The sequence below is a fragment of the Phocoena sinus genome, chromosome 19 (genome assembly GCF_008692025.1).
Source record: "Phocoena sinus isolate mPhoSin1 chromosome 19, mPhoSin1.pri, whole genome shotgun sequence".
Lineage (NCBI taxonomy): Eukaryota > Metazoa > Chordata > Mammalia > Artiodactyla > Phocoenidae > Phocoena > Phocoena sinus.
Window position 1 is genome coordinate 10,672,553 of NC_045781.1, and position 107,697 is coordinate 10,780,249.

The following is a 107,697-nucleotide window of genomic DNA, read 5'->3' on the forward strand; positions in this document are numbered from 1 at the left end:
AGTTGCACGAAACAGTGTGGGCAAACCTTGGGAGCCGGAATCAGCACCTCCAAGCTGGGGCTGAGGAGAGTCTCTGGGTAATCTATTAGTTCTCACCGTGGAACTCTTTTTCGCAACGTTTCCCCCCTCCAAGTCCAGAAGTGAACAGTTAAGAGTGTCATTTCCCTTCATCACTTCTCTTTATCAGCTGGGCTGAGGACAATGTCTGGTGAGTCTTCATCTTAATCCCCAAGAAGCCCCTGAGGCTCTTCCAAGAAACCTCAAGGCTCTAAGACACATAGTCTGAAAAGTTCTGACCTTGACTCATATCTTCCTCTTACAGATGAGGAAAGTGAAGCCGGGGAGGTGGGGGGGGGCGGTACTTAGAGTCTCACGCAGCAAGGTCCTGGCTAGGTTTTGACCACTTAATTCCCAGCCAAAGCGGGTAGAATTAGAACCAGGGGGGAGATAGGCAGACGAGGTAAAGGAATAATAATAAGTTATGAATAATAACTCACCTTCAGGCAGGGCCACTTGTGACCTGACACTGTTCTAAGCTCTTAAAAAGCTCCTCAAACAAAAGAATTGTTTTTTTAAGTTGAGGATTATGTTTTATTTCGGGCATTCCTGAGGACTTAAGCCTGGGATACACCCTCTCAGAGAGTTCTGAGGGACTGTTCCAAAAAGGTAGGGGAGGAGCCAGGGTATATAGGAGTTTCTGCAAAGATAAACAAAAAACCCCACAGGTAGTCGAACATCAAAAGACTACTGCTAATTAAAGAAAACCCAGGAACTTCCCTGGTGGCGCAGTGCTTAAGAATCTGCCTGCCAATGCAGGAGACAAGGGTTCGAGCCCTGGTCCGGGAAGATCCCACATGCTGCGGAGCAACTAAGCCCGTGCACCACAACTACTGAACCGCCCTCTAGAGCCTGCAAGCCACAAGTACTGAGCCCACGTGCCACCACTACTGAAGCCCACGCACCTAGAGACCGTGCTCCGCAACGAAGAGTAACCCCAGCTTGCCGCAACTAGAGAAAGCCCGCGCCTGGCAACGAAGACCCAATGCAGCCAAAAATAAATAAATTTATTAACCCCCCCAAAACCCAGTCATCTCAAGTTAATGCATTTAACGCTTTTCTATCTCTTCAAACATATTAATTCAGTGAATGCCCCCAAGAGCCCCCTGAGGCAGAGTTATTATCACCCTCATTTCACAGATGGGGAAACTGAGGCACAGAGCGGTTAAATGGCTTGTTCAAGGTCACACAGCTAAGAAATGGCAGAACCAGGATTTGAACCCAGGCAGCCTGGCTCCAGAACTATGCTCTCAAACACTCCCTCCAGCTGCTTCCGTTAGACAAAAAGCCAAGATACAAGAAGCTGGCACTCAGACTCCCACCACCCATGTGGCCTTGGGGCCCACCCTCTCCCTCTCTGAGGGACCACACACAATGCGCCTACCTTCTGAGGCTGCCAGCGCTCCCAGGAGCGCCAGAGGAGAGAGAAGCCAGAGCATGATCCAGGCCAGAGAGGAGGAAGCAAAACCCAGGTGCCCTGCCCTTTTATTCAAGGGCATTGGCTAGGGTGGCAGCCCTGGAAGAGGGAGAGCAAATAGGCTGGGGAGATAGCGGGCCCACCTGCCATCCTGGCCACTGGGAGTGGGGGAAAGGGCTTAGGGAATGTGGAGATGGGGAAACTGAGTCCTGAGGGCCATTAGGACAAGCCGGAGGCTATTCAGCGAAGCCAAAGAAGAGTGATGAGCCTGTTCTTGTTGTTGTTACTATTTATTATTATTACTAATAGGTTTGCTGGTCATTCCATAGAGATGTTAACTCACTAGATCCTTACAATAATCCTACAAGCTATCACCATTAACCCCAGGAGGCATATTCAAAATATTTGAGCATCAGTCAGTATAGGCCTGGCTATGCAGCAGTAACAATTCGGCCCCATTACTAGAGCAATGTCCTGGTGCCCTCCACTGACCTGGTGTTTCCCTTTTAGTTAGTAGAACCTGGGGATGTCTGGGAGGACCCAGACATGCCGTAGGTTAGGGGGCAACCAGGGTCTTGGGGGAGTGGATTTTTACCAACCAAATCTGGAGGTATCTCAATATTTTTACAACTGGTACAGTTGAAATCAGCCCTGAGTTTCCGCATCTAACAGAGAAGGAAACTAAGGCTCAGAGCAGTCCAGGGCCTTGTCCAAGGCCACAAAGTGAGGACATTGACACAACCAGGATTTGAACGCAGGCGCCACTGAATTGACCATTGGATTTCACCAAGAGGGCAGAGGGAAGACAGCTCCCTTCCTCTAGATGAGGCCTGCATTGCTCTCTTGCCCCGCCTCTGCTGGGCAGCCTTGATTTGCACATCTGTTCAATGGGAATAAGATCCATCTCAACCACCCACGAAGGGCCTTCCAGCCCCGATGCTTGGAATGTCTCTTCACAAGCTTTGAGTCCCCACCAGCCTCTCCTTTGTGGAGTAACCCTGGGGCTATCCCTTGCCTTGTTTGGGGCCTTGTGTTGAACACTGAGATCCTTTTCTTTCGATTCTGGATTTTTTTTTTTTTTAATTTTTGGCTGTGTTGGGTCTTCATTGTTGCATGCGGGCTTTCTCTAGTTGCGGCGAGTAGGGGCTACTCTTCGTTGTGGTGCGCGGGCTTCTCATTGCAGTGGCTTCTCTTGTTGCAGAGCAGGGGCTCTAGGTGCACAGGCTTCAGTAGTTGCAGCACGTGGGCTCAGTAGTTGTGGCGCATGGGCTTAGTTGCTCCACGGCATGTGGGATCTTCCCGGACCAGGGCTCGAACCCGTGTCTCCTGCATTGGCAGGCGGATTCTTAACCACTGCGCCACCAGGGAAGTCCCAAGCCCTATGATTTTAAATCAGAATTGTTAATCCTCAATGGAAAGTTCCATTCTTCGGCAAACTCAGGCTCTGACCTCAGAGGTTAGGTCAGGGATCCCTGCCCCACCCGCAGGATCTATATTAGATCTTAGGAGACCACAGCTTGGCTGGCACTTCCCAGGAAGGAAAGAAGTTAGGTCATCAGGCCTCCACCAGTCCCTAAGCAGATAAGATGAGTGATATGTCACTGCCCTGGTGACATTAAACTGGCGTCAAGCCAGGGTGTTCAGTAAGCGCTCCATAAATGTTGGCTACTTGACGGTTGAGGTGATTTATACTAGTGATGTTCGGGCTGCAAGAAAACCTCACACCCGTGCAGAGGCGGACGAGCACTGTGGAACCAGAAGGCCTGGATTCAAGTTCCAGTTCTGTTGCTTCAAGTTGGGTGGTCTTGGACATTTCACCCCCCTGAGTCTCAGTTTCCTCATTTGTCAAAGAGGGCAAATAGGAAGACCTACATCACAGGGCTGCTGTGAGGATAAAATGAACGGATGCATCAGAGAAGAGCACTGAGAACAATAGTTGCTTTGTATCATCATCATCTCATCGTCATCTCATCGTCATCCTCTCATCGTCATCACCTCATCATTATCACCATCATCATCATTTAGCTGCGGGCATGGCAAGGCTGGGGTTGGCCTACCCCCTTGGCTGAGACAAGAGAGCCCAACTGAGAGAAACGACCAATCCTAGGTCACTCCGCAAGACTGTCAGGCTTCCCAGACTCTGGGGAAGGGCCCTCAATCAGGGCGTACAGTCAAGGAGCTCTCTCTGGAAGGTGCCAGTCCTGAGGGAGAAAAACAGGAGGCTGGAGGTGGCTCTTCCTGACAGGGTGCTGTAGCAGGGACAAGTTTGCGGAGGAGGCCCACATCCTTCCCAGGTGGATCTTGAGCCTCTTGGTCCAGGAGCAATGGGAAGAAGGGAGAACAGTCCCCAGTGAGCCTAGAGTCCAGGAGGAGGGAGCGGCTCCTGGGGCTTCGTGACTAGCAGCTACTCTCCTCAAAGGTTAGCTGATAACTCAGGCTGGGTAAACAGGCCATGAGTTGCACAAACATGAGGCTTTCAGGGTAAAGAGTGTGAAGGGCAGGGAGGCAGGGGTGGACGTTTCCCTGCCCTTAATTTGAAACCTGGAGGTGAGGGGACATCAGAGCTGTTCGCTAATGCATGTCCAAGCAAATATGGGCATATGCATACCCCCCTTTTATGTACAAACAATAGGATATGATACACGCTGTTCTGCCCCTAGATTTTTCCACCTGACAATCATGTAACCTGAATTACATAGTTCCCTCTTTCTTTTTTCCATTGGATAATTGTACCTCTTGTACAATTCGGTGTGTTCCCATCACTCGGTATTGCAAACGACGCTGCCATGAAAGAAGAACATAGGTACTGAGTTCCCAGAAGTGGTTAAGTGGTTTTGCAACATCAAAAAAGTTTTCTACATTTGTAATTTTGAGAGCAATTGCAAAATGACCATCCATGGGGTTGTACCAATTTACACTCCCACCAGCAGTTTCCCCACAGACTGGCCAATTCTGTGTATCATCCAACTGTTTTATTTTTGCCAATCCGTAGGTGAAGGCATGTGGTAGGATGCTGGTGGCCATCAATTCTGTGCGGCTCCTTCCATCAAGAGGCGGTCCTTGCTTCCCTGGCGGTCCAGTGGTTACGACTCCATGCTTCCACTGCAGAGGGTGCGAGTTCGATCCCTGGTTGGGGAACTAAGATCCCGCATACCACGCAGGGCGGTGTGGCCAAAAAAAAAATAAAGAGAGAGAGAGAGAGAGAGAGAAAGAGAGAGAGATGGAGTCTATTTCCCTCTCCTCAACTCTGAGCCAGTCCTGGAACTTGCTTTGACCATAGAATGTGGCAGAATTAACATTGCATGAGTTCTGAGCCTCTGCCTAAGGGGAACTTGCTGCTTCTGTCATCACCTTGTTGCTGCTGAGAACCCTTTTGCTACTGTGCGAACCAGCTTGCCTCCTGTAGGATGGCAGAGGCTCTGGGCATCCCAGCCATTCCAGTTGACAACCTACAAGTGAAGCCATCCAAGATCAACCAGGCCCGGTTGAGCCAGCCTAGACCAAGATGGGTCCAGCCAAGCCACAGAATCTCAAGGCATAATGTTTGTTGTTTCAAGCCACTCAAATTTGGGGTGGTGTAATCTAGCAAAAGCCAGCTGATGCAAATGGTATTCCAGTGTCATTTTTACAAGAGTCATTGTGTTTCTTCTTCCATCCTTTCCTAATTTTTCTATAGATTCATAGTTGCCGTATCAGTGTCCTGTGGCTGCCACAGCAAAGTACCACAAACTGGGCGGTCTGAAACAACAGAAATGTATTGTCTCACAATCTGGAGGCTGGAAGTCCAAAATTCAGGTGTTGGCAGGACTGTGCTGTCTCTGAAACCCGTCAGGGGATCCTTTCTTGCCTCTTGGCACCTTCTTGTGATTTGCTGGCAGTCTTTGGCTGGCAACCCATAACTCCAATCTCTGCTTTTAGCATAATATGGCCTTCTCCCTGTGTCTCTGTCTTCACATGGCTATCTTCTTATAAAGACACCAATTACATTGGATGAGGGGAACACCCTACTCCACTGTGACCTCAGCTTAACTAATTATATCAGCAACAACCCTGTTTCCAAATAAGGTCACATTGTGAGTACGGTGAGTTAGGACTTCAACATATCTTTTTCTCTTTCTTTCCTTTTGTTTTGGAGGTGGGGCACACCCTTCAATCCCTGATAGGAGCTTTTTATTTATTAGCAACATCAGCCCTTGGATTGCAATGGTTATTTCTGCTATTGCAGCTCAGTGGGGAAACTTGAGCTGCTAAGTGCTAGAGGCAGGAAAACCTTTCTTTGCACAAACTCAGCACATTTTTTTCCTCTGGCTCCCCTATTCTCCCCAGGTCACCCCAGCATCATGAAACCAGAGGGAGGCATGGCAAAGAGGACTGGTGGAGGACGGGATGGAAAAAGGCTGCGGGCTTCCAGCTCCCGGTTCTTGTCCCCCCAAGGCAGAGACACTCAGTATGGTAGTTATGAGAGCAGGTGGTAGAGACAGACTGCCTGGGTCCAAACCTGACTCTGTACTTACAAGTCATCACAGGCAAGTGATTTAACCTCTTGTATTCATTTGCTATTGTTGCTGTAATAAATTACCACCGACTTAGTACCTTAAAGCAACAGAAATGTATTCTCTTACAGCACTGGAGGTTGGAAATCTGAAATGAGTCTTTTTTTAAATATAAATTTATATATTTTTATTTATTTTTATTTTTGGCTGCCTTGGGTCCTCGCTGTGCGCGGGTTTTCTCTAGTTGCGGCAATCGGGGGCTTCTCTTCATTGCGGTGCGCGGGCTTCTCATTGTGGTTGCTTGTCTTGTTGCGGAGCACGGGCTCTAGGCACGTGGGCTTCAGTAGTTGTGGCTCACAGGCTCCAGAGCGCAGGCTCAGTAGTTGTGGCTCGCAGGCTCTAGAGCGCAGGCTCAGTAGTTGTGGCACACGGGCTTAGTTGCTCCACGGCATGTGGGATCTTCCCGGACCAGGGCTCGAACCCGTGTCCCCTGCATTGGCAGGCAGATTCTTAACCACTGTGCCACCAGGGAAGTCCAGGTCTTTTTTTTTTTTTTTTTTTTTTTTTTTTTTTAAGTCTTCTACTGAATTTGTTACAATATTACTTCTGTTTTATGTTTTGTCTTTTTGGCCACGAGTCATGTAGAATGCAGAATTGTAGCTCCCTCACCAGGGATGGAACCTGCACCCTCCGCGCTGGAAAGTCAAGTCTTAACCACTGGACTGCCAGGGAAGTCCCTGAAATGAGTCTTAAGGGCTCCAAACCAAGGGGTTAGCAGGGCAGCGCTCCCTCCGGAGACCATAGGGGTGCAGTGATCTCCTTGCCTTTTTTCAGTAGCTTGAGCTGCACATCCTGCATTCCTTGGTTCGTGGCCCCTCCCTCCATCTCCAAAGCCAGCAGCAAAACATCTTCTTTCTCTGACCCTGCTTTCCTCCACTCTGTCTCTGGTCACAGGTCCACCTACCTCCCTCTATAAGGACACTTGTGGTTACAGGTAGAGCTCACGCACATCATCAGGATAATGAATGTCCCATCTTAATCTCCTTGACTTAATCACATCTGCAAAGACCCTTTTTTCACATGAGGTAACATTCACAGGTTGCAGGGCTTAGGACCTGGATATCTTGGGAGGCCACGGCTCAGCCTACCACACCCCTGTGAACCCCAGTTTCCTCCACTGTAAAACAGGCGACCGTGAGAAGTCACCGAGTTATAGAGAGAAAGCACTCAGACCAGTGTCTTGCATAGCCCTGGCATCCAGTCAAATTGAGACAGGGAGAGCCTCACTGACAGTCTCCCCCTTGGGCCTCAGTTTCTCTGTCTGGAAAATGATGGGTGGGGACGTCAGGGGTCTCCCAGCTCTGCTGCTCCTGAAGGGGAGTCCTCTTCTGTCCCTCGTTTGTGCAGAGGGAAAGCCAAGGCCCTGGGAGGAGATGTTCCCCCAGGTAGGAGGCGGCCAGGCCAGGCTGGGAAAGCCCATGAGTGTTACCTGGCAGGCCTCCTGGAGTTGGGGAGGTAACAGCTGAAGCCCCACCCCCACTCTCAGCCCAGGCCAGAGGGGGTCACTTCCTCAGGCAGGTGGCAAGAGGCTGAGGGGGTCTTGGATGTGCACGCACGCGCGCACACACACACACACGCACGCACGCGCGCACACACACACACACACAGTATCTGTCAATCTGTCTCTACTTTTCTCTCATTAAAGGCAATTGGAGGTCCTTCTCACTAACTCCATCTGTCAGTCTCTCCCTGTCCCTCTGTTTCTTGCTTGGCTCTCAGCTGCTGTTTTCTTTTTTCCTTTTTTTTTTAATGAAAAAAAATTAATTTGGGGGGTCTTCCCTGGTGGCGCAGTGGTTGAGAGTCCGCCTGCCGATGCAGGGGACACGGGTTCGTGCCCCGGTCTGGGAAGATCCCACATGCCGCGGAGCGGCTGGGCCCGTGAGCCATGGCCGCTGAGCCTGCGCATCCGGAGCCTGTGCTCCGCGGCGGGAGAGGCCACGACAGTGAGAGGCCCGCGTACTGAAAAAAAAAAAAAAAAGTATTTTATATTGGACTATAGTTGATTTACAATGTTGTATTAGTTTCAGGTGTACAGCAAAGTGATTCAGTTATACATATACATATGTCTATTCTTTTTCAAATTCTTTTCCCATTTAGGTTATTACAGAATATTGAGCAGAGTTCCCTGTGCTGTACAGTAGGTCCATGTTGGTTATCTACTTTTTTTTTTTTGGCCGCGCAGTCTGCGGGATCTTAGTTCCCCGACCAGGGATCGAACCTGTGTCCGCTGCAGTGGAAGCGCAGAGTCTTAGCCACGGGACCGCCAGGGAAGTCCCTGGTTATCTATTTTAAATAGAGTAGTGTGTATATGTCAAGTCTCTGTCTCTCTCCCTCTCTGATTTCCGCTGAGTCTGTCTGTCTTGGGCCTCTGGCTCTATCTCTCTCACTCTCTCTCCTTCCTGTCTGTCTCTTTCTCTGTCTCTGTCTCTCTCGATCTCTCTCCCTCTCTGTCTCTGCACGAGATTCTCCTTTACTCAGCCCCGGGAAGCCCCCAAAACTCATGGGCCTCGCCCAGGACCCAGCAGGCAGGTAGGAGCTGGGTGAGGCCCAGGTGAGTCACGGGGAGGAAGGAGCTGACATTCCTGCCGCTTTTCTGGGATTGTGCATGGCCCAGCCCCCTGCCTGCCCCCTCCTGTAACACGTCACTGGACCTCACAGTGTGTGTCACTTGAGAGGGAGAGAGAGAACAAGTCAGAGACAGAGACAGAGAGACAGAAAGAGACAAAGAAACAAAGACAGGCATTGAGAGAGACAGACAACAGAGACAGAGAGACAGAAAAAAAGATACAGAGACACAGAGATAGAGGACAGAGGGTCAGAGAGATAAGATGGAGAGAGACATAGAGAGGCAAAGAAAAGGAGCAAGACAGAGATAGAAAAACACAGAGAAACAGAAAGGGAGAGACAGATGGACAGATCGGGAGACCGGAGCAGTCTGAAGTTGGGATGGGAAGGCTCTGAGTTATTTCTCTCATTCTTCAAATAAAAGAGAAAATCGTGGGGCTTCCCTGGTGGCACAGTGGTTAAGAATCCACCTGGCAATGCAGGAGACACGGGTTTGAGCCCTGGTCCGGGAAGATCCCACGTGCCACGGAGCAACTAAGCCTGTGCGCCACAGCTACTGAGCCTGTGCTCTAGAGCCCACGAGCCACAACTACTGAGCCCTCATGCCACAACTACTGAAGCCCGCGCACCTAGAGCCTGTGCTCCGCAACAAGAGAAGCCACCGCAATGAGAAGCCCACACACCGCAACGAAGAGTAGCCCCCACTCGCCGCAACTAGAGGAAGCCCATGCGCAGCAACAAAGACCCAGTGCAGCCAAAAATAAATAAATAAATAAATTTTAAAAAGAGAAAATCGTGGTCCAGAGCAATGAGGTCATCCGGCCAGGAAGTGGTTGTGCCAGACCACACAGCTCCATGTGATCCCAAACTTGAACCTACCTTTCACTGAGAGATGCCTCCACCCACCCCAGATCCATGTCACAGCTGGGAAAAGCAAAGATCTGTGGTATGAAGCCATCTGCCCAGGGTCGCCCAGGAGCAAGTAGGTGAGCTGGGTCTCAAGCCTACTTGGACCAACACCCCGACTTTCTATCTCCCCACGTCATATGCATTAATATCTCATTCAGTCTTCACGCCAGCCCCAAAAGGGACCCCATTTTCCACATGATTTTTATTGAGCACTTGCTATGTGCCAGGCACTGTGCAAGTGCCTTGGGTGTACACTTTTCTGTCGCTAGCCCACAAGCCCTGGGAGGGAGGCGCTTAGCTTTACTTTCCAGATAGAGGACTTGAGGCACAGAGAGGTTAAGTAACCTGCCCAAGGCAGCACAGCTATTGAATAGCTAAAATTTGAACCCTCACAGTCTGGTGTCAGCCTTCACACTCTTAACCTCTTAGAAAACAGAATTTCTTTGGGATTTTTCTTACCTTATCTTAAAATGATTACCTTAAGATTTTGATGCATTAGTAAGAATAACAGTAGTATAATCATTATTGCAGTGGTAGAGGTAGCTCCTGCTTACTCGTAGCCTACTATTGTTCCAGCCACACTGGCCTCTCTGCTGTTCCTAGATCTCATCAGGTCTGCTCCCACCTCAGGGTCTTTGTACTGGCAGTTTCCTCTCCCTGGAATTCTTCCTGGACCATCTGCCTGGACTTCTTCCCTCACTACCTTCAGCTGCTCTTCAAATATCACCTCCTCAGGAAAGCCCTCCTGGATTACCTGGCCTAAAACCAATCTTGCCTCACTTGTACCCTTGTACCTCCTTCAATCTGGTTTGTTTTTCTGCACTTTACTTATCACAGCCTGACAGCAATAGATTAGATAACATATTTATGCCCTATTGTCACAAGGGCAGGGACTTTCCTGCTGTGTCCCCAGCTTCTGGACCAGTGCCTGGCACAAAGTAGGTCCTCAGTAAATGGTGACAGAGATTGTTGAGCCCTCCATGTGGACCAGTGACTGTTTCAGGCATTTAATTCAACTGCATTAAATTGTTCTGACTGGGAGGGAGAGACTATGTTACCTTTGGCACTTTATTTTCCTTTTAAAAAACTTACTATGAACATTTACAAACACAGAGGAGACAGAATGGCATATAAATTACCTCGATATAATTGATACAGCTATTTTGCCTTTCTTTTTTCCTAAAATATTTCAAGGTAAATGCAGACATTGATGACATTCAACCTCTAAATATTTCATTGAGCACCTCCGTAAAATATAAGAAAAAGTTTTCCACATAACCACAAAACCATGGTCATAACAGCAATATCTACTTTTTGGCTGAAGTGTTTTAAGGTAAATGGAGACATTGTATTATTTCATCCCCAAATATTTCAGCGTGCAGCTCTAAATGATAAAGACATTTTCCCATATAACCACAATACCATTATCCTTCCTAACAAAACTAAAGAAGGACCTATATTATCTAATAATCAGCCACAAATTTCCCGTCGTGACAAGTTTTAATCCGAGGGGTGAGGGCCCTTGCCCAAGGTCCCATGGCAGGAAGAGAGAGAAGTGGAATTTGCACCCAGGCAGTCTGGGGAGAGCTGTGACCACGGCCAGCTTGAGTCAGAGCAGAGCCAGCCCCTCTACCCCTCGCTGGCGCGTCCTGGTAAAGGAAGTTTGTGAGGAAGGTGGGTGGGGGTGGATGACCCAGGCATCTGGAGCTGACTCGCTCTTTCGCAAACCTCTGGGAGGAGCCCCCAGGGCCACAAAACTGTCTCCTCCCGGGGGCCAGACTGAGAGGTGCAGGGAGACCGCGGAGAGGAGCCGCCGCCGGACATGGGCCGCCCGCTGCCGGTGCTGCTACTGTTGGCTCAGACCTGCATTCCAGGTAGGGGCTGGGTGCCCGAATCTCTGCGCTGGGGACCAGGTCAGACCGGAGGGAAGGGAGGGGGGAGGGGAAGGGAAGAGAGCTCAGAGTCTGCTGACTTGGAGGAGGGCTCAGTCCCCAGCCCCTCCACCCACATTCAAATAATAATTCTCCTGCTGTCTGCAGCCTCACACGACACGGTACCAGGCACACAGTAGACGCTCAGGAAATATTCGTAGAGCGAAGGCGCTTAACAACAGCCGCCATGTAGTGAGTACGCTCTTTAGTCCAGGCACCCTTCTAAGCTCCTTCCTTGCAACTGCCAACTGGGCGGGCGGAACTATTTTAACCTCGTTTTACAGAGAAACTGAGGCACAGAGAGGTTAAGTAACTGGTCCGAGGTCACACAGCAAGTCCTTGTAAGTGGGATTCTGACCCGCAGGGGGCTCCTACAGCCCTCTCCCCTCTATCAGATCCCCCCCTCCCCCCGTACACACACACACACACACACACACACGCACGCACACACAGACACATTTGCAAAACAGGGAGGACAGCGTCTCATTTAACAAAAGGTCTAAAGAAAGTCAGGCTCAGCGTCGCGGAGCCGGGGGCCGGGGACCCAAGGCTCGTCCTTCGAGGTGACTTCCCTTTCACTATCCTCTAGCCGACGAGACTTCTCACCTCCTTTCTCTGGAAAATCTAAAAAGGGTTGGAAAACGAAAGGAAGTTGAGAAGGAACTGCTGTCAGGGCGCGGCAGGGCCGGGTTGGGGGTAGGGGTTGGGAGATGGTTCGGTAATGAATAACCGGGAAAGCTTTCCGGACCGCGGGAGGCCTAGAATGAGTAACGACTCGGAAGGGGACTCCGAATTTGGAGCGGGGAAGGGACCGCAAGAGAGACGTGATGGGCAGGGATAGGCCTTGGGGCGGAGCTAGTGGGCGGGGCCAGAACTTCGGGGAGGGGAAGTGGGAGGAGCTAACAGTTCCGGAGCAGCTAGTGGGAGCGGGGAGAACTTCTGGGGAGGCCACAGTAGTAGTGAAGTTAGAATCTCCGCACGGCTGATGCGCGGAGTTAGAAGTTCGGTGTGGACTGTTGGGTGGAGAGAGAGAACGCTGGGGAGAGGCTACGGAGGGGAGGAGAGCCAGTGGGCGTTAGTGGAGGGCATCGGGAACGGGGGTAGAACATAAAGACTAGCTGGAGTTGGTGAGGCTAGAACACCCCTAGGAGAGCTCGCGAGGCGGAGTGGGCCAAGGCGGGCGGGGTGGAGGAAAGGACCTAATTGGGAGCCGGGCTAGAACGTCCACGCCCGCGGAGAGGAGGGGGGTTGGAGTTTCAGGATGGGCCCGGCGCTCAGACAGAATTAAAGGGAAAGCGAGCGAGGGCTGGACTTGGGAAGGACCTGTGGACGGAGAAAGAACTTTAGGGTAGAGGGTGGAGATAGAACGTTGGCCTAGGATGGTATAGCGGGCTGGAAACCAGCCTTGGAACCCAGGGGCGGGCAAAAGTGGAGTCCGAACCCGAGTGCACCTGGCCTGGAGACTTGGTCCAGGTGTTGGGGCTTAAGGGGTCGAGAGCGGGATCCTGGCGCAGACCGATAACACCTCTCCTCTCCCCCCTCTGCCCCCAGTCTCCCGGGGCCTCCAGTGCATGCTGTGTAAGACTACCGGGAGTTGCAGGGTGGAAGAGTGTGCCCCCGGCCAGGACCTCTGCAGGACCACGGTCCTGCACATATGGGAAGGTGAGCTGGAGTAGGGAACGGGAATGACAAAGAAACCTTATTTCACGAGCCATCGGGGAAATACGCATGAAAATGACACGGAGACCGGTTACAAGCCCCCAGATGGACAAGCATTTAAAACTCTGACAGGGACTTCCCTGGAAGTCCAGTAGTTAATACTCTGTGCTCCCAGTGCAGCGGGCACGGGTTCGATCCCTGGTTGGGGAACTAAGATCCGGCATACCACTTGGTGCAGCAAAAAAGGAAAAGAAAAATCTGACAATACTGAGGTCGATGAGGCTGTGGAGATGCGGGCTTTGCTGTTAGGGGGTAAATTGGTGCATCCACCAAACAGAGCCACGTGGCAATAGGCAATATCTGGTTAAAGATGAACATACCGTACAACAAGTAGTTGGACTTCTAGGAATGTAGAGACCCCAGAGAACCTTGGCCACACTTGCCCAGAGACACATGTCGAAGAATGTTCTTAGCCCGAACGTTTGTGGTATGGAAAACTGGAAAGACTGAAGTCAGTTGTCAGCAGAGGAAAAACGTTACAGTATAATCACGCATTATACCCCACAGCAGCTTAAATGAAGGAGCTAGGGCTGCAGGTATTAACCTGGATACATGTCAAAAATGTAAGGTTGAAAGAAAAACAAAAAAGCATGTTGCAGAGTTTGACACCTTTTAATAGAAATAGTATCTAACAATCAAAATAAATAAACGATATACAAGTAAACAATAATAAATATTCTGCATACAGAGGTGTTAGAATTACCTACACCTGTGGTTGCCTCTGGACAGAGCATAAGGGAAGTGGGATTTGAGGGAGGGAGGTAACCAGGAGGCTTTAACTGTCTTTTAAACTTGGTTTCTTTTTTAAAAAATATCTGAAACGAATATAGCAAAATGCTAATATTTTATAAAGTTTGGTGATGAAAGCACAGTATTTATTATATCATTCTCTTATATTTTTGGTAAGCTCGAAGCATTTTCCTTTAAAGATTCCTATCAGAGGCATCTCCCTGCTAAGATCACCAAGCTAGGAGGGAGCGGGTAGATGGATCCAGAAGGTCCCAGGGATAGTGTTATCACTAAAAGAAAATAGGCTTCCAGTGTAGGGGGTTGGGGGGAGGGTACATAACTCTAGAAAAGAGAGAGTTGGACTCAAGCAAGAGGAGAGGCCTGGCAGGGATCAGCCCTGGGAGCAGGTGACCTTATAACCAGGAGTGTCACAGGCTGGTTGGGCCCAGGGGAGCCTCTGGGGTGACAATGAGACATTCCTTATAGAAGGTGATGAGCTGGAGGTGGTGGAGAGAGGCTGTACCCACCCAGAAAAGACCAACAGGACCATGAGCTATCGGACTGGCACGCAGATCATCACCCTGACAGAGGCCGTGTGTGGGTCAGACATGTGCAACCAGCCCAGTCCTGGTGAGTAGGGCAGCCCTCACCATCCCCAACCCCAAACCATCCCCAGCTCAACCTCCATCATCATCCTGGTCCTATCCCTCATCCTAGGCCACCCCAACCCCAGCTCCATGCCTTACCCCGGCCCAAACCTTTCCTTATCCTAAACACATCTCCAGCCTGGCTCCAACCCCAACTCAACCTCACCTCCAATCCTGTCCCCAACTTCCTTTTATCCTCAACACGCTCCAACTCAAACCCATCCTCCTTCCAAAGACATCTCTCATCCTATCCCCTAATCAACCCCATCTCATCTCAACTGTCCCCAATCCCACTCCCATCTACAAACGCATCCCATCCCTAATCCTATCCCATCTCATATGTGTTTGTGGGGGTGTGTGTATGTGTGTGTGTGTGGTTGTTATTTATAAGAAGCAACACCTGCCTTTAAGAAGCCTCACATACACACACACACACACACACACACACACACACTTGAGAGGTAGGTGAGGTATCTCACTGATGTTTTCGCCATGTAACTGTTTTCATGGGACAGGAGATGATTCAAGCAATAGACGCTCAGCAAGGGGTACAAAGACCAGAGATACCAAAAACTCAGAGTTCTTAAAGGAAGTCAGAATAGGAGGGAATCAGACAGGCTGCCGTGGGCTTGGAAAGTTCCCTAGAATCGATGATTCTTAAGTTGGGCAGCAAAGAAGAATGTGAAGAAACTTCCATAAGGCTTTTTGTTGAGTTTCATGCCTTTAGGCTCTGGTCAGCATAAGAAAAAGACTTAGAAAGGCTCAAATTCCACAAGTTCTCACAGCAGAGGAAGGTTGGGGAGCGAAGGGACCCATGATGCGCGGTCAGACAGATTCCTCTTTCTGGCCCTGGTGAGGAAGGAAATGGGTTCAGGCCAGTCTAGTCACAATGACGTCAGGAAGCAGAGCACCAGCCTCTGCACTGGGTTTTTTCCCTTGTTCTTCATCCATCCCGATTCCACGAGATTTTCATTTATCCTGACCTCGAACTTTCATCTGTTGGTGGGGACTGAATCAGAGGTTTATTTTCAAGGAAATGACAAGAGAGGATGCCGGCTTCCTCTCTCTGTTAGATGTGCTGAAGGGAAAGCACTTGTAATTGAGTCTAAATAATATTCGTAATCAGAGATAATAGTCAAAATATTTAACCATATTGGTCAGTGCCACAGAATAACATTGACCAGTCAGAACTGGAGACCACTTGCTGGGCCTGGTGTTACCCCTTTAGTGGATCTTGAGGACATGAGAGTTCTAAAGACAGGTTTGCAGGGAGTTCCCTGGTGGCCTAGTGGTTAGGATTCCGGGCTTTTACTGCCGTGACCCAGGTTCAATCCCTGGTTGGGGAACTGAGATCCCACAAGCTGTGCAGCGTGGCCAAAAAAATAAAGTACAGAGAGGGTTGGGAGCGGTCAGGGGTCCTCTTGGGCAGCAGCTGTCAATTCAGTAATTTAATAACTAATATATCTATATCAGCTTCCCCCCTTTTATCTTTTTGGCCGTGCCACGCAGCACGTAGGATCTTAGTTCCCTGACCAGGGATCGAACCCATGCCACCTGCATTGGAAGTACTCAATCTTAACCACTAGACAGCCAGGGAAGTCCCTATCAGCCCCATATCTAACACCATTTTACCCTGTTTGTGATGACTAGAATAGTTGGTTAAACCACATCCTGTTCTTCTGTGATACTGGGGACACAGGAGTGACCAAGATAGCCTTGGGCCCTGCCCCTATGGGGCTCATAGTCTAGTGTGTATGTGTATGTGGGCGGGGCTGGGGGGAGGCGGACGGACCCATCACCTGTCGGTGACTGCCCTGATTTGTCGCAGCTGGGATGCGGAAGCACATGCAAAGGAGTCAGGACCATGATAGGGGAAACAGAGACCTGAGAGGTCAGAGCTGTAACAGGGAAGCACAGTCCAGAATTGTCAGGGCTGAGACAGGGGAAACAGAGGCCAGAGTGATCGGGGCTGAGATAACTAAGAATCAAGAGATACTTGACTCAGGTCAGGGAAGGTTTCCTATACAGGAAGCAACAGCTAAGCTGGATCTTGAGGGATGAATAGGAGTCAGACTGTTAAAAAGACAGTAGAAAGGCTTTTCCAGACAGAGGGAGCAACAGATATAAAGGCCCAGAGGAGGGTGAAAGTAGCATGGCTGGAAGAAGGGCGAGATGGGGCAAGAGGAACTGCTGAAATTGGCAAGGTCACATTATACAGGGCCTTCTAGGCTATGGTGGGACATATAGACTTCATCTGGGAAACACTGGGAGGTCATGAAAGGGTTTCAAGTACAGAGCATCACTATCAGATTTTTTTTTTTTTTTTTTTTTTTTTTTGCGGTACGCGGTCCTCTCACTCTTGTGGCCTCTCCCGTTGCGGAGCACAGGCTCCAGACGCGCAGGCTCAGCGGCCATGGCTCACAGGCCCAGCCGCTCCGCGGCATGTGGGATCTTCCCGGACGGGGGCACGAACCCGTGTCCCCTGCACCGGCAGGCGGACTCTCAACCACTGCGCCACCAGGGAAGCCCTCAGATTTGTATTTTTTGACACGCTATTCTGACCTCAGAGTGGAAGAGAGATAGGAGGGAAGGAAAGATGGAGGGAAGGTAGATGAGGGGAGACTAACTTGGAGGTGCGTGAGGTTGTCCAGATAAAGAAGAGGGTGTAGGGATTTCCCTGGCGGTCCAGTGGTTAGACTCCGTGCTTCCACTGCAGGGGACGCGGGTTCATTCCCTGGTTGGGGAACTAAGATCCCACATGCCACGTGGTGCAGCCAAAAAAAAAAAGAAGAAGAAGAGAGTGTCTGTCTGCTGTGCAAATGGAGAGAAGTGGATGGATTTACGAGCTATTTAGCAGGTAGATGAGCAGAGTGTGATAATGGATTAGATGTAGGGGTGGTTATGCAGTTCTGGTCATGTGGAGTCACCTGTATCAGACCAACCCCCCTGCCAATGACAGTTATAAAAGCTGGACAAATTATAAACAATTATTAAAGTCACTCAAGAGCAAGCAAATGAAGAGAGGAAGTTGAGGTGCTCCAATCTTCGAAATAAGGGGAGCACAGAAGTCGAATTCCAGAGACAAGCTGGCTTTTTCCATGAATGCACTTGCCAATTCACTGCTCTGGAAGGGAACTAGAACGCAAATAGAAAGAGATCGTCGCTAGACTGACAAGGCAGAGGTTGGAGTCTGGGGTTGCCAGAGTGTCTGGAAAATGAGAAGTAAAATCCTGGAATGCATGGAACTACAGAAAAGGGAGTCCCCAAATCTGCAAATTTCCTTCAAGTCATTGGCAAGCCGTACATGTATAGGGTGAGACTCCAAGGAACTCTACAGAAAATAGTATCTGGGAAGCTACAGAACTGAGCAGGAATTCCAGCAGGCATATGACGCTGGGGGACGGAAGTTGCCACGCTGGAAAGAGAGGTCTCAGGCTTTCCCCTGGGACCACATCCTAGGAGTAAGGGCAAAACTGAAATAGACTAGCCCTAAAAATGCATACGTCGGATCTTAGACAGAAAGAAAACCTAATCCTCTCTGGCAGAACATCATTTAGAGCCTTTACAAATAGTCGTCTGTGTCTGGCATCTAGTCAAAACGTACAAGGTACCCTGAAGAAAACAGAAAGGACCAACTGACCGGAAACCAAGAGAAAAATCCCACAATAGAAACAGACTTGTCATGAATCAGATTTTTTTTTTTTTTTTTTTTTTTGCGGTACGCGGGCCTTTCACTGTTGTGGCCTCTCCCGTTGCGGAGCACAGGCTCCGGATGCGCAGGCTCAGCGGCCATGGCTCATGGGCCCAGCCGCTCCGCGGCATGTGGGATCTTCCCGGACCGGGGCACGAACCCGTGTCCCCTGCATCGGCAGGCGGACCCTCAACCACTGCGCCACCAGGGAAGCCCATGAATCAGATATTGGAGTTACTAGACAGAGGAACTTTACAAGAGCTATGATCAATATATTCAAGAAAATAGAGGAAAGTTTACTTTTTAGCAGAAATCTGGAAACCATTTTTAAAATGATTCCAACAGAAATAAAGAACAGGAGCTAAAAAAAAGAACAGGAACTAAAATTGAGAACTCAATAGATGTACTTACTGGATATCAGAAACAGTAGAGCAAAAGGATTGCTCCCGTGGCTTTGGCAAAAGTCTCAGTTCCTCACCATGTAGACCTCACGGTGGGGCTGCTTGAGTGTCCTTACAACATGGCAGCTGGCTTCCCCCAGAGCAAGTGATCCAAGAGAGAGCCAGGAAGAAATCTCAATGTCTTGTGTGATCTAACACAGAAGTCACACACCATCATTTCCACAGTATCCTACTGGTTCCACAGGTCAGCTCTATTCCTTATGGGAAGGGACTACACAAAGGACAAATACCAGGAAGCAGGGCTCACTGGGGGTCATCTTGGAAGCTGGCTACCACAGGGAACAATAGAAGGGTTTTAAGTAATTGTTCATTCATTCATTCATTTAACAAATATTTATTGAATATCTTCTCTGGCCCCAGCCTTGTGCTGGGTTGTGTTGGGACATAGTAATGACCAAGACAGCCCTGGCCCTACCCTCCTGGGACTGAATCCATAGAAGGAAACAAACAAGCAAACAAACAAAAAGAGTGAAAAAAACAAACAAACGGGGAATTCCCTGGCAGTCCAGTGGTTAGGACTCCGTGCTTCCCTGCAGGGGGCACGGTTCCATCCCTGGTGGGGGTACTAAGATCTCAGAAGCCATGTGGCATGACCAAAAACAAACAAACAGTGAGGGAAACAGACTTGTCACCAGACGGGGATGACCCAGAGTGGGCAGGGCTGGGATTGGGGAGCCCCGAGAGGCACCTAGTCCAGCCTGGGAGGTCAAGGAGGGCTTCTTGGAGGAGGCAAAATTGGAGAAGATGGCCTCTGAAGAATGAGTAGGAGATAGGGAAAATAGGGAGCAGGGAAAGGGTTCTAGGCAAAGACCACAGCAGATGCAAAGGCTGGGCAGGAGTCAGCATGTATACTCAGGGACTGAGGAAAACCGGTGTAGAGTCTGAGTGGCTGGTGGAGGGAGATGAGGCAGGAAAGGTGACCAGGACCCAGTCTTTGATGGAACTTGAAAGCCACGCTGAGTTTCTTGGATTTTATTCTGAAGGCACTGGGGACCCATGGAAGAGTATTGAGCAGAGGAGAGGCAGGGTCAGATTTGCGTATTAGGAACATACTTCTAGGGCTATGTGGGATGCACTGGGGTGGGAAGGGCAAGAATGGAAACCAGGAGGCCAGAGAGGAAGCTGGTATTGAAGGAGGTCTGAGCTGGTCATGGAGCTGGAAAGGAGGGGATGGATTCTAGAAAGATTCAGGCGGTGGGATGGACAGCACTTGATGATTGGCTGAAGGGTGGGATAAGGAAGAATTGATGCTGAAGTGAGTCCTCAAGGAAGCTGGGTCTCTAGGACTCTCCCCACGGAGTCTCACCCTCCTAATCCTCCCTAAACAGGCCAGGTTTCTACCTTTCCCCAAAGCCGTTACCTCGAATGTGCTTCCTGTGCGTCATCAGATCTGAGCTGTGAGAGGGGCTGGGACAAGACCCTGCAATGCCGCAACCCTGGAGAACAGTGCCTGGATGTGGTAACCCACCAGAGCCTGGAAGGTGAGCCCCAACCTGCCAGCAACTCCCCCTCCCTGCTTTGCTCCTCCCCAAGGCTGCACTTAACAACAACCCCCAAATAACCGGGATTTAAGCAAGGTAGAAAGTTAGTACTCACACAGAAAGTCCGGTGATGGGAAGTCCAAGGCCACTAGGACAGTTCCACAGTCACCAGGAACCCAAATGTCTTCTCATATCTTACATATTGCTTCCATTCTCAAGATTGCCTCATAGTCCAAGATGGCTGCCTGAGCTCCAGACCTCATGTCCAAGTTCCAGGGAGAAGGAGGGGGGGAAAAGAAGGGGCAAAAGGGGGGCACCCCTCCTTCTGTAGAGGTTCTCCTTTCTAGAAGTCCCATAAAATCTTTCTACTTAGATCACGCTGACCAGAACTTAGCCACTTGACTCTCCCTATGGAGGCTGGAAATTGTGTCTTTTGGCTAGATATATGGTTTCTCCCAATAAAATGATGGTCCTATAATGAAGGATGAAGCAGAGGATGGACAGAGGACTGCTACCATGGGCAAATCCAATCTCAGCCCCTCATCAACAATCTGACCTCCTCCTCTGCCCCCGCAGAGAGTCCAGGGGATGAGCGCCACTCCCGAGGCTGTGGCTACCTTCCTGGCTGCCCAGGCCCCACTGGCTTCCACAACAACCACACCTTCCACTTCCTGCGGTGCTGCAACACCACCAAATGCAATGGGGGCCCAGGTAAGGGGCAGGGGACCCGGCGTGAGGCCTGGGATTGGGGTGGGGAGGTGCACTCAGGCTGACTGCTGCTTGCTTGAAGGGAAACCCTCCTCTCTGTTGCCTTCTCTGAGAAGTGGACCTATCGAGCCCTTTCTCAAAGAAGGATTTTGTGGGAATTCAATGAAACTAGCAAAGCTTCACCAAGACCTGTGCTTCACGCTTCTATATCCTCTTGAATCCTTCCACTGCTCTCCATCCTGGTGCAAGCCACCACGGCTGCTCACCTAGATTGTTGCAATGACCTTGCTGGTCCTCCTGCTACCCTACAGCCAATGTTCAACACAGCAGCAAGAGTGATTTTTTTTTTAATAGATCTTCATTGGAATATAATTGCTTCACAATACCGTGTTAGTTTCTGTTGCACAACAAAGGGAATCAGCCATATGCATACATATGTCCCCATATCCCCTCCCTCTTGAGCCTCCCTCCCATCCTCCCTATCCCACCCCTCTAGATCATCGCAAAGCATGGAGCCAATCTCCCTCTGCTATGCTGCTGCTTCCCACCAGGCAACTATTTTACATTCGGTAGTGTATATACATCGATGCTACTCTCACTTCGCCCCAGCTTCACCCTCCCACCCCATGGCATCAAGTCCATTCTCTATGTCTACCTCTTTATTCCTGCCCCGCAACTAGGTTCATCAGTTGATTGACGAACCTAGTTGCGGGGCATTTTTTTCTTTTTTGGATTCCGTATATATGCGTTAGTATATGTTATTTGTTTTTCTTGTTTCTTCTTTTTGGATTCCGTATATATGCGTTAGCATACGGTATTTGTTTTTCTCTTTCTGACTTACTTCACTCTGTATGACAGACTCTAGGTCCATCCACCTCACTACAAATAACTCAATTTAGTTTCTTTTTATGGCTGAGTAATATTCCATTGTATATATGTGCCACATCTTTATCCATTCATCTGTCGATGGACATTTAGGTTGGTTCCATGTCCTGGCTATTGTAAATAGTGCTGCAGTGAACATTGTGGTGCATGTCTCTTTTTGAATTATGGTTTTCTCAGGGTATGTGCCCAGTAGTGGGATCGCTGGGTCATATGGTAGTTCTATTTTTAGTTTAAGGAACCTGCATACTGTTTTCCATAGTGGCTGTATCAGTTTACATTCCCACCAACAGCTTAATGTAAATCAAATCATGTCACTCTTCCTCAATCACTTCAACGCCTTCCCCTTGCTTTTAGAATGAAATGCAAAGACTATACTATGCCCTCTCTAATCCAGCATGTGTCTGTCTCATGGCCTTTGCACATGCAGTACCCTCCACCAGGAACACCTCTCCCCCAGGAGTTCACCTGGCTGGCTACTTCTGATTCGTTAGGTCTCAGCTTTAAAACATTGTCCTCAGGGAAAATTTCCCTAACTCTGCCCTTCAATATAATCTAGATCCTTTGTGTTATTCTGTCTCTATAAATCACTGCTGTCCAACAGGCCTTTCCATGGTGATGGAAATGTTCTGTATCTGTGCTGACGGATATGGTAGCCTCTACTATATATGGCTTTTGAGCACCTGATACTTGGAAAATATCTCCTTTTTCTTTTTCTTTTTAAAAAATATGTCCACATGTCGTGAGTTTTCAATTTTTCTTTTAAAATGAACTAATACTTTTTTTTTTTTTCTTTTTGCGGTACGCGGGCCTCTCACTGTTGTGGCCTCTCCCGTTGCGGAGCACAGGCTCCGGACGCGCAGGCTCAGCGGCCGTGGCTCACTGGGCCCAGCCGCTCCGCGGCATGTGGGATCCTCCCGGACCGGGGCACGAACCCGCGTGCCCTGTATCGACAGGCGGACTCGCAACCACTGCGCCACCAGGGAAGCCCACTAATACATTTTTTAAAGTCTCTTGGTTTTCATTTCCAATGCAGTAAATATCCATAGATATGACTGACGTAAGCAATAATTTTTTATTATTTAATATTAATTTCAATGTCAATGTAAACAACCACATGTGGCGAGTGGCTACCATATGGGACAGTGTAGCTCTAAATCGTACGTTCTCTGAAGGCAAGGACTGTTTCGTCTTACCCTGTGTCTAGGCAGGTGGGGGCTCGTGGGGAGCTGAGGGTTGGAATTTCTCTCGCAGGCCCTAGAGAACCCCCCTCAAAAGAGGGTGCTGTTCCAATGCCTGACCACAAGAGGGCTCCACGACATCTAGGGCTGAGAGTTGGGAGTCCTGGGGATGTAATGCTGTGAACCGCTCCTACTAATTTCTTTGGTGTCTGTGTCACTTGGTCTTCTTCCAAGTCCTGGAGCTTCAAAACCTGCCACTGAACGGCTTCCAGTGTTACAGCTGTGAGGGGAACAGCACCCATGGATGTTCCTCTAAAGAGACTTCCCTCACTGACTGCCGAGGCCCCATGAATCAATGTCTGGAAGCCACTGGCACTAATGGTGAGCCATTAGGAGGCTGGGAGAGGATACTTATGGGGGGAATGGAGGGTTCTGCAAGAAGTAACTTCCCATGAAGCTGGACTTAATTGAGGTGGATCATCCTGTTGGAGAAGGTGGGACTTCCTTCAGGAGGGTGCAGAGTGCAGTAAGAAATTAGGACTTGTTCATTAGGAAATGTATACTTGGGCCACAGAAAGGTGGATTTCTTTGGGGGTGGGACTTCCGTGGGTGGGTGGGACTTCCGGTGGGCCTCCCAGGATCCTATCCTGTGAAGTTCTGGGCAGGTTTCTTTATTCCAGAGGTTCTCAAACTTTGGGCTCTCAAAATTCCTTCTCGCTCTGAAAAATTATTGCTTACGTCAGTCATATCTATAGTATTTGTTCATTTTAAAAGAACAATTGAAAACTCACGACATGTGGACATATTTTTATGAAAGAAAAGAAGGAGACATTGTCCAAAATGAAAAAATTGAACGAGAAGACTGGCATTGTTCTACCATTTTGCAATCTTTTTAATATCTGGCTTAATAGAAGACAGCTGGACCCTCATATCTGCTTCTGCGTTCAGTCTGTTGCAAGATCACATGTCCTAGGGTTTCTAGGAAACCCCTTGTGAGAGCACAACACATTTGTGAGAGCATGAAAAGGCAAGTGAGGTTTTAGCATTATTACAAGAATAAGCTTGACTTCACAGATCCCCTGGAAGGGTCTGAGGGAAGGAACCCCAGGGGTCCCAGGACCACACTTAGACCTGCTGCTTTCTCTGGGGGTACCCACCACGAGGTAGTATTCTACCTGGGTAATTCTCACTGGGTACCAGTATTCTCACTGGTACCCAGTGAGAATTCCAGTCCCAGGCCCGAGAGCTGGGAGTCTCACATGGTCTTCTCTCTCCTCAGGACTGGGGAACCCAAGCTACACCATAAGAGGCTGTGCAACCCCCTCCTGGTGCCAAGGCCTCCCTGTGGCTGAAGCTTTCAGCCTCACCCATCTCAACGTCTCTTGCTGTACTGGAAATGGCTGTAACCATCCAGCCCTGGCTACCCAGCCCCACACGGGGGGTGCCCCCCTGCCTGGCCCTGCCCACCTCAGCCTCTTTGTCACCCTGCTTATGACTGCCAGACTGTGGGGAGATACTTTCCTCTGCACCTGAACCCCAAAATCCCACTGCCCTGGCTGGATCCAGGGGACCCCTTTGCCCTTCCCTTAGCTCCCAGCCCTACTGACTTGCTGTGTGACCTCAGACCAGTGTGCTCCCCTCTCTGGGCCTTAGTTTTCCCAGCTGCTGAAACACCTATCTCAGAGAACTGTGAGAATCAGAGGAGAAAAACTAGAGGAAGGCTACGGACCAGCAGGCGAGAGCTCTTGTGATATTAATATTGTTGCCGCAATTATTATTAATTAATATTTGTTTTATTTAATATTTTGTACTTAAATAAAGATTTTTGTATCAGTGAGCAAAGCCAGATCTGCCCTTCTCCAGAGAGGATGACTGGGGGACACCTTTCCTCAGGCTCCTGGAATTAGGGGTCATATTGTAGGGCCCAAGCACTCGAGGTCCCAGCCTTGGGAGCTGTCCCATGCAGCCTTCCACCCTAAGCCACTTCCACATCTATTTCTGGGCTCCAAATGCAACCTTCCAATTCACTCACCCAAGCACTAACCTCCAGTCTCTTCTCCCACATCCAAAGGTCCAGACTACTTTGTTGTTCTAAGGAGACATGTCTGCATTTCCTAGGGGGCTCTGAGATAGGAGATGACTAGGAGATGACCCCTCGATGCCCTGCAGTGAGGAGTAGAGACTGGACCTCATTCCCCTGCTGCCCTGGGGGCAGGAGATAAAGGCTGGGCTATATTTCCTAGGATACCCTCAGACAAATTGAGAAAAAGACAGAACTACCATTTCAGTGGGACTGAGTACCATGGCAGAATTCATGTTTTCCATGGTTCGCTGAGGCAAGCCCACAGACACAAAATTACGTTCCCCTGGGGCCCTATGGCTGATGAAGAAAAAGGGCATTTTCTGTGGTATTTGGGGGCAGGTGAAGGACGGGGTTTCTTTTTTTTTTTTTTTTTTTTTTTTTTTTTTTTGCGGTACGCAGGCCTCTCACTGTTGTGGCCTCTCCCGTTGCGGAGCACAGGCTCCGGACCCGCAGGCTCAGTGGCCATGGCTCACGGGCCCAGCTGCTCCACAGCATGTGGGATCTTCCCGGACCAGGTCACGAACCTGTGTCCCCTGCATCAGCAGGCGGACTCTCAACCACTGTGCCACCAGGGAAGCCCATCTTTTTAAAATATAGTAGTGTATGTATGTCAATCCCAAACTCCCAGTTTTCCTTCCCACCCTGAGGGACAGGATTTCTTTTTTGGATCTCCTCAAATCACATATCAGCAACTGTCTCTGTGGTCGCCTAAAGGGATGGGGTCAACATCACCACCCCTTGAGCATGACTGGCTCTGTGACCTCTTTGGCCAAGAGAATGTGGTGGAAGTGACGCCATGCCATGCTCTGGGCCGGGGGTTTCAGAAACCGTCCAACCCTGGAGAAGCTGGTTGCTGGGTCAGAGTCCTCCTGCACTGAGACTGCCATGCTCTGAGGACACCCAAGCTACTCGTGCATGGATGCCACATGAAGACAGAGCCCCAGATGTTCCAGCCATCTCAGCCCACGCACCAGCTAAGTGAGTGAAGGAGCTACACTGGACATGGCAACCCCAGCAGATGTAATGTGCAGGAGACCTGAGAAACCCAGCTGTTTTCATTTCCTAGGGCTGCCATGATAAATTACTACAAAGTTACAAATGCAGTGGCTTCAAACAACAGAAACTTATTATTCTCTCGACTTCTGGATACTAGAAATAAAAAAATCAAGGTGTTGGCAGAGCCATGCTTCTTCTAAAGTCTCTGGGGAAGAATCCTTCCAGGCCTCTTCCTAGCTTCTGAGGGTTGCCGACAATGCTCGGCAGTCCTTGGCTTGTGGCTGCATCACTCCAGTCCTTGCCTCTGTTGTCACGTGAACTTCTTTCCTGTGACTATGGCTGTGTGTCTCCAAATCTCTCTGTCCTTATAAGGATACCAGTCATTGGATTTAGGGGCCCACCTTAACGCAGTTTGACCTCATCTTAACATCGCATCTACAAAGACCCTATTTCCTTATAAGGTCACATTCATGGAAACTGGGGGTTAGGATTTCAGCATATTTTGGGGGACACAATTCAACCCACACCACCAGCCAACAATCAGCACCAAGGTTTCAAATGTGAATCAGCCCATCCATCTCCAGCTGTTCAAGCCAGCCCACTTTGGCCCCAGTCCACTGTGGAGCAGATACGCACTGATCTCACTATGCCTTTTGCTCAAATTCCCAACCCACAGAAACATAAAATAAAGAGGTTGTGGTTTTACATAGCTGAGTTTTGGAGGATTCTGTTATACTGCAATGGTTGGCTGAAACAATCACTTGTTTGTCTGTTTTTTTGCTAACTCTCCCCACTAGAATCTCCCTAAAAGGCAAGCCCTTCTATTTGCTCACTACTGTATTCTCGGTACCTAGATTAGCACCCAGGACATGGCAGGTGATGAAGAAAGGAGGGAGGGAAGGAAGGAAAGACTACATCTTCTGTGGTACCTTACGACAAAACCTGGGCTAGGGCTATATCTCCCATGATGCCCTAAGGCAGAGATGAGGCTAAGATGACATTTTCTCAGATGCTTCATAATTAAAATTGAGGCTAGTTTCACCTTTCCCGTGATGCCCTACAGCAGAAATTGTGTTACTGAATTAGGTCCCATCGTGGGACCCTAACGGAACCAAAGCCCTGCCTCCCACCCGACCTCAACCCCGTCCTTCAGGAAGTTCTTTCCCGCTCAGGTTCTGCCAATAAAGAAATTGAGTTGGGCGCAAGCAAGACAGGTTTTTATTCAATGGCCCAAGAATGGAGAAGGGAAACTCTGATTACAACCGGGGACAAGCTTTTTATAGAAAAACGTGAAAAAGGTTACTGGGGATGGGGGTCTTTTGTCATCCTGATTCATGGAAATGGGTGATGATTTCCCAGAATGCAGTTCATGCCTTTTTCTGCCCTTGTTCGGCCCTTGAGTGTCTGGGTGGGAATTGGGTTGAACCGATATGGCCCAGTGGGCAGAGATCTTATTGTTACAATGAGATGGTAATGAGCTGTAGAGCAACCTTTATCCCAGTTTTGAAGTTCAGTCAGCTTATACCGATGTCTTATGGTTAACGCTCTCTTGTTCCTGTCTTGTAAACACAGCTAGAAAATACAGATACAGTCAGGTTTTTTGCGAGTTTGCCCAGAGTGAGGTTTTTATTAGAAATGGGAGGGGTTGGGGGGTGGCTTCCTTACCTCCTTGCCTAAGATAGGTGTACATGTTTTATAGAGAGAGTTTAAGCGTGGGTTAGGGACCCTCGGATTGCTCCCCTGGGTGACAAGTGGAAGCTAGGATTGCATCCATCATGATACCCCACGGCAGAGATCGGAGGCTAAGGAATACATTTCCCGTGATGCCTTGCAGCAGAAATTGAAGCTAGGGCTGCATTTCCCAGGAGACCCTATGGCAGAGATTGGAGTCTAAGATTGCATCTCCCATGATGCCCTACTGTGGGGATCAAAGGATGGAAATACATGTCCCATGGTGCAGATACTGAGGCTTGAGATAAATTTCTCAGAATGTTCTACACCAGACCTTGTGATCAGGACCTCATAGTAAATGGCTCCCAAGTTTTTGTTCAGGGATCTCTGTTGCAAGAAATAAAATCTGTTTAAGCTGACTCAAGCAAAAATGACAGCTTTACTGGAAGTTTAGATCCGAGCAAGAGCTAGGTCTCTGGGCTGCACCAGGGACAAGAAACAGCATTGAAAAGCTGTGTGAAATCAATGTTGTCTCTGTTTTGCAAAATCTCTCTGTCCCTCTGTGTCACTCCCTCTCCTACCCTGAGTGTGTGGTTTCCCTCATGGGCTGGGCTTTCACTTTATTTTCGTCTCTTCACAGACTACCTTCTGCTTCAAGCATAGTAGCCACATATGCCCTTGAAATGTCAAGAACTACTTTTGTCTGGTTCTAAAATTTTAACAGACAGACTCCTCTGGTGGGGTCCAGTTTGGGTGAGGGCTCTGCCTACGACCTCCGCTGCTGTGGCCAGGGAAGTTTACGTCAAAGCCACCACATACAATTGTTCAGGTTGTAAACAGGCATCCACTGGTCGGGCAATTCTCATGGTAAACAACCCACTTGGCCAGAGCTGAGAAAACCACCTCTGTGAGAGAGATCCTATCACAAGGATGGGGGGAGCAATCGAAAAAGAAAACTACCACTTAGTGTTTTCATCTGCAAGCAGGGCTGCCTCCATGTATTCTATGTGAATCGCAGGCAATATGGTAGCCAGGGCTGTATTTAAGAGGACACCAAACTCAAAATGGTTGAAACAAAGAGGAAATTGATTATCTCACAGAACAAGAGCTCAGGAGTTAGGGCAGTTCTTGGGTTGACTTATTCAATGTTTCCATTATGTCCTGAAGGATCCATTCAAGCTTATCTGCCTCATGGCCTTAAGATGGCCACTGCAGTTCCAGACATCACACCCGCATTCAGAAGCAATAACAAAGGGCCATCTCTTCTTGGGTGTCTTTTTCCTTTTGCGGTACGCGGGCCTCTCACTGCTGTGGGCTCTCCCATTGCGGAGCACAGGCTCCGGACGCACAGGCTCAGCGGCCATGGCTCACGGGCCCAGCCACTCCGCGGCATGTGGGATCTTCCCGGACCGGGGCACGAACCCGTGTCCCCTGCATCGGCAGGCGGACTCTCAACCACTGCGCCACCAGGGAAGCCCTTGGGTGTCTTTTTTAAAGCAAAGAAAGCTTATCCCAAAACTTCCAGGCTGACTTGCTCTCCCCACATTTTATTCACCTGATTTGTTTCATACCCCCATGCCTATAGCATTCACAGAAAGGGGCATGGAACCACAATATTTGGTGAAGTATATTTAGACCCTACTCCTAGGGCTTCCTGCACATCATTTGGTTATTAAAAAAAGGTTGATGCCTGAACAAAATCAGGATTCTTTTAGGAAGCAACAAAGGAGGAGGGAATGTGTATTAGGAAAAATCACCCACCCAGTCTTCCTCCTGTATAGGGAACAACTCAGTTCTTCCCTACTGTGTCTTTCTCCTGTGTGTCTCCTTTATTCTCACACTACTACCACACTCACAACACTTCTGGTCACCAAATGTGGGGGTGGGGTTCCCCCCACACCAAGCAATTCTCTGTGACACCTTCTGGTCAATTCTGACACTACCTTCCTGGAAATAGCGTCAGATCCCACAGATTAAGGGCTCAGTCCCACAGTCCCCACTTCAGATGACAATTGAAAGTCTAGATTGTGCTCCTGACCAATCGGCTACAAATCAGAAGTTCTCATGACCCCCTCTTCAGGTTTGATTAACCTGCTAGAGGGGCTCACAGGACTCAGGAAAACAATTACTTACCTTTACCAGTTTATTATAAAAGGATACGATAAAGGATACAGAAGAACACCCAGATGGAAGAGATGAATAGGGCAAGGTATGTGTCAGGGGGCACAGAGCTTCCATGCCCTCTCTGGGCGTGTCATTCTCCCAGCACCTGCATGTGTTCACCAAACTAGAAGCTCCCTGAACCCCATACTATTGGGATTTTTATGGAGGCTTCATCATGTAGGCATCATGGATCATTAACTCCATTTTCAAGAGAATGGGGATCAGGCCTGAAAATTCCATGCTTGTAATCATAGTTTGGTCTTTTCGGTGACCAGCCCTCATCCAGGAGCCCACCAAATATCACCTATTAGAACAAGAGACACTCTTATCACCCAAGAAATGACAAGGATTTCGGGATCCTTGTGTGGGGAACTGGGGTCAAAGACTAAACATTAGAACAAAAGATTCTCCTGGTGTTCTTATCACTTAGGTAACTACGAGGGTTTCAGGAGCTCCGTGCCAGGAGCCAGGGGCAGAGACCAATATATATTTTTATTATCTCGCAGAATAATGCTGAGGAAACAACTAACAAAATCCCTGGACCTCAAAAACTCAAGAATAGTCAACGCACGGTGTGCAGCCCATCCCCCCAGAATAGCAGGCACAGCAGTTGTCTCCCCAATGTCTATTTCTGTTTGAAAAATCTAATTTCACCTCTGACCTGGTGGTAGGGGGAGCCTGTGGCTCATATCTAATTTAACCAGCTTAATCTCATCCCCTGGCCATTGATATTGGTTCGCTGATAGGCGGGTGGCATCATCTGGACCAATGAGACACAATGGAAGGTTTTTGGGGGGCTTCTAAGGAAAAATATTTCCTCACTCTGCTGAGGGAGCTTCTTCAAGTCTCTCTTCTGCTCAGTCTCCCACAGTCTGACTCTCTCAGTCTGTCTTTTCCTCTCTCTATCCCTCTCCAAATGTGAGGGGAAAGTGTGGCCCCAGAGGTATTTGCCAGCCATCCTGCAACACGAAGGGACTATTTACCCTTAGGACAGACCATTTTGAAGCCAGTTATACCCAAGACTTTTTTAAAAAATAAATTTATTTATTTTATTATTCTTATTTTATTCATTTAATTTTTTTTGGCTGCGTTGTCTTCGTTGCTGTGCGCGGGCTTTTCTCTGGTTGCGGTGAGCGGGGGCTACTGTTCGTTGCGGTGCGCGGGCTTTTCATTGTGGTGGCTTCTCTTGTTGCGGAGCACGGGCTCTAGGTGCGTGGGCTTCAGTAGTTGTGGCACGTGGACTCAGTAGTTATGGTTCATGGGCTCTAGAGCGCAGGCTCAGTAGTTGTGGTGCACGGGCTTAGTTGCTCCGTGGTATGTGGGATCTTCCCGGACCAGGGCTCGAACCCGTGTCCCCTGCATTGGCAGGCGGATTCCCAACCACTGAGCCACCAGGGAAGCCCCCCAAGACTTTTTTATATGTGAAACAATCCTCTTTTTCTTAACCCAGTTGGGTTGGATTTTCTGTCACTGGCATGAAAACCCTAATGGATAAAGTACCCTGAAGTAGGATAAGGACAGGACCACCTCAGGTGGAAGAAAAGGTGGAACCAAAAAAGACAGATGAGGGCTTCCCTGGTGGCGCAGTGGTTGAGAGTCCGCCTGCCGATGCAGGGGACACGGGTTCTGTGCCCTGGTCCGGGAAGATCCCACATGCCGCGGAGCGGCTGGGCCCGTGAGCCATGGCCACTGAGCCTGTGCGTCCGGAGCCTGTGCTCTGCAGCGGGAGAGGTCACAGCAGCGAGAGGCCCGCATACTGCAAAAAAAAAAAAAAAAAAGACAGATGAGAAGCAAACCAACATCCCACAGGGTGCCCTGCAGCTGCAGCAGAAGATATTGGTTAGAGCCATGAGCAGGGGACCTATAGGTTCTTGGGAGGAAAGATAACCCTTAGCTAACCCCTAACCCAGTATCCCAAATCCAGGTTGGACACCTCTTTCCCACTTATCTTAACACAGAGAACATGAGCCCTGGGAAGATTAGAGATTATCCGGCACGACACCCCTTTCCCCAGTTTACAGAAAGGTAAACTGAGAATTGAAAAGGAAAGGAATCACTTGGAGCTGTGGCCCTGGGGACATAGATGGGAGCTTGGCTCCCAAGGACAGAAGGGATGCTGGGAGCCATGGTCCTGGGGATACAGAGGTTGACAGGAGCTTGGGTCCTGAGAACTCGGCACTGAGGACAGAAGAGGTGCCGGGAGCTGAAGTCTGGTGGAGGACCTGGATATAGGAGTTTTTGGTAGTGATGGAGATAAAGAGCAAGGATTTTCATAGTTGGCATATCCCAGTTTCCCTGATTGTCAAATGGTGGTGGGAGAGGTTGAGGGCTCCTACCTCCCATGGTTTCTCGCTCTTCCTGGGTCCTAAGGGTGATAATGCTGCACCAGGTCTACAAGGTCCCACAGAAGTGGGCTCAGGGAGACTCACCTCCCAGGAGGGAGAAGGGACTCAAGTCTGGAGAGGTGAGTCAGCACCAACAATGGAAGAGAAGCAGGGAGAGCACATAGAGAGACAGGGACACAAAGAGAGACTGGGGCTGGAAGAGCAGAGAAGCAGGTTGGGGAAGTTAGACGCTAGGGCCTGGGAGGGGTCCACCGGAGCCTCTCCCTCTGGGGAATGATGCAGAAACACGGAGTTTCTGGTGAGGACAGGAGGGAGGGTGAGACCTGACCCCAGGGCAGCCTAGCCCTGCCCTGGGAGATCCTGGACCTGCCCAGACAACAAGCTGCTGCCTTCCTCTCAGAGTGGCTCAGCTCACAGCCTGTCACATGACACTTTCCCCCTCACACTCACCTGTCCACAGAATACCTCTCAGAGTCACCTTTCCCATAGCCCACTCCCGTTCCCTCCACGCTCACACCTTCACCTACACTCCCCCTCTGGAATATGTGCACGCCCCCGCCTTCACCTCCACCCACCTGCCCACTGAACACCTCTCACACTCACCTTTCCCACCAAACTCTCCCTCCCTGGACACTCAGCCTCACACACATCCTCACTCAACACTCTCCCCTCCACACACACCCGCACCGTGGCGCACCCTTCCAACAGCACCCTCACCTTTCACGTGACACACTCCCCCTCACACACCCCCTGCACGCGCTCCCCTCTTCTCCATCACCCACCCCCTCTGCCGTCACCCAGCCCCCGCACTTTCCGGCCGCGAGTCGAGCTCGCACACGCCTCCTGCACGCCTCCGCCCGCAGACCCCCCAGCTCTCCGGCGCCTCCCCTCAGTCCGGCTCCCCCATCCCTCTCGCGGCGCCCTCTCTCTCCCCCATTGTCTGGGGCCTCCCCGCGTCTCCCTGCCCCTCCCTGCGCCGGCCCCGCCCCGGCCTCGGCGCCCCGCCCCCGGGCGGGAAGGGGGCGGGGCGAGGGCGCGGGGGCGGGGCGGGGCGGGCTGCGCGGGAGGTGCAGGTGCCGGCCGGGAGCGAGCGGCGGCGGCGGCGGCGGCGGCACCACCATGGGCCGGGCCCGGCGCTTCCAGTGGCCGCTGCTGCTGCTGTGGGCGGCCGCGGCGGGGCCAGGTAGGGTCAGGGGCCGGGGCGGGGGGCGCGCCGCAGTGACAGCACGGCGGCCGCGGGGCCGCAGAGGCGGAACAATGCGCGCGGGGCCGGGCCGGGCCCCCTCCCCGGGACAAAGCGCAGCGCGGGCCGGGAGCCGCGAGCCGGGAGTCGCGAGCGGGGGAGGGGGCGCGGGCCCCGGCCGCCGTGCCGCAGCACCCCCCCACCCCGCACAGGCCCGGAGCCCGGCGGGACAAAGGGCCCGAGACCCCCAGTCCAGCCCCAAGCCAGCCTTCTCGGGGCCGGCCCCGCTGTCCTTCTGTCCGGTCTCTGGGTCCCTCTGTCCACCTGTCTCTGAGTCCCTCAGTCTCTCTCCTTGTCCCCCTACCCTTGTCCTCTGTCCCTCAGTCTCCAAGACTGTCCCTCTCTGTCTGTCCCCCTTTCTCCTTGCCTCCCTGTCCCCCAGCTCTCTGTCCTGTCTTTGTCCCCTACATCTGTCCCTTGGTCTCTGTCCCTTTTTACTGGGTCACTCTGCGTGCCCCCCATCATCCTCTCGACTCCCTTCTCTGTCCCCCTGTATTTTTGCCCTCCCTCTCTGCCCCCATTCTCCTTCTCTGTCCCTGTCTTACTGTCACCTCTGGTTCTCTGTCCCCCATCTGTCCCATTCCCTTGTCTCTCTGTCCTCTTTCTGTCATTTCTGTTTCTCTAGCCCCCTCTATCACCTATCTCCCTCATTCCCCACTCTCTCCCCTCTCACTGTCCCACTGTCTCCCTGTTCCCTGTCTCTCCGCCTCTCCTTTCTACCTTTGCCTCTCCTTTCTACCCTTACATCCTCCATCCTGGGCTCCCCCATTGCCATCTTTCGTTTCTCCATCTCTCTATCCCTCTGTGCCCCTGAAGAGGAATTGAGTCAGGGAGGGCATCCTGAAGGGCCCTGGAGGGAAAATGTGTATGGGGAACCTTGGCATGTGGACACACACGTGGATTCACCAAATGCCTTCCAAACGCTGCCCCTCCCCACCCGTTCACACACCCAGGCCACGACCTACAGAGAAGCCCCCTCCAGGACCTCCAGGGAGCCCTCCACATACCCTTATCACGCACAGTGAAAAGCTGGAGACCTCCAAGATAGGGTGACCCTGAGATCCAGGACAAGGTCAGGAAATGTCAGCCCCACACTCACACTCTCACACTGTGTATGCCTGGTACCTGCCACAGGTCACCCCGTCCCCGGTGGGGGAAGCCACTCCTGGGGGGAATGGATGACTGGGAGGTGGCTGAGCAGAAGTGGGAGGGCCGTATGTCCTGTAGAAATTTGGGAGCTGTGACCAGATGGCACAGGGCTGGGGGCCTGCCTGGGTTTAAATCCTGGCTCTTGCCATTTGCCAGGGTAGCCAATGGCAAGCACCCTTCTCTCTTGGGGCCTCAGTTTCCCTTTCTGTAAAGTGGGGATGTTGAACTCGGTGACCTGAAAGGAAAGGAACTGCAACTTGGACCCCTGAAGGGGTTTCTGGTAAGCTGGGTGCAGTTACACCTTCCCCACTCGAGTCTGAGGCAAAGCCTCCCTCTCCTCTCCTCGGGGCAAGGTGAGGGGCAGAGTGGACCTGTCACCTTCCACCTTGCTTTCTTTTATAGTCTTCTGCCATCGCTTCAAAACTTTCACCATTACCTCCTTTCTTTGTGGCGGACATGCCACAATTTCCCAGATGAGCACTTTGGTACCTTAGCTACATCTCCATCCAATTTTGTCTTTCTTTCTTTCTTTGTTAGGCACTAAAACCCAGGCTCATAGACTCCTAGAACCAACGAATCCAGTAAACAAAGAACCTGAGGGTATTTTAGAACCGTTGACATCTTTAGGCTTCCAGAATCCCAAAGTCTTTAGAACCTTGACACCTTTAAAGTTCTAGATCTTTGCTGGCATTAGCATTCTAGCCTCCTGATATCTTCACAATTCTGAAACCTTGACCTCTTGGAGATCCTGAATCTTGACACCTCTGACATCTAGAATCTTGACGGCTTAGAATCGTGGGAATTTGGATTCTTAGAATCAGAGTATAGCCTAAGATGACCACCTTCCCAATTCGAGAATCCTTTCTCCAGCACATCTTGTGGCTTGTCCGTTGTTTGGTTTTAAAGTCACTGCTTCCTGGTACACTCATCCCTTCTATAAACTTTCTCTAAATAAAATGGTGTGGGACTTAACAAGTTGGGAGAGAGCTAGGTGTCATGGGAAGCACTCTGGAACCAGGCCTCTCTGATGTAATTCTGGGTCAGCCCCTGCCCTTTCCCGCTCTGAACCTCACTTCCCCTTCTGTAAAGCATGGGGTAGGCAGCTGGAGTACCTGATCTCAGAGGACCCTTCATGTTTTCCTTTTCTCTGGTTATCTCTGAATGGCTTTGGCCCCCAGATTTTAGGAGTTGTCCATGGTCCCCACGTTTCCCTTTTAGTCACTCCCCTTCCCCTCTCACCTTGCCCAGCCAGCAGGAGTAGGGATGGAAGATGGGGTTCATTTACACCCTGTCAAAACTGTATTCTCTTTTTCCTGGCTCCCTCATCTACCAAGAATACCAGCAGAGGCTGACGAGATTTATGCCAAGAGAAAGAAGGGGTCCAGGGTGGGTGGGCGAGAGGAAGTGAGAGAGAGATGGGTTGCCTGCCCAAAGATGCCCACAGGCAGAAACAGAGACCCAGAGGCCAGGAATTGGATGGAATAGAAAGGAGCAGAGGAAACAGATCTCCAGATCCAAAGAAAAGATAAAGAAGCTATGAAGAGTTGGGGGGCTTTGTGGAGGGAGAGTTTGTTGATCCCGAATCATGTTTCCCTCCCAAGTGACTCAGTCTTCCCTCCCTCCTAAAGCTCTGCCCAGCCACTCTGAAAACAGGCCTCTGTCACTGATCCTTACCCACCCATGAGCCGAATGCCGGAGTCCCCAGAGTGGGGGTCAGGTTCCGCGATGGATTCCAAGACCTTAGACGCAGCAGGGCTGGGGCCTGGGGTGGGTTAATGTCGTGTGAGCCTGGCCTGTCCCCGTCTTGGGGAACACAAAGGCAGCTTTCTCTCTCTGGGTGGGGTGAGAGGCGGGGGGTGCCGGGAGACCGTTGGACTCGCCAGCACCCATTGGCCTGTGGTACCAGGACACAAGCACCCACTGGTTCCTGCCTGTGCAGACCCCAGGCCCGTAGGTCCTCTGGGAACCGGGCACCAAGGCTCCTCAGCCGGCACCCAGTGGGGCAAGAGGGCGGCTGCAGAGCCCGGGCTCCTCTGGAAGGGGGCAAATAGAGGGCGCTGGGGGTGGAGGAGAGGACAGTGGGTGCTCAGTGCAGGCTCACCCCCTTCCTGGAGCAGGAATTCTTCCCCTGACCCCAAACCCAGGGGGAACCTCTGGAGGACTCCCCTACCCCCTGGCTGGGCTTGAGGCCCGGAATCCAGGGAGCTCTAAGTATCCCAGGAACGTGAGGACCACAGGGGGAACTTTGTGTGTGAGCTGCTGACTCACCCCTATGCCCCCACCTGATGCTTGCTTCGCAGACAGGAGGAGGACAAGCGCGCTGCGGAGCCGGGCTGTGTTCTGGGGGTTGAGGACTGTGGAGCTGGAGTCAGAAGTTCCCAGGAGGGAGCTGGGGGCCTGGACTCTGGGTCTGAGCGGGGAGGGGCGGGGGGCCTGGATCCTGAGTCTGAGGGGGGAGGGGCCGGGGGTCTGGACTCTGGGTCTGAGAGGGGAGGTGCCGGGGGCCTGGACTCTGGGTCTGAGGGGGGAGGGGCCGGGGGGCCTGGATCATAGGTCTGAGGGGGGAGGGGCCGGGGGTCTGGACTCTGGGTCTGAGGGGGGAGGGGCCGGGGGTCTGGACTCTGGGTCTGAGGGAGGAGGGCCTGGGGTCTTAGACTCCTGGATCTGAGGGAGGAATGGAGCTTGAACTCCTGTGTCCAGAGGGAGAAGGGGGCTGGGGTCCCAGACTCCTAGATCTTGATGGAGGGTGGGGTGGGTACAGACTCTTGAGTCCTGAGAGAGGAAGGGGCTGGGGGTCCCGGTCCACGTTTCTGAGGGAGGAGGGGCTGGGACCCTGATGCCTAGGTCCTTCGAATACAGGCGCCTTCACAAGGCTGAGTTGGGGAAGAATTGATGCTTTGTGCGAGGATGTTCGGACTCCGCCATTGATGGGGGGCTGAGGGGGGGTTCGGTCAGGACGCAGGGATGTACCACCTCCCTAGGGGAGGATGTGGGGGAAGGAGGCATGATGCCACGAGCCCCCTGGGGAGAGGATATGGAGGTGGTGGCTGTGACCTTCCCGGAACTGTGACCTTGAGACTCCCTTGGGTATTCGCTGACTCAGGACCCAGGAAGTACTCCCCCCACTCGGCTTAGTCTCCGTGGAAACATCCACCAGCTGTGTAGCCTGGACCCCTGACTCCTGGGTCCTGAAGGAGGAGGGGGTTGGAGGCCCAGAATCCTGGATTTGAGGAGGGAGAAGGCTGAGGGCTTGGGGCTTCAGGATTTGAGGGAAGAAGATGCCGAGGACCCCGATTCCTGATCCTGATGGAGGAGGGCACTAGAAACCAGGGCTCCTGGATCCTGGGAGAGGAGGCAGCTGCGGGGGCTGGATTTCCAGGTCTAAAGGAGAAGAGTGCTGGATTCTGGGTCTCTACATGTCACCTGTTCAGCCACTCTTCCCCAAACCCTCCCCAATCCCTTTTTCCAGTCACCATCCCCATGACGACTCCAGGCTGTCAACACAGTTTAAAGGGCCAGTGCCCCAGTCCCCAAGCTCAGCCCCTCTCTGACCAGAAAGTCCTGCCTCACCACCCCCCAACCCCGAAACAAAAGCTCCTAGGACATTAATATTCCAGGCACAGACACTGTTGGTTACTGACTCCTCAGGAGGGGGAGGGAATAAGACAAAAGCCCCCCACCCTCACCCTATGTGCACCCTCAAGCAGAGAGCAGGGGACACATTTGGGGGGGCAGACCCAGAGGTCCTGAGGGCTCCCAAGAGATGTTGAGTTTCTGCCACTGACTTGCCTGGGACCCCTGAGCCTCGTTTTCCACATCTATAAAATGGGGGGCTAGCATTGGGCTAGTCCTGAGGTCCAGGATCCACGGATAGGCTTCAAGATGTTTTTTTTTTAAAGTACCAGAATGTGCAGGCAGGCCAATTCTCAGGTGGATGGGCATGTTTCCGGAGGTTATGATAACAGCAGCTTTGCACAGAGGGCTCCCTGAGCCTCAGGTCCTGGGCTAATCCTTGTGAATCAGGCATTGGCATCATCCCCACTTTACAGACAGGGCATCTGAGGCTCAGAAAGGTTAAGCCAGTTGTCCCAGGTCACACAGATGGCAAGTGGTCCAGCTGGGATCCACCCAGGTGTTTAAGATGAGAATAATGTGATGTCACAAAGTTGTTGTGAGGATGAAATGAGATCCTGCCTAACACGTGCGATTCATGCATCAGTCTCCCCAGAGACATCCCCATGCATGTGCCTCCCCAGGCACACTTCCAGGCGCTAGGGTGCAGCAGTAAACCCAAGGGGATTACATCCCTGCCTTCATGGGGTGTATATTCGAGTGATGAGGGACAAACAGACAACAAACAAGTATGCAAATTAATAAAATAAGTTCAGTGAACTTTCCATAGAGGAAATAAAACAGTGGTGATGAAACAGGAAGTGTTCTGGAGGGGAAGGCCCAGGGAGTGAGCAAAGGCGTCTCTGATCTGAGGCACAGAGGCCTGAATGAGAACAGGAAGCAGTCCTAGGATGATCAAGGGGGAAGAACATTCCTGGCAGATGGAAGAGCCAGTGCAAAGGCCCTGAGGTGGGAACAAGCTCAGCATGTTTGAGGGACATCAAGGCCAATGGGCCCAGAGTGAAGTGAGTAGCTGGAAGGTGGTCGGAACTGTGGTCAGAGAAGGGCCACCACCAAGTACCTTGAAGACCCAGGGAAGGGGTCTAGATTTTATTCTAAGGACAGCCTTCAGAGTGTTGTAAACACTCTGGCTGTGTTGAGACTGGCCTGGGGGGAGGCAGGTGGGGAAGAAGGGAGACTCATGAATAGCTCTTGAAGGACCAGGTAACAGATGGTGTCCTTGGACTAGGTGATGGTAGGTGAGGTAGCCAAAGGTGAACAGGTTTGGGATATATTTTGGAAATAGAATGGATAGATCTTGCTGATGTTAGAGGTGAGGGAAAGGGTGAAAACTTGCATGACTTCTAGGTATTTTGGTCTAAGCCACCAGGTTGTGACATTTACCGAGACTGAGAAAACGTGGGAAGGAAAATATTTGGGGCAAGGATTGGACATGTTAAAATTGATATTCTGGGAAGGACTAGATAAACCCCTAATAGTGGCTTAAATTCACAAAGCGTTATATTCAAAGATAAAAGAAGCCAGAAGTAGGCATCCAGGCCTTTTATGGCAGCTCCACATCATCACCAGAGACCCAGGCACCTTCCAGCTCTGGGTTCCAGAATTCCATCGCATCCTAATTCCATAAAGGTGACCTGGTGGAAAAAGGACTTATCCCCTTTCTTTAGAAAGTCCTCTCAAAATTATCACATGACACTTTTCCTGATATCCAGTCGGACAAAATTTTATCACATGGCCTCACTTAGCTGCACAGGAGTCTGGGAAATTTCTCTTTCTGCTGGATATAGGGCAACCGTAAAATACAACCAGGGTTCTTTTTCTAAAGAGAAAGGGAAGAATGGATGCTGGGTAGGAAGCTAGCTATCTCTGCCTCCTCTCCCCAGAATTAATCTTTTCCGCCCCTCAGCCCCCAAAATCAGGTTACCTGTCCCTCTTACAGGGACCATAACACTTCTGATGGGATTTTACAGTGATCTGTGTCTACCTCTCCATAAATATTGAAGGCCTTCCAGGACAGGGACCTCTTGTGACTCATCTCTGGGCACCCAGCCCCTGAAAACCTCCCCGCTGCTCAAATGAATGAATGAGACAGTATGTAAGAGACATGAAGCGATAGTTGTCCAGCATTTAAAGGTAAATAACCAGATCTGATCATGACTCTTTCCTGCTTCAGTTTCTCCACTGGCCTTCAGGATAAAAGCTAATCTCCTAGCCTGGCATTTGAGGCCCTTCATAAGCACATCCCACAACCCCTCACCAATGCTGGACACTTTTCACCCAGAGAACCAGGAATGGATGTGGATGCAGGTTATGGAATCAGAAAGATCTGGAGGCAGACCCTGCCTCTGCCACTCTCAGGCTGTGACCTTGGCCAAGTCATTTTCTCTCTCTGGACCAATCTTCTCATCTATAAAATGGGAACTGGGAAAAAAAGACAACAACTGGGGATTGATAATAATAATGCCTCCCTTGTTCAGGTATTATGATGATTAAATGGAAATTATATACGTAATGCCCCTAGCACAAAGCCTGGAACAGGAAGTGCCTAATAAACAGAAGCTATTTGGCTATTGTTGTTTTGAAGATGACGGTGACAGTGATGATGCTGTTGACGATTCATCTCAGCTTTGAGCTTTACGCTCTTTCCTTGGCTGGGAACACCCCCTTACTAACCCCTTACCTTGTCCCTCTGTTGGATTAATCAGGGTGAGTTAACTGCTATAACAACAGCCCTGAAATCTCAATGGCTTAACAAAAAAGTGTACTTCTCACTCATGCTACAGTCCTGTGCAGTCAGGTCACAGGGGGCAGGAAGTCAGGGCCCTGGGCTCCTTCCAGCTTGTGATCCTGTCCTCCTCTGGGTTTTGGGGAGTCCTCTCCATTCAGCCAGTATGAAGGATTGCAAGTGAGATGAGCCAGGCTGGAAGAGGGGTTTCTCTCTTCTGCCTACAGCCCATCGGCCAGAAATCAGTCACATGGCCCCACCTAAGCACAAGGGATGCTAGGAAATGTAACCTCATAGAGTGTGGTACCAGTTAACTTTAGCGTTGTTCGGAGACCCTCCAAATCATAGGTCTTTAAACAGCAATTATGTTTTTTGCTCATGACTCTGGGGGTCAGCAATTTGGACTGTATCAGTCGGGTATCTCTTCTCTTGGTCTCACCAGGAGTCACTCGTGTAGCTACAGTCACCTGGTGGTGCCACTGGGGCTGGGTGGTCTGGGATGGCCTCACTCACATGGTTGGCAGTTGGTGCTGGCTTCCGGCTGGGCTTCTCTCTCCATGTGGTCTCTCATCCTCAAGGAAGCTGGTTCAGGCATGTTCACCTGACAGTGTCAGGGCAGCAAGAGGGCATGCACGGAAGCTGCAAGGTCTCTTGAGACCTAGCCTCCAGAACTCATACAATATCACTTCTAGCAAAGTGATATTCGCTTCAAAGCAAGCCACAAGGCCTCCCCAGATTCGCAGGGTCAGAGTGCTTCATTAGTGGGAAGAGCAGCGAAGTCAGCTCACAAAGGGCACATACAGGGATGGGAAGAATATCGTGGCTGTCTCTACAGACAAGTTACAACATGTGCTCAGATGTGAAAGACGGGGTTTGGTGAACACATGGCAGTTTCCCGTACCTGGTGAACTCCTGTGCATTCTTTAAAATGTGGATCCAATGGAGCTTTCTTGTAGAGCCTTCCCTGATCACCCCTCTCCCTGGGTGGTCTTAGTCTCCGCTTCCTCTGGGCTCCCAGTGTGCCCTGTGCTACCCCCATTAGAGCATATTCCGCTGGATCTTGACTGCACCTCCTCTAGAGCAGGGGGCAGGTTTTCTCCATCTCCCGGACTCCAGCCTGCAGGAAGTGTTGGGTGTAATGAACTGAATGAGAGGGAAAGGAGAGGGATTGGAGGTTTGGATGGGCGAGGAACAGAGGGAGAGGGCAAAGACTGAATTGTACCCCTCAATGAGTCTCCTATCCTGTCTCTCTGTCTGCTGGTCCAGGGGCAGGACAGGAAGTACAGACAGAGAATGTGACAGTGGCTGAGGGTGGGGTGGCTGAGATAACCTGCCGTCTGCACCAGTATGATGGATCTATAGTTGTCATTCAGAACCCTGCCCGGCAGACCCTCTTCTTCAATGGTACCCGTGGTGAGTGCTGGGGTCTGGAATCCTGAGTCTTGAAGGAGGAGAGGGCTGGGGCCTGACAGAGGACAGAGCTGAGACTCTGGACTCCAGGGTCTGAGGGAGGAGGGGGCTGGGGGCCTGGACTCCTGGTCCTGTGGGTGGGAGGGCATGAAACGTTCTGGGTACCCAAGGGAGTAACTAGGTGGGCACCTTAGACGCGTGCGTATGGTTGGAGAAAAGAGGCAGAGGGCTGAACTCGAAGCTCCTGGAGAAAGGGTGGGACTTCTGAGGTCAGGATTCCCCAAGTTCACTCTTGTCGTTCACTCTCTAGCCCTGAAGGATGAGCGTTTCCAGCTTGAGGAGTTCTCCCCACGCCGGGTACGGATCCGGCTCTCAGATGCGCGCCTGGAGGACGAGGGGGGCTACTTCTGCCAGCTCTACACGGAGGATACCCACCACCAGATTGCCACGCTCACTGTACTGGGTAACGGCCTCCCCCTCCTCAGACCCATCCCTTCTCCTTTCTCCTCTGCTTATCCCTTATCCTGAGACCTGACCCTGGCTGTTTTTAACCTCCTGGACATCTGGTCCCAGTAAATAAGGCCGGCCTTCCTGACCTCTGGCCTCTGTGTTTGAACCCTGCCACCTGGGACCCTTGTTCCCTTTGGTCCCTGGAATCCCGCAGCCTGGTTACTTTGAGCCCACCTTGGTGCCTCCCTTGATCTCCTCCTTGCCCCTTTCTCCCTGCGGCAGTGGCCCCGGAGAATCCTGTAGTGGAGGTCCGGGAACAGGCGGTGGAGGGCGGCGAGGTGGAGCTCAGCTGCCTTGTTCCACGGTCCCGCCCGGCCGCCGTCCTGCGCTGGCACCGGGACCGAAAGGAGCTGAAAGGTACTACCTGGGATCAGGGATGGGGGTGGGCGGGGGAGGTGCCAGCGAAGGGCGGGACTTAAGAGGAGGCGGGGTTCCAGGAGGCATGGCTTGGGAAGGGCTGTTTATACGTGGGCGGGGCCTGAAGAAGAGTGCACAGCTTTGGCAGACACTAGTCACTCAATATATAGCTATTGAATGAACTGATAGATGAGAGGGCGTGGGGTGAAAGAGGGGTGAGCTTTGGGAAGAGCCACGTGGGGTGGTGGGCCTCTTTCGAGGACGGCGTGGTTTGGAGAAGTAGAGGCGAGGGCTGTGGATAAGGGGCGGAGCTTGGCAAATAGCCTGCTTCGGGACTGGCTTGGGGGTGGGGTGCTCCTTCGGTGGGCGGAGCCATAACGCCGACCTGACAGTGTCTGGGCGGGTCTTGGCAGGAGTGAGCAGCAGCCAGGAAAATGGCAAGGTCTGGAGCGTGGCGAGCACAGTGCGGTTTCGTGTCGACCGCAAGGACGACGGCGGTATCGTCATCTGCGAGGCGCAGAACCAGGCGCTGCCCTCCGGACACAGCAAACAGACGCAGTACGTGCTGGACGTGCAGTGTAAGTGCCTGGCGGGCCGGCACCCGGGGGAGGGAGTGTACCACCACCCCCCGCCCCCGCCTGTCCCCGGGGGAGTTCCTAGTCTGCATGATGACCCGGACAACCACTCTCTCATCTCACTTCTGCCCACAGACTCCCCCACGGCCCGGATCCATGCCTCCCAAGCTGTGGTGAGGGAGGGAGACACGCTGGTGCTGACATGTGCTGTGACGGGGAACCCCAGGTGAGCTCTGGGGCCCGAGACTTCAAGGTCCTGAGGAGAATAGGGCTGGGAACCTGGACACCTGTGTCTCAGGAAAGGGGACTGGGCTAACAGAGGGGGCTGCGGCCCAGACTTCGGAGTCCTGAGAAAGGAGGGGTCTGGAGCTAGATCGTGAGGAAGGAGGCCGTGGGGTCCCGGACTCCTGGATTCTCAGGGTGGAAGGGGCTGGGGGAAAGGCTGGGATTCCTGAGACCCTGGTGATGGGTGGAAGCTGGGTCCAGGACTGTTGGTTTTCTAGGAAGGAAAGGGCTTATAAGGACCCTCTTATTTGGAGATGCGGCATGTCTAGATTCCTGAAACGTCAGAATCGGGTGCTGACACCTGCGTCCCTAACTCTCATTATATACCCCCGCCCAGGCCAAACCAGATCCGCTGGAACCGCGGTAATGAGTCTTTGCCAGAGCGGGCCGAGGCAGTCGGGGAGACGCTTACGCTGCCCGGCCTGGTATCCGCGGATAATGGCACCTACACCTGCGAGGCGTCGAACAAGCACGGCCACGCGAGGGCGCTCTATGTGCTCGTGGTCTACGGTGAGGACGCGCGGCGGCAGGCCTGGGGGCAGGGCTCAGGGTAGGGGCGGGGCCTCCCGGGGTCTCCGCACTGTCCTGTGTGGGCAAAGAATGATTCCAGGGGGTCAAAAGCCCACAGAGTTCTTATAGTTCTGGGGCCAGACTGATCGTCTGGGTTCAGATTCAGTTCTGCAGCGTCCTGTTGCGGGTAACTTCGTGCCTTAGTTTCCTCATCGGTAAAGTGGAAATAAACAACAGCACCTACCTCATAGGGTTGTTGTGAAGACTATATGAGCTAAATGTATAAGGCGGTTGGAGGCCCCTAGCACAAAGTAAGTGTTATGTGTTCAGCTCCTATGACGGTGGGGCAGGAATTTTGGAGTGGTTGGGCCCTAGCTCAGCATTTTAAATACCTGGAGCGTTTCAGAAAAGATGGGGAGGGACTTGGACCTGAAGACAAAAGAAAAGGGATGTGTTCTTTCTGTTCTCTGGGGGGTGGGGTGGGGCGGTGGGGAGGAGGCAGGTAGATATTAGCGAAATGACTCGGGGGCCGGGTCGGGCATTGTACAAACCTACACGCATTCCTTGAGGAAGCGGAGCATTAAGAATGGCACCAGGGGAAGGGGCCACCAGGTGGCAGTGATTTGAGGGGCGTGGCACATAAGGGGGCGCGGTTGGACGTGGCGTGCAGAATGGTTTAAGAGATTGGCAGCGATTGGCCCGGGCTGGGACCGTCCTCTGATGACCTGGGCCTGCCCCCCTGTCCTTTTGGCAGACCCTGGTGCGGTGGTAGAGGCTCAGACGTCGGTGCCGTACGCCATTGTGGGCGGCATCCTGGCGCTACTGGTGTTTCTGATCATCTGTGTGCTGGTGGGCATGGTCTGGTGCTCAGTACGGCAGAAGGGTGAGTGGGGGCGGGGTCTCAAATTCAGCGAGGGGTGTGGTTAGTTGTGGCGTTCGGAAAGGGGTGGGGCCTAAAACCCGATTCGAAAGAGGGCGGGCGTAGAGCCGGGAGGGGAAGGAACCTAGATCCAGGATTTGAAACCTGAGGCCCAGATCCCGAAAAGGGGCGGGTCTTTTGCTGCAGGACCCTAAAAGAGGTGAAGGGTTGAAGCTGAATTAAGGCCATGCGTTTGAATTCCTAATTGCTGAGTTCGTTGGGAGCAGAGCAAGGGGATACTATCAAGAGAACGGATAAGGGTTGATCTTTCCGTGAACTTTTGGAGTCTTCCTAATTCTGCTTTTACCTCTTCCTCTGCCCCTGTTTTGCTCTTCCCTGGACTTGATTCCCTCTCCCTGTATGTTCCGTCTCTCTCTCTTCCTTCGTCTGGTATGTCTTGTCGGCCTCCCTGTCTGACTCTTGGGTCCACACATATCTGTTGCCTCTGCCCCGGGGTCTGTCACCCCTCAGGCTCCTATCTGACCCACGAGGCCAGTGGCCTGGATGAGCAGGGGGAAGCAAGAGAAGCCTTTCTCAATGGCAGCGATGGACACAAGAGGAAAGAAGAATTCTTTATCTGACCCCACCTCCACCCCAGGCATGGGCCTGGGCTGGGGTCCACCCCACTGCCAGCTGCAAAGACATTTACCGGAGTCTGGGATGGTGGGCTTCTCCCCCCACCACTAACACCTCAGACGCTTGGGCAGGGATGGGGGTGTCAGATGCCTGGGTCTCTGCAAGGGCCAGAAGCAAGGGCCCAGAGGTCTGGGTCCCCCAGGGGGGCAAGGGCCAAAGGTCCAGATCCCCAAGTCCAGGGAGGGCAGTAGGGATTGGGTTGGGGGAAGATAACTGGGGGAAGGCCAAGGCCCCTAGGCTGCAGAACCAGGTCTTGTGGGGAGGGGTCAGATTCTGGGAAGGGTGGGGTGGGCAGGGAAGGGGAACAGAGATATCTTTGGGGGTCCCAGACCCCATGCCAGCCATTGGAGGAGTTCCACAGAGCTCTGGGCACCTCTTTGCAAAGCCATGTTTGCACGGTGGGGGTAAGGGTGGGGGGAGGGTGTGGAAACAGGGATTCTGTGTCTTTGTGTCATAACTTTGATGGGGGCGATGAGGGAGACAGCCCCAACTTTTCTCCAATCTCCCCTTCCCCAGGCTCCTGGGCTCTCCTTCCCTCTACCTCCTTCCCCCACATCTGTCCCTTCCATATTTGTCTCTCTGTCCACCCACTCCTTGGGGGGCCTTCCCCATCTCTCCTCCAGGCCCCCCGGGGAGGGAGAAAGGAGTTTGGGGGGAGGGTGCATTGCTCTCTATGGTTTTATATATAATATATTAAAAAAAATCAAAAATCTGTATGAAAATATCAGATTGTGCCCCCCTCCCCCCATTCCTGGCTTTTGCCCCCTTTTTCTTGTTTAAAAAAAAAAAAAGAAACACACATTTTGTACGGGGCAGGGAGGGGAACGGGGAGGGGGTTTGGCAATCCCACTAACCACCATTAAACTGAGGAGAGAACAAGTGTTTGGGGTGGCTGTGTGTCTGTCCCTCTGCCCAGAGCTGTACCATGTTGGGAGGGGTGCTGAACTGAGGGAGGAGGGAGGGAGGGTGATGGTTGCTGGTGGACGGTGTAGGCCAGTAGAGGGTCCTTACTTCTCCAAGGGCACCTCCACCCTTCCAAGAAACCTGTTTTTTTCCGGGTTAGTCTTTCAGCCAAAAGTCACCAAGTCTTGTCTCTTCAGGAGCCACTGAGCTACCCCATCCCCACCCAATAGCCTGGACCCTTCCCCTGGCTTACCCCCACCCCTAACATCAATCTCCAGAGCTTTCAATTACTCACACCTTGCCCTGTCAAAACCTGTCCCTGCCCTGCTCAAAAATCTTTCCCTAGCTCCCCTTCATCTCTAGATCAAGTCAAAGCCCCTTAGCCTGGCATTCCAGGCCCCTCATTCATTCATCTAAATTTTAGACAAGTGATTCTAATTTTTAAGTCAAAAATATATTGACCTTACTTGAGTGCCAGTTACTGCTCAAAGGGCTGGAGATGCCATGGTAAATAAAACAGGCAAATGTTAGGGGTTCCAGACAGCTTAGCACTAAGCGCAAACTTGATCCTGTTCTAGGCACTGAGGACCCAAAGTGAAAAAGGTTGACTCCAGTCTTAGCTTCACAAAGCTTTCATGAGGAAACCAGACTACAGCAAGGACGGAAAAAAACAAAACAAAACAAAAACTTAACTTCAGATTGCCATAAGTACTATTAATATAAAATACCGAGTAAGGGGATGTGGGTATTGTTCTCTTTTAACTTGTTATTATGGAAAACATCAAACATACAGAAGTAGACAGAACAGGACAATGAAGCCCCTGTCACCCCAGCTTCAACAACCATCACCTCATAGCCAATCCTGCTTTATCCCATAACCCTTTCACTTCTCTAAAGCCAATCTGGAGGTGCTATCTTAAAAAGATCAGAGGAAGCCTGTCACATTGACATCTGTGCCAAGACATGAATGATGAGCACAAGAGCAGCTACTCAAAGATCAGAGGGAAAAGCATTTTCAGGCAAAGGGAACAGCAAGGGCAAAGAACTGAGATGGTAAAGAGATTGGAGTGTTAGAGGGGAAGTGGAAGTAGATAGGATTGGATGGGGATGGGGGTTGAAGTCAGAGATGAGCAGGGTTAGACCATGTGTATAGCTCCTGGGCCATGATAAAGGGTTTGGATTTTTTTCTAAATGTAACGGGAGCTCATTGGAGGATCTTAAACTGGAATGTGAGTCACGTCCAGGAAGCCTGGAATTCTGCAATAGCTTCCTATACCTTCATCGTAAAGTCTGAGCTCCTAACGACGCCTGTAGGAGACTTTCCCCTCTCTGACTCTGTTCCAGGTACACTAAACTGCTTTCACTTCCTCCAACCAGGCAATTTTTTTTTGCCCCTAGGCCTTTGCCCTTGCCAGAAAGACTCCCTGGGGCAGGCGCCTCCTGTGGCTCCCACAGCTTCCTCTGCTTTACTCATCCCCAAGTCTGACCACTCCGGGTTGTGGTTCTGATTATGTGTGAATCTCCTTCCTTTGACCGGGGGGCCAGCAGGATAGAGGCCGGGCATGTTCACTGCGGAAACCATAGTGCCCTGTAGCACAGGGCCTGACACACAAGAGAGCAATAAATATTTATCCTGGTTATGGGGAGAGGGTTGTGAGGGTTGGTAAGGTTCTTGTCCGTTGTGCCCCCTCTCCGGATGCAAACTGATTCCGACTGAACTGAGGATGCCCGCTTCGCGCTAGTCCGCAGTCCCTGTGCGCATGCGCTATTGCCCGGCGGTTTCCATCCACCCCCACCCCAAAGCCCCTCATATGCTAATCAATGCGCTCCGGAGTATGGGCCCTCCGGGGAATATGCAAATCAGCTCTGCCATCGCCCGAGGCCTCCCATTGTCCCGCGCTAAGGTTATGCAAATGACCAGGCCTCAGGTCCAGGATCCAGGCAGAGCTGGTACCCCCACCCCACTCCCAGCGCATCCCATTCTCTGTAAGGCGCGTTCACGATCGATCACGCACGCGCAAGCCTTGCAGTTTCTCGTACCGTCCGGCTGCGGACTGTACCAAGTAAATCCGGACAGCGAGGGGCAAGGCCCGGAACCCCCTGCGCGAGCCTTGTCGATGGCCCGACTCAGCCCCTCTTCCCACTATGCTACAGGAATGGTCTATCTCGCCGCGCAAGCGCCCTAGGCTCTTCACGCCCCTCGCACTCCCTCCTACCCCACTTGCAGCGCAGGCGCAAAGCCGGGGCGTGCAGCCGCAGCAGCCGAGCCGGAGCTGGGGCCGCCAGCGCCGGTGAGTGTCCGGGATGGAGGTGCGCGGGGCATGCTGGGAAGCGGGCACTACGGCACCGCTGCATGATGGGAGTGACGGCTCCCGTCACGGAGGAGCCGGCAGCAGTCTTGGGCCGTGACGGCTTGAGCGCGAAATCCAGGCTCCCTTTTCTCCCCCAACTCATCTCCGTGCCGTCCTGGGGCATCCTGGGAAAATGGGACGCCGTGCCCTAAAGCATTGTGGGAGTCTGTCAGCTAGTCGTTATGAGCCTGCTGAATTCTGGGATTATCCTAGCTTCTTGTGGGGAACCCTGCCTTTTGTCATACACCTTCCGCTGAGCATCCTGGAAGCTTGGAGTGCTTCGACGAAGAGCGCCTTGGAAGGTGGTCATTATAGGCTCGAGGCATCCTGGGGAAAACTGCAGCAGCAGGGGGGACTGGGCCTTATGGTCCCAAGGTTTTGTTCTTGCCTCCTCTCCCTAGCGTTGTGGGAATGGGTGCCTATTATGTTCGCGCATGGCATCTTGGGAGTTGGTTGCTGTAGGCTCATGACACTGTGGGGTCTCCGGCACCGTTTGCGTTATGGTAGTGAGAGAACCTCATTTATGCCCCTCTAAGATCGTAGAAGCCTGTCTGGCCGCCATGTTCACTGTAGGTATGGGACTTGGGCACCAAGGACTACCTCCATTCCTGACATCTGGAATACTCTGGAAGGGGCTTTGTGTGATGTGGGCTTGGGGAAGGGTAGGCTGCACTGGTGAGCAATGTCTCCTGCTAATCCCATAGGAAGTTCTGATTGTCCCTGGTGTATGGTTGCCAGTTATAATATAGAACGCCCAGTTAAATTTGAATTTCAGGTTAACAACAAAGAACTATTTAATATACCCATGTTCCATGCAGTATTTGAGGTGTACATTTCTAAAAGACTCTATCTGGAATTCAAACTTAACTGGGTATTGTATACTTTTATTTACTAAATCTGGCAACCTATCCTGGCATAAAGTAGAGTTCCCAAATTAAATGGAGCCCTATAGGCAATAGGGTATTATGAGAACTCTGCCAGTTATGAATCCTCTCTGTCCTTAAAGCCCAATCCAAGTGTCTTTAGAAAGCTCACCTGCCATTGATGCCAGCTTTCTCGTGCCCCAGCCTCCTCCAGGCTTCAATCCTAATCTTTTTCTCTTTAGTCCCCGGCATTAAACTCGACCCCTAGAGTTTGAAGGGAATCATGCGTTTTCCACCATATTAGCCAGTGCCCAGCACAGGCCTTGGTATATAAGAGGTGCAGCTGAGGCTGCCAGCCCCTTCGTAACTTGCTCTGCCTGGCTCTCTACTCTCAGGGAGCACAGTGGGAGAAAAAGAAGTGCTCTGTGTGTGTGTGTGTGTGTGTGTGTGTGTGTGTGTGTAGGGAGTATTGATGAAGAGGGAGAGAAAGGAGAGGAGTCAGAGAAGGCTTCTTGGAAGAGGCAGAGGGGGTGTTTGGCTGAGGAGAAGTATAGAGGTTCTTGTGTTTGAGGTGGGCTTTGGAGAGAGAGTAAGAGTTCTCCAGGCAGACATGGGGGAAGGAGCACATTCTAGACAGCAGTTGTAGGATTTACTAAGACCCACAGATGTGAAAAGTCCTGTCGTGCACAGGGAGAGGTGAGAAGTCTGGAATGGTGGGGGTTTATAGAGGGCTGGGGTTGCGGGTAGTAATAGCCACTGCTAATGGAGTACCTGCCACATACCACCAATTTATATCAACGAGCCTACTGAATCTTCAAAAAATCTTTTCCGCTGAAGGATCATTTTATGAGAGGTAGGATGACATGGCTTCAAATCCTAGTTCACCCATCTACCAGTTGGTATGATAATTCTCTTTGTGCCTCAATTTCCTCATCTGTGCAAAGGAGATAATGTCTCAACGTGGTTACAAGTACGTAAGTTAAGCCCTAGAAGCCCTTTTTGTACCTAGAAGGAAACAGGCTAGAGAAGAAAGGTCCTTTGTTTGAAGCTGCGCAGCTAGAACGTGGCAGATTTAGGATTCAAACCTAGGCATCATCTTGCCAAGGTGTAAATTGATAAAGGATTAGGGCAGGGGCTTCCCTGGTGGCGCAGTGTTTAAGAATCCGCCTGCCAATGCAGGGGACACGGGTTCGAGCCCTGGTCCAGGAAGATCCCACATGCGGTGGAACGACTAAGCCCGTGCGCCACAACTACTGCGCTCTAGAGCCTGCGAGCCACAACTCCTGAGCCCACGCACCTAGAGCCTGTGCTCCGCAACAGGAGAAGCCACCGCAATGAGAAGCCCGCGCACCACAATGAAGAGTAGCCCCCGCTCGCCGCAGTTAGAGAAAGCCCGTGTGCAGCAACGAAGACCCAATGCAGCCAAAAATAAATAAAAACTAAATTAAAAGAAAAAAAGGAGGGCTCACATTCACAAATCAGTTCAACCATACTAGTTTTTAAAATATAGAACTACTTCTAGACTGGTTGGTATATCAGCACTATTCCAAGTAATCCCCACCCCCAGCTGCCACTTTGGACTCTTCCCCCCGCCCCAGACTTTCCCACAGCCTAGCAAGCAAAGAGTTAATGCCTGGCGTAGGCCGACGTTCCCCTCTCAGTTCTGATTGGTGCCCATGTTGGTGCTCGCTGTTAAATATTTGGAGTATTACCCTTCCCCACCCCATTGAATGAGAACCAGATGGGGAAATTAAGGCCTGCAGCGGGACAGAGCCTGCAGTGAAGGCTCTGTAGGCAGTCAAGGCCCTTCAGGCAGTCAAGGACAGGGTTGGGATCTGAGCACACTGAGTCCTGGGGAGGCAGATGCTATGTAAAAGTTTATTGAGTCATCACAGGCCTTTCCTTCCCCTGTCCAGCATCCCCCTCTACCTGCTGACATCCTGCATCAGAGGACTCGTGGCCGACGTGTGGCTGTGGAAAGCTGGCCAGGGAGGGACACTGCCCAGCTGCTGCTCTGCTCCTGTCTCCTGTCCCCTCCCCTGGCCATGACAGAAACCCGTGAGCCAGCTGAGACTGGGGGCTACGCCAGCCTGGAGGAAGACGATGAGGACCTCTCTCCAGGTGAGATGGCCTTCGAGGTGGTGGTGTTGGCTTGACTATCTTCCTGGTTTGGGATTGGGGCTCCGCTGAGAAATCTTGACGGGGAGTGGCTCCTTATCTCACTAGGTTTTCTGTTCTGATTAGGACTCTGTGTCCTGCTAGGGGATCCCTTCCTGCTGAGACTTCTGGGGGTTATAGATTGGCTGGGATTGCTCTCCTTGTGATCACTTTCTTTGCTGGAAGTTCTGGATCGGCTGTGGTCTCTCTTCTTTCTGGGAGTTCTAGATGGGCTGTAATCGTTCTCCTTGCTAGAAGTTCTAGTTTGGCTGAGATCTCTCCCCTTGCTGGAGGTTGAAGATCGTCTGAGAGCACTCTCTTTTCTGGGGGTTCTGGATCGACTGTAATATCTTTCCTTGCTGGAGGTTCTAGTTTGGCTGTGATCTCTCTCCTCACTGAAGGTTCTAGATTGGCTGTGATCTTTCTCTTTTCTGAGGGTTCTAGATTGGCTGTGATTTCTTTCCTTGCTGGAGGTTCTGAATTGGCTGTGATCTCTTTCCTTGCTGGAGATTCTAGTTTGGCTGTAATCCCTCTCCGTGCTGGGGGTTCTGGAGTGGCTGCGACCGCTCTCCTTACTGGGGGTTCTGGACAGGGTGCAACCTCTCTCCTTACTGGGGGTTCTAGATCGGCTGTGGACTCTCTCCTTGCTGGGACTTCTAGACCGTCTGTGACCTCTCTCCTTGCTGTGGGTTCTAGATCGTCTGTGACCTCTCTCTCCGTGCTGGGGCTTCTAGACTGGCTGTAACATCTTTCCCTTTTGGGGGTTCTAAATTGGTTTTAAGTTTTCCCCTTGCTGCAGATTCTAGAGTGGCTGTGTCTTCCCATCTGACTGGGAGTTCCCTTCCGGGTACGACTTCTTGCCCTGCTATGATTTCTCTTCCAGCTGTGACCTCTCACCCTGCCGTGGGCCCTCTCCCTACTGCGACTTCTTGCCCTTCTAGGCATTCTAGACCAGCTGCGACTTCGGGGCTGGCTGGGGGTGCTAGACTGGCTGTGACTTTGGGGCCTGCTGGGTGCACTACCTTGGTTGTAACTCTCGACCCTGCTGAACACTTCAGTAGGGCTGTAACTCCATCCCTTGCTGGGGGTGATCTTCTGACTATAACTCTTCACCCTCCTCGATGATGATGGAGACGGGCAGTGACCTCTCTCCTCGAAGGGAGTTCTAGACAGAAGTACCTGTCTTTGCCCTACTGGGGGTTCCAGCCAGGCTGGAGCTCTTCCCCATATCCAAGGCTCCTGGGAGGCTGTAGCTCCTCTTTCTGCTCACATTTCTAGGCTGGCTGTCACTCCTTTCCCGGTTGTTGGTTCTCAGCTGGCTGTAACTCTTTCCCCAACTCTGTTTTCGCTGGGAAGTAGGAGTTCTCACCCTGCTGGGCATACCTGGTCTGGCACCATTAGTTCTTATCCTGCTGGGAGTGCTGGCCCTGTTGGCTGACCTCTTGGAGCTGCGGCTTCCCCTTCTGCCGGGAGTTCTGCCTCGGCTGTGGGTGCCTCTGCGCCGGGGGCGTCTTACCCTGCTGGCCTTGCTGGCTTTGCTGGTCCTGGTGTCAGTGCTAGCTTTGCTAGGCGTTCGGGCCATGCCGTGGGCTCGGGACTTGTTGCTGGGCTGGTTAGAAGGGGCTGCCTTTGTACTTGCCCATTTGGGAGATTCGGAAATGCTTGGGCTCGTGACCGAGTTAGGGGCGGTCACAGGTTTGGTGGACACAGAGGGGCTGTTGGGCATTGCCGATTTGGTGGTCTTCAAGGAGGCAGGAGGATTGGGAGACGCTGTGGGCATCGAGGGTCCCACGGACGCTGGAGACATGCTGGGCTTCCGGGCTCTCGCAGGTGGAGAAGGCAGGGTGGCTGCAAAATGGCCTATGGTCCAGGAAGTCACGGTGGACACAAAAGGCCTGGTAGCCGTGGGTGACCACCTGATTGCCTTTCCCAGGCCAACTTCATGAAGTCGCAGTGGGCAGTGAAGACTCTGGAGGGGAGGTGGTGTGAAGTCAGAGATGGGAGGAGAAAGAGGGGTGGAGCCCCAGCTCAAAGCTGGAGGTGTTTCGTCTGTGGTTTGCAGCCGTTCAGCAAATGCCTCCCCAGGCTGCCTTATGCTCAGCATTGCTAGGGACACAGAGATGGGTCAGACCCACGTCCTGCCTTCCAGGAGTCTCCAGTCTCCAGACCCAGACCGTCACTGTCCAGGCTGTCAGGGTGTGTTAGGGGGCAGGGCGACCCCAGACGAGAGAGGCACTGACTGCCTGGGCAGTCAGGGAGGACATCACAGAAGAGGTGACGTGGAGCTGGCGCCTTAAAGAGGAGCAGGAGTTTGCTAGTCGAGAAGGAGAGGGTCGCTCCAGGTGGGAGAAGAGCAGACGCGAAGGCCTGGAGGAGGGAGAGCAGGGCCACCCTTGTTCATTCAATCCACACATCCCGTTGGAGACCCCAGATAAGTCAGAGCTGCCCCTGAGGGGTTTCTAGCCTGAAGGAGGAGACATTCTGGGGCTCAGATGGCTACAGCCTTTAGGACAGTGACAGGGGAGATGGAGCCAGGGTGGAGGGAACAGGGGAGAGACCCTCTGCCTGAAGTCATCGGGGGTGGTGACTTCATGGAGGACGGAGCCTGTGCTGGGCCCTGAAGGATGAGTAGGAGATCGCCAGGCAGATAGAGTGGGGAACAGCGTTCCAGGCAGAGGGACCAGCCCACGACAAGGCCTCGGGAAACATTTGTTAAATGGCAGACAGACAGCAGGACAGAGGCAGGAACAAGTAAGAGACAGAGAGAGCTGCAGGGAAGGACGGACGCTCAGCAAACATAACCTGTTCTTCTGAGCTGGGTGATGCTGGGGACCCAGCGCTGAGTCAGACCAGGCTTGCCCGCTGGTCTGGTGGGGAAAGGACTGGAACACAGGTGACCACAGCCCTGCAGGCTCAGGACTAGGACAGCCAGGGGGCAAGAGCAAGTGACCGGCTGCCTGGGATTAGGAGATCTGGGATGCTCTCATCAGGGAGGAAAGCCTCCTTCTGGGTCCTTAAAGGATAACGGGAGACATTCCCAGCAGAGGGAATGGCATGTGTGAAAGCCGCAGAAAAGCCTGTCAAATTGAATGCCAGGCACAAAGAAAGTGTTCTAGATGCTAGGGACGCAGTCATGAGCCAGACGAAGTCCCTGCTTTCAGGGACAGGCAGTAAACGTATAAGCAGGTGTTACATACAGTACCTTGAGGAGAAAAATAAAGCAGAGTTAGGGGCGTAGAGAGTGCTAGGGAGGGATTGCTGGTTAGACGGACTGACCAGGGTTTCACCGAAGTGACACTTGAGCAGAGATGTGACAGAGGGGAGGGATCAAGCCTTAGTCCCTCTGCAGAAAGGGTGGCAAAGGCCCTGAGGTGGGTGCCGGCCCGGGGAGTTGAGGGACGTGAGGAGGCAGTGGGGCTGGCTCAGTGGTAACGGGGTCCCTGTACGCTGCCAGGGGAAACTGAGGAAGGGGGGCCAGTGGGTACAGGGCTAGGCTGCCACAGTCCTAGGAGATGCTTTGGGCAGGCTTCTGCCACCACATCTGTAGAAGCCGGTATTTTGCTGCCGCCGTAGTAGGGGCTCCCCTCTCCACACCCCCCATAACAGTTGTTGGTGTCACCCTTCCTGTACAGTGACTTTCCATTCTTTTTTTAAACCTAAACTTGTCCTAGGCATGTCCTTCATACCCATGAAATCACAGTAATATATCTATATTTACAAATAAATATTTTAACTCACTTAACTAGATATTTATATATATATATAAAACCACATATATCAGAGTATGTGTATGTGTTTTAATTTGCTGAAGTACCTGTTCACGTGTTTGTCTCCCTAAAATGATCCAGTGTAGGCCATCACCCACATTTAGCTTTTTCCCTGTTTAACTGTGACTGGAGGCCAGTGAGTCACCTAACCTCTCTGTGCCTCAGTTTCCCCAGTTGTCACTTAGGGATAATAGTACCTCCCTCAGGGTTGTTGTAAGGATTAGTTGAGTTAATATATAAAAAACAAGGTTCTTAAAATAGTAGTGGACACTGTCATTGTTGTTTTTATTACTCCTACGTCTCCTACTTTGTTCTTTTTAAACCCCTAAGATACAGTTCGTGCAAGACGTTCATTTGCTTGACACACAGATGCTGCCTGTTCTGCACGATGGGGATCCATCTGTGGGGAGAGCAGGGTCGGGCCCGGGCTGCCCTCTCCATACTGTGGCGAGTCTGAACGGGGCTCAGGGAGGGGACAGCCGGGCACAGCGCTCCGTCCCCTGATGCCGCCGTCTTTCCTCTTCCGCCCCCTTTAGGCCCCGAGCATTCCTCTGACTCCGAATATACTCTCTCAGAGCCGGACTCCGAAGAGGAAGAAGATGAGGAGGAGGAGGAAGAGGAGACCACTGATGACCCCGAATATGACCCCGGCTACAAGGTGAAGCAGCGCCTGGGGGGGGGGCCGGGGGGGCCCATCCCGCCGGGCCCCCCGTGCAGCCCAGCTCCCGGGCCCCCCAGCCCAGCCCTGCCAGCTCTGTGGCCGCTCTGCCCTTGGGGAGGCCCCACCGGGCACCCCACCTTGCCGGCTCTGCTGCCCCGCTACAGCCCCCCAGGAAGCGCCAGCTCCTGAAAGCAGGGCCCTCGGGGAGGAAGAGGAGGAGCCGCCTCGGGCTGGGGAGGGCCGACCAGCTGGGAGGGGGGAGGAGGGGGAGGGGGAGGAGGGGGAGGAGGAGGAGGAGGAGGGCGGCGCCTACCACTGTACCGAGTGCGAGGATTCCTTTGACAACCTCGGGGAGCTGCACGGGCACTTCATGCTGCATGCCCGGGGTGAGGTGTAGGGAGCGCCCAGACCTAGGGAGCTCGGCAGAGGGGTGGGGCGGGTGGGGTGGGAGGAGGGGGCTGAGGACATCGGGGTGGTCGCGGTGGTCACGGGGATGGGGTCCCACTGATCTGTGCCGTCTTAGCAGTAGTTGTGTGAAAGCCAGAATAAAAGCCAAATTCTGTGTCGGCCGAGTGTGCATTTGAGGTGTGTGTGTGTGTGTGTGTGTGTGTGTGAGCTCGAGGGTATAAGGCATGCGCCTGGGCATTTACCTCACCATCCCTGGGCTCCTTGGGGAAAGCTAAGGATCGTTGTTGCTGAGATAATTAACGTTTACTAAGTGCATACGTTCAGTGTGGTTCCCATTATTTCATCATGGACCCCATGATGCACAGGCTCACACACAACAGAATTTTTTGCTCACGTCATAGTCCAGGATGGGTGTTTCAGGTTGGCAGGTAACCTCCATATGGTGATTTGGGGACCCAGGCCATCCTGTAACCCTTTTGGCATTCACATGGTCATGGCTGGGTGTCCATGGCCTGGGTTCTGCCAGAGGAAGAGGAAAGAGAGCCTGGACAGGTACACATGTTCTCCTAGAAGCCCCAGCCTGGAGGGGGCACGTAGTGCTTCCACTTACGTCCCTTTGCTGAGAGATTAGTCACATGGCCACAGGCTGCTGCAAGGGAGTCTGGGAAATGCGGTCTAGCCAAGTGCCCAGAAAATGGTTTGTGGAAGACAGCTCGTGCTCTCTGCCACTTCATCCAAGAACCTTCACAAAGAGGACTTTAATTATAATCACAGCTCTGCTTCCTGAGTGCTTCCTGGGTGCCAAGTGCCAGTCCAAGAGCTTTATGTATATTCACTAAGAGAAGTTGTGCATCTAGGAACTTACAGAAATAGAACTTTAATTATAATTACAGCTGCCATTTTCCCGGCACTTACAGAGTGCTGCGTTTTATTTACATGAGATCATCGGGTCCTTAGAATAACTCTGCGAGGTAGGGACTGTGATCCATTAATTCATTTAACAAATACCTTTTGAATACTTGCTGTGTGCTAAGCATTGGGAACACACCAGTGAATAAAATAAAATCCTTGTCCTCGTGGAGCTTACATGGAGGTGGGAGGGGACCACCGGTGGGGACAGATAGTAAACAAAAAGTAAACAAGAAGGATGTAATATATGCTGGATGTAAGTGCTGGATGTAAGTGCTGTGGAGAAAAATAGAGAAGAGAAGGGGGAACAGTTCTGGAAGAGGGTGCAGTTTTAAATAGTGTAGTCCTCCCTGAGGAGGTGACAGAGACCTAAGCAGAGACCTGAGAAAGGGAGGGAGGGAGCCTGGCACACGGGTGGGAAGAGCGATCTAGGCGAGGGGGGGTGGGGCAGGAGCCTGCCCCATGTGTCAATTAGGCAAGAGTGGCTGGAGGGGATAAGGGATGGCAGAGCTGGAGGGATGAGGTCAGAGGGGAACAGAGGGTCAGCTTATTACAGCCTTGTGGAAACACAGGCTCTTGCTCTGAGATGGGAAGTACTAATTCACAGAAGCTTGGCACTGAAGCTCCTTTGAAAATAGAAGCCTAATTATAATAATAGCTACCATTTACTGAGCATTTACTGTGTGCCAAGCTCTGTTCTAAGGCGCTTTACATGTGTTAACTCATAGAAGCTTGGCAACTAAGAACCTTCAAGAATAGAACCTGAATTATCATAATGGCTCACAGCGGACCAGGCCCTGGGCTAAGCGCTTTATATGGACGATCACATCGGATCCTTATGAGGTAGGGACTGTTACTTATTACTCATTCATTCAGCAGTGATTTATTGAATACCTAGGAGATGCAGGCACTATTTGGGGAGCTGGGAGTAGAGTGGTGAACACAATGAACAAAAATCCCTGCCTTTGTGGAGGTTATATTATAAAGGGGAAAACAGATACTTGAATATTTAAGTAAAACGTTTAGAATGTTAGAAGGTTATAAGTGCTGTGGAGGAAAAGAGAAGGGGGATGGGGAGGCTTGTGTGTGTGTGTGTGAAGCAGTTTCAAATGGGTGTGTGTGTGAAGCAGTTTCAAATGGGGTAGTCAGGAAAGGCTTCACTAAAAAGGTGACATCAAAGCAGAGATCTAGAGGAGGAGGAACGGGCCATATGGCTGTGGGAACAGCAAGTGCAAAGGCCCTGAGGTGGAACCTGCTTGGGATGTTTGTTGAAGAGCACTTGGGGCCACAAGGCTGTTGCTGAGGAAGGCAGGGGGAAGACTGGTGGGAACACAAGAGCAGAGACGGGCAGAGAAAAGCAGAGGGGAAGAGGACCGGGTCACACAGGCCATTAATACCGACTCTGACTTTCTCTCCGAGTATGTCGTCGTCATCATAATTCTTAGAGGCGTAGGGGCTGCTATCACGACCATTTTACAACTGCTACAGCCAGGGCACAGAGAGGTTGAGTAATCTTCTAGAGGTCACACAGCTGGGAAGAAGCAGAGGCCAGGTTTGAATCCAGACAACTAGAACTAAGGCACTCATTCTTAGCCACTAAGCCACACACCAGAAATGGCTGTCCACAGCCACCGTCTGACTTGCAGGAGTGTATTTGGTCTCGAGTTATTGAGGTTTTTTAAATCACGTTGGTTACCAACATTTAAAAATGGGCAGGTTTGACACAACAATGGAAGTTTCTGGCTTCCTTGTGAGATTGATTGCTGAACCCACAATCCCATGGGGCAGTAGTTTGCTGGAGCTGAGTAGGGGTCACCTATTAATGGGGCATTCCCTCCCGCATGCCCAGTCCCCACTGCCTGGCATCTGGACTCCTTACACCCTGCTTGCCTCACTGATTTATGGTACCTGCTTGGCCCCACAGAGCATTTACATTCTGACGCCTGTTACAGGACCTTGACCAAAGCATCTTTCAAAACCCATACTTTCCATCCTAGAAGCTCAGAATCTTATACTTATGCACTCTTTGAGACTTTCATAACCACTATAGCTTAGCATCATTGAATCTCAGAATCATCACAGCAGAAATTCACAGCTCATTAAAACCACATGGATGCATCTTATTTCCTGGAGCAGCATGCCTAAGCCCTCTTCTGCCCTCAGACGGGGCTTTCTAAGCACAGAAGTAGCAGATTATCCATCATCATCAGAAGTTCCTAAGGAGACTGGGAATCAAGAGACCTAGTCTCCTGGGGTCATTCAGTTCTTCAGGGCCCAGGCAGGGTATGGAGACCAAGCTAGGAATTCCAGAGGACTCAGTACCGGGAATTGGTTACACAGGTACTAAAACACTGAGAGCACAAACATGGAAAAGTGAGGTAACTGAGAAATTAGTGTCTGCAAGAAGCTCCCACCTCTAGGACTGGGATGCAGAAGGAAAAGCGCAATGATCAGAACCCAGTGGGAGCTTGGTGGGCAGGCCACGCCACGTGTATGGCTGATGCAGGGACTGGCTACCACACAGCTGCTGCTTAAACCCCAAGAGGGGCACGGTGCCTCATGCTGAGAGTGTAGAAAGGTATTGGAGCCCGAACTGCTGCTGGAGGGGTTCCAGCAGGAGCCTAAGGCAAGGTGAGTCCCTTCTCCCCTCTTCCGACCTTCCTTCTTCCCATACCTCTTGTGGGATGAACTTAAGGAAGCCAGCTTTCCAGGGAGTCTGGGAAGCATAGCTGCAGAAAGCCCAGCCTCATGGAGCAGTGTGGAAGGGTGGGCTGAGGCTGAGAAATAGGTAAACGACTGGGCGCAGTCAAGGAGTTCTTTCTTGAGCGTCCATGGTAAGCGCTGTCCTAGGTGCTGGGGATGAAGCAATGAGGAAGACAACCCACTTGCCCTCAGAAGCTTGGGTTCTAGAGGAAGGACACAGATGATGACAGAAACACAGGTGTGATAATTCCAAGTGTTGAAGAGTGCTGGGAATAAACTAAATCAGGCTAAGGGTTGGAGGTGCTGTTTTAGCCAAGGAGGACCTCTCTGAAGTGGCAGGTATTGAGACCTGAATAATGAGGAGGAAGCCTTGCAAAGTTCTGGGTAAGAGGGAACAGCAAGTGCAAAGGCTCTGAGGCAGATGCCAGCCTGGCATGTGTGGCTGGAGTGTAGTGAAAAAGACAGAACCGGGAGGGAGTTGAGATTGCTTAATGGGCTGGGACCTAGTCATTGTTGGGTTTTGTGGGCCTGGGTAAGGCCTTTGGATGTTACTTATGGGATGCTGTTGGAGGGTTTTGAATGAGGAGTGATGTAAGCTGACTTACATATATACAGGGGGTGGTCTGTAGTAGAGAGACTGGAAGGGTGGGGGGAGCAGTAGTGGTAGCAGACCCAGCCCCCTGCTGTCTTCTTGCTCTGCCATCCTGTTGTCGCTCTCATGGTCCAAGATGGCTGGGTACCATGTCCACGTTCCAGGCGGGAAGGTCGAGGAAAGGCAGGTTCCTTTCTGAAGCTTGAGGACTCTCCCCAGGAATTTAGTCAGAGCTCAGTCACGTGGCCACATCTAGCTGCAAGGAAATCTGGGAAAGGCTGTCTTTGTAGCCACCGTGTGCCTAGCTAAAAAGTGGGAGGTAGCTCAGTCTCTACCATATCCATCTCACCTGTGGGCTTTCAAAATATCCCTCAATTCAAACAGAGTCGGTGATTATTGTATGCAGGGCATCGACCATCGTCTCTAGGGGCAGAGCAGGTAATGCAAGGGAGTAAAACTGGTCCAGTGGAACTCAGCCCAGGGTCGGGTCTTTCAAGAGCTGAAAATAGGATCTTAATGGAATATCTCCCTGTGTTGGCCAAATACAACAGGAAACAGAAGGTATCTCTGTTTGACTCCAAACCAGTTTCCCCACAGGGCCAGGCCAGGTCTGCCCTGAGCTCCCCACTCCCCATGCCCTTATGTTCTCCGGGAATTCCTGCTCAAAAGCCAGAGTTCCTTGTTTAGACATTTTATTATGGACCTTTTGTTTTCAGATACTACTTCTGTTAGTTTATTCATGCCATCTCACCTACACATACAAAAAATATTCCGTGACCAGAATGGTACATAAAATTATTAAAATGAACAATAAATTATCTGGGGAGGAGGAAGGCAGAGCCATCCAATGCCACGGCCCCACCTTGAGTGGGAAAGGCTGGCAGGGGGTGGGAAGAGACAAGGGTCCAGATTGCAACCCTCACGTGACTCAGTGCAGCCTCCGACTTTGCCGTCCCACCCCCAAAGGCTCAAGTTGCTCCACGTGTGGGACCCATTCGGTGGCGTTACAGGCAGGCAACACCTCACCTTCCCTCCCCGATTCAGGCCCAGATCCAGGCACTTGGCTCTTGCAGCCCCATTGCCTCCATCTGGGAAGAATTAATGGTGATGACACAACCTGCAGCTAGTTGTGATTTCAGACTCTTTCATTGGGAACGAGGAAGATACAAATAACGAATTTCCCTCTTTCTTTCTTTCTCACTGTTGTTTGATTTTACTGTTTCCCTGAAGGCTTTTGTGTCCTCCCAAGACGGAAGCTCTAAATGAGCATCTTCTGGGTCCTACTGATCAGGAGTCCTTTGCCTTTCCAGGGAGGAAAGTAAATCCCTCCCGTCCCATATCAGATGGGTGTCCCACCAGCCAGAGCTTCCATTGCCCTAGGGAGGGCTGGAGCCACACTCAGAGCTCCCCCCGGGCATGCCGGATGTAGTGCTCATGCAGCCCTGCTTCCTGGGCAAAGTCCTGCCCGCACTCGGTGCAGGCGAAGGGGCCAGGACGGGGGTGGGCCTCGTGCGCCTGGCGATGCCGCCTCAGAGAAGCGGCCTGCCCAAAGGTCTTGCCACAGTCAGGACAGGGGAAGGTGGGTGGCGTGGTGGTGGGCGCAGCCGGCTGGGAGGGCCTGGCCGCTGGACCGTGGCTGCGCTGGTGGGTGATCAGGGCCCTGGAGGAGGGGAAGGAGCGGGCGCACGTGAAGCAGATGAAGAGAACCCCCTGCAGCTTCTGGGCCACGAAGTCCGCTGGGTGCTCCCGCTTCATGTGACGCTCCTGGAACTTGGAGTCTGCGAAGGTGATGAGGCAGCGGGTGCACTGCAGGGCCCCCAAGTGGCCTGAGGGACATGAGGAGAGGTTGGGGGAGGCCAGCAGGAGTCTCGAGGGCCTCTCCCAGCCTCAGAATCGCACCAACAGTGAGCATGCAGGGTTTACTATGTGCCAGGTGCTATGCCAGGCCTGGACAGCAGACTTACTGGACCTGTTTTACTGATGGGCAGACTGAGGCTCAAAAAGGTTAGGTAACTTGCCGGCAGTCATGAAGCTAGGAAATGAAATGGCGGAGTCGGGACTGGAGCCCAGGGAGTCTGCCCTTCCTACAGAGCCGTGTGATTAGAGCACAGCCTCTGGAGCCAGACTGCCTGGAACCGACTCCTGGCTCTACCACTTCCGAGGCAAGTAGAAACGGCGTTTTCATCTGGAAAATGGGGTAATGACCATATCAGTATCTACTTTATAGGGCTGTTGTAAGGAATAAATGAATTAACGTATAAAAAGTGCTTGAACCGTGCTACACAATGGTTTGCAATAATTATTGTTGAGACAGAAAAGAAGCCCCACAGCTAGGAGCTGGCCTGGCACTCACAGCTAGGCCTTGGTGTTCTGTTCAGCATAAACAATTTCACAGAACATCGTCGGACAAGGCCATGCTGTGACTGAGACGAATCAAGACAAGACCATGCCACGATGCCTTCCAAACACAGACAAAACGTGAACACTGTCCAAGCCACGAAAATGGCCAGACACCCCCCCGCAACCGTCGTGGCTAATATGAGTGCCTGCTGCTGCTTTGCCAATTACACCTGGAGCCTTCCTCCCTCCTTCTAGGTATTAAGATAGCCAGCCATGTAATTGCCCCTGCTTCCTGGCAGCATCCATCCACAGCAAAACCCCTTTCTTGAACCCTTCCCCAAATCACCTACCACAGCCTAAATCCTGTAATAAGTCCTTTCTTATTACTGAGATGCCCCACGGTATGTGTGCTTCCTCAGCGCAGTGAGCAATAAGCCCAACTTGGTCAACTCCAGGTGTGTTCCTGGTGGTCTCTGGCTGGAGAGCATTGACACTGTGGCTTTCATCGTTATAAATACTTAACCTCTCTTTGCCTCGGTTCCCTCATGTGAAAGTGATAATTACCAATTTCACAGAGTCTGTTAGGAGGACGGAATGAGATAACAAACGTTAAACTCTTAGAATGCACCTAGCACATAATAAGCATTCAGTAGAAGCTGTTGCTATTATCCTAGGTCAAGTTGGCTACCTTCATTAACATTAAGCTTTCCCCTTTTCTGCCGCTAAACCCCATACCAGCCAGCCCCATGAGGTGAATAGTGGCAAGCCCTTTTGACAGATAGGGAAACGGAGGCCCAAGTCACACTGAAAGTCTGGGGCAGAGTTGGGACTGGGGCTCTCTGCCCTTTCCCAGCCACCTCTCCCACCCCGAGCCTCTCTGGATGCCACTCTGTGCCTCTGAACTGCATCCCATTCATGCTTATGTGGATAGAGCAGGATGGGTACGTCTGAGGGTAATAAGGGTAGGGGTGGGGAGTAGCAGGGCCTGGGAGAGCAGCTCAGGGACCATTAACAGCTCCTTCCCAACAGGCAAATGCCCGCAACGCTCTGGACACTGAAATGCTATAGAAATCCTTTTAGCATCACAGCTTCTGCACCCCACCCATCTCTGGTCAGCAGTACTCACAGATGTCACCTCCCGGACTTTGGGGGCTTCTCTCCTTGGACGAATCCTGCTGCTCCATAGTCTCTTTGGGGTGCCGGTCCTCCATGGTGACTGAGACCCCTCTGGTCAAGAGAGGAGCACGCATGACAGAACAGTAAATCAAGTGAAGTCGCTTATCTACAGCGAGTCTTAGAGGGCCCGCCAATCCTATGACCTTTGACAGGCTTGGCTTTGCCAGCCTTTGGCCGACCCCCCACGAGATAACATCTCCTTGAATTCTAACCTGATAGAGCAGCTCGCTAGAGAAGATTCAGTCCTCCCAGAAGATTCAACTCCCCCGGTTTGTGACTCCCCTTAGAGCCTTCTCACTTGCGTGAGACCTCTGACCTATGCCTCCTACATCAAACTAACTCCCTGAACTCAGAGCGCGGGACCCTTGATCTTTGACACCAGCCTCATCCCCTTCTCTCCCACCTGTCTTGAGGCAGGTAGTGGTACCCACGCTTTAGCCTGCCTCCTTCCGGGAGACATCTTTCTCTGACATCCCGAAACTCTTATTGCACCTAGAACCCCCGCTTCCCACGCGCGCTTTCAGCCGCTGTGACCCGCTGCCCCAAACACTGCCCTCGGCTCCCTCCCGAGGCTGGTAGCCCAGGCCTCTGCTTTTCTCCAGACAGCAGAGGGCTGCCTTTCGTTGCGCCTGTCAGTTGCTCGTCACAGCGCCGTCACCCGAAGGGAAGCGGGGTAGGGCCCACCGAGTCTCAAAGTCCCGGCGGTTTCCACGGCCTTTCGCCTGACGAGCCTCTCGAAGCCCAGATCTCGGGTTGCCATCCGACTGCAGTGATTCAGTCGCGCCAACCCGGTCCTCAAAATAATGGGAGGGGTCCTTCTCTGCACTGGGGTGCGTAATGATGACGTTGCAAGCCTCCTTTGCAGTGCAGACCTAAGTTTATTGCGCAAGTGTGTTAGGCGCTCCTGGCGCGCACGCGCTTTGGCTCCCTCATTGTTCAAGGTTCGGCGACCGCCGAGGAGAGAGTGCCCTTCGGCCGTTCTGCGCAGGCGCTGCAAAGGGCCCTGTCCCCGAGGTTACGCTTTCGAGACACACCCCCTCCTAAAAGGAATGACGTCAGGTTAGAGCCCCCGGAAAGGGTCTGGACATCCCCAAATACCGGCGCTTTAGCCTCATGGGCCTCCGTCCTCAGACCCCAGAGGCAGAGCTTCTCAGCGGCTGACCGACTGCTACCGACTGCGCAGTCCCGTGTGCCGGCTGTTTGCTCGGTCGGTGATTTGGAAGGGAGGAGTGAGGGGTAAAAACATCTGTGTCCCTGAGGGAGGAGGGGGCTAGAGGGCGATTTCTGAGTTTTTGAAGCGTAAAGGGAAACGCATCCAGAAAGAGGGCGGACAGGACTCCCAGGTCCCTGGGGAATAGGGCCTGGGAGCCAGATTTCTAGGTGCCTGGCAGTGATACCCGAGAAGGAAAGAAGTGGTCAGGGTAAAAGGCTGAAGTCTGAGACCAGAGTGGGGAAGCTAGGAAAGAAAAAGGTTGGGTGCTCCGTGACCCGGGTCTTCCTCTCTCCCCACTTTCCAGCCATGCCTCCGCCGCGGGGTGACGTGACCGTCTTATTCCTGGGGCCTCCGGGCTCGGGAAAGTCTGCTGTGATCGCAGCGCTGTGCGACAAGGATGTGGAGACGGTAGAGATCCCCGACGGCCGGCCGGATTCCGGGCTCCCCAGCCTGAGAGCTGCAGGCCCAGGCCTCTTCCTGGGCGAGCTGAGCTGCCCACCCGCAGCGCCGGGGCCCTGGGCGGCGGAAGCCAACGTGCTGGTATTGGTGCTGCCCGGCCCCGAGGGGAATGAGGAACCCTTGGCCCCAGCGCTGGGGGAGGCAGCGCGGGCCGCCCTGGCCCGAGGGACACCCCTCCTGGCTGTGCGGAACCTTCGTCCCGAGGAGTCACAGCATGTAGCCCAGGCTCGGGATCAGACCGCAGCCTGGCTGGACAGCGCCGGATTGGGCGCCGCGACTCTCTTTGTGCTACAGACAGACTGCCGCGGCAGCGACGGCTGCGAGGAGCTGGAGCGCCTGCGGGCGGCGCTGCGGAGCCAGGCGGAGGCGCTGCAGAGGTGAGCGCGGCGTTTCAGGGTGGGTTGGAGAGGACTGGTGCTTTATTTAGTCTGTACCTCCCACCCCTAAGGTGCTCTTTGAGGTCTGCGAGACCCCGCCCTCAGCGAGTTTGGGGCCAACCTTAACGGGATATCTGCTGAAAGCCCTGCTCCCTCGTCCAAATCCCGACCCTCAGCGCAGGTTTTGAGGTCCACGAGGTTCCACCTCAAACTAGCGCTCTGTGCTTGACCCTTTTCTATCATCTAGGCCAAGGGTCAGCTAGAAGTCTGGACCTGTCATTCCAGGTTCCGCCTCCTGCGAGCGCTCTGAGGTCATGAGCCCCCGCTCCCTCGCGAGAATTCTAGGAGGGACCGGGACCTAGCGCCCAAACACTGTCCCCAGGCCAAAGTGTGAACGAGGGCTCACTCTCTCCAGGCAAGCTGGTGATCCCCGCGAAGCTTTTACCCGAAGACTCCACTCTCCAGTCTTAACCCTCTTGCTCACCATCTGCTTGGTTCTCAAGCGACCCCAGTCTCCGGAGAGCCACACCCTAAGCGAGCTTTGTCGTTTCGGGGGCCCTCCCCCACTTCCTTTTTCTAATCCCCTTTCGCTTCTGTGTCCACTTGCCGGCTACCTCGTGAATTTTCTCCCCCAACCCTAAGCGGCCTCCTTTTATAGACGTCAAAACGAGGCTCAGGGAGGGGTAGCCTTTCCCCCAGGCCCACCACTCGTCTTTCTTCCTTAGCCACACACCCTCGGTAAGAACTAGTAGATGAGGGTTCTCCCCTCACCTGTCTTTACAGCCCTCCTAACTCCTAGTCTCAGGAAAGAGCGCCCTTGGTGACCTTGCCCTTGTCGAATAGGGCTCGATTTTCGTTTAGTCCTCAATACAGTCGCCATTCTTTCTTTGCTCTCAACTCCACTCTCTATGAGTTTTGCCCCGCCCAGCAGGGCTTTTTCTTAATCCTGCAGGTCCCTCGAAAAGACCCGCTCCCGCAGAGTGTAACCCCGGGGAAGGCTTAGCCGGGTCCCCATTTTCGACTCTGTTGGCAACCTGATTTCTGATTTCAATCCAGCCGTCCCACCCCTTCTTTAAGCCCCTCCCTTTTCTTCCTAGCCTCAGATTCTGTTTCTGTGCCATTAGTCTGGCCCCTCCCTTTCCTGATTATTCAGAAAGCTCCTCCTTGTCATCGTAGCCCAGTCCTGTCCCCCTAGCCCAGCTCGCCAGCATTTAGCCCCTCTTCTGCCCTTGACCCCATCCCTCCCGTTCCCCGCAGGCTCCTGCCACCGGCTCAGGATGGCTTCGAGGTGCTGGGCGCTGCAGAGTTGGAGGCTGTGCGCGAGGCCTTCGAGACGGGTGGCCTGGAGGCGGCGCTGTCATGGGTTCGGGCCGGCCTGGAGCGACTGGGCAGCGCGCGCCTGGACCTGGCCGTGGCCGGTAGGGCTGACGTGAGCCTTGTGCTGAACATGCTACTCGGGTTAGATCCTGACGACCCAGGTGCGGTGCCTGCTTCGGCGCCCGCGGAGCCCATGCCCTACCCGGCCCCAGAGCGCCCCAATGTGGTGCTCTGGACCGTGCCTCTGGGCTCCGCGGGCACTGCTGCCGCCCCCCACCCAACCCACTACGACGTTCTCATCCTCGTCACCCCTGGGGCCCCCACTGAGAAGGACTGGGCCCAAGTCCGGCCCTTGGTGCTACCAGATACGCCGCTGGTCTGCGTGCGAACAGACGGCGAGGGCGAGGATCCGGAGTCCCTGGACGAAGAGGAAAAGAGCAGCGAGAGCTTAGAGAACGCAGGCGGAGGGGGGTTTAAGAATGCACGCAGTGAGGGGAGGGAGGAACGTGGCCCTGGATCGCAGAAAGCAGGCAGTGGGGAAGGTTCAGAGGACGCAGGCAGCGAGAGTTTGCAGCCGGTTGGCGTCGGCGTGAAGAAACCGGGCAGCGGGGACTCAGAGCGCGCGGCCGCACTGAGCCCAGAAGATGAGACGTGGGAGGTGCTGGAGGAGGCGCCGCCGCCGGTGTTCCCGCTGCGGCCGGGCGGCCTCCCGGGGCTGTGCGAGTGGCTGCGGCGTGCGCTACCCCCGGCCCAGGCCGGGGCGCTGCTTCTGGCTCTGCCACCCGCGTCTCCCCGCGCGGCCCGGACCAAGGCTGCGGCGCTGCGGGCCGGGGCGTGGCGGCCGGCCCTGTTGGCTAGCCTGGCGGCGGCGGCGGCCCCGGTACCGGGGCTGGGCTGGGCCTGCGACGTGGCTCTCCTGCGAGGTCAGCTGGCCGAGTGGCGGCGGGCGCTGGGCCTCGAACCCGCGGCGCTGGCACGACGCGAGCGCGCGCTGGGCCTGGCGCCGGGGGAGCTGGCCGAGCGGACACGCTTCCCGGGTCCGGTGACGCGCGCCGAAGTGGAGGCGAGGCTGGGCTCGTGGGCGGGCGAGGGCACCGCCGGGGGCGCGGCGCTGGGCGCGCTCTCCTTCCTGTGGCCGGCGGGCGGCGCGGCGGCCACCGGGGGCCTGGGCTACCGCGCGGCGCACGGCGTCCTGCTGCAGGCGCTCGATGAGATGCGGGCCGACGCTGAAGCAGTGCTGGCACCGCAGGTGCCCGCGCAGTGAGGGGTGGGTTGAGGGCCGGGGCTTCCGGGGTGCCCCGTGTCCCGGCTGCTCGGCTTGGTCAGGGGTTGAGGACTGCAAGTTGCCGTAAGAGGGAGAGGGCGTGGTGATCCAGACTCTGGCATGCTAGTATGGGATGTCTGGGCTTGTGAGGTCACAGAGCGGGGGGCGGGGGGCGGGTGAGGTGGGGCGCGGGGGCCGCCACTCAGAATCCTGGGTGCTTGAAGGCGATGAGGGTTCTGACTACCGGTTGGAATGTGTGACTTCTCGTCACCAGGATTCCTGGGTCCTGAAGGGGAATAGAGTTCGGGGGACATGACTCCTGATTTCTCTGGGGGACCAGAGGGTTTGACCCTCAGACTCCTAGACTCCTGAACTCCTGAAGGGAGTTGAGGGTTTGGGACTCCTCCAAGGGGATATATCTTGGTCTCCAAAGAGTAGAAACTGGATCTATTAGGTGTCTAGTCCTCCAGGGGGAGAGGAGGTGGAAGCCCTGATTCCTGACGAAGGGGGTCTCCACCACACCGGGGACTCTAGCATGGAGGAGGGGGTCTGGGTTCCCCAGGGAGCTGGAATCCTTGGGCTTCTGAGCCACAAAGGGGTATAAGGTCTGGGTTTCTGCGGGGTGGGGGGATAGGCCTGCATATAAAGGGGGCTTTGAATTTTCATTGGGGGGAGGAAGGATCTCTGGAGTCTCAGAACTCCTATCTCCCAAGAGGGCTGTGGACCTTGATTCCTAATTCATGGGTGGTGGAAGGTCTCCATCTAGAGGAGGGAATAGGGGGCTGTGTAAGAGAGCTGGAGACCTTTGGTTCCTCTTGGGGAATAGAGGGGTCTCTAAAAGTTGCTCCACCAGGGGCCTGGTGACCCAGATTTCTTTCCCAGTTGTTGTGGGGAGAATGGTACCACAAAAATGAGAGGAAATAAGCGTTCTGGGCATGGTGGGCTCTGGGGGGTAGCCATGGACCAGGAATGAGGCCTTCTGGGTGTGGAAGGACAGAAACGCCTCCCTCAGAGGTATCTCCCCAAAGTCCCTAATGGGTTTGGATCCTGGTAACTAGCTGCCTTTCTCTGAGTTGGACTGGAAAGGGATATGACAGCCCCCATTTTATAGGTGCTGAGCGACTATGGGGCTCTCTGGGGACTCTGTTCGTCTGTCCCTCTTTCCTTTAGGGGTTTCTATCTTTTTTTGGTCTTGGTCATTAAACGTTAGCCCTTTCTGACCTTGGTATTATATACACCTGCCTTTTGGGAAAAGCAACTGTATTGCTGCACTGATCCCAACGCTTCTGTGTTGGCTACCTCAGGTATCCCCGAGAGAGACACAGAGAATGCCACAGTGAGCAAGGGACCCACGGAGCAGCTGGGCAGGTGTTCCAGACTGTGGGAATGTGCCACAGTGAGGCAAAGGCAGAAACCACAGTGCCTGGAATGTTCTAGGCTGCCAGCTACAAGTAGAGGAGAAGCCACAGGTCACAGAACTCTTCAATGCCGAAAACAGAAAGGGAGGACCTGAGAGGCCATCCAGCAGAATCTCTGTTATGTTAGATGGGGAGAGCAAAGCCCAGAGAGTGCAGGCTCTAGGCCCAACAGCACGCGGCAAGGCCCCTGCCTGTTCTTATTTCCTGCTCCCTCCCGTCCCCCCAATCAACCTGATCTTCCTTCTGATGCTTGAGTGGGCCACCTGGGATCCTGCCTCAGGACCTTTGCACTTTCTGTTATTTCTGCCTAGAATGCTCTGCTCCCAGATCTTCCCACGACTGGCTCCTTCTTGTCAATCAAGTCTCAGCTCAAGTGTCCCCTCAGAGAAGCCTTCCCTGACCTCTGTAACTGAAATAGCTCACACCCCCACCCCTATTATTTGTCTTGGCCGGTTATTTTTCCTTGTAGCAATTATTACTGTAGAAAATCACCTTATTTATTTATTTACCTATTTATTGGCTATTATCCCCATACCTGTCCTGTTCTCTGCTGTACCCCCAGCACGTAGAATAGTGCTTGACATAGAGAAGGTCCTTAGTAAATATTTAATTCATTAATCAGTGGCAGAATTAGGGCTGGAATTTAGGTCATCAGCCTCTTGGCACAAGACGGGGAAAAGGTGTGAGATGGGGGAGAAACAAGTATCTCATGGGAGAGGAAGCTCCTGTCTGAGGTCGGGGGACCTGGGAAGCAAACACAGCTTTGCCACTGTCACTCCAGGTGACTTGGGCCAGTGCCTTTTTTTGCCTTTTCCCACCTGTGAAATGAAAGGGCTGGACAAGAACAATAAACACTTCTGAGATCCTGTTTCCTTGGACAGCTGAAGGCAAGGGAGACCAATCCGAGGGGCCGGTTCCACCATGTCTGCCTTGAACTCCTACCACCGGCACAATCTGTCCCATCAAAGTTGAGATGGCCAAGATGGGGATAAAGCATTTGGTTCTATACTGAATGGCTCCAAGCATCGTCCTCAAAGCTCTTCTGGCCTTAGGAGAACGTCCCTCATCCATATCTGTAATACCCAGTACAACACTGTCCCCTCCTCAAGTCCAGCATTCAAGCATCTGCATTAAGCCTGCCTGCCGCGTGCAGAAGCAGGAGACGCGCAGAGCAGCGCTGTCCAATAGAAACAGGATGTGAGCCACACGGGTAGTTTCACATTTTCTAGTAGCCACGTTAAAAAAGGAAAAGGAAACAGGTGAAACTAATTCTAGTATGTTTTACCTCAGTATATCCAAAATATCATTTCCGCATGTAATCAGTACAGGAAACTACTAATGAGATATTTCACATTCTTTTGATGCTAAGTCTTTGAAATCTGCTGTGTATTTCTCACAGCACATCTCAATTCAGATGATAGATTTTCATCAGAAATATCTGACCTCAATTTAGATTTCAGAAAACTCATGTTTGGAGAAGTCAATTCATATACCCAAGTTGTCCTAATTATATTGGATAGTTTTCCAATAAGTGAGATGAGTAGCAATTTTTTAATTAATCAGAAGTAACTAAAATGTAAACTTCAGTTTCCCCGTTGCACCAGGCACACGTGGTGAGTAGCCACTGTATTAGACGGCACTGCCCTAGAACACTTCCCATTATCAAAGAGAACTCTGTACACACTGCTCTAGGGTCAGAGAGCCCTTTGACTGACCATGGGGGTGACCTTGGGCAAGTCACTCAGCAAATGGCATCTACCTCACAGGGTTATGGTGAGAATTCAGTGTATGCACGTATGTGCATGCATTCTCTCTCGTGCCCAGCAACGAACTTGCAGCCCCTCCTGGAAGCTGGCACACTGGGAGCCCGAACGTTAGCCTCACCCCCATGCCTTTGCTCCGAGTGCCCTCCTCTCTTCGTGCTGCTTTGCCACCATCTCTAACTTGGTCCCGTCTGACATCTCTGCTCTCTACGTGCCTCTGTTCCAAATTCCCTCTTCCCTCATGCCAATGGGAATCATGCCTGAGATCAAATCTGAGAAAGCAAGACCCAGTTTTGTTTCCGCGTGTCGCTGTCCGTCGTGGAGTGTGCTGATTGTGTTTGTGTAGTTGTATATTGGCACTCTTGGGTGTCACGACTATCTTTTAGAGTGGTTGCCTTTTAAATCATGACTTTTAAAGGGATTGAATTTTAGGCTCTGTAGAGGCAGCAAGTTGCTGGTGAGGCATCTGTCTCTGGGAGCATCCAAGCAGAAAAGACTAAGGCTCCCTTCTGGATGACTGCCATCAGGGTGTGTCTACAAGGCTGGAAGGCCCTTGAAGGCAGAAATTCAAGGAAAAGTATGGTGAATCTTGGCGTTGCCATCGCCAGAAGCAGAAGAGGCACAAAAGCCTCATTACCTTAGCTGAGTTTCGTACTTGTCTGCATAATGATGGAGAGACGTGTATCCACTGAGGTAGGAAACCATGAAGGCGGGTGAATCAAGGGTGGGTTGGCCTGTGGTGCTTTTTGGAGGAGTGAATAAAAAAGTAGAAATTCCACTGTGTGTCTGTTCTTTCGGGGTTTAAAGGGAAAAAAAGATGCTTGGGATTTTGACTGGAGCTGGAAGCCTAGACTCCTGGGTCCCTGGAGAGGAGGGACAGTGGGGGTGTGTGCAGGGTAGAATCCCTTGGGCTGGAATTGAGAGGCTTTGAGTTTTGCCACCCTGGAGCGGCTGGAGCGGACTATTAATTGTTTGCGCCTTGGGGGCTGTGATGGTAAACGTCTTAGCTCCGGAACCAGCTTGGCCCATTAATGCCCCCAGTCTGTTCAGCTTCTCTGCAGCCCTGCCCTTGGTTTGTCCCTTCTCATCCTGACTCTAGACCTGGTCATGGAATCTGCTTGGCTACTGAGACAACAGCAAAAATGATGGGCAGAGGCTTGAAAAGTGCTCATGCATTGGGACTTCCTCTCTTGCTACCCGGGGGACCCCTGTCACTGCCACCACATCAAGAAGTCCAGGCTAGGGAATTCTCTGGTTGTGCAGTGGTTAGGACTCGGCGCTTTCATTTCCGGGGCACGGGTTCCATTCCCGGCTGGGGAACTAAGATCCCGCAAACCCCACAGTGTGGCCAAAAAAAAAGAAAAAAAAAAAAGTCCAGGCTAACCTGCTGGTGATAAGAGACATGTGGCCCAGTCAGCCCTGACACCCCAATCAGTGTCAACCCTCTGAAAGACAGCTGCCTAGCTGACCAGTAGCTGAACCCAGCAGACAGCAGAAGAACCATCACCCAGCTGATCCCAGACCACACTGCCAACCAATTATTCTAAGCATCTGAGGTTTGGAGGGGCTTGTTACGTAGCAAAGGATAACTGATACAGGCTTGTCTGCTCTCTCTGTGATGTGGTCTCTTTTTCCCCTCAATGTGACCCGATGACTAAAATCTTAAACTCTGCCACTTTTTAGCTGCTACGACCACCAATGTGACATTCCTTCTCTGAGCCTCAGATTCTTCTGAAAACAGGGATGAGAATAATAGCGCCTATCACGTGGAGTAGTTGTGAAGACACAATGAGAACCAGCCCCAAAGGTCATGGTGGCCATTCGTGCTGGTTATGAAATGTGTCTGGCCAGGCGGGGGCTCAGGTGGGGCATTTGGGGCCCGGACTGTGCTTCCTCCTCCCCTCCCGGTGGGGTTTGGTAGGGTCATGTGACCAGCTCCACCCAGTGAATTGTGTCAAGTCATTTCTGGGTGGGCAGCGTTTAATCATCCATGTGAAACCTTCCTGGGCTCTCTCCTGTGCACAGAAATCGGCATTAAGTTGGTGACTGCTCCACGATTATAATGAGCAGAATGCCCTGTGGATGGTGCTACACATGGAAGGTCAAGGATAAATCAACCTTTTTTTTTTTAAAAGAGTTTTTGGATGTGGACCATTTTTAAAGTCTTTATTGAATTTGTTACAATATTGCTTCTGTTTTATGTTTTGGTTTTTTGGCTGCGAGGCATGTGGGATCTTAGTTCCCCGACCAGGGATCGAACCTGCACCCCCTGCACTGGAAGGCAAAGTCTTAACCACTGGGCCACCAGGGAAGTCCCTTAAATCAACCTTTTGTGAATACTTTGTGAATACTTGGGGGTACTTCTTCAGCAAATACCACTCCTCTCCCTCCCACTGGAGGGGGAGTATACTTCCCTGCTCCACTGCTGTTGGCTTTGACCATATGATTTACTTTACTCCATGGAACATTAGCACCCCCGACCTCAGCCGAGGCCTTCGGTGCACTTGGTTTTTGTGCCCCCGTGATCTGCCATGAGAAAGACATTAGCCAGGGAGCCGCTGATCCCAGAAGACTGTGAAGTGCCATGGAGGAGAACTTGAATCCCCCTCCCAAATGGGACCCAAACCCATCAAAGCACAGCCAGAAGGAGAGCTGCTCCAGCCACCTACAAACCCTTAGAAAGAAGAATGATTGTTGTTACAGTCTCAGCTTGGGGATGGTTTGTTACACAAGCATTACTACAGCATGAATCGACTGATATAACTTTGTTGCTTTAAACCACTGAGATTAGGGACTTGTTTGTTACTGTAGCATAATCGATTCTGTCCTGACTGATGCCAGGGTCTAGCACCTGCCAACTAATGGCCACTCAGTAAGTGGCAGCTATTAGGATGATAACTATTTGGCCAGACACATTGTCTCCAGAACCAACATTGTCTTAAAGGTGCTGGGCACTGCACTAAGTGCTTTTTTAGTTTTCTTTCATTTGACTCTTAAGACAGCCCTTTGAAGTTATGGCTATTGATAGCCACAGTTTACAAACGTGAAAACTGAGGCAAAAGAGGGAGAGGTTAACCAGGAGAGGTGAGCATGGACTCTGGAGTCTGATCTTCCCTAGCTGTTTGACCCAAGCCAAGTGACACCGCAACCTGTGCCTCGGTTTGTTCCTCTGTAAAATGGGGACAATACTTTCAACTTCACAGAGTTGTGACTATGCAATGAGGTACCACAGGAAAACACTTAGCATGGGGACCCAGCAGGGAGTAATCCCTTAACAAAAGGTAGGGTCTTCCCCCCTCTTCCTTCCAAAGAGGGGGTTCCCAAAGGTTGAGACCCCTGCTTTTTGCATCCCACCTCCCTGAAATGCATCACATCACAAGGACTCAGGCTTGTTCTGTTGTTTAATAATATATTGGCACATGGGAAGCTGTACCTGAGAACAAATCAAGACCAAACGTGGCATACGCCTCGGTTCTTCACTTAGCCTTGCCAGAAGGCTGGGGGCCTGGAAGACAGTTGGCCTGGGTGATGGTGTAGATACGAGAGGCCGCGGGCACCAGGGTCCCAGGCTTGGTGTGGCAGGCATTCTCTGTAGCGCAGCCCCGAGTAGCAAATATGACACCTGTTGGGGGAGGGATTTCAGCCTGGAGTCAGGACTTCCAACCCCTCCCTCCTCATGACCCGGGGTCATGCCCCTGCCACCTCCTCACCCAGTTCTCTGGACCCACTCTCTCCCCTAGAATCTGGAAGTATGAGCCTCCAGTTCTGGGAACCTCCCTGTCCCCTCCCCCAGAAATCTAGGTGCCCCTCACCAGTCTGCACTTTGCCAGCGCAGGTGATACAGTGGCTTTCCTGGCCAACACAGAGTACTTTCTTAGTTGAAGAGCATGTTTCCTTGAAGTAGGTGATGCAGGTAGGGCACTGGAGGCCATTCTCCGTACGATTGTTCTCAGGAGCTGGGGAGGAGGGTGGAGTGTAAGGTGTAAGGGACGTTAAACCCTTTCCCAACCTCACAGCAACCCTGGGGACACCGGTTGCTAATGGACACTGCATTTTACAGGCGAGGACCTGAGGCTCAGAGCAAGGAGGACGCTTGCCAAAGGTTACAGCGCGGGTCAGTGGTGGGTGCTCACAGCAGGCTCTCAGGCGGGGCAGGAAGGGACTCTCCGGTTGTGGGGCTGCGCTGGCCCTTACCCGGCAGGGGGTCGTGGTTGCAGGCGTCGCTCTGACAGCAGCGTGTGTTGGACACCATGTAGTTCTCAGGGTCCATGGTGATGGAGACAAATCCTGAGCTGCAGATGCTGGATTTCATGCACCCCTTATAGGTGTTCAGCGACTGGTGGCCCTCTGCAGGATGGCGAGGGAGGGGAGGGCTCAGGGGCCCTGGCCTGGACCCTGGCTTCCAGGTCTCTCCCAACCTTACAGCTGCCCCAGCCCGCTGCTGTCTAGGGAGGTCTCTTCCAGCCCCCCAGAGTCATACCCCCTTATCTGCCTGGGGCATGGTCTGGACTGTTTATTAGGTCCGCTCCACCCCACCCCCTCCAGGCTTTGGTGGTCTCTTGCAGTTCCCATCGGCAAGCCCTGGTGCCTGCCTCAGTGGTCCCTTCCGCCCCCACGCCACCCCACTGCCATCCTCTAAGGGTCACACCTGTAGTGGTCTTTTTCAGGCCGCCTATGGCTGTCTCCATGGCGGTGTGAAATGGTCTCTTCCAGCCTTTCGCCCTCCCCTGACCCTTGGAATCCCTTCCACCAAATACTGGAATGCCACCCTCGCCCCCCCCCCCCCCGCACCCTGTAACACCCATATCCTTCTCTGTCTAACGTGGTCTCTTCCAGATTTCCCCAGGGTCACTCCCCAGACCTCCCACCGATGGTCTCTTGCTGCCTCCTTGGCTACTCTCAAGTCTTGCCTGAAGTGGTCTCGTCCAGCCTCCACAGCCTTCCCCCTCCCCCTCCCCACAGTACGGTGGTCTCTTCCAACCCTAGGGTTTCCCCTCTTTACCCCACAAAGATGGTGTTTTTTTCCCCAACTTCCTCCTGCGGTCCCAGGGTCCCATCTCCCTCCCATATCCTCCTGGGTGGCCTCTGCAAGACTTTCAGGTCCTTCCCCCACCTGCCCACTCTTGCTAGGTGAGTAGGGCAGCGTGCAATCTTCTATCCCACTTACCTTACACACACCCTCCGGTCGGAATGCTTCCTTCCTACACTCAACGTTGGCCTTACCTCCCGTCACATCCTTCCTTCTCCAGTCTCACGCCGCGCCCCACCATCTTCCTTTAACTAAGGGTTTCTGGGTCTCTTTCAGCTTTGAATGAACACCCCACCCCCCGTGGTTTCTTCCTTTGCTCCCCTTCTCCCCCATCCTCCCTCAGGCCTGGGAGAGTCCCTTCCATTTAAGTCTTGCCTCTCTCCTCCCATTTTACGCATATGTCTCCCCACTGCAGCAGCTCCCAGGAATGGTCTCTTCCAACCCGCGTCCCTAGGGGATCCCTCCCACCCCAAATGGTCAACCTGGTCACATTCCTTCCAACCCACCCCAGCCCCTTCCTTCTCCTCTACACGCCCCCCTCCACCTCTTGCATATTAGATTTTCCCCCTCTCGCGATTTCTCTCTTCCCCCTTGTCCTTTCCTTCCCTAATCCCCTCCTGCCTAAGGAAGTCTCTATATCTGCCCCCCCACCCCCACCCCATCAACTCTTTGGAGTCTAATTTTCAGAAATCCCTGACAACAGTGGTTTCTGTCATTCCATCGGATTCTCCTCCCTCCATCCACCTCGAGATTGCCTTTCCCTCTTTCCTGCCTGCTCACCACTGGAAGGTTCCTCCCCGCGTGTGCTGGTATCTGCTACCCCGAAAGCACAGCCCCCTCCCCAGGATCTGACGCCACGCCCTGAGCTCTTACTCCTGTTGGTGTGAGCCACGATGACCACGCAGGAGTCCTGGTCGGGGTCACAAGTTTGCACATTTCCACTGCACGTGGGTCCGGAGCCTGTACACACCTCACAGCTTAGTGGGTACCCTGCAGTGTAGAGAGCAGGGCTCTAGTCAAGGGTGGTGTGGTCTGCGGACCAAGACTTCGGACGGAGTCCAGAGGGGGATGGGGGGGGCAGTCTGAGGGAGGAGGGAAAGGTGTCTCCCTGATTGTTCTTGGACGGGGCATTGGCGGCTGTCCGCGGTGGTGCTCCAGCAAAGCCGCTTTCCGGGGTGCAAAGCGACTCCACCAGGGAGCAAGTTTACCTAATTACAAGGCTGGGGACTTTAGGGTCCTCTGAGAAAGTCTGGGGACAGGGAGGGGTCCTGGTGAAGGTTTCCATGGACTTTTGTGAAGCTTCAGGTCGAGCTGGTTCTCGGAAGTGAGATCCTCTTCCTTGTAGGTACCACGCGTAGGTCTTGTAGACAGTAGGAGCCCAGGCAGGGGTACCTGAGGCTGGGATCTGCATCCCAGGTCAAGAAGGGAGAGCACGGACCAGGAGGGCAAGCGCATGGACCCCTTGGTACTGAGAGAGGAGGCAACTGGGGGCCCAGACACTGGGCAACTGCATCCTGGGGAAGGTGGGGCTTGCCTGAATTCCTGCATCTAGGGGAGGACACCAGGGGTCTGAACTCCCTAGAGTTCTGGGAGAAAGAAAATCTCTCCCCCACCCCATCATTTTTTTAAAAAAAATTTCCCTTTCTAATCATACTCTGATTTTCTAGAATTCAGACGTCTTTTTTTTTTTTTTTTTTGGCCGAGCTGCATGGCATGCGGAATCTTAGTTCCCCAACCAGGAGTCGAACCCCCGCCCCCCCTGCAGTGGAAGCGCAGAGTCTTAACAACTGGACCGCCAGGGAAGTCCCCAGATGGCTTATTTTGAGACCTTGCCTGGGGGACAGGGGATTCAAAGCCCATCAAATCCCCTTCTTTCTCAGGGATTCACACACATAAGCTTCTGAGCTATTCTTCCCTTGGGGCCCCAGTCTTTCTGTCCTTTACCCTCTGCCTTTGCCATGAATCTGAATTCCCAGGACACCTCCTCTTTCCCCCTCCCCCCTGAAGGACCTTGCTGAATGCCCCTCTCATATAGTCCTCTTTCCGAAGGTCCCAGGATTCCAGGCCCCTAGTCACTTACCCAGACCCAGGAGGGTGCAGAGCAGCACGGAAGCCAGCAGGAAGGTCTGGGATTTCGTGGAAAGCCTCATGTTGGATGAGTGAGTGAACCTGCAGTCCCAGGTCCCCAGCTCTTCTTATAGGAAGCTGAGGAGGGGTGGGTCTGGACCCACCCTACCCCTAGGGTGAGAAAGAAGTGACGTAAGATCTGGGGGCAGGTCTCTGTAGCTCTGGGGTGGGGAGGCAGAACCAGAATCTGAATGCGACATGGGCATCTTGTGCCCAGCCCCCTCCTCCACGGGGACCCCAGGAGTCTGGACTTCCAGCCCTCTCTTCCGTCAGGACCCAGAAGATCACTTCCCTATTTTCTCACATTCCCACCCCACCCCCCACCCCTATCCCCCGCTTTTCTTTTTTTTCTGACCTGAGGCCCAAGATCAGAATCTCAGAATCAGGTCATTTGATTCCCTGCAGGGTAGGGCGGCTGCTAGGACTGAGATACCCTTCTTTCTCTTCCCAAGGAGGTGCCCAGCGTGGGTGGGGCCCTACCGGGGAGCGTCCAGCATGTTCTGTAGGGGCACGCTTGGTTCATACTCACTTTTCCGTGTTTGGGTTGTCTCCAGCTCCGACCCCACCCCAAGATGCCCTTCTGGGTCTCTCGGGGACGGAACAGAGGGGTGCTTGTCACCGGGCAGGGGTGGGCATGGTACGAGACAGATGCCCATAGGTCACATTGGAAAACTGAGGCATGGTTGGAAGCACTCAAGGCTGGATGTGTGTTTGGGCACATGCATTGTGTTTTATTTAGGTTCTTTACCCACTCTCTCTGCCGCAGGCATAAGCTTGAGAGATCAGAGATTGTGTGTGTGTGTGTGTGTGTGTGTGTGAGTGTGTGTGTGTGTGTGTTGGTGGCGGGCATGGGGAGGGTAGCCAGCAACCGGTGGAGGGGAGCCTGTTGCGGTAGGCTCCAGGCTCCCTGCAAAAATCCACTCAGATTTGCTGGCCTCTTGCTTTCCAGGCTTCAGTTGGGGTGGTGAGGATGGCGAATTTCTTCTGGGGACCAGTCCTGGAGGCCACGCCGGTTGCTAGATGCCCGGAAGACCTAGTGTGAAAGTCACCGGGAGGGGGGGCTAGAGAGCGGTTTGGCCAGAGGGAGGCGGGAGAAGCCCGTTACTAGGCAACTCAGCCCCTGTCGCCTCTCTCGGGAGAGACGCACTGGGCTTGCGCAGTGTTGACGCGACCTCCGGCGCGCCGCTGTTTGAAAGGCCCGAGCCTCGTGCGCTTGCGCAGTTAAGCCCGCGCAGGGCGCCCCAGCTGTCTGCACCCTAAACTCAGACCCTCCAGCATCTTCTTGGTCAGGCGAAGCCCACGACGTTGACATGCCGGAGATCCGCCTCCGCCATGTGGTATCCTGCAGTAGCCAGGACTCGGTGAGGGACTGGCGTGGAGGAGGTTGGAAGAAGTAAAGGAATTCTTGAGGGGGCCCTAGGAGAACTTTTGGAGCCCAAAAGGGGTTGAACAATAATCAGTTTCCGGGCTGCGAAGAAAAAAGAACTTTATTTGGGGTTTTAGGAACTGATATTAGAGAGACACAGATTTCCGTAAAACCGAAAGTGTGTTGGGAGAGAGAGTCAGGGGCTTATGAGGACAAAGGTCACCAGGTGGTTAAAGTTGTCTAGAGAGAATTGTAATTGCTCTGATACAAGAAATATTTGGCTTTAAAGAATAGGGTGTCATGAGTTACTTTAGGGTAAAGGCCCCATAAATAGGCCGTCATGAGTTACTTTACGGTAAGTGTCCGATAAGTATCTCGAGTTTCTGGTAGATGTCCTGGATGTTTGTGTTGAATGCAATAAGTGGTCAAAAGGTCACATTCCATCCAGGCTGAGACCTGCGTGGTCCCAATTCCTCGGTGGCCACCCAGCTCCATTTTAGAGAGCCCTTTTAGCAATACCGACTTCATTTTGATTTTCCTTTCACAAAAGGGACTTTGTGGAATTCTAAGGAGGGTCCTGGGAGAATTTCTCAGAGGCCATAAGGGAATTCTAGAGAGATGTGGAATAGAGGAACTTTCAGAGAGAAAAGGAGGGATAGGGGAGCTTCCTTGGAAGGCCCAGGGGTAAACTTCTAGGGGAAAATGCTGTAGGGGACTCAAGGCAGATGGTGTGTGGGGATTAATAGGGAAACTTAAATCTGGGGGATCTCAATGGAATAATCTGAGAGCTGGGGACCTAGCTGTCATCTCTGCACCCTAACTTGCCCTTTCCCACTCTTCTCTCCAGACCTACTGTGCAGAAAACCTTCTCAAGGCAGACACTTACCGAAAGTGGCGCGCAGCCAAGGCAGGCGAGAAGACCATCTCTGTGGTGCTCCAGGTGATTCTGACCTCCCCCCATCTCCTTAATAGGAGTCTGGAGTTAACTGGCAGTGAGTTGAGGCACTTTCCCTTTGGGCCTCAGCTTCCTCACCTGGAAAATGAGCAGTGTGATCCCTGTGCCCCTTAGCAGGGGAGAAAGGTGATCCAGACACTAGGCCAGGGGTGAATCAGTGTGTGGTCCAGGTAGGTTGCTGCTACTTTCAGGGCCTCAGTTTTCTCAGCTGGAACAGAGTAAATCATTGCCGTGTATCCCGCCTTCTAAAGTCTCTGGGCTCAGGGCTGGAAGTTGTCTCATTATCATCTAAGCCAATCAACCTCATTTTATTTTTTTATTTTAAAAAATGTTTATTTATTTGGCTGCGCTGGTCTTAGTTGTGGCATGCGGGATCTAGTTCCCTGACCAGGGATCCAACCCCAGGCTCTCTGCGTTGGGAGTGTGGAGTCTTAACCACTGGACCACCAGGGAAGTCCACAGTCAACCTCACTTTAAAGATGAGGAAACTGGGGCATAGGGCAGGGCGAAGTGAAGTGGCCAGTCTAAGCTACCATGTCTGGAATGCTGAGCGCTCTGGTACATTCTCTGTGAAGTTGGAGGGAGGCAAAGAGGAAAGGGTAGTTTGACCCAAGATGGTTACAGAATTCCAAACAGGCTGTTCCTCTCCGGCATAAGAAGCTGGTGGGAGAAGCGAGCTAGGTGTGTTGCCAAGCATCTGCTCTTTGCCTGGTGCCGCTGGCCTGGGTGTTTTACCTGTGTGACCCGACTCTTCATGGAGTTGGATAATGTAGGGGCTGTCATCACCACTAATAAACGGCGGTGCTAAGACCTGAACCTACTGTGGGTGTTCTTAGCCGCTTTGTCCTGCTGCTCTGTGTTCATACCTTGGCTTTCTTGATTTTGGCCACATTCCTCCCTTCTGAATGTAGGGGGTGTTTGGGGAGGGATGTTGGGCGGCAACGCTTACCTGATTGTGTTAAAACCTATTACTGTCTCTCTCTTGCCCAGTGGTTCTGAAAAAGTTTTGGTTCACAGAACCTTTTGAGAATTAGGGAGAATCTGAGAATTCTCTTCCCAGGAAAAATACACAGACCCACAAGATTTTCTGAATGATTTTAGGAATTTAAATATCTCTTAGGTCCCTAACACAGTAAGAATAATGAGAGCTAACATTTATTCAACGTTACAGCTGCCTGGGAATTCCCTGGTGGTCCAGTGGTTAGGACTCCATGCTCCGAGGGCCCGGGTTCAATCCCTGGTCAGGGAACTAAAAGGAAAAAAAATTACAACTGCCGGTCACCATTCTAAACACCTCACATGGGTTAATTCATTGAATCCTCATAAAAACCCCATGACCTCGAGTCCTTTATTATCCCCTTTTACAAGGAAGAAACTAGTCCCAGAGAGGTTATACAAACTTGCCTAGAGCCAATGTTTTTTTTAGTTAGTCTTGGGACATGGATTTAAGACCCCACGTGTCCCTCTTACTCACCCTGTGACCTCAGGCAAATGGTTTCTTTTCTCTGAACCTGTTTTCTCATCTGCCCATTGGGAATAATGTGATCTGAGCCCAGGGTTGCTGTGAAAATCCGGTGATGTAATGTTTGCAAAAGTGCCCTGTCAGCAGGCAGGTGTTTGTGTAAAGGGAGGGATTCATGTGTTAATTACTGGGCGCTGATTCTGCTGGGCTCTCTGGTCAGGAGATGATCAGGAACATCCCATTTGGGTCTGCACCCCGGTTGCACTGGGAACAAGAAGAGACAGGATATGGGGACCGAGGGAGCCAGACAAGCCACCGGATTCTCCGCCCTGGGAGACCAAAGGGGATATTGCACCTGTCACCAAAGTGGGAAACCTCGACAAGGGGCAGCTTGAGAAGGTGACACATTGGTTGGGATGTCCGGGTTTGCTACGACTTTGGGACATCCAGGGGACAGCTAGCGATTGGACATGGAGCTGGAGATAGGGCTGTAGGAGTTGTCAGCACAGGGACAGGCCCTGGAGACTTGGGAGTGGATGGATTCATTTGTTCATTCATTCATAGAAGCGCCTTCTGTAGGCCCAGCACTGTTGTAGGTACTGGGGCATAGTGCAGGGGACATCACAAGACAAACGTACGTCAGTCCTGTGGAGATTTTACGTTGGCAAGGAAGGACTGACTGATTAATAAGTAAAACGTACGTATGTCAGGTGATGAGTGCCTAGGGAGGAAATTACATGGTTAAGAGAAGTGAGGAGGGACTTCCCTGGTGGCACAGTGGTTAAGACTCTGTGCTCCCACTGCAGGGGGCTGGGGTTCGATCCCTGGTCAGGGAACTGGATCCCACATGCGTGCCGCGACTAAGAGTTCGCATGCCACAGCTAAGGAGCCCGCGGGCCACAACTAAGGAGCTGGCGAGCCGCAAGTAAGGAGCCCGCCTACCGCAACTAAGACCCAGTGCAACCAAATAAATAAATAAATATTAAAAAAAGAAAAATGAGAAATGCCTCCAGTGGAAGATGAGGCAGTGGCAAGAGGTTTTTTTCTAAATAGGGGGTTAGGGAAGGCCTTCCTGAGTTATGCAGGTACCTGGGAAAGAAACAGAGTCCAAGGCAGGCTGGCGCCCGGTAGGCCGGTGCCAGGCTGGTGGTACCTGGCTGGTGTCTGGCGGGCTGGAGGGACAGCAGCAAGCCGTGTGTGTGGGTGGAGCGGAGTTGACAGGGGAGAGGGGTAGGTGCCGATAGGGTGGGGGTAGAGGACCCCTAACCTACGTAAGGCCTAAAAGCCATTGTAAGGATTTAAGCATTTACTCTGCATGAGATGGGAGCCGTGGAAGGCCTCTGAGCAGAGGAGGAACAGAACGTGACTTAGGTTCTCACAGAATCTTTTACTGATTGATTGATTGATTGATTGGCTGTGTTGGGTCTTCGTTGCTGCGTGCAGGCTTTTTCTAGTTGCGGGGAGCGGGGGCTACTCTTCATTGCAGCGCGAGGGCTTCTTATTGCGGTGGCTTCTTTTGTTGCAGAGCACGGGCTCTAGGCGCACGGGCTTCAGTAGTTGTGGCTTGCGGGCTCAGTGGTTGTGGCTCGCGGGCTCAGTAGTTGTGGCTCGCGGGCTTAGTTGCTCCGCGGCACGTGGGACCTTCCCGGCCCAGGGCTCGAACTCGTGTCCCCTGCATTGGCAGGTGGATTCTTAACCACTGCGCCACCAGGGAAGCCCCCTCTCCCAGAATCTTCTGTGAGGTCTCCAGGTTGAGAATAAACTGCAGGGGAAAGTGCTGGAGCAGGCAGCACTGTCACAGCGGTTGTCGATTTATTTCGCGTTGGAGACCCTTCGGAAAATCTGATGGCGTTTGCCAGTTGGCAGCGTGCAGGGTGACTCCAGGCTCACCGAGTGCTAATTTCGGTTCTTTTCAAGCAAGTGATGAGAGGAAACTTCAGGACCCCAAGACATGTAGATTGATCTGTGGATTTTCCTACTACTGTGTATTTTTTTCCCCTCAAATAGCATCTCACAATATCTCTGTATTACCATCTGGGGTTCAGCCCTCTGCTCGTGGTGACAGCCCCACACGCCTTTTTCGTTTGCGGTGGCCGAAAGAGGCTCTATCGCCAACCCATCACCTGCTCCCAGGAGGGCAGTTCCAGCCTCTTTACTAACCGCTCCTGGGCCGGTGGGAGTAGCTGAGACGTAGCCCAGGTGTAACTCCTCCCATCCCCCCCGGATGCTGAGGTGTGTTCTTTAGAAAAAACGTTCAGTAGCAAGGTGGACACGTTCTCTTTCTGTTTTTCAGTGGTTTTCTCATCACCCAGTTTGCCATTATGATGTTTTAAAATTTTTTACCTTCTTTTGACATGACACGTGCGTACAGCAAAGCATACAGTCCAGTGAATCGTCAGGAACTGCAGCCCGTGTACTGCCAACCAGATCAAGGAACAGAACACAGCCCCTCCCATGCCCCCTTGTGCTCCTTCCTGTCACTGCTCCCCGACAAGGGTAACCATGGTGTAGATTTTTAACAGCATTGATTAGCTTTGGCTGGCTTTGAATTGTTCATAAATGGAATCACAGGGTATATAGTACTTTCACCTCTGGCTGCTCTTTTCTTTCCCAGCATTGTTTGTTAGTTTCATTTTGTTAGTTTCATCCTCCTTGCTGGGTGTGGCTGGGTAGTATGCCATTGTTGGAGATAACCACTGAGATTTTTTATTAACTTTACTTATCAAATGGGTGTTATTTGCATATGGTGCCGTAACTCAAAAGGCACAAAAGGGAGGGTATACAGTGAAAAGGAAAACTCCTCCCCACCACCTGCTTCCATTCCCTACCCCCGCCCTCCCGATTTCTGCTGCCCAGGTCTTCCCTCCTGTGGCAACCACTGTGAGCCGTTTCTCATGTTACCCCCGGGTCACTCTGTCCATGTACAAGCGTATATATCCACCCCTCCCGACCTTTTAAAAAGTACACTGTATGTAAACAGTCCTCTCCCTTGTTTTCTTCCAAGAAACTGTATCTTGGAGATCCATTGTCATGGCATCAAGTTCTACCTTATTCTCTTTAATGGTGCATCAAGTTCTATCTTATTCTTTTTAACGGTGCATCAAGTTCTACCTTATTCTTTCATGGATGTGGAACAGTTTTTTTGTTGTTATATTGGAGTAGAGTTTATTAACAATGTTGTGTTAGTTTCAAGTGTACAGCAAAGTGATTCAGTTATAGGAATACATGTATCTATTCTTTTTCAAATTCTTTTCCCATTCAGGTTATTACAGAGTATTGAGCAGAGTTTCCTGTGCTATACAGTAGGTCCTTGTTGGTTATCTATTTTAAATATAGCAGTGTGTACATGTCAATCCCAAACTCCCAGTCTGTGCCTCCTCCCAACCCCTCCCCCTGGTAACCATAAGTTCGTTCTCTAAGTCTGTGAGTCTCTTTCTGTTTTGTAGGTAAGTTCGTTTGTATCTTTTTTTTTCTTTTTTTCTTTTTTTTATAGACTCGGCATAGAAGCAATAAAATATGATGTTTGTCTTGGAACAGTTTTTTTAATAAGATGTCTCTGGGACTTTGCAAACCTTCCATGTCTCATTTCTTCCACTGTCGTGAATTCTGTCTTCCTGGGAAAGGCGCACACAAACCCGGGCCACAGATGACTCACCCTGTGCTTAAGCCTTTCTCCTCACAGCTGATACTTACTGAACACTCACGTCTTTTTTCTTGAGGTAAAATTCACGTAATGTAAAGGTCTTAACCATTTGAAGTGTACAGTTCAGGGTTTTTTAGAATATTGACCATGTTCTGCCTTCATTCCTGCTGTCTAATCCAGAACATTTTCATCACCCCAAAAACAAACCGAAAACCATTAAGCGATCACTCCCTATTCCCCTTTCCCCAGGTTGCTGCTGGCAACCACCGATGTACTTTTGTTAAAATAGGGAATTCAATTGTTTATTTTATTTTATTTTTTTCACTCAAGTGAATTTACTGAATTAATCTGCATTTAACACTGCTGGTGTACATTTATATCAGCACTTGATATTAACCTTTTTAATTTTTAAATCTTCAAGAAAAAATATATTACTATTTTAGTTTAAACTTAAAAAAAAATTCATTTATTTATTTTTATTTGGTTGTGCTGGGTCTTAGTTGTGGCAGGCGGGCTCCTCAGTTGCAGCTCGCCGGCTCCCCATTTGCAGCACGTGGACTCCTTAGTTGAGGCCAGTGAGCTCCTAGTTGTGGCTCGAGGGCTCCTTAGTTGCGGAGGCGGGCTCCTTAGTTGTGGCATGTGAACTCTTAGTTGTGGCATGCACACGTGATCTAGTTCCCTGACCAGGGATTAAACCCGGGCCCCCCGCGTTGGGATCATGGAGTATGAACCACTGCGCCATCGGGAAAGTCCCTCCAGTTTTTTAAAATTGAAGTATAGTTGATTTATAATGTTGTGTTAGTTTTAGATTTTTTTTCAGATTCTCTTCCATTATAGGTTATTACGAAATATGAAGTATAGTTCCCTGTGCAGTACAGTAGGTCCTTGTTGGTTCTCTACTTTATATATACTAGTGTGTATATGTATCACTGATATACTTTTTGTCTCTATGGATTTGTCTATACTGGACATTCATATAAATAAGACCATAGAATATGTGGCCTTTTGTCTGGCTCCTTTCACTTAGCATTAGGTTTTCGGGGTTCCTACATGTTGTAGCTTAGATCAGTGCTTCATTCCTTTTTACAGCTGAATACTGTTCCGTTGTAGGGAATATCATACAGTGTGTATCCATTCATAAACTGATGGGCATTTAGGTTGTTTCCATGTTTTTATAAGAGATTTTTTATTTATCAAAAGAAAGACAGGGGGGTATATGTGTGTGTTTAAAGTAGAAGTAGTCATATATGAAATAAGAACCATTCATTAAAAAAATATATATATACATCCTACTAGATGGAGGACCCCATACTTTAAATGTGGGAGAGGCAGAGTTTTTTTTCAGCCACGCCCCATGGCATGCAGGATCTAGTTCCCTGACCAGGGATCGAACCCTTGCTCCCTGCAGTGGAAGCTCGGAGTCTGAACCACTGGGCCACCAGGGAATTCCCAAGGTGTTGAGTTTTTATGTCAAGGATTGAAACTGGGGAATTGAGAAGCAGTGTTGGCTTGTCGTCAGGCAGTTGGGTCTGAATTTCTCTTCCAGTCACTAGCTATGTGTGACATGTGAGCCATTTATTTACCTGCCTGAGCCTCAGTTTCCCCATCTGTGAAGCTGGGAGAGTTACAGACCCTTCCTTCCAAGGTGATTGTGAGGATTCAGTGATGCCTGGCCCAGGAAGAGCTTAGCTAAGTGTGGTAGACAGAATAATGCCCCCAGTAGATATCCACATCCTAATCCCAGAACCTGTGAATATGTCCTTTATGTGGCAAAAGGGACTTTGTGGATGTGACGAACTGAGTATCTTGAGATGGTGAGATTGGCCTGGATGATTGGGGGGTGTGTGTGCAGCGCAATCACAAGGATCCTTAAAAGGGAAGGAGGGAGGCAGGAGAACCAGAGTCAGAGGAGATGTGAAGACGGAAGCAGAGGTTGGAGCAATGCCATTGCTGGCTCCAAAGATGGAGGAAGGCACCACAGCCGAGGAGTGCAGGGGCCTCTAGAAGCTGGAAACAAGACAAGGAAATGGGCTTCCCTGGTGGCACAGTGGTTAAGAATCCCCCTGCCAATGCAGGGGACACGGGTTCGAGCCCTCGTCCTGGAAGATCCCACATGCCATGGAGCAACTAAGCCCATGCGCCACAACTACTGAGTCCGCGAGCTTAGAGCCTGTGCTCCGCAGCAAGAGAAGCCACCGCAGTGAGAAGCCCGCGCACCGCAATGAAGATCCAATGCAGCCAAAAATAAATAAAATAAATTAATTTTTTAAAAAAGCTTTAATAATAAAAAAAAAAAAAGACAAGGAAACGATTCTCCCCCAGAACTTCTAGAAGGAATGCAGCCCTGCTGACACCTTTATTTTAGCCCAGCCAGGCTGCCTGGGCGCCAGCTGTGTGACCTCAGGGAAGTGACACAACCGCTTCCTGCCACCATTTGCTAACGTGTGAAATAGAGATAATAACAGCTCCTGTCTTTCTCGAAGAGCTGTGGGGCGGAGAGAAGATACAGCTATTATGGGTCTGCCACATCTGAGCACTTAGATGTCCGCTGCAATGGCTGTGGGTTGCGGTGGTTAGTATGTGTCATCTAGACTCCCCTCGGAAGGAGGACTGTTATGATGACGCTCCCCTTTCACTTGTGAGGAAACTGCAGCTCAGAGAGGTTATATGCCACCCAGGGCTGCACCGCTTGGAAGTGGCAGGGCTGGATTTGAAGTCAGGCTGACCTCCCCACAAGCCCAGGCTCCTTCCTTCCCCGGAGGGATGTTCCTGCCTACCGCAGGGTGCAGGCAGTGTCCGGGCCGCCTCCCGACGGGGAGGTGACAGGGCAGATCGGACCGTCAGATGATCCTGGTGTAGGGTGGCAGACTAGGTACCTTTGGGGGTCGTAGTAACTTGTCATTCTAGGAGCCAAATAAAAGATCCCCAGAGTGGAAAGCAGGAGACTTGCTTCAGCCATTCTTAACTGCCTTCCACCCCCACATGGCCTTTACTGTCAGACAGGAATGGCAGAAACTTTGGGGGCAAGCCATCCTACAGTCACCTCTTGCCTTCTTTTGACAAATAGTCATCAAGCAGCGACTAATACTGCCTCCTGACTGGCAGTGGCAGGGTGCCTGCTACATGCCGGTCCCTGAGGCCGTAGTATTTATGTGCATAATCCTAGATAGGGTGACCATCCCCACTTTACAGATGAGGAAACTGAGGCTCCAAGAGGTGAGCTGACAAGGCCACATAGCTAGCGTGTGGCAGAGCTGGGACTCAAACCCAGGAATCAGTGGTGAGCCAAACCAGACTAGGCCCCTACCCTCAGGGAGCTTCCCCGGAGCCCTGTGTGATTGGGGTTGGGGGTGACAGACGTGCCATTTGTCTGCATAGCGCCACCAAGGAGAACTCCGTGGTGGCGGGTTAGCGGCCCATCCGGCAGAGTCCGGCAGAGTCAGGGAAGTGGGTGTGGGAGCTTACGCGGTCGGTCGGTGAATATTTTCGAGCTCTGACTCTACACCCTGTGCTGCGTGCAGGGGACGCAGTGGCCCCACTCAGCCCTGTCTTCACTGTCACCGAGTTGACTTTGCAAGGAGACGAGGGGGCCCGGATGGGAGTCATCCCTCTTCCGAGGTCCCACAGAGAGCTGGGGGAGGGGGGCAGAGCGGCACTGACAGTGCGCTTTCCCTCCCCTGCAGTTAGAGAAGGAAGAGCAGATACACAGCGTGCACATCGGGAACGACGGCTCGGCCTTCGTGGAGGTGCTGGTGGGCAGCTCAGCCGGAGGGGCCGGGGAGCAGGACTACGAGGTAAGCCCCCTGCTGATCCCTGCCCCAGGCGCCCCTATCGAGGCCCCAGACCTCCCAGGCTCCAGACCAGGGTGGAGGCGAGTCACACTGACGGTGGCCCTCCAGAGGAGCCCAGGGTTCCCGGAGACAAAGAGCAGACCCAGGTGATAAGCTGTGTGCAGCAGGGATTTGGCTGAAATTGCAACATGGCTGCAGAAACAACCAGAGGCACCTGTTTGTTCTACGATTCAGTCGCTGCTTGAGAGCAAAACTCCTTTGCTTCTGGTCCCAGAACTTCTCAGAGATGTCGCAGCCAGTTGAGATTCCGAATTGCTTGGGGTGCCTCTCTTAGTTACTTTATTTGTGACAAATGTTTACAAGCCTTTTGCTCTATTACAAATACAGTAAGTCCCTTACATATGAACGAGTTCCGTTCCAAGAGCCTGTTTGTAAGTCCAGTTTGTTCATAAGTCCAACAAAGTTAGCCTAGGTACCCAACTAACACAGTAGTATAGTACTGTACTGTAATAGGTTTATAATACTTTTCACACAAATAATACCTAAAAAACAAACGCAGAAAGTAAAGAAAACATTTTTAATCTTCCAGTAGAGTACCTTGAAAAGTACAGTAGCACAGTACAACAGCTGGCATACAGGGGCACGTTCGCATCTTTGAAAGTTCGCAACTTGAAAGTTTGTATGTAGGGGACTTACTGAAATTTGAAAATTGGCCCAATCCTTTTTTTAACCAGTTGAATGGATTCAAGCCGGAGCGGTGAGACCATAATGAGCCAGCTGGTCAGTCAGCAAAATGATCTGGGGTAAAAATCAACCTACTGTGAAAAAGAGAGGTTACAATTTTAAGTGAACAAATCAGTTGTTTTCTTGCAGTGAAAAATTTTGTTCAATTGAGGTATATTTCGCATATAATAAAATGCACAGGTCAGCGTTTTGACAGATGTACACACCCGCGTAACTGTCCCCCAGATCAAGACGCAGAGCATCGCTGGCCTTCCTGAAAGTTCCCTCGTGTCCCTTTGCAGTCACTCCTCCCACCCTCAGCTCAGGCCACCGCTGATCTCTTTTCTTGCCTGTCCTAGAATTTCACATAAGTGGAATTTTATATAGCATGTGTTCTTTCTTTGTGGCTGGCTTTACTCAACGTACTGTTTTTTTGGTGTTCTGACATATCATGTATATGTCAGCGGTCTGTTCCACCTTATTGTTGAGCCATATCACTGTAAGCGTAGATCCCAATTTGTTCATCCATTCTCTCGTTGACGGGCATCTGGGCTGTTGCCACTTTTTTTTTTGGCCATGCCGTGCAGCCTACAGGATCTTAGTTCCCCAACCAGGGATTGAACCCAGGCCCCAGCAGTGAAAGTGCTGAGTCCTAACCACTGGACCGCCAGGGAACTCCCCACCACTTTTTTTTTTTTTTAATAAATTTATGTATTTTATTTATTTATTTTTGGCTGCGTTGGGTCGTTGTTGCTGCACGCGGGCTTTCTCTAGTTGCAGCGAGTGAGGGCTACTCTTCGTTGCGGTGTGCGGGCTTCTCACTGCGGTGGCTTCTCTTGTTGCAGATCACGGGCTCTAGGCGCGTGGGCTTTAGTAGTTGTGGCTCGTGGGCTCTAGAGCGCAGGCTCAGGAGTTGTGGCGCATGGGCTTAGTTGCTCCACGGCATGTGGGATCTTCCCAGACCAGGGCTCGAACCCGTGTCCCCTGCATTGGCAGGCGGATTCTTAACCACTGCACCACCAGGGAAGTCCACCACTTTTTGACTATTATGAAAAAAGCTGCTGTGAACATTCTTGTACAAGCCTCTGTGTAGAGATCTCTTTTAGGTAAATAACGTAAGAGTCGAATTGCAGGGTCTTCAGGTAGGTGTATGTTTTAACCTTATTAGAAATGGACAGTTTCCCAAAATGGTTGTATCAGTTTATATTCCCTTCAGCAGTATATGAGTTCTTTTTGCTTCCCATCCTTACTTATACTTGATATTGCCAGTCTTTTAAATGCATGTGTGTTGAATTTTATCAAGTGCTTTTTCCACCTTACAAGGTACGTTTTAACCAGGGAGGTTTTCCTTGAACACACATTCTTATTCTAAAGGTTCTAGGGAATTCCCTGGAGATCCAGTGGTTAGGATGCCACGCTCTCATTGCCGAGGGTCCAGATTCCATCCCTGGTCGGGGAACTAAAATCCCACAAGCTGCGTGGTGTGGCCCAAAAAATAATAATAATAAAATAAAAGTTCTATAAGTTGTAAAAAGGCAAACTAAGGCACATTATGTTTTGAAGAGTTTATTTGAGCAAACAATTCAAATCAGGCAGCCAAAACTGAAAAATGATTAGGGGTGCTGTGTGGATGGGCTAGGACAGAGATGTTTAGAGAGAAAACAGGGAAGCAAAGCAAAGCAATTATTTAATTGGCTAGAGCTTAAATGGTTCCCTTACTTGGGAAAATCTAGTGACTTGGCTATTCACGATTAGTTGATTTCATTTTCTTAGATTCGAGTACACCAACTCTGGCTTAGATTTTGGTTGGTTTACTTAGGCTACCTAAGGCACTAGAGTCACTGAGTCTAATGGCTTCCTTGTTTCAAATTTTAAATAAAATCAACAATCTTTGGGACTATAAAAAAAGAGTTTTCTGTGCTTCTTAGCAAAGAGATTTAGATCAAAATTCTACTTTATAATTATGGAGACAGAGTAAGTGCATTGTTAGCTAAAACTTTATCTAATCGGGCATGTGAATCTTTATTATTCTTATCTTATCTACCTAGAAAGGTGGAATGGTTAGCTTAGGGCTTGATCTTTTCAGAGTATGAAAACCCCTATGTCAATAGTCTCCCATTCTCTCAAGGTTTTTAATTAAACTTCTGCTGGAAGTTTTGTTATAACTGCTAGCCAAGACTGAATTAAAGACTCTGGGACTTATAAGGTCTGGTTTCTGCCCAGAGACTAGATAGGTTGGAAGAGTCAAGAAAGAAAAGGAAAAAGGGCCGAGCAGGACTGGTCCGTTTCGATGTCACCCATACAAACGAAGCCAAAGGCACATATTTTAATAACTAGTGACATTTTCTACAAAATCATCAACATTAAAAAAATATATTTATTGTTTGTTTATTTGGCTGCACTGGGTCTTGGTTACGGCATGCGGGCTTCTTAGTTGCGACATGTGGGACCTAGTTCCCTGACCAGGGATCAAACCTGGGCCGCCTGCCTTGGGAGCGCGGAGTCTTAACCACTGGATCACCAGGGAAGTCCCAACATTTTTTTCTTTTAACCCCTCCAAGTTCTGCAAAGGGGATATCTAAGCTTGCAAGGTTAACGCAGTCTAGAGAATAAAGGTTTAATCCTAGAACCTTAAAGACAGTATTGGATAATAAAACAACTGGAGTTGTTTTCTCTTCACAGTGAGTGGGAGGAGAGTATATTGTGAGGGAGGCTCCCCCTTAGTGTGGGTGGCAGCTGCCAACCACAGCTTGTGTTGCCCCTTCATTTAGTCACTAGATGGTAATTCAGCTCTCCCATCGGCTCAGAATCAGCCCTTTTATAAACAAGTGTAGTCAAGGCCAGGGAGCTGGCTTCCCTTCTGTATAATTTTTGTCATCTTTGCTGTTTCCTTTTCATAATCAAGAGCTGAGCACAAGGAGATATCTAGTTACAGTCTATGTTTTTCTCAGCAAAAAGCTTTTGTTTTCTAATTTCTCAGCGTGTCAGTTAGAAAAGAGACTAAGTAACAGATTACACCCAACTAAAGGTGGCTTACTGCCTAAGAATATATATTGTTTCCTTAGGAGGGAAGTCCAGCATTAGGCAGATCCAGAGTTGATTGGGCAACTGAACAAAGTCAGGGTGCTTGGTTGGGCACCTCTTGATTCTTTTGGACTTTGCCCACATGGTTACAAGATGGTTGCTATGGCTCCATCTATCACCTAGTAGCATCCGAAGCAGAAAGCGGAGGAGTGGAATGGCAGAAAAGCAGTGGTTTTCTTCCATCCTCTGTTTCTCTTTAATGAAGAAGGAAAATCTTTCCCAAAAGCTTCCAGCAGCCTTCCTCTTAACATCGAATTGTCCATCCTTGGACCAGCCACTGGCAGAGGGAATCGGACCACTTGGACCAATCACGGTTCATCCCTTAGTGTTGGGCACACAGCTCTTCCACTGCTTTTCAAAACTGCCTGGTCAGTTTTTGTTCCTTCGTCATACTGTTAATAGCTCCATTTATTTCTTTAGACTGTTAAACACAATTACGTTTATATTGTGTGTTTGATAATGTCAATATGTGCAGTCTTTGTGGGTCTGAGTCTGCAGTTTATAGTTTCTGCTGACCCTAAATCATGGCAGCCTGTTTCCTTATGCCTCATGGGTGTGTGTGTGTGTGTGTGTGTGTGTGTGTGTGTGTGTGTGTGTGTGATTGTTGATTCTGCGTTTGGGGAGTGTATCTGTGGGAATTCTTTGAGGGCCTGGTTTGAAGTACGTTCCTCCAAAGAGGATTTGCCCCAGCACCAGGTGATACTACATACATGGGACCACTTAAAATTTTCACCTTGGGTTCTTCCACGCAGATAACTAGTGTGGATTTTTACTGCAAATCCTTGAGAGTACAGACCTGCGGTTAGGAGTCTCCAGAGAGAATTTTTCAGCTTTTCTCTGCTGTCTCCCCAGAGCTAAAGCCTCCCACTGACTCTTCCCACAAGGCACATTCCTTCCTAATTTACCCACGGAGCGTGTTGTCCTTTGGAGAGGCCCAGCTCTCTGCTTTGTGGCACGGTCCCTAGGATGCCTTTCTTCCTGACTTGGAGCACAGGCTTTCTTTCTTGGTCTCTCCTGCTACCACCACCTAGAGCCCTTTAAAATCAAGCTCTGTGCCACCGGGAATCACCAACATCAGTGCCACCCACTGTATCAGTCAGGGTCCCACCAGGAGACTGAAACCACACCAGTTAGTTTAACAGAGAGAATTAACGTAAAGAATTAGTAACAAGGTATTGAACCGAAGAGGCCAGAAGACTAAGGCAGGACGCGGAAGCAACTGCAGGGGGCAGTCACCGCCCTTAGGGTTGGAGGAACAAAAGGAAGAGGTTGGCATGACTGAAGGGTAGATGTTTCCAAGCTTGGAGGTGGGGCCCTTGGAGCTGAAACTCAGACCCTGAGGAAGGGGAGCTCCCTGGCTGGTTCTGGTATGTCCCTGAGAGGGTGCAGTGAGGCCAGTTCTGCAGGTGTTGGGAAGCTGCAAACTGGATTCATCTGCCGCCCCGGGGGAAGAACAACAGCTGCAGACGCAGGAGCGAAGCACACCTGGGTGCTGCTCGGGGGATCTGCAAGAAGGCTCAGGTCCCGCCTCCCTCCTCCAGCCTTGTCTCTCTAGCTCCCCCTGCTGGCAGAGCCTGACAAGGAGCAGCTGGAGATTAGAAACGTCCCCAGCATCCCAGAGCTGAGCTACCAAGGGTGGGGTGTTTTGTTTTCTTTTCTTCTCTTTTTAAAATATTTTTTGTTTTTTCTTCTTTTGTATTTTTTCTATTTTATTTTATTCTTTATTTATTTTGTTTGTTTGTTTTTTGAGGGCGGGTTTGAACTGAGAGGCAGTCACTTAGTAATGGGTGCAGCTCCCCTACCTCTTTGGATTCTGCACTGTGATTTCTGGCCTCTCTTCTGCTGACTCAGCTGTGCGTTTCAAAACGGTGTTTGAGGGAATTCCCTGGTGGTTCAGTGGTTAGGACTCCACGCTTTCACTGCCAAGGGCACAGGTTCAGTCCCCGGTCAGGAAACTAAGATCCCACAAGCTGTGTGGTATGGCCAAAAAAAAAAAAAAAAAAAAAAATACAATAAGGTGTATGAATATTGTGCCAGTCATTGTGAATATCCTCTGCTGGTGAGGGTTCCTGAAGCTCCCTGTCCTGAGGGTTCCTGCCATGTGGCCAGATATGGAAGACTCTGGAAGAATTTAGAGAAGGGTGGTTCAGATCTGGCACTAGAAGGACCCCTCTGGGGCCTGTGTCAGGGAAGGACTGACTGGAGGCCCAGAAATGAGAAGGGTCTAGAGGCCCTGAGGCAGGTTGAGGTACAGCTGGATCTGGCGACTCCCTGGTCCCTGCTCAGGCCCCTGCCCTCTTCCAGCCCCTAGGAGGTGTCACTGAAACCAGCCAGGCCTGGTTCTCATCCTGTGTGCCTTTCCCCAGGTCCTTCTGGTCACTTCGTCTTTCATGTCCCCTTCCGAGAGTCGCAGTGGCTCAAATTCCAACCGCGTTCGCATTTTTGGGCCCGACAAGTTGGTCCGGGCAGCAGCAGAGAAGCGCTGGGACCGCGTCAAAATTGTCTGCAGCCAGCCCTACAGCAAGGTACCCAGGGTGGGAGTGGGGTCCTTGGTCCCGAGCCACGAGAGAGACGAGAGGCCGATGTTGAGTCCCAGAGGGCTGGGAGGACCGGACAGTTGGTCTCCCCGTGGGATTACAAGGAGGCTGGGTTCCTGCGTTCTCTGAAATTGGTTTGAGGTCCTTCCCGTATAGGAATCTTCGCTTCCTGGAGGGAGATGAGGAAGGATGACCTGCAAGACCTCAGGGGAATTGGGAGGGGGAGCTGCTGACTTGTTGGAGATGGGGCCTCGTAGAATTGGGCTTCAGAGTTAATATCACGAGATCTGGAGTCAGAACGCTGGTTTAAAACCTGGCTTCTCCACTCCTTAGCTGTGTGACCTCTGGCTTCAGTTTCCTGATCCTTACGGGGTTGCTGTAAGTTAGGGATGCTAAGCTGTGGTGACGAGACCCTGTAATGACAGCACACAGTAAAGGTATACTTCTTATAGCTCTGGATCTGTCCCGGGAGGTGTTTGGCCAGTCATCCCGGACCCAGTCTCCTTCCATCTCATGGCTCTGCATCCACCCAGCAGAGGGGGAAAGAGTCTGGAGCATTTCTGAGTTCCAGAAGTGATACCCAGCCCTCCCTCCCATGCCACAGGCAGGAGTTTGGTACGCAGAGTGGATTTGCTTAGACACCCAGCAGAGGCTTAAGGAGCTGGTGCATGTGAAGGGCTTTACACCGAGCCTGACCCCAAGTTAGGGCTCAATGACAGCTTGCTGTTATCATCCTTGTCGTTATCATGCGGTCACATCCCCGCATGTGTGTGTCCATAGGAGGGAAAGAGCCAGAAAGGGGTTTCTGTAAATAAAAGGGATTGGGGCCAAGCCTTAGTCCTTGGCCACACTCCCTGATTCCCACCCCTCCTCTCCCAGGATGCCCCCTATGGCCTGAGTTTTGTAAGGTTTCACAGCCCCCCAGACAAAGAGGAGGCCGAGGCCTCATCCCAGGTAAGCTCTACCTGCCACCGCCCAGAACCTTCTCCCCACCTCTTCACCCCACCCTGCTGACAGCCCTCCCACTGCGCTGACCTTGTGGGACCTTAGAAAGTGACCAAGCTCGGCCAGTTCCGCGTGAAGGAGGAGGATGAGAGCGCCAGCTCGCTGAGACCCGGGGCTCTCTTCTTCAGCCGGATCAACAAGACCCCCCCAGGTGAGTGCGGGAAACCTGGGTCCTGAATGAGTAAAGGCCGGGGGCCTGGACTCCTGGGTCACTCTCAGGTCTTGGGAACAACACTCTGTGTCCCATGGATAGGAGCCGAAGGGTCTGAGGGTCCAGCCCTCTCAGCCTGGCTCCACTTTCTCCCTCTGCAGTCGCAGCCAGTGACCCAGCAGGACCCAGCTATGCAGCTGCTACACTGCAGGCCTCCAGTGCCGCCTCCTCTGCCTCTCCGGCCTCCAAGACAGTAGGCAGCACCTCCAAGGTGAGATCATCGGACCCTGGTGGGGTGGAAAGGGAGGAGGTGAGCTGGAGGCCTCGGCCCATCCCACCCCCTCATCCTCAGGAGTCCCCCAGAGGCAAGAGGAAGCTGGATTTGAGCCACGAAGAAAAGAAGACCCCCAGCAAACCGTCCACCCAGCCCTCACCACCCACCCTCAAGAGACCCAAATGTGAGCAAACTGGATTCCTTGTTCCCACAGGGGCCTGGATCCTGGGTCTGAGGGGGGAGGGGCCGGGGGCCTGGATCCTGGGTCTGAGGTGGGAGGGGCCGGGGGCCTGGATCCTGGGTCTGAGGTGGGAGGGGCCGGGGGCCTGGATTCTGGGTCTGGGTAGGGAAGGGCTGGGGGTGTAGCCCTACAGCTACTGACTGAATCCACTCCTTGGCCTCCCCAGTGTCAGCTCCCACCCCTACCCCAGCCACTGCCCCTGTCCCTGCCGCAGCACGGGGGGCGGCGCCAGGGAAGCCCCGAGGAGAAGGTGCTGAGCCCAGGGCCCCCCGCGCCGGCCCGCAGGAGCTGGGGAAGATCCTTCATGGTGTGGTGGTGGTACTGAGCGGCTTCCAGAACCCCTTCCGCTCGGAGCTCCGGGACAAGGCCCTGGAGCTGGGGGCCAAGTATCGTCCAGACTGGACTCCAGACAGCACCCATCTCATGTAGGCCTGCGACCCCTCCCCACGCTCCCCGCTGCCTCTCCTCTGCCTCTCTTCGTCTCCTCTGTGTTGCCTTCTCTCTGTTACTTCACCTCTCTGTATCCTCTGCCTCTTGTTCTCTTTCTCTTCTTCCCTCTGATTCTTAAAGTCTTCCCCTCGGCCTCCCTGTGTCTTTTCTGCTTCTCCCACATCTGTCCCGTGTCTCTCCCTGTCTCTCTCTTTCCGTGCCCCTTGTCCCTCTTTGCCCTTCACCTCTCAGATCACACCGGGCTGACACCCTCCATTCCGCTCTCTGCCAGCTGCGCCTTTGCCAACACCCCCAAGTACAGCCAGGTCCTAGGCCTCGGAGGCCGAATCGTGCGGAAAGAGTGGGTGCTGGACTGTCACCGCATGCGGCGGCGGCTGCCCTCTCGGAGGTGAGGCCTCCCTGCGCGCATGTGGTTTACACACGCACACCCCGACCCTGCCCCTTGTCCCCATGCTGGGCAGTGTCAGGGATCTGGAGAGAAATCAGGCCAGGCCCTTCTGGCCCAGAGTCAGCAGACTTCCCAGAGGAGGAGGGGCAGGGCGGGAGACACAGTGCGGGGCAGCGAGGGGCGGTCCGTGCAGGGCTCTGGGAAGTCTGCTTAGTGAAGGAAAAGGACACTGCAGGCTGGAGACACAGCATTCCCAAAGCCTCAGGGCAGAGAGCGCCCGTTCACATTCCTTCACCCGAAGCCCCTGCTTGGCGCCAGGCTGGGCTGTGCAATGCTGGCCCCCGACGTCGGGTCCTGCCCTGGAAGGCCTCTGACTTTGATGAGGGGCCGGACTTAGCTCTAAAACAGTTTGGAAGCAGGCCCAAGGGGAGGACTGCAGTGAGCTAGGGGTCTTCAAGGAAGAGAACAGGTTTGCCAGGCTGAACAGACGCGGAGAGCATGCCTGGGCGGAGGAGCCGGGGTTGGAGTCAGCCTGGTGTCTGCCCAGAGGAGCTGCAGGGGCACTCAGCGCCTAATGAGAAACTGACTTTGATTCTCAAAAGGGAGAATTATTTCTGATTTTTTTTGTTGTTCCTTTTCTGAAATGAGGCATTTCTTCCCAAAGAGGGAAGGGAAGCCAGGAAGTGCTCTGGTCTCCGATGTGGGTGGCTGGGGGTCTCTGGGGCCCTTCCGGAGCTGGGAGGAGGGTGGGCTAGGAGAGGAGCCATGATTGCCGCCCTGAGTATTTAGTAAATACTGAATAAACAGCCAGTGCCTGTTGCTTCCTAAGCCCCCTCCCCACCTCTCCCGGAGAACACATCTGCTGTTTGTCTGAGGCCTGATTCCTCCCCCAGGTACCTCATGGCTGGGCCCGACTCGAGCAGCGAGGACGAGGGGGGCTCTCATGGCGGCAGCAGTGGGGATGAAGCCCCCAAGCCTCCCCGAAAGGTCTGATGCCCCTGGCCCGGGCGGGGGAGGGTGGAGTGGAGGGGGGGGACATGGGTGTGTCATGGTACCCAAACTCTCCACTCCTGCCTCCTGCAGGCGCCCCCCACGCTCACACCCGCGCTGCCCCTTCCGTCCTTGCTGACCCACCCTCCCTCCTCAGCGCCTCCAGACCAAAGCCAAGCCCTCTCAGGCAGCAGGACCTAGCTCACCCCAGAGACCCCCAACCCCAGAAGAGACCAAACCACCCTCACCAGGGCCCCAGGAAGATACTGACACCAAGGGGGAGCAGTCAGGTCAGAGCCTGAGGGAGGAGGGGCCGGGGGCCTGGATCCTGGGTCTGAGGGGGGAGGGGCCGGGGGCCTGGATCCTGGGTCTGAGGGGGGAGGGGCTGGGGGCCTGGACTCTGGGTCTGAGGGAGGAGGGGCTGGATTCCAGGCAATGGATCTGGGGTAGAGGGTGGCTGTCCCACCCCCCACAACCCCTAACTGGATTTGGAGGCCCACTGAGCCTGCGGGTTGGAATGCCTGCATCTGTGCTCAGGCATGAGACTGGGAGGGAGGGTTACCGGTCTTCCCAGACGAGAAGGCATGGGCCTCGCATTGACTAAGCTTCCATTCGCAGAAGGACAGGACAATGGGGCAGAAGATTCTGGGGACACCGAGGATGAGCTGAGAAGGTAGGGTTTGGGCTGGGGGTCAGGGTGGCCCTGGCCTTGCGGGGAGGGGCATCTGGTCTGCATGCTCCTACCCCACCCCTCTTGGCCTCTCCAGGGTGGCCGAGCAGAAGGAACAAAGGCCGCCCTCTGGCGAGGAGAATGGCAAGGACCCGTACGCAGGATCCACGGATGAGAACACGGACAATGAAGGTCCCCCGGAGTCTCCCAATCTGCCGATTCCCGAGCTCCCAGGTGGGAAATCCTCCCTCCTGATGTGGGATTTGGCCCTGTTACTTCTCTGCCATGACTTGCCCCAGCCGGCCCTGGGCTGGCTGCTGCCCCCTGTGACTTGTCTTCCAGGCTCCTCACCCCCAGTCCCTGGCCTTTGCCACCTCCTTGTCCTCTTAGGCCTGTTCCCTTCCTTTCAGCATCCTCTCCCGACTTCCCTCTCTGTCCCTGTCCTGACTTCTGCTGTGACCGCTTCCATCACAGCCCAGCCCCAGGCGAGACCCCCTTTGGCTTTCCACTCCCTCATGCCAGGGGCCTCCCACTCCCTAGGCTTCAGGATCACCCGGGGGCTTTTAAAATCTGCAGGTGCCCAGGCTCCACCCCCTGGGTTCGGCTTTGTCGGTGTGTGGTGGGGCCTGGGGAACACAGGTGCTGTGGGCATGGGCGCTGATCTCTGTTGGGACCTACATGGTGCCAGCATTGTTATTCGTCACCCCAGACATGATTGCTGGGGGCGTGGGTCAGGGCCAGGTCAAGAATGAAAGGAGAGGGGAACTGCTCTGGCGGCCCAGTGGTTAAGACTCTGGAGTCTGTGCTCCCATTGCAGAGGGCACGGGTTCGATCCCTGGTTAGGGAACTAAGATCCCACATACTGCGCGGTGAGGCCAAAAAAAACAGAGTGAGAATGAAGGGAGAGCCGGACAGTCAGAGGGTCTGAGCAGAGGTGAGGGTCAGTGGCCACTGGAAGAAGCTGTTTCTGCTCGGTTCCTCATGGGTGATGGGCAGGAAAGTACTTTGATCCTCCAAAGCCCCAAACATGGCATCGGCAACTTGATGGCAAATCATATCAAACTGGAACGAAGAACCACCCTGAAGGTCAGAGCCAGAGAAGGCGCTGATTAAAAAGGAGTGGGACAGCCATGGCGTGGAAGTAGCAGGATGTGAAATTTCCAAGCCAGGCCAAGCTAATTAAGTGATTGACCTGGTGGAAGAGACATGTTGCAATAATAGTAATTGCGTCTTTTATCATTCTTGCAACAAAATGAAGCAAAACTCCCCAGAGGCTCAGATGGGCCTGGCAGGAACCACTGCTTGTCATGGATTATTCCTGTGCCAGGCTGTACACGGACACCCCTTTCCCCCTCTGGCGGCTGCGCCGGCCTTGCTGTCCTGCCTCTGCGTGTTCTGTGGCTCCTGGCTGGTGCCCTGGGACTCCAGGGGCCTCATGCTCGGCTCTCCCGCCATCTCCCCTGCAGACTTTTTCCAGGGCAAACACTTCTTCCTGTACGGGGAGTTCCCGGGGGACGAGCGGCGGACGCTCAGACGTTATGTCACAGCCTTCAACGGGTCAGTCTCCGGGGACAGGGGAGGCAGGGGAGGAGGTGTGGTAGGTCGTGGGGAGTAGGGCCATCTGGAGGATGGAGAAGGCCGTACCCCCAGGCTGGGCACAGGCTGTGGAGTTCCATGCCAGACCTGCTCACGCTGCTGGGCAGCCCTGGATGCATAGCTTCCCCTCGGGTTCCTCTTCTCTAAAGCGAGGCTCCACAGTGCCCTTCTGAAAGGATTGGCGCCTGCGGGAGCTGTCGGCTTCGGGGCTGTGGCGAGCCTGGCTCGTGGGAGAGTGGGGGACCCACAGGCGGCCTATAGGGGACATAGATGGGGATGGGGAATGGCCTCCGAGGATGGTTGGGGAGTAGGGTGTCAAGAGAGGGGACACCGATTCTCTGCCTCTTTTCTTCTCCTGCCAGGGAGCTTGAGGACTATATGAGCGACCGGGTACAGTTTGTGATCACGGCACAGGAGTGGGACCCCAGCTTTGAGGAGGTGAGTCCTGAAGGGGCAGGGAGAGGGAGACCAAACCTGCCCTAGCATCCCCCCGACCCCCTCCTGGCTCACATGTTCCTGCATGCACGCCACCCCACCTTGCAGGCCTTGATGGACAACCCCTCCTTGGTGTTCGTCCGTCCCCGGTGGATCTACAGTTGCAACGAGAAGCAGAAGTTACTTCCCCACCAGCTCTATGGGGTGGTGCCCCAGGCATGAAGTATGTGCTCTCACACACATGAGTTTATTAATAAAGGTGACTTGGTTTGGAGCAGCTGCCCCTCTCACCCGTGTCTCCCAGAACCCACAACAGGTTCCCAGCTTTCTGTCTTATGTTTGGTTTTGCTTCCCCTCTGAAGGCCGGGTCTTTGGGCTGCCTAATGACTCCTGTGCTGGGGTCCCAGAAAGAACGAAGGGCTCTCTATCTGGGGTCTGGTAGGGAAGGAGCTCTTTGTCACTTCTTCGGGGCCCCTCCCCCCTTTGGTGGCAGGTGGTAGGGAATTAGGAATCTGACAGCACCACCCTCAGCTGCTTCTGACCTCCCTGGAGCCCATTCCTGTGTCTCAGTTGTCCCTCTGGGGGTCCTGGACTGGGGGCTGGCATATTCATGGGATAGGCCTCTCTCTCTGTCTAAGTCTCAGCTCTCTGGGCCAGGGACATCTCCCTTTCTCCAGGGCTCTCAGAAGTAGCTGTGAAACTGTCACCAGCCTGGTTTGATATCACCTCATTTGGGAGGTAGAATTGGGGGAAGGGGCATTTTAATCACCCCCCCCAAATCCTGAACCCCCTTCAAGGATCCACCACATTTAAGGTGGGAACTGAACTGGGCGTTAGAGAGTCAGGGTAGAAGGTGGGATAGGGCCATGGTGTGGGCGAAGGCCGGGAAGTGGGAGCCAGCCTGGTGTCCAGGGGGCAGTTGAAGGAGCACGGCCCCTCTGGTGACGAGGCTTTAGGGGCAGACCTAGCTGGAAAGGTGGGCACAGTCCTGGCAGCTGTGCCGTCCAGTGCAGTAGCCACTGGACACAGGTGGCTATTTAACCTTAATGACAGGGACTTCCCTGGTGGTCCAGTGGTCAGGACTCTGTGCTTCCACTGCAGGGGGCCCGGGTTTGATCCCTGGTTGTGGAACTAAGATCCCACGTGCCTCGCGGTACGGCCATACATAAATAAATGAATGAATAAATGAATAAAATAAACTTAAGGACAGTGAAACAAAAGGAAAAATTCACTTCCTCAGTCACACTGGGCACAGTTCAAGTGCTCACTGGCTCCTGAGCTGGACAGCACCGACGGAGAGCCTTTCCCTCGCTGTAGAAAGCAGGACAGGGCGGTCCAGAAGCACTGTGAACGGCAGGCTGAGAAGCTTGGACTTCATCCTGGGGAGGTCAGGAAGGGGTTGAAGGGCAAAGGGCAGGGTCAGAGCTAGGTAGCAAATGACCACAAACTTAGTGTCTTAAAACAAAAGAAAGGTGTAACCTTCTAGGTCTGGAGGTCTGAAGTCCAAAATGGGTCTCACTGGGCTAAACATAAAGGTGTAGGCAGGGGGACTTCCCTGGTGGCACAGTGGTTAAGAATCTGCCTGCCAGTGCAGGGTACACGGGTTCAATCCCTGGTCCAGGAAGATCCCACATGCCTCAGAGCAACTAAGCCCGTGCGCCACAACTACTGAACCTGCGCTCTAGAGCCCGCGAGCCACAACTACTGAGCCTGCGCTCTAGAGCCTGCGAGTCACAACTGCTGAAGCCCGGGTGCCTAGAGCCCGTGCTCCGCAACAAGAGAAGCCACTGCAGTGAGAAGCCCGCACACCACGACAAAGAGTAGCCTTCACTCTCCACAACTAGAGAAAGCCCGCACGCGGCAACGAAGACCCAACGCAGCTAAAAATAAATAAATTAAATAAATAAATTTTTAAAAAAAGGTGTAGGCAGGGATGCGCTCCTTTTGGAGGCTCCGGGAAAGAATCCGCGTTCTTGTCTTTTCCAGCTTCTAGCAGCTGCCCACGACCCACGCCCCTTCCATCTTCAACGCCAGCAACGGCCAGTCGAGTCTTTCTCACACTGTGTCACTCTGACACTGACTCTTCCTGTGGTTACACTGAGCCCAGCTGGATAACCTGGGATAATCTTCCTGTTTTAAAGCCGGCCACTTAGCAACCTTCATTCCTTATGCTGCCTTAATTCAACCTTTGCCACATAACATATCTGTAGGTTCCAGGGATTAAGATGTGGGCATCTTTGGGAGGCCATTTTTCTGCCAACCACACCCACCATGTGTGAGACAGTGGGGCTGCAGACTGAAAAAACAGACACGAGTCCCCCGCTCTTACGGGGCTGACATTCTGCTGGGGGAGAGAGACGGCAAGTGTCCCGCAGTGTGGGGTGGCGATAAATGCTGTGTGAGCAGATAAAGCCAGGCAGTGTTACACAGTGATGGGAGTGATCGGGTCATCAGGGAGGGTGTCTCAGCGGACTCACCTGTCTGCAGGGACTTAGGAGAAGTAAGGGAGGTTCTGGGGGAACCATTCCAGGCAGAGGAAAAGCAAGTGCAGAGGTCTTCAGGCAGGACAAGTGCAAGGAGTAGCAGGGTGTTGGGCGGGGTACCAGGAAAACCCGGGATCCACCCTGACTCAGCACTCTCCCTTGCTTGGTTGCAGGCAAATCCCATCCTTCCTGCACCCAGCTTTCCCATCTGGACAAAGTAAGGTTGGGCCAGATGGACACCCCCAAGATGAGTTTGTGTCCTTGAAACGTTGATGGTGGTGGGGTCACTTTGGAGGAAATCTTCCGGGGCAGCTCCACGGTAAATATGGACACAAGCCATACTGCTGGCTTTGGGGGAGGGAGCCTGCCCCTCCGCTGGGCCTGCAATCCCACCACCCTACCGCAAGGGCCTTGCTGAGCAGCCTGCAATCCTGAGGCCCCCTGATTTCCATTTGTCTGCTTGGTTCCAGCCTCATGCTGGAGATGCCACAAACCATCTCTCATTCCATCCTCCACAGCTTTCAGATCTGAGCTCTGAACAATAGCTCCTCAAGAAGGCCTTTCCTCACCCTCTATATCTAACCGTATTTGCCAGGTCTACCCTCATAATACTGTCTCTCTATCATCGTTGTATCTTGGTTTGCTTATGATCAAATTTACCAGTCTTTTCCTCTATGATCTGTACTTTTTGTGTCTTAAAGATACTTTCTCTGCCTCTGAGGTTACTAAGGGATTCTCCTTTATTTCCATCTAAATGCTCTGGAGTTTTGTGTTTCAGACTTAGATCTTAAATCACTAGAAACTAATTTTTGTGTATGCTGTGAGGTAGAGAGCCTCATTTTAATGTTATTTTTTATTCTATTTATCTACTTATTTAAATTTTTATTTTGCTGTGCTCCTTCTGGAAGCTCTAGGGGAGAACCCATTTCCTTGCCTTTTTTAGCCTCTAGAAGCTGACTGCATTCCTTGACCCGCGGTCCCACATCACTCTAGTCTCTGCTTCCATTGGCACATCTCCTCTGACTCCTCTGCTTCCCTCTTTCCCATGTAAGGACCCTTGTGATTACACTGGGCTCACTGGAATAATCAGGATAATCTCCCATCTTAAGAGCTGATCCTTCATCACATAAGCAAAGTCCCTTCTGCTGTGTGGAAGCCAACACACTCACAGGTTCTGGGGATTAGGATGTGGATATCTTTGGGGGACCATTATTCTGCCTACCACAGGGTCTCATTTAATTTTCTTCCCTATCAGCTCATTCACAGATTAGCTATCCTTTCCCCACTCATCTATAGCTGGGGCTGGCGAACTACACTCCATAGGCAGAATCCAGCCCACCTACTGTTTTTTTGTTTGTTTGTTTTTGCATTACGAGGGCCTCTCACTGTTGTGGCCTCTCCCGTTGCGGAGCACAGGCTCCGGACGTGCAGGCTCAGCGGTCATGGCTCACAGGCCTAGCCACTCCGCGGCATGTGGTATCTTCCCGGACCGGGGCACGAACCCGTGCCCCCTGC

General features: G+C 52.2%; 7 protein-coding genes across 32 annotated transcripts; 5 read left to right on the plus strand and 2 right to left on the minus strand.

Moving 5' to 3' along the window:
* The first annotated feature begins 11,178 nt into the window (after window positions 1-11,178).
* PLAUR (plasminogen activator, urokinase receptor) lies at window positions 11,179-24,768 on the plus strand. Of its 8 annotated transcripts, none has more exons than XM_032614202.1 (7): window positions 11,179-11,375; window positions 12,984-13,094; window positions 14,367-14,510; window positions 20,068-20,160; window positions 20,737-20,871; window positions 23,166-23,312; window positions 24,211-24,768. In XM_032614202.1, the coding sequence occupies exons 1-7, from the start codon at window positions 11,324-11,326 to the stop codon at window positions 24,462-24,464; spliced, it is 936 nt and encodes a 311-aa protein (XP_032470093.1). In that variant the 5' UTR covers window positions 11,179-11,323; the 3' UTR covers window positions 24,465-24,768. The 8 variants fall into 8 exon arrangements, with proteins under 8 accessions (XP_032470093.1, XP_032470095.1, XP_032470098.1 ...); XM_032614201.1 differs by having other exon boundaries at window positions 11,187-11,375; window positions 14,370-14,510; window positions 20,008-20,160; XM_032614200.1 differs by having other exon boundaries at window positions 11,188-11,375; window positions 20,008-20,160.
* Window positions 24,769-33,253: 8,485 nt separating this feature from the next.
* CADM4 (cell adhesion molecule 4) lies at window positions 33,254-47,020 on the plus strand. Its single transcript, XM_032614196.1, has 9 exons — window positions 33,254-33,372; window positions 42,206-42,352; window positions 42,660-42,812; window positions 43,082-43,216; window positions 43,630-43,794; window positions 43,927-44,017; window positions 44,414-44,586; window positions 45,341-45,469; window positions 45,977-47,020. Exons 1-9 carry the CDS (start codon window positions 33,309-33,311, stop codon window positions 46,084-46,086), a joined length of 1,167 nt encoding a protein of 388 aa, XP_032470087.1. The 5' UTR covers window positions 33,254-33,308; the 3' UTR covers window positions 46,087-47,020.
* Window positions 47,021-49,756: 2,736 nt separating this feature from the next.
* Window positions 49,757-57,268, plus strand: ZNF428 (zinc finger protein 428). Its single transcript, XM_032614231.1, is given in 4 exon segments — window positions 49,757-51,111; window positions 52,175-52,379; window positions 56,719-56,855; window positions 56,857-57,268. Coding segments are annotated over 3 exon segments (597 nt in total). The 5' UTR covers window positions 49,757-51,111; window positions 52,175-52,303; the 3' UTR covers window positions 57,241-57,268.
* A 4,862-nt stretch (window positions 57,269-62,130) lies between these two features.
* Window positions 62,131-65,840, minus strand: ZNF576 (zinc finger protein 576). 14 transcript variants are annotated; one of them, XM_032614221.1, is made up of 5 exons: window positions 65,656-65,809; window positions 64,922-65,022; window positions 64,360-64,373; window positions 64,146-64,272; window positions 62,131-63,281 (listed from the first exon to the last, which is right to left on the minus strand). In XM_032614221.1, exons 2-5 carry the CDS (start codon window positions 65,004-65,006, stop codon window positions 62,854-62,856), a joined length of 654 nt encoding a protein of 217 aa, XP_032470112.1. In that variant the 5' UTR covers window positions 65,007-65,022; window positions 65,656-65,809; the 3' UTR covers window positions 62,131-62,853. The 14 variants fall into 14 exon arrangements, 12 of the variants coding, with proteins under 12 accessions (XP_032470112.1, XP_032470111.1, XP_032470110.1 ...); XM_032614220.1 differs by having other exon boundaries at window positions 65,375-65,809; XM_032614219.1 differs by having other exon boundaries at window positions 65,184-65,809.
* A 61-nt stretch (window positions 65,841-65,901) lies between these two features.
* On the plus strand, window positions 65,902-73,560 carry IRGQ (immunity related GTPase Q). 3 transcript variants are annotated; one of them, XM_032614183.1, is made up of 3 exons: window positions 65,902-66,030; window positions 66,489-67,020; window positions 68,278-73,560. In XM_032614183.1, exons 1-3 carry the CDS (start codon window positions 66,021-66,023, stop codon window positions 69,599-69,601), a joined length of 1,866 nt encoding a protein of 621 aa, XP_032470074.1. In that variant the 5' UTR covers window positions 65,902-66,020; the 3' UTR covers window positions 69,602-73,560. The 3 variants fall into 3 exon arrangements, with proteins under 3 accessions (XP_032470074.1, XP_032470076.1, XP_032470075.1); XM_032614185.1 differs by having other exon boundaries at window positions 65,912-66,207; XM_032614184.1 differs by having other exon boundaries at window positions 65,913-66,178.
* A 2,698-nt stretch (window positions 73,561-76,258) lies between these two features.
* On the minus strand, window positions 76,259-79,961 carry PINLYP (phospholipase A2 inhibitor and LY6/PLAUR domain containing). Its single transcript, XM_032613417.1, has 5 exons — window positions 79,892-79,961; window positions 78,685-78,801; window positions 76,977-77,129; window positions 76,595-76,738; window positions 76,259-76,404 (listed from the first exon to the last, which is right to left on the minus strand). Exons 1-5 carry the CDS (start codon window positions 79,959-79,961, stop codon window positions 76,259-76,261), a joined length of 630 nt encoding a protein of 209 aa, XP_032469308.1.
* Window positions 79,962-81,144: 1,183 nt separating this feature from the next.
* On the plus strand, window positions 81,145-103,973 carry XRCC1 (X-ray repair cross complementing 1). Of its 4 annotated transcripts, none has more exons than XM_032614179.1 (17): window positions 81,145-81,299; window positions 82,152-82,244; window positions 91,048-91,158; window positions 97,329-97,487; window positions 98,379-98,453; window positions 98,550-98,655; window positions 98,817-98,926; window positions 99,008-99,113; window positions 99,337-99,595; window positions 99,892-100,008; window positions 100,902-100,995; window positions 101,156-101,288; window positions 101,617-101,671; window positions 101,766-101,902; window positions 103,135-103,225; window positions 103,627-103,702; window positions 103,808-103,973. In XM_032614179.1, exons 1-17 carry the CDS (start codon window positions 81,249-81,251, stop codon window positions 103,919-103,921), a joined length of 1,887 nt encoding a protein of 628 aa, XP_032470070.1. In that variant the 5' UTR covers window positions 81,145-81,248; the 3' UTR covers window positions 103,922-103,973. The 4 variants fall into 4 exon arrangements, with proteins under 4 accessions (XP_032470070.1, XP_032470071.1, XP_032470073.1 ...); XM_032614180.1 differs by having other exon boundaries at window positions 81,162-81,299; window positions 101,620-101,671; XM_032614182.1 differs by lacking the exon at window positions 99,337-99,595 and having other exon boundaries at window positions 81,162-81,299; window positions 99,852-100,008.
* The last annotated feature ends 3,724 nt before the right edge of the window (window positions 103,974-107,697 follow it).

Coding starts and splice junctions, on each gene's coding strand:
- PLAUR (XM_032614200.1), top strand. CDS start 11,324: ATGGGCCGCCCGCTGCCGGTGCTGCTACTGTTGGCTCAGACCTGCATT. Junction 11,376..12,983: donor GGCTCAGACCTGCATTCCAG/GTAGGGGCTGGG, acceptor CTCTGCCCCCAG/TCTCCCGGGGCCTCCAGTGC. Junction 23,313..24,210: donor GGAAGCCACTGGCACTAATG/GTGAGCCATTAG, acceptor CTCTCTCCTCAG/GACTGGGGAACCCAAGCTAC.
- CADM4 (XM_032614196.1), top strand. CDS start 33,309: ATGGGCCGGGCCCGGCGCTTCCAGTGGCCGCTGCTGCTGCTGTGGGCG. Junction 43,217..43,629: donor GGACCGAAAGGAGCTGAAAG/GTACTACCTGGG, acceptor GGGTCTTGGCAG/GAGTGAGCAGCAGCCAGGAA. Junction 43,795..43,926: donor GTACGTGCTGGACGTGCAGT/GTAAGTGCCTGG, acceptor TTCTGCCCACAG/ACTCCCCCACGGCCCGGATC.
- ZNF576 (XM_032614217.1), bottom strand. CDS start 65,045: ATGCGTGCTCCTCTCTTGACCAGAGGGGTCTCAGTCACCATGGAGGAC. Junction 63,282..64,145: donor ATTACAGGATTTAGGCTGTG/GTAGGTGATTTG, acceptor CATGTCCCTCAG/GCCACTTGGGGGCCCTGCAG.
- XRCC1 (XM_032614179.1), top strand. CDS start 81,249: ATGCCGGAGATCCGCCTCCGCCATGTGGTATCCTGCAGTAGCCAGGAC. Junction 97,488..98,378: donor GCAGCCAGCCCTACAGCAAG/GTACCCAGGGTG, acceptor CTCCTCTCCCAG/GATGCCCCCTATGGCCTGAG. Junction 98,656..98,816: donor GATCAACAAGACCCCCCCAG/GTGAGTGCGGGA, acceptor CTCCCTCTGCAG/TCGCAGCCAGTGACCCAGCA.
- PINLYP (XM_032613417.1), bottom strand. CDS start 79,961: ATGAGGCTTTCCACGAAATCCCAGACCTTCCTGCTGGCTTCCGTGCTG. Junction 78,802..79,891: donor CTGCACCCTCCTGGGTCTGG/GTAAGTGACTAG, acceptor TCTACACTGCAG/GGTACCCACTAAGCTGTGAG. Junction 76,405..76,594: donor CGCTGGCAAAGTGCAGACTG/GTGAGGGGCACC, acceptor CTCCCCCAACAG/GTGTCATATTTGCTACTCGG.
- IRGQ (XM_032614183.1), top strand. Junction 67,021..68,277: donor CAGGCGGAGGCGCTGCAGAG/GTGAGCGCGGCG, acceptor CGTTCCCCGCAG/GCTCCTGCCACCGGCTCAGG.